The sequence below is a fragment of the Telmatherina bonti genome, assembly GCF_933228915.1.
Source record: "Telmatherina bonti genome assembly, chromosome: 2".
Taxonomy (NCBI): Eukaryota; Metazoa; Chordata; class Actinopteri; order Atheriniformes; family Telmatherinidae; genus Telmatherina; species Telmatherina bonti.
This window is the reverse complement of record NC_136620.1, coordinates 31,299,684-31,443,862: the sequence shown is the minus strand read 5'-3', so window position 1 is coordinate 31,443,862 and position 144,179 is coordinate 31,299,684. Positions and strand designations below refer to the sequence as shown.

Genomic DNA, 144,179 nt, shown 5'->3' with positions numbered 1-144,179 from the left:
ATCATTACAAGCATAAAGTCATGTGCTGCATATTTCTTATCATGTTTAATGTGATTAGTTCTCCTTCAAACAGGAACAAACCTTTAATGATAATCTAATGGAAGTATTTAAGCAGTTTAATAAAAAGGCCATTTCCAGTTTGACTGTCCTGGTTTAGTACTTCGCTAAATTGGCAAGAGAAATGACTTGTTTACATGTCTTAATTTACAACTCCACCTTGCATTAGCTTTCCACACAGGACTGTGGCAGTCTTTGCTAATAATAATGCAATTCATCAATCAAATTCACAGCTAAACACAAAAAAACCTTTATTGCAGTTGCATTTAATCAGCAAGAAGCATTGATCATTTTGCACTCATGTTTGTCAAATATGTCACAGTTATTTGTTAAGCCACAAACTAGCACCTATCTTTTAGACAGCTGTCCCCACTTCCTGTGTTAGTTAACCCACAGACACCCACCCATCAGCAATGAACATGAGCCTCTGTTGTCGCAAATGGTGTTTAGAGTAGAATTAGATCGAGGAAACAATGTTAAAAGTACAGTGTTTTGAAGTAGTTGTAAAAATCGATCTATCCAAGGTAGAGTTGTAATGCTCTATTTGCATCTTTCACAACAGCATTGTTCATTTTATTTTGAACAGAATGTCTGGAAAACTGCCTCAATAATTCATACGTCTGTTTAATTGTATGGGTGGTTTACTACTTTAACAAAGGTATCATCTTCGAACTTGCAGCAAATATGCAAATGTCTCTGCAGCTGCCGCATTTCAGATAACACTTGGTTATTTACAGGAATGTGCACGTCAATACTGTAATCAATGTATTTGTTCAAGTAATGCCAATGTTCAGAGGCAGAAACAAAGACAGACACTTAAGCTAGGCACCCCTTCCTTTGAGCAGACTGAAGCTGCCCATAGCATAGACTTGATAGCTGTGGTATGATAAGATAAGCTGTCTTTGCCTCAGCATCCTTCTTTTCCAGTGCTTTGTTAAACAATGGATGCCTATACAGAAGTTAATTGTTCTCTGCTATGTTGAGGACTTGGAATGGCTTAAACTTGTGTTTATCCATACCTAAACCTTTGAAGCATATGCAGGAAACAAATCCACCATTGTTTCACCTCTAAAGCTTTCTCTCCCTTCCCTTTTCAATGTCAAATTCAAAGATTATGGAGCGCTTTGGACGTAATGTCGCCATTCTTTGAACAGACAATTGCAGACTAAACCAATAACTGTGTTTTATGCCCTGACAGCATGTATATTCCCTTATAATTGCAGCTTTAGCGGTATTGTAACAGGGAGAAATGTGTTTGGTGGAGTTTCATCTAATTCCACTGTCTGCAATCATGCTTTAGCTGCTAAAACAAGCATCAGCAGCTGTTTGCAAGGCATCTCCAAAAGGGTTTGTTTGTGTCTCTGCAACCTCAAGCAGTGATAAACATGCACGGACACACGTATCCAAATCCAACATAGCCATGGACATCACACAGAGGAAGCCCCTTGTCCTTGTGTCATTCTGGTCCAGTCATGCATCCTATGTCACACCAGTGTGCAAGTTACCATAACTCTCAAAGTGCTGCACAAGTCTTTTTCTTTCAAGATTCTGCATAAACATATGAAGCTTTTCTCTTTCTAAAGGCACCTTGAACATAATGCTAACAGCAGAAGAAGTGGTCTCTTTTTATCCTTTTTGATTCAGACTTGGGTACACCATATATTTAACCACTACCTGGAACAACATATTTTCAAATTGAAGAGTTTATACACAATTTGAATCTAAAACGGGGAGTTTGTTACTTAACTTTGACTGAAAATTTGAATAAGAGGATAAATGTCTGCCTGTGGCTTCCTGACCTTCCATGGCCTCTCTGCTGACCTGGTTCAGGTTAGTTCAGGTTTGTATTGCAGTGGTATCAATAATGGAAGAAAGACAGCCCCCCCTCCCTGCGGTTGCTATGTGGGTCAGAGGAGGCTCTTGGTGGATGGGAGAGATTGATGAAGAGCACCGGGGAGAGTGCTGGAGCGCCTATACCTCACAGCAGTGAAAACCAAGCTTCTCCCCCATGCACTTGTTCCAATGCCCCCCTCCTGAGCTGCACCGCCTGGCGCTCTTTAAATGACCTTCAAATTAGCCTTATTTTTCAGGGCTCCAAACCCTTCAGGCTCCTTCATGGAAGGTTGGTGGGTCTTGTTCTCAGTCTCTTTGTCTGCTCTTTCTTTTGTTATCATTCTGTTGTTGACAACAGCTGGAATAAAAAAAAAACAGGAGAGAAGAGGAGTCGGTACAGTAGTGGTGACAGTTTGTTCCCCATGTTGTGTTTTTGATTAAATCAAACAAGCGAGATGTCACCTGATGACCCCAAACACACAGACACATCCTCATAGACTCAAATCTTCATCCTTTAATTGCAGATGTGCATTTAAGGCCGTCTGTTTATCACACGCCATCGCCTCAACATTTGCAGATTATGATTAATACAGTGTGGTGTTTGGAGATGTTTGTATGTGTGAAGGTGGATGGGAGTCACAGTGGTCCTCTTCCACTTCATCACTAAACAAGTTTCTGTCAAGCAGCCATCCATCACCCCAGCTAGGGTTTATGTAGGCACCGCAGGTCTTGCTGGTTTTCCGGCCAGACTCTATTCAGAGCTCGATTATCCATTTACTGTGTGAAAAACATATCACTGTAATAGGAATACGTGACTCAGATGGTTACAGTTTCTAAGGATATCCTTTGCTTTTCATAAATCTGCAGTGCATTATGGACGTTTTCATCAACTCTAAGTGTGATTTTTTTTTTCCCACTATCACACCCCTATAATGATAAGACAGATTCTCTAATTTATCTCACTACAGCTGTTTTAAAATGTGTAGCGTGAACATACTCATTTACAGCAAATGATACACACACTTGTAGTCACCCAGTCTGGGATGTGAGAAATAATGCTCGGCTGATGTTTTTAATGTAATTTCGCACAGTGTTTGCTGTGCTTTAAAAGACTGTGGTGAGGCCTTTACCCAGCGAAGACCAAACACTTCTACATGTGAGTTATTTGCACAAAAGATGATTTTCTTTGACCATCCGAGTCAAATGAGATCCTTCTTTGTTTCATTACCCAGGTTTTTCACTGCTTGCTCGACACTGAGCCAAACATTTGGAGTGAATTCTCCAGCTATTGTGATGGAAAATCGGCAGATGGGATTGTAACTCACAGGCAGCCAGAAAGTCAGAGAGCAACATCAAGGGGAATCAGTTCGGAAAGCATAATAAGTCATCATGTAAGCTGCGGAGTGAAAGCGATGGTGTGAAAATAGGCAAGAGGACAACCAGAGGTGGTGCATGACTGATGGCTGGGTAGGATGGGAGCTTGTTGCTTCAGAAGGGCAAACCTGACCAGATTGATTGTTTGGTTTTTCAGTAAAGGCCCCTGTGCTCGTTTACTTATACCGCTAGAGTACAGTGGTAACATTTTGTTAACATAATGAACAGGAGAAAGAAAAATACTGAGCGAATAAAGAGATAAATGAGGCCATGAGAGGACATTGTGATTTATATTATTTGAGCTGAATGAGTACTTTGTGACCCTTTGATGCTGCTTATTATATTAGTGTTAGCATATCAGGAGGAAAATTTAATACATTTATCCGTTGTTATTGCTGCTGACATGAAGGTAATATGACAAATTAATCATACACTTATGCAGTCAGGGCGGAAATAATATTGAAAAACATTCATATTAGATCCATCGACATGAATCTGCACAAAAGAGGTGTAAGACCAACAAACAACCATGCTAGCAGCTCCGTGTGTTTGTATTTAAGCACAGCTATGGTCGTATTCATACATATGCCTTGCAGGTGTTCACCATCTTACTTCTTTTTCACTTTGAATAGAGTGTCTTCGTAGTGGTGCCAGAATGAATTTTGGATCTATTCCTTCTTTTCACCAGGATGCCTTGCAACGGAAAGTTGAGAACAGCTACACTTTTTTAAGCAACAGTGAAGGCTTTTAACACTACTTGTCTCATTTTACTGAATAGCGCCATAATCTCATGCACAGAGGCAGCCCACAACTGAACTGTGCATTAAACCAAGTCCTTGTGAATCCTACTTAATGTGTTCCTCAACATAAGCCATACTAGTGACAACTGTAACATATGTTATTGTGTATATGCTTGGTACTGGAGAATTCCTATGGGGGCACATTAGACAACTTGAGTTGCCATATTTGTAAGGTGTTAACAAAGTGATGAACACAGTGACAGAGGAGGTTAGTATTTAGCTCATTCTGAGCTCATGGTAGATAAAAAAAAAACAACAACAACAACAGCAACTGCAGTATCCTATTTGTCAAATAAATACAATATATATGAAGGAGCCATGATGATATGACATGATAAAAGTCAGTATATTTTTGGTTTAATACTTGTGCATGTGATCTCCTTTTTCTACATTGTGATCATTTGAGTGAAAGCAATGATTATATAAAACATCATACAACACCCAGTCGCTTTTTGTTTTTAGTTTTGCCTTCATGCAGCAACAGAAGCCCTTAACACCACCTGGAACTTCAGTGAACTGAACTGTAAATTGATACATACAACACCCACTGTGTGAACAAAAAGTTCCCACACAAGCGTACGTTATTAATGTGGGTGTTAAAGCCTAAATCTTGCCTAATTTTAATATCAATATAAGTGTGGTGATATTTCTTGTACATTTACGGTTTGCTGATTAGTGCCATGCAAAGTTTTACAGATATAAAAATCTTGTGATTTTCTCTCTGGATAAAAACTATGTTATAAAGGTTGTGAAATATATTTTAAATTATGATCAAGGGAGTGGAATGACAGTGGCAGTGCATCTAAGCTGCTGTTCACACTAACCAGAAGTGTTAATTTACTTTCGTTACAAGAAAAAAAAGGTCATGTAATACTACTAGTGAATCATACAGTGTTGTGCCTGGGGCCATGCCATTAGCAGAGCTGAATGCCATAATTTTTTAATCATTATATTTCTCTTTTTTGCCTTATTTCTTAATAATAATGTGCATCTTAGTGTATTTGTAAAGTTTTGAACATTCAACTTCATATATGTTCCTAAAACTTAAACTAAAGAAGAAAGAAAAACACTTACTTTTGCGATGTGCTTCAATGAAAAGTTTTCCTATCACCAGAGCAGTTTCTAGGCTCTTGAAAAGAATTTTGCTATGTACCCTTTTACCGGTGAATTATAATGTTTTTTTGTGTTCATGACAGTACTAAATGCAATGCCTCTATTTTTTCTTCTTTAGGATGTAGTTATAGTAATAATATGGGTTTTAAGTAGTTATGGCTCCTATAGCACATCATTATCTGTTTGCAAATACATTTTCAATTAACCACCCAAATAGAAAATAATTTATTGTAAAAAAAAAAAAAAAAAAAAAGAAAAGCAACAAAGGCTCTTATATTAACTTAGGTTTAAATTTACTTCTATGTTCATGGTTTAATTCAATTAGCTAAAATAGTCATTATAACATGGTAGGAGGCAAGAAATATTTGCTGTCTTTTGTGTTACATTATTTTGAAAACAAAAACAAAAAAATTTCAACATTTAATTTTTTTTTTTGCATTTAGGCTTCTCATATGTACCACAATTTTACAAGACTGTAATTGTAGAAATTGGGCCTGCTGGGTCTACCTGCTAATAATTACTGAGCAAAAGTTGAACAAAACAGCCCCTTGTCCTTGTATCATTCTTGCAACCCCATGTCACACCTGTAGCATTGAATAAGAGGCTAAATGTCTGCCTGTGGCTCCCTGACCTTCCATGGCCTCTTTACTGACATGGTTTAGGTAAGTTCAGGTTTGTAATGCAGTGGTATGAAAGCACCACTCAGTTATGTGGGTGCATTTAATGCACTCACGTAACGTGTGGATACTTATTCTGGTGCCGGAGCACTGACTTGTGCTGTTTTGGCAGGTTAGTTTAGTTTGACAGCAGCTATTTGGAGTCATCTCATCCTCACCAGACCTGCACCATCAAACCACCTGTCTTCTTGTTTCAGTCATGCTGTCCGAAACACACTCTAGTTGGCCACCAAATTAGTGATGTTCAGTTAGCTACAGTAGGAATCATTGCTCCACAATGACCTGGTGACTTGTTCAGAGTGTACCCCACCTCTCACCCAATAAATCAAACATAGGCTCCAGCCTCTGCATCCCATTCATAAACGAATGAACAGGGAATCGTTTCAGACATTCATATTTTTACTCTCACCATTCTTAGAGAAGAAATGTCTGATATTTTGGGCCTCTGCTGTGCTGCTCCTACTCCTCACCTCCCTCTCAAGTCTTTCCTGGTGTCCAGATGTTTGCGTTTTTGGGTGGCATCATCTTATCCCCCTAAATGTGGGAGTTCGCTCACATGCACACATATTTTCATGAGGAAGAACAAGCCATGGACCAAAGCATTTGTATGAGGGGAAGAGGTTATTAAAATGATTCAAACTATAATAATGGTTTTGTTTGTGGCTTTGTTTGAACTCAGGTGCATTAGTAGGCCTTTTAATAAACATTAGTTATGTCTATATATAATGATTTAGTCACAGAGCTTTGGGTGTGTGAGTACTATAGGGCTGTGGGCCCTTGGAATTGTCATCACCTTCCGCTATATACAACGGCGCTGCCTTTATCCAGAGAGGTTGTTAAGGAGATTTCATGACTCTTTAGCAATAAACATGTTTTAAACACAATATTGGCAACATACTGAGCACTTTGTGAGTCTTTGACCAGCTGTTTGGCTGTTTTCAATAAAGAAAGAGGATATATGCTACTTTCACATTACACTTTTCCTCTGCTTTTGTCTCTTTGAAGCTACATCAAACATGAGTCAGTGTGTGTTTAGTGTCATGCCAGCCATGTGGATGGCATATGCCAACACTGTAAATGGGCTGATTGGTTTTGTGTATGTGTGTGTGTGTGTATGTGTGGTGACCAGTAGTTCCTTGTTATGTTCTTGAGCTGTAACTTTTATGTGAGGTGATGGATGCCAACAGTGGAAGGATGATGTCTGAGGTAAATGTGTGTATGGAAGCAATCCAGATGCGAGGAGAGCGCACAACAGTAGCCACATGAAAGGCCCCTTTGTGGGGCTCTGCTACCTTACACATGGTCAACTTCCCTCATCCATTAAATAATAACAGTCTTATATGTCTCATCGGGCCAGATGTACTAAATTGGTATGATGCGAAATGGAAACAAATCAGTGGGGCATTACCTTTAATTGAGCATTGGTGTGCTTATTTTCTTGAGAGTGTCATAAAAGACTCCAAAATTCCCAGAAAACACAAGCAGGATGGCAGATTAGCCCATTTAGCACCTCTAGACAGTATCTTTCACAAGAGATTTAAATCTTAAGTGCAGTTCTGCTGGTGGCAAGACTTCCACACGGGACTGGCCACATCTTTAGTCACTTCTTATTTCTGCTCTGTGATCTTGCACTCAGAGGCACCCCTTGTAAAAGCAACAGTCGCAGGGAGGTCGCCCTGACATCTTTATCATAATTGCCCTAAATACCCCCATTAGAGAAGCTAGCCCAGTATCTTCAATAACACTAGTCATCCCTGGTAGCACTGGTGCATCTAATTGCCTAGGCTCTTCTTTTCTTTTTTTTTTTTTGAAAGATTGCCTGACATCAGCTTGGCTCCCTGTGGGCTGGCCCTCTTCATTCTCTGCCCAGCAAAGCATATCGTTATCGCAGCCAGCAAAGAGACCTGGCCTCCTTGCTCCTGGATAATTAACTGTCTAGCTTAACTGCATAATGGAAAAAGGAACATTGGAGGTATAGTAGTTATTCAAGCAGGCCTTGGAGAGGTATGAGACAATACCAGGGTCATCCATGCTCACCATTTTTCAGTTGGATGGGTGATAATGTAGATGGATAGAAAGTCATATTGAAAGCAGAAGCTGGTTATGGAGGCTTGGTTTCATATGATAATTAGGCCCATATGCTAATTGCTGAGGAGGCTTGATGAATTTTCCAGCCTAGCGCTTCACTCCTATGCTAACTCTGCTATCAGCTGTCCCCAACGTCCCTACTTCAAAGGCTTCAAGCATCTTTACATTTGCTGTCTTTTTGTGCATTACCACAACAGTTCTCCTCCTCCTATTCTCCCACCAAAAGCAGGAAAAAGTATAAAAGAAAAGAACAGCAACAGCAGGAGGGGGAAGTAAAGGGGCGTCTGCCGTTGTTTGACATTTACAAGTCTCTTAGTGAAATGTATGATGCACATCCTCGCGAGTGTGTGCGCATGCTGGTGTAATTAGAACACGGCAGGCATGTGTTTGTCTTTGTGTTGTTGTATGGTGGTGGTATCAAGGACAAGTGCATTAATGAGCACCTGGAGAGGAACAGCTTGTGTCTCCTGGTTAGTGTGACCGCGAGCAGGGCACAGACTCCTTCACTGACTCAGATGACGTGACTGATGGAGGGGGAGGTTTCTGTCAGATCTGGGGCACTCCCAGGAGCAGCAGTTTGTCTCTGGATGACAACAAGGCTCACCAAAGGGGCCTCCAACCTGCGCTTCAACTGAAAAGAAAAGAGGGGATGCTGCCTTTCCCTTATAGCACTTATAGCCTTTGTATTCCTCCTTTCCAATTTTTTTTTTAATGCAATCTTCCAATATTTGCATTTTAATCACTTTATTTTGAAGTTAACATGTTAACAAACATGGAAACTGTCATGCTGGTTGTATTTCAGCAAATTGTACAACTGACATATAAGTACATATTAGATTTCTGGAATACATTATACCTCACAGACATCTTTAATAACATTTTCTTTGGTGTCCAGTCCAACTGTTAAAATAAAAACACATCCATATGGTAAGCTAGGTCAAATAAGGATAACATAAATTATCCATCAAAAGTGATATTGACTTTTTTTTTGTAAATGGCACAAGAACAAAGAGACAAAGTCACATCCTCAGTTACATATGGATTGAACAGGATGCATATGGGACTATGAGAGCACAGTGGGACTTTTGGAGTTTGGCATTGCTTGAAAGTGTGTTGTGGTGCTCAGTCCAGACCGCAGTGCAAAAAGAGCTTGCAAATCTTCCCTGCCACTTAACAGTTATAAAGCTTTGTATGTGTTGTGACTTTGTTGACAATTGCCATATTAGACGAGAATGCCCCATGGTATTACTCTGCTCTATTAGCAGAACAATACGTACACTGTTAATAGCATTGGATTTGCTTACAACTTTCACAGAGAACAATACTTTGTTTTAATGTCCTTGTTGTTGTTTTGACAGAAAAGAGAGAAAAATGAAGAAGCACTGAGAACTCTATGTCCTAAACCAATGACATTATCCTGAATATTCTACCGCGTGTCTCGAGAATAAAGAAGCTTGAAGCCTTATGAATGCTACAACTGTCTCTCATATAATCAAGGTGCAACTAAAGGTCTCATAATGGACAGTAAATGTGCTCTGGAACTTTCATCCACATCACATGTAGATATGTCATAATTATTGACTGGACCTAATGACAACAATCACATTGTCATAATTGTTTTCAGTCCGATTTGAACTCAGAATTTTTAGAACTAAACAATGTGTTCAGTCTTTGTCAAATTACAGACAGTTGTGTTTTTAACCACTCACTGTTAAACACAAACTAGAGAACTTCAGCAGATTTTTTTAAGAGATGCACCTAATCCAACTAATTCAAGATCCATCTAGCATCCTATCAGTACAAGGATTTATGTCCAGCCAAGTCTTATCTTGACGCTTCTCATATCTCTCACTCCGTACTCTTCTCTCTCTGTCTTTTCCTCTCTTCCTCCAACAATGTCTTCTTGCATTTATTTGCCATATCAACCATGGTGTGTGCTTATATGTCTTTGCCAGCATGTGATGTGGTGCGTAAAGTGAAACTCGGCTATGTCATGCGGTCATGAAGTTATGTAATACGTCTATAAAACAATTATAACATAAATAACAGATTTCTTAAAAACTTTGTTCTCTGTTCTCACCTTCAGGGGGAGAGTCCATTGACGACCTTGATCAACAGATGTCTTATCAGCTCAAATGTCACTGTCCCAGTTTGGGAACCACTGGATCAGTGTATCTGTCAAAACTGTAAAACTATTAAGTGAAATATGAGCCAGGTCTTGGTAGTAAACCTTGGCTTTCTAAAAGTGTTTCTCTACACAAAATTCTCTTTACTCAATGTTCACTATTAGTTCCTCCTCAACCTGTTGTTCTCTTTATTTTTAGGATTTGTTTTGCACCACAAAAAAGGAAACTACAAAAACAGACATGAAGCAAGAATAATGGGTGTGGGGGAATTTAAAAATCCTAAATGGGGTTTCAAAAACACCCCCCCAAAAATATTTAAAAATTCAAAATAAATCAATAACAACATTAAAAGAGAAACGAACTACAAACAAAAATGACAACAAAAAAGCAAGCAATTCAAGTACCTATAAAAATTTTTTAAAGTAAAATAATTTGTACAAATGCAAAGTTAGGAGGGAGCCCTCACTTTTTTTTCTGGTGCTGATTTAACACAAAATTAATCCAAGGTTTTCCATCGCAGCGCATATGTGCACACATAGTGAGAAGCAACCATGAATTAAGATCATTGATTAGATCTAAATATTAATCCAAAAAAGCTGATCTGAGGTGGTGCAATGTTTTGACAACAGTCATCACATAATCCATAGCATTCTTTTGTTTTTAAATAATATAAATTAATCTATTTATTTGTTCTAATTATTTTACAAGGATTTAAGTAGACAGGGCAAGTCGAGTAAAGTTCTAACAATACCTTCAATACAGACACTATACTATACTATACTATACTATACTATACTATACTATACTATACTATACTATACTATACTATACCATTATTCTTAGCTAAAATTCATTAGTTCATTAAACTAATTTTTTACACCGCTCAGGTTCTTTAAAGCAGGGGTGTGACACTCCAGTCTTTGAAGCACCAATCTTGCTGGTTTTCGATGTGTTCCTTCTCCATTACATCTGATTAAAATCAATGATTCATTGTGCAGAATTTCATAGGCTGTTGAACTGAATAAATTTGCGTCAGGAGTGTTGGAACAGTGAAACACTGAAAACTTGCAGAACCGTGACCCCTGAGGGCCGATTTTAGCCACATTTGTTTTAAACTTACACTCTTGTGTCAGTTTAGACCATTGATTTGAATAGCAGACTTGTGCAGAGCTTGATGTCAAGCTCTGCACAAGTCTGCTGATTGGGCCTGATTTGTGCCAGGTGAGTTGCAGCAAAGAAACTCCTAACATTTGCAGGACTGTGGCACTCGAGGACTAGAGTGGGCTCCCGCTGGTTTAGATAAATTCTTTCACATAAAGACTGAATCACACAGTTTCATGGGAATTTCTTTTAAAATACTCAACTTTTTCAAGATTAACTCATATTTAAATCCAAAATGAATTTCAGATTTACACTGAACTAGGAAATATACGTTTTAATAATATTAATTTAAAGAAGCAACTTTGCACTCATTGTATCAACTTAAAAATTAAAACAAAGAAAAAAGTTCCAACTTTTTCCATTTGAAAACAGGAAGTAAATTACATAACTCACATTTACAGGGCAACAATCACAAAAGGTTGCATTTCTCCTGAAAAAATATTTCCCAACGAGCCTTCATGCTTCAGATAAATCAACCCACTCCCTCTGACAAAAACATAACATGCCTGTTTTATTTTTCTTAAATCATTTCTATCTCACTGCAAAATGTTAAAAATGGTTAAAAACAACCTATTTGGTTTAGTTATGAGAAACTATTTACACAAAACATAAATTGATCATTAATCACTGCTATTAAAAGCTTGAAATCTGGATTTACAGTGATACTGTTTGACACATTAGGGTTAATAATGGTAACACATTTTATGCATAGAGCACTTTTCAGGAAACTCAAAGACAACAAGAGAACCAGAATAAAAAATATATACTATATTCAAAACATTGATCAACAAAATAAAAAAAACATCAACATTTTTAAGGATACCTCCTCACAAAATTATTTAAGGCTACTAAAGACAATTCTGAAAAAAAAAAAAAAAATGTTTTGGTGAGTTTTATGATCATCAGGTCAGAGCAGTCAAGGATATCACTGGGAAGTGAGTTCCAGAGAACAGAGGCAGCAATTGAGAGAGCTTGATACACCCCCAGGTTATGTTCTTGACCATGAAGGGAATAGAAAGAAGGTTGGTTTCAGTGCAGCGGAAATCAAGGGATGCTATATAGTGATGAAGGAAGTCAGTCAAATAGGAGGGAGCCTGGCTATTGAGGGCTTGGTATAGGAAAAGGGAGATCTTGAATTTATTTAATTGCAGAAAATAAAGTTAGTGGTGTCTATGGAGGATGGGGAGACGTGGTTACGGGAAGAGGTGCAAGTGAGAAGATGAGTGACAGAGTTTTGAATGTATTGAAGCTTGTTTAAAACTATATTTGATGAGCCATGCTATTTGTAGGAGTCGACCCTGGATGTTACAAAAGCATAGCTGAGGGTTTCAGCTGAATAAAAAGGACAGATACGGGTGAGGCTCTTCAGGTGAAAGAATGCTATTCTGTTGATTTGGTTAATGTGTTTCTCAAAGGACAGGTTATTATAGAAGATGACACTAAGGTTGTGAAAGGCGGACAAAGGCACAAGTAAATTATCGATACAGTCAGGCAATTTATCAAGGAGTAATGTATTGAGGGGTTATGACCTAAGTAGATATGTAGTTTTTAATGTCTTCTTTGTAGCAGTGAAATTGGAGAGCATGGTGACAGATGATGTTTTCAGAGGGAAGCAAGTAAAGTATGAAGAGTAGAGGACCCAGCACATGTCCCTGAAGGACATCCAAAGTGTGTCAATAACATCTAATTTGTTTCCTTTCAAATCTCTGATTCTCTGAATTTGCTTTGATTAGACTATAAACCTGGATTTTGTCCAAACAAATGTCATTTTAGCAGGTTTTTTTTTTACCATAATTTCTACTAATTCCACGAGTTTCTCTATTTTCAGACCTGCATGGACCTGCTAAGGTATTAGCATAAAATTAGCATAAAAAGAAATTTACATTGCAAATATTTAAATGGAAGTTTTTTAGTGTTTGCATTGACCTTTAAATATTTTTTTCTCTTTCACTTCCACTCTTGTCAACATGTGAAGTGATCAGAAATGAATTGAAAACAGACTACCTGCTATTACAGCTGGACAAATTCAATCTGCCACAGATGATCATGTGATGTGACTAAAATACCCAGAACAATTACGACCTGTCCTTGTAAGGCAATTACTTTCATCAAAGGAAAAAGAAACAAGATTATGATAATGACATCATTTCCCATGAAAATGATCACTCTCTCATGCAGACTCATTTTGTCTGTTCATCATGGTTCCCTTCACTCACCTCAAAGCTTTACAAGTTTGTGCGAGGGCTACGTTTTCCTGTTTACCCTTTGCTGGTGACAGAGCTTTGGGATACAGCAGCCCACTACAGCAGTCTTCAATGCATTATAATCATCATAGTGAAAAAATTGGGAAATTGCAACTTCATACAACACAGTATTGTCAAAATTAAAAAAGTATCATTTATACAAGAGGCTGTAATGAACTGACGTACAACAAGAATAAGAAAAGGTATACTTATTTATTAATTTGTTTTCAATGGGGACCTTTGCAAACTCAAACATATTTAAAGATTTGTATTATTCTGAGCTGGGGCTGTTTTAAAAAGTCTGAAGTCATGATGAAAAGATGAATTTCCACAGACTGTATCAATACAGTCAAGCATGCACAAATATGTCTGTTTTATCTTTGCTCATGTTTACCATCCACCACCTCCAGCTCTTTCCACTGAGAGAAAGATGCTGGCTCGGGTGCAACTCTGCAAATCCCACCTGGATGTGGCATTTGTAATAAACAGCCTAAGGGCAAGGCTGCCACCCTGTCTTTTTACTCCCAGCGCTCCTCCTCGAGCCCCTTCAGCCCAGTTCGTGAGTCCTCTAATCAAATCTCCAATCTAGTTTTGTTATTAGTGACTTATTAGTCGGTCTGCTGTTTTCTAAAGTAACTATGATTCGTTTCATGCAAGCTCTCTTTTTCCACCTCTTTCACAACATGTGCACTCTCACTTTTCATCGTTGTGATAACACAAGAGGGAAGAAATAGTTATTTAGGGAATTATCTGCCTCTTTGGTGCCATGTCTCTTCCAGTGCTTTTGAGCCAAATGGCTGTGTTTCCATGGAGCCTGCCTGTGTTTATTGTGACGTGCCATGGCAAGGCCTTTTCTAGTACAGTGGGACTTAGTTCACAGCAGTGGAGGGTATTTCAGTTCCCGTTTGGAGTTTTGGGGCTTACTTCTCGAGCTCTCTTGTCTTTTCCCACCTGCTCTCCTTGCTGTTCCTTCGCTGGGTGCCTGGGTAGCTGTGTGCTGGTGCTCCTGGCCCTGTTCTTGGACAGGCAAGGCTAATTGAAAGGGAAGGCTGCTCTCTGCTGATCAGCTCTGACAGCAGTGTCTTGCCAGAGGTAGGTATGCCACCCCATGCAGAGAGTTTTCACAGAGAAATAACAGGGCTGTTGTATGGAGAAAAAAAAAACCAACAATAAAACACAGCCATGACCACCCAGGCAGCTTGCCAAGGGAACAAGATAAATTTTGCATGCAGAAGAAAGAGGGGAAACCCACTTTGTTTGCTTTATGACTTTAAGGAGAAGAGCTGTGCAAGCATAAAGTGAAACTCAACCTTTCTATTCTTCATGAGTTGTTTAATTGAAATTACATCACATGGAATTTTAAATAATACAGTGACTAGTAACCATGCTTGTTCACAGATTTGCATTCTGTCTTTTGCATTGCATTCAAAAGTTAAGTGAAACAAGTGCTAACCAAAAGTCAGTTCACTCATTGAGTTATAATTCTCACTTATTGTCCTCAACATTCCCCTTAAATGAAGAAAATGGAAAAACAAGGTAACAGAAATAACAAATGATTTTCCTTTGGTCAGAAGTCCAATAGTTATTGAACCAATACCTTTGTGTGAACGCATGTGTCTGTGGAGATGTCTACAGGCAAAACTTTGCCTGTTTAGAAATTGGTCTTGATATATCATGACTTATGTTGTCATTTCCTCAAATCATGCTTTTAAAACATACTTTGATTGTCTCAGCCCTGCAGATCTATTTCGTTTGCTGCAGGTTCTTCTTGGCACCTCTTCCAAAGTTTTGTGATGTGTCTCAGTCAGCTTGCAGGTCCATCTCACTGGCCATATCAGAGGTGCCACCATTCAGTGTGACTTGATGCACTAGGACAGGCTGGGAGCCCTCAGCAGACCCACAATGGACAGCTGTGATTACTGCTGACAATAATTTATGGTCCCCTCTGATTGAAAAGTGCTGGAGATAGAAGGACTGGTGCAGAGTCAAGGCACCACCTTAAGATATAAAACTAAGGCCGCAGCTGCTGTCAGAAGCAGGACTCCTGCCAAGCTCTGCAGGCCTTCTGCCCATCCAGACAAACACAAGCTTTTGCTTTTAACTCCTCTTTCCCCTTCCTTTATATCATCCTTTCTCCACCCCCCCCCCCCCCCCCCCCCCACACACACACACCTCACAATCTGTCTGTTTTGCTTGTCTCTGAATGCTTTTGCATATAGATCTCTGATTCTTTATTGCTATCCCACTTTGTATCTGCATCTTAAGATGCAGTGCATTTACAAAAGTGGTTAAAACAGCATGCAAAGTGCATGTATTAATGAGGAATGCTGCTTGGGATCAGTGTGCAGAATAAAAGAGGAACAAGTACTTATCCTCTCTGTCTGATCAGGTGTCTCTACGGTGAGCTTCTCTAGCACTGAGATTACCCCCACTAATCCAAACAACAGCACTGTGCAGCTGGTTTGAACAACTAGCTGCACCATTGTTTATGTTGTCATCCCCGTCGGATCTTACTCATGAGGAATAACCATTTTAGTGGATTTGCATTTACTATTTCAGTACCTTATCTAGGGATGACAATCCTCCCCACCCCCACCCACCTACCCATCCTGTAAAATGATGTACATTCTGGATATTATGCTGGATATTGTGATCTATTTCTAAAAGTGATCTTGAACCAACAGGAAGGGTTAGCAAAGCTCTCATAAAAATAAAAGGGAAATTAAACAATTCCCAGATTGAATTGAAAAAAAAAAAGATTAAAATGGATCAAATGTATTGAATAACAGATTCACTTGAGCAAATGAATATATTCAGTTTGCTGTATGTTGAATAGACACTGTGTATGTTACCAACCTCAGCATAGTTGCAACAAACACATGTATCAAGGTCTTCAAACACACCACGTACAGATAATATACACACAAGTGGACAAGTAGTGCAATTTTCTCTTCCAGTAATGCATGTTAAATTTGCTTTAAGTGGATAGAAACGCTGCACATTTTTACAACATAATGTAATTGTGTCACAGTAATTCTCTCCACAGTTCTGTTGGCCACCGTTTAATGTAAAAATATTATCTCAGTGTAAAAACAGAATGTTTCCTCTCAGAGTACAATGGTTTACTAGTTTTCAGTCATGGGAACCAGAAAGCATGGGATCCCCCCAAAAGTCAAGGCATGCTACATTGTTACTGTATGGAAAAAAAGAGTCTTTATTCACTCTGCCACATGTTAGAAAACCAAATTCAATGCAATGATGAGATGAAAAAAGAACCAAATCAGTACAAGAAAGTAACATGTGTAAAAATGAAGCAAGTAAATGGTTTATGACCTTGATTCTATCCAGAAAGCTATACTCTCCCTTGCCATCAGCATACACCAGGACAGGCAGCAGTCTCCAGTCTTAATCCTCCCAACCGGCCGAGCAAGTGTAGAAATCATTAGAATCATTGACAGAGAGACACACAAACAGAACATCACAACATTATCAAAGCAATAAAAAGGCAGGGAGCTGACTTGGTTACAGTCTGTCGCTCCCAAAAGCTACAAGTTACTTTACTCTTACTACTTTTTTTATTTTACTCTTTTTTTGTGGGCAGCAGAATTAAAAAATCATCAGGTCAACTGCAGGCAAAAATATCTATTCAATGTCCTGTAACACTAACATTCATTCATTCATTCATTCATTATGAAAAACCGCTTAGTCCAAGGAAGGGTCGCAGGGAAGCTGGAGTCTATCCCAGCAGTCTTTGGGCGAAAGGCAGGGTACACCCTGGACAGCTCGCCGAACCATCACAGACACTAAAATTCAACAAATTCAATTTAAGGTTCACTGCAGAATATCACCACTCACAAAATACACATAATAGATTTAACTTGTTCACTTAGTTTCTCTCAAAAAGAGGATTATTTTCATGTGTGCAGCAGTTCTGGTCATAAGGGAGCTCTTCAGGATCCTTGGTGTCAGCATCCCACAATCCTCTGCTGTCATATTACGAAGAGGTCTGTCATCATTGACTCTTTAGATATGGGGAAACCCATATGTCTTTATGACTATGCAGTAAGTACAGCATCCATGTCTGATAAATTGGAAAAATATTAACAACAAAAGCAAAAGAAAAAAAGAAAAACTTTACAGAAAACTAAAATCTCTTTATTTAAATGATGCAAAATTACTTATTAATGATATTCAAAGTATCTATTGTGCTATAAGAGAAAAAAACAAGGATGTAGAAAGTGAACATTATGACAGAATTGCTGTTTTTTCTTTGTTTTGTTTTTTTTTTTACATGTAGCTTTTGCCAGTTGCTTGATGTTTTATTGCTCACAGGAGGCTGATACCATCAGACTCGCTGCATCGCTTTCTCTCACATCTCCCTCTCCCCCTCCAACGTCTTTGCTCGCATCCACTCTGCCACCTGCACACACTCACACACGCACACTTCCATGACATAAAAAGACTGCTTTCTGATGAATAAATTTGTATATTTTAGAACCTATCCCAGTTTCAGCAAGTATCCTCCAGAGGCTCTGTCTTCTTCTCTCCTGAGTTCCCCTGCAACCCAGTGGAGTCATTAGTCTGCTTGCTGTGTTGAACTCTTTAATCATCTGTGTGTTACATAAAAAGAGGTCTATTCCTCAGTGACACACAACGGCATACTCAGCTTGGTTGGGGCTTGCTTTGATGTGTATAGGCTGTTGTGTTGTGTCTGCACTATGGGCTTCTTCAGGCTCAGTTTTTCCATTTCTCTGTGGAGGTAAGATAAGATGTCAGTCTTCCTCTTGTTGCCGTGAAGATGTGACTGCATCTGTAAAGTGTGCTGCTAAATACGAACATTGGGCATTAGAAGACGCACATCCTTGTACAAAAGTCACGGGCTTGTCTCTGTCCTGAGATCATGTTTTTTTTCACCTGTGTCATAAGAACATGAGAAAAAACTTGCAGTCTTTATTAATTCTACTTATTAATATAAAATCAGCTTTTCTGACCATAAAAATGGGTGTTTTCCCCAAAACCGTTTCTATTTGTTTTCAACTTTTGTACACATGCAAACGCACCATTCAGGCATATACAGTACTGTACTTGGGGCACCAGTATTCCAAAGGGACGAAGGCAGGCGCCTAAACTGCCATGGTATCAGGTTGCAGGTCTGTTAGACACAATGGTGAGGAGTTGCCGTGGGGCTCGACCTGAGAGGGCAGAACAATGGTGCCGCAGTGCAGACGGAGCAGCAGAGGGCACGACTAGCCGATCTGTCAGCCTGGCAGAGCTGTGCTGGGCCACTCCAGACTCAGACCCTCTCCTTGCACATACAATGGAGGGTGGGAGGTCAAGAGCAAGAGGAAATGGTGGGGAATTCCCAGCATGCCATAATAAAATGGAGTCCTCTATTTTGGTGACTATAGGAATGGGACAGTGTTAGGCTACACCCAGAATACATCATAACTTTCAATAATTACAGTGAAGTCATACCAGTGGGTCCACATGCAGCTGGAGAGAATTTATGGGTCAGTGGCCACTGCTCATTATTTCTGCATAAAAGAAAATAACTTATCTATCTGACAGCTGATCTTGTATCACAAAGCTAATACTGCCATGTCTTCATGGTCATCAGAACTTGTTACTGTACAATATGGTTAGAAATGTCATTTTAAAAGGGCAAAAATGTGTTTAATGTGGGTCACTTGGAATTTGATTGGAATAATGTGACGGATGTTGTGGTGCACATCTAAACAGTCAGTTCAATGTGGTGAAAAATAAAACAGAATCATATCAAGCCGTGACATCCAATAAAGCTCATTGCGTCTGAGCTCTTACACCACTTACTGGGAGAAGGATAGCACTTTAAACCAGTTTAGCTCAGAGTTCATGCAACACAGCAGTAATATCTCCATTCTTGCCTTTTATCTACTGTACACATGTACTCTGCCCCAATCTGTTCAGGGATGTTTGGTTGGGGCTGTGTGCAAACTGTGGTCCTGAAGACTGCTGCCCTTAGACTGAAGACTAAGGGGGGGCTGGTGAAAGCCAGATTTTGTAAAAGCTCTTAATAAGGCACAGTGTGACATATAAGCCCGCAGGCGGCAAATCTCTGTGTGCAAACACTTCAGCCACTCGTGAGATAGGGCAATCTGTGTATGGAGCAGTGAATAGCCTAACAACTCTGTTATTTCACATGTGACCCTATTTGGCCTCTCTGATATCCTTAATTTGGTAGCTGAATTTGATACAGTGATGCAAATATTTGCTCAGGCACATTAGCTCTGTTTGCCTGGGATGTTATGATAAACAAACCGCAATGATGTACTGAATGCAATAAATGTTAAACAGTGCATGCAATTATATACTTCACATACTTGGCTTTCCTCTTTGAAAGCACGCTCTGTTAACCTGAGCTCTGTTTTGACAGATCGTTTTTCCCCCTCCTGGCCACCAAGGGTCACATTCAGAAATGAACTGTTTATAAGATGTCCGGGGTAGAGGCCAAAGTTTAGGTCGTAGTTCAGTGAAAAAGAAAATATTGATTTTGGCATAAAATTTCCTCAGTTTTAGGAAAGAAAAATCAGTTAACATATACAATTTGACTAGCATCATGCAAATCTTACGAGTTAAGGAGTATACATACAACCGGTGAGTTAAATAAGCTTTTTGTCTTATCATTTACTGAATTTTCCTCCTTGAGAGTCCTCTGTCTTACATTTCTATTAACTTCTTTTTACTTTGATGAAGAAATAATGTTACAATAATGTTACAATGTTGAGGCCAATTTGCACATTAATGTTGTGAAAAATGTCATTATTTTTAAGTCCTATATGATTCTTTGCTTCCCCTCCAGTAGCAGTATGCCAAACTATGCATCTAATTTCTGTCACATCCCAAATATGGATGCTTTTAGTGTCAGTTTTTGATGGGTTTTCCCCACAGCATATGAAAAGAAAACACAAAACATACACGGAAGAAATGCACTTCTTGGTACTTGCGAAATTACTCTGTGGCATTTTGAGTTCTAGCATGTGCGAGAAGTATAGAGTGTAGTGTCAGCTATGTTTTTCCTTGATGTTCAAAGTTTAAATCATCTTCCTCAAAGGAGATTTAATATTACTCCTGCTGTGATTAATTTCCTCAAAATTCAGCTTCAGAAAGGAAGGAGTGCATATGTGCGATTGGTAGAAAGTGGGGCATCAGCAGTCAGCTGCATTTGGATTATAAGTCAACATGCTTTTAGCTGCGCTAACTGCTGAATCAGGTGTTTCTTCCTGAGGACAGTGAATGATCTTAATCCTGTATATCCAGGTAACCTTCTCTGCAGGAGGAGGCGTACAAGAAGTGTGCAGTGCAGGATCCAGTACTCTTTTACAGATTCTAGTAACAACAACTGCCAAATCGTGTAGATAATAAGTAAAAAGTACTATTTGTATGTAGCAACTTTTAAGGTTTTTAGTAGGAATTTGCTCTTTAGTTTCAGAGGGCACAAGCAGTTTCCTCATAGTTCTGTATAGTTGTTCTGAAATAAGCTTTTCTCAGGGTGGTGACAGCTTGCAGCATTTGTGTGTGAGGAGAAGAAGACAAAGCACTTTGTACTCCGAGGCTGTATGTGATTAATGACAGAGGTGTGTGTTGCAGTGGGCACCCTCGGAGCAGCTACAGATCAGTCTTCCTGTAAGACAAATCTGACACTCACCAGCCCACCACCTCACCTGCTACCCCCTCACCACCATCAAACCTTCAGCTTCTCACAGCCAAGTGCACCCAGCACGACACTGCACTCATAAATCATCCCAAACAAAGCATTTTTAATCTGTGACACGCAGACCTGACATGCAAATTTATTACCTGTTGTAGGGAAAACTGCATGTGTCCCACTGAGTCAAGCCTCTATTTACCGTTGAGAAACCAGTAAAATACTGGAGAGACAATGTACGCAACAAAGAAAGCTGATGATGCCAATGTCTTTCAGAGGAATTCAGGAGACAAAGCCTTGCTTTGCTCAACCGTCTCACCGCCTTTTCATGGTGGATGACATGCTTGCTCGACTTTCTCGGCTGCAGTTGCCAAAAAGATTTAGGGATTTTACTGAAGCACATTTGTACAACATGAATACCAAATTATATCGTGTGGATTAGAGTTGGATAGCTGTTCTATGCCTGCTGTGAGTCATAATGCTTAGCAGAACTTAGCACCTACTACCTACAACTGCAAGATGGGGTAGATCTTTTGAAATTCATTCGACAGTAAAAAGCATGATGAGGGTATATTTGACTGCACACAATGGTGCCAAAATATTTTGGTAAAATTTGCAAAGCTACCTTCATGTAGCGAAAAAAGAGATCTGAACACAAAATTTATCCCGAACAAAGTTTTTGACAACCTTCACCAAAATTTATATATTGGCATCAGCAGTAACTTCTTGTAGCATCTTCACTTCTATTTATAGGACCTTCATTTTCTTTATGGATTCCAAATTGTCCTATAAATCAACTAATAGAGTTTATTTATTAAGACTTTTTATGTATCAACCTGGCCACAGAAACACTGTGACTTAATAAACAGTGTTAAATTGTTTAGGACTTTGTATATTTTTCTTTGAATTGTGGTGTGTCCATTTTATATTCAGTGAAGCCCTAGTAAAAATGAAATAAAGTTTTTTTTTTTTTTTGCAAAGTTATCACATGTTTTATAACAAACAGGAATTTGAGAAAGATCAGATAGATATGCATAAAAATATGGTAATAAAATGTATAAAATACACATTAATTTGAAAAAATATTATTATCAAAGAGATTGTGAAAAAAATACAATTTTTAAAAAGGTTTTTAAGTTTTAAGGGGGATATTTTAATTTGGAGACGGCCAAAGACTTGAGTAAAGGCTAAAGTTCAGTGTGCAAAGAATTTTGAAACAGGAAGTCTCTAATGGAAAAAATCTCTCTTTGTCACAAACTAACCTGGGCATAGTTAGAGCACTATCATGGTGGTTGGAAGGGCACATTCCTGGTCTGTAAGTCTGAGATGTTTTTTGGGTTAAAGTCATTTAAAGCTTTAAAGGTGGGCTGCAAGATTTTAAAACTATACAAATTAACAGGAAACCAGTGCAAGGACACAAGAACAGGTGTGATGTGGGTCAGAGTTAAACAATGTGGTCATATAGCTGATAGTCTTCAGCTTGCAAGCATCTTCCCTTTTTTCTTCCATACATTCAAAAGCAGCATTTTCAGACTTCAACTTTAAAGTAATGATGTAAATATATTTGCTATGTAGTGTCTGGAATTTTCTGTTTTTCTGGAGTAACAATAACAAAGTTGTGACAAAGCAAACTGAATGAGAATGAAAATCAATATAATCAGCAGATCAGCTTTTGTCATTATAATAAAATACATTTTATATAGCTGTCTTTTAAAATACACATATAGATCAGACTGGCTGAAACTGACAGAGATAAACATTATTGCTATCACTTCCGCAAATTCACTTTCACAGACCCTCTTGATCCAGCCTGTCTTCGACATGTCTTTTCGCTGTGAATGGTGGGAATGAGAAGTGATGGCACCTGCTCGCTGGCTTTGGCAATGACAGAAACTCACACATACACAGACACATTCAGACATGTTTTTGCATATGATGCAATCATCATGTCAGAGGATCTGTGAAATTAGCCAACAGTGAAGTGCCTAACTATAAAATGATACTTCAGTCTTGTCTCAACTGAAAAACTACGTATATACAGCTGAATGCTGTTGCTTTTCTGGCTCTAACAAAAATACACTGCTGCACACAGTTTTTCAGACTGACTCTAACGATTAAAAAAAAGGTCTTGCTATTTTTAAATTTAAATATATGCATGTTTATAGGTATGATATGTGCTAATATTGCCTATCAGTTTATAGCACTGTGAATAATTTGATTAATTCCTGGTGATAAATTAAATAATATTTGAAATTAGGAAGAAAATGAATAATGGTAAGAGCTGTTTAATTTCTGACCTTGTTAAATTTTTAACGAGCTCACTTCGAATGAAACTACATATTATAAATGGAACTACAGACTCATGTGAATGTTGCAGATAATTATAATTAAAGAAATTCTGTTATTATCTGGATCTCAGCAAATCTGGTGGAGAAAAAAAAGGGGCCATCAGGCAACAAGACAGGATAGATGGATGTTTGGGTGACTCCCCCCACGCAGTTGACAAGCACTGAGCACTGTGACAAACAGACATGAATACATTAAGAAACCCAAGAGAGACCAGTAATCTCAAGAGGGATCACAAGCTTCTCATGAGGAATTTTGTATGCTGTCTTTCTATGCCTCAGGAGGAGCACAGACACCCAACAAAACCTACTGCAAAGCGTCAAAGTTTCACAGAAGTAAGATTCAGCACTGAAAAACATCAGAAAACTCTTGTGGATTCATAGCTGTCATTAAATCTGCATAAAGAAAAAAACTAAACTTGCTTTATCTTGTTTCCCATTGGAAACATTTAACCGCAGTTGACCATTTACTGGATACCTTTGTGCTGTGGTGCTCAGAGCTGAGTAGCTATTATGTGCTCCACTTCCTGACGAAACTTATAGCATTTCCAGTGTCACTCCTTCCCATTAACACTTGTGTGATATGTGGAGCTGGGAGGCATTAGTTACTTTTAATTATAGTGGTTGATGGGACTAGACTTTCATGCTTATGACTCATGGAGAATTTTTAGTTCATGATCTTGATTATTAACATACAGCTGCTGTTGATTCTCATGCAGACATTTTGGAAAACTTGTATTAACATATGAAATCAGGTTGATATTTAGATATTTGAAATAAGATTTGGATTTGTTTTGGCTCTATAAATCCAAATGTATCGTATTATATACATACAGTTTCTGAGACATTTCCCTGTCACTTTATGGTAGAAACTTTGCTCAAATCCCTGCTGTGGATTCATATGATACTGGCTTTGGGTTAGAAAAAACTCTAACAGATTAAAAACATTTCCCTTGCCCGTGAATGTTGTCGCTTTTCCTCGCAGTTATTGTTATTTTAAACTTCTTTAGTGGTTGATTAAAGATGCACACTTGCATCACTTGTACAAACTCTACAATTCGAACAATAACACAAAATAAATATAGAAATAAAATAAAAATTCAGAAAGTCAAGGTGATCATTATATCTATAAAGCTTCCCTTGGAAAAGAAAATTTGCTTAGCAGAACACAGCATCCAGACGATCATTCTGCTTGCCTAAATGCTGGACAAGACACAAAAAGAAAAAAAAAAAAGATGCACACTTGCATTTTGTAGTGGGTAATTTCACCTTATAATTTAGTTGTCATTTTAAAAAAAGGTCAGGAATGCACGATTGTCTCATGATCGTGTAGAGTGCTGCAGGTGGTGGACATGGGCACTGCTGCTGAGGAATGCTCCCAGCTTTTCAGGAAGGATTTTATTTTATTGCACTAAATGTTATTTCAGAATTCAACTTGTCAGTCCTGAGAAAATGACATAACTTTGAAATTTGCAAATCTCATTTACAAAATGAAAATCTTTCTTTGTTTTTACCCCCTGTGTGATAATTGTAGACCAAACTTGTCTTGAATATCCTATAATAAAGCTTGTTGCACACATTTTTTAATTGGAGAGAAAGATTGTCTGGGTCTATTTGTGGTCTGGTGCAATGTTGGAAATGCCAGCTGTCTGCTCAGCATCAAAGCCCTGCTGGAACAAACCATTATTTGGAACATCTCTGCAGCTGGTTAAAATGCAGTATACACCAGATTTCCCTTCTTTTAAAAAAGCAAATGTGCCACATGTGTCGAGTTGATAACAAAGATTAAAAAGGTGTCTTAGTCCTTATGAACTATCAGGATTTACCTTTCTATAAACAATACTGTAGTTAAAACCTAAATGTTAGATACATTTCTGTTAAACTGATCCCCATGATGTGGAAAAGTGATCATGAAAGTTCTTTAACCCCTCTGAGTGAGAAAAAAAATCTTCAATGCAGTCTGGAGTTATGACTGACAGCTGTGGCTGGTCTAGAGAGCCCAGAGCCAAGCCCCGTCATATAACGCATGCCGACGTGTCTATGTCCATCTGGGGTCCCACTCTTCAAACTGCTGCCCCCCACACTGCCTGCAGAGAAACCAATGGACAACAGAGGGAAGAGGGTGTGAAGACGGGCGTCTTAGGGCTTGGGGGGAACCATCCAAAGCCAGCTGGTCTGGCTTTGAGGTAAATCAATGGATGGAGTGACTCAAAAGCAGCAAAAAGACGAAGAGTTGTACAGCTACAAGACAAGATAAAGAAAGTCAATATAAACACGAGGAAGGACATTGGAATAGCAGGTTGTGTTGAAAGCATCTGTGCAAGGGGAGAAGTAAGTGCAACACATGTTTTTTTTATATATCTTACTGGTTTTACTGGTCAAACACCAAAATTGATTCAAGTTTCAGGTCATTTCAATGCAAATATTATTTTTTTACATAATTATGTAAAGTTGAGAAAGATGATAAGCTACTGTGTGATATGCTACAAACATAATGCTGTAAATCATGAAACACAAGTGCTGCTGAGGGTATTCTAAAAGTATCAGTCCAAAGTTGGCTTGAAAGCTTGTAGAAAACCAAAATCAAGTCTGCTTTTTGCTTTCAGTACATGTTTCAGCACCTCATGAGCATACATCATGAGTTACTCAATTATATATATATATATATATATATATATATATAGACATATCTATATATCTATATCTATCTATCTATCTATCTATCTATATATATATATGAGCGGGCTAAACGTTAACCGGCTAAAAACCACGGTTGTTCCGCGTTCTTCTTACTTGAAGCGGGTGATCGGGTACCTGTCAATCATAAGGACAGGCCCCTCAATATGTCGAATTTCGAAAATAAATTGCTTTTAAACAGGCGAGTTAGTAAAAAATTCACTCCCCCCACAGTTGTCATCAAAGTGAACCTGACCTAATGGATTTTTGTACCAGGCTGTAAACATGTTTATTTCTGCTGTGAAGTTGGCCTTTTTTAACATCGGGGTCTGTGAGGATCTGCTCTGTTTTGGAGCCAGTCCCTAGTGGATGACCTGGGAACTGCAGTTTTTTGCACTTCTGCATAGGCCCCACTTTGAACCACCAGAAGCTCGGTCAACCTTTCATATACGGTCTATGATTCTAACTGCATGATGTTGCTGATGTGGCAAAGACAGTTTGGAGTTGTTTTTTTGGAAATATTTGAGCATAAACATAGGCAGGATCATAGGCAAGAAAATCTAAAAGACGGGTCATCGGGGCAGGAGTCCAAGACATACCTTTGTACCCCTTTTGGTACATTATAGTATTATTTGATTAGCAGAGATTTAGACAGGCTGAAGGACCACCAACAGACATGCTAAATGATAACAGTTTGTTGCTACAGGATAATGTGCATCAGTTGTACTTTTAATTTTTATTATTTGAAAAGGAGTTGGTTTGTAAGGATCATAAAAATCCATTAGTTGAGTCCTTTTTTGAGAGCCTCAAGAAATCCCGTAGGGTGAGAGAGATTATCCATATGTGAGAAGATATCATTTACATGCTGAGCAGTAACATCTAAATAATGAGTAAGTTTACATAACTTATGTTCCACCACACTTACTCCTTTGACTCATGTACCATGGCGATTCAAGCACTTTTAGGACCAAATGATGATAGAAATATCTTATAGCTCTTCAGATATTTTCCCAGCTTGAAAAAAAACAAAAAAAAACCAAATGTATTTGGTGCATCTATTTAAAAAAAAAAAAAAAAAAAAAAAATGTAGAGGAGTAAGATGTAACCCATGGCTTACCAGTTCTGCAAAATACAGTCAGTTTTCATACAAAGTAGCAGAAAAGAAACACCATACGCAATAGTGGAGCAACTAAGGCCATTCTTATAAAAGGTCTGGCTCTAAACTGCTATAGTTAATCTCCCAGTGCGTGTTTCTTCTAGCATATATTCTACATCTGGCCGCTGTTGATCCAACCCGTTTTAAACATATAAACTCAAGAGGCGACGGGGTTCATGCTGGTTCTTAATCGCACCTGCCTCCACATGCCAATAAAAACATCAGGTCCAGCCAATCACTACACCTCCACAGACCCCGCGTGCACACGTGACGTTTTCAAACCGGTCCCGCCTTCTTCCTACTATTGGCTATTCAGCAGGCGCTTTGGATTGTCATTGGTCAGAGGAAACGCCTTTAACAACGAATTCCATTGCTGTTGTCTTAGAGATATGACGTCAAATGTAGTATCTAATGTGACAGGGCTGGGGCGAAGCCTCGAGCAGTTTCAGAAAGAAGCTGCTTTGATTTGGAGTTGTCTGGCAGAAAAACAGAAAAGAATAAACTGTTTCCTCCTTGTCTCATAATCAGGCTTTTGTTATTAATAGCTAAGTTTTCAGATGGTTTGCGTGTTTTCCCCCTCATAGCTCCACTGACATGGGGTAGAGTTTTTAAAAACAGAAACAGGCTGTTGCAAAATATTTTCTCATGGTGTTATGAGGGAAATCCAACGCAAACCATGACAGATACTAACTAACAAACAATGTATTTTCCACTGTCTGAAATTCAGTAGGATTTCTCAAAGCCAAACTGGCATTTTCCCCCCAAGTTGTAAAAGTAAAAAAGCAGACTTTACCTATTACATGTTTTGACTTTGTGAGTGTGTGTGTGTGTGTGTGTGTGTGTGTGTGTGTGTGTGTGTGTGTGTGTGTGTGTGAGAGAGAGAGACGGAGAGGGAGGGGGTAGCGGGACGGAGAGGGAGAGGCACTTCGTCAGATGGGGAGGAGTCTCACTGACAAGAGGGAGATTGGCTTTTCTGAGTTTGTCAGCTCCCCCTAAAATAGCAGGCAGCGTGTAAATGTGCACTGAAATTACGTTTATCCACTGGAGTCACCGATATAGAGTGTCTATATACAGCAGCGACTGACTTGGGAGTAAAGGTGAGTAACGGAAATAGAAACAATGTTGCGGAGTGTGGCAGCGATACTGTCGCTACAGAGAGTGAGAAAAGCGCAAGAGGGAGACGTAGAGTGGATTTTGGGAGACGTTATATCAATCTGTCTTCCTTTCTGCGTGGGTCTCTTTCAGCTATACATAACGTAAAAGTCGTGTCGTGTCATTTTCCACGAGTAACAGGGAATTAGTGGGTCGTCGATGCCATAAAATGTCCAAGTTCCAGGTTAAAGGGTGCAGTCAGACGCGCGCTCTGTTGATATCAGCCAGTTGTGAAAGTTTCATCTCACACCGGCACTGAGTTGTACTGTAGCTTCTGCGGGATTTGCCAGATGGGAGACTTAAAAGTCCCCAAGAGTTACTGTTGTGGTTCTAAAAGTGAAATGTTAAGCCCTGCCTTGTAAAACAGGCGCATCGTTTGGGCAAAACAGTAATCAGTGTGTATGTAATAACACCGTTGAGCCATCATAGGCTTGCTCACACAGTGACAGTATCGTGGTAATAGAAGTTTGTCAGACAATGTGTTTACTGTAAATTGTATGTTTCTGTGTTATGCAGCTTCTAAAAACACGCAACCTCATTTAAATAGAGCAGTGGTAAATATTTCTTATGTAAAGCCTGTATTTGAAACGCTACAAAAAAGAGAGCAGTTATATTTCCTAGATCGATTTTTTTAAAACCCAAAACTGAGTCAGACGCCTGTTGTTGGTTGTGCATTTCCTCCATATGAATATAAAATAAAGCTTAGGCTATTCCTTTACTCTAAACAAGGTGTCAGGCTTAATAAGCTGAACTAGGCTTAGCTGAGGTGTGAATTTAAGTGAAGTGTCCCTCTATCTTGTAGACTTCGCTCTCAGATCACTTGATAATCTCACATTTTATTAATAATAGAGGCATAAATAAGCACAGTTAGTTGTAACAATAGTTTAGGAGCTTGTGATCGAGAGGATACTTGCTCACTGGTGGCTTTTTGAGTCTCTGGCACTCTGGTGACCTTAACCTCTGGCTGGAGTGGGAAATGGCCAAGAGTAACCTGACCTTCTCAAATGTTTCGAGTGTATGCCCTCACCCTACATGCCTCATTAATGTTGCACTGAGGGAGTACTTTTTATTCAGTTAGAAGAGCAAATGCAACCTGAAATTGTTAATTACTTACAAGTTCATGCTGGTATGAAAATGGTCTTTGGATGGATTAAAGCGATATTGCATGTTTCAGCTTGTGAAGATAGTTGTTACTGCATGTGTAAAATCCATTTAATTCAATATAATATCAGGATATGTAAAATTATGTATTTGATGAATTGTTTACTATTTAAAAAAAGATTACTTCCAGGATGTAGATATTTACCTTCACACAGTGAATCTCTCAAATATCAGGACGAACCAATGACAGCTTTTGTTGTACAATAAAATCCTCAGGGATTCAAGTTGTTGCAACAGTCTTAAAGCAAACTTATATTTTTAACTGTCCTTTTTATGTTACTGCCTTTCACACGGTATGCACATTACCATACCAGCTGGTTGCCAATCATTTGTAAAGCAAAGCATTAAAGTACCATCCAATCTGCAGTCATTAGCTTGCATGCTGCCCCAGGCCTTGCCCGTAATGGGCCTTGTTGCTCATGATCCACATCACGTGAGCTCTTATGTCTAATGTGTGGATGAGGGATTCTTCTACTGAGTTGAAATCAAGTTAACAATTTATGTCATATATTAGTCAAAGCAGTGAAGGCATAGATAGAGCCATCAGAAATGTCTTTCTGCATGCTGCAAATTGTTGCTCTAACCTCAGAGACCCCAGATGTTCTGTTTTGGCCATTACACAAACACACAGAGAGGTTTGATGAGAGGACTATTAGATTTCGCCCTGCATCATTTAATTAAGGATCAGATATTATTGAATGATAGATCTCTGAAGACTATTGCTGTTTATGAAACATTTTAGCCTGGTTAGACATTGTGTTTTTGTGGCCCTGCATGTTCCTGTAAATGCGCGTAAGTGCTTGTTAGCGTCTTAGCACAAGTTCTCAGTGGAAAGGGAAAAATGAGAGGTGGTGATGGTGCGAGTAATGGGCAGCTGCAGCATCTTTTACCGCACTCCTCATCCCACTTCAATCTCAGTGTCTCAGCCTCTCCTTCCAGGAGAAATGTGGAGTGTGTGGGCGAGTCGGATCTGCAATTAACGCTGGTTGTCAGAAAGAGAATGCTGGCGTTTACGCGATGCCTCTGAATCATTGAGTCTTTCTCCTCCACTCTCCTCCTCCCAGGACATTTTTTTTTTCCCAAGGAGGACAAAACACCAGAGAGCTGAAAGCCAAGGATGCATTGAGTGCACAATAAGAGATAGATGCAGAACATTCTGGTCCAATAAAGAGGATAGTATTTCTCTGACTGTTTGGTAAGCCAAGATGTTCTTTTATACTGCAGATTTAGAGAGAAAATTAAAACCCCTGCAGGTATTATGGTGCTTTACAACATCATATTGTTCGTTGAACATATTTTGACATCTTATGCATGTTTTGAGATTCTTTTCTTTAATTGTCTTGGCTTGATATGATGCACGTCCCTGACAAATTGTTGTGATATTTGAGGAAAGCTTAGAGTATATTTTGCAAGTGAGTTTTACATGACCATGTTTCCTCTTTGAGCGTACAGCTTCTTTTAGTTAGAAGAGCTTCCAGCATGTTTATGAAAAACAAAGCAATTTGTCAGAGACATAGTGATGTTTATTGTTACTATTTAACTTTCCTATTGTTCAACTAAAGCATCTTAACTACATGAATCATTGTTTATTGGAGCTCCATCATCAATATGGAGATTCCAGCGCTCCCCTGTGAGACCTGGAGCTTACATGCAGAATCTTGAGCCTGGCAGATAATGTTTTAGACCCACATTTAACTGTAGACTGTCCTCTGTACACTAAAGAGGAAAAACTTATTTTGTTAAAAAAACAGCAAACCTCATAAGATTTATAATATATAATTCAGTTCAGTTCAATTTAATTTGTTTTTTGACTAAATACTGAATTTTTTTAAATTTTATTTTAATTTAATTTTTTTTTTAATTGTTTTTTTCTTTTCTTTTTGGTTTTGTTTTATTTATTGTTCAGTAAATATATTAACCATATGTGGAAGTTATGACGGTTGGGTTTTCTGTTAACTCTGATGCTTGGAGAGACGCAGGTTCCAGCTTCAGTTCATTGTGTTTTTTGCTTGGACGAGGTTTTCTTTGAGCCACTGGTATGGTGTAGTAGTTAAGCTTTTCCCCAACAGTCATTAACAAATTGAGATTGAACACCTCCCAAATAGGAGTCGCATTTCCATTCAGAAGAGTTTGCAGCCCCTAGTGGCTGTCATAGCAACTGCATGCCAACTAAAAATATGGTGTCAATCAACCTGATGGTCATGATGCAACAATGGTATTTTTCTAACCCTGGCCATCTGGTCATGTAGTTTGTATTTTTAAGTCTAACCACGTTATTGCATTAAAATCTTATAGAATAGCATTGTTACCTGGGCATGTCTTGAAGGGACGGAACAAAACAACACAAAGTTTGTGATAAACTGAACTTGAACATGTTTTCAGGTTGTTAGATTGACAGCGCGGAGTGTAATGGGTCATCCAACTCTCACTCCAACCTCTCTATGAGAATTTGTGGCTTGGTGGAGGAAACACTTCAGAATAACATTTGTTCAAATGTGGAAATGCAACATGTCAATCATATTTTCCTCTCGTTGCGAGGGGTGGCAATTTACAGGATGCCATTATGGGTCGTAGTGTAGGGTATGAAGAAATGGCTAATATGATCGTATCACTACTTGTACTAATTACTGTGTCACACGGAGCGGTTGTGTTTTAGGATTTATTTGAACACATTAAACTATATTTAGTACAGTGAAGTACCATTTTTCGACATTGAAAGATTTGCTGTTAAAATTCACAAGAAAGTGTTATATTAAAGTAAACACAAAAATGTATAATATTTAGCTTGTTAAATAAACACCTACAGTTCACTGGCCATAAAAAACACTGCTCTTAAACAGCAGTAATTTTTTAATCCCTTTAACAACCCGATGTAAGCTCAGAGGGTGAAAGCATTACTCGCTGAGGTGCTGTTTGTACCGCCAGACAGCCAGCACTGACCTTTCAACTGTCCTGCCCTTGACTGAGACCTCTGGTGGTAAGCCACCGTGTTCGGCTCACTCAGCACGTGCTGCTGAGCAGGACAGAACAGCTTAAGGCCGCTCTATCTCTTCCTGTGTTCCCTTCCAACAAGTCTTGGTTGGAGGTCTCCTCACCTCCTCAACTTTGACCAAGTGGGAGACTCAGTAAGAGGATCCTCTTAGTGCTGTTTTTACTTTATTTGTAAGTTACACGCCATAACTGACATGGACAGAGACTGAATAGGTAGTTTAGTTTTGATGGTATACCTTCTCAAGCAGAAGAGTAGCACATGCACATCGCGGTTTTGTGAGGGTAGACTGTGGGAGCATGTGGTGTAACAAAGGTGACGACAAGTTGAGTCATTTTGCAAGTTTAAGCTGCTTCCTCCTCTTTCTTTGGCTTTCTGGACTGCAAGGAAAACCACAGAAACATGCTGCATGCCATTTCTGAAGTTAGTGGCCCATGCTTGTAGGACATACACCCCAAAACTGTGGTTTTAGTTTATCAGGTTTTTTGCCCCAAAATTGAGGTTTGCCTTCATGTAACATGACATACCAGCGATATTGCTGCAGAGTGTTGTGGGCCATATTTTTTTAAGTTTAATTGTGTTATAAAGCAAAACTGAATTTAAGAAGTATATCTCTTTGCTGAGTTGCATTTTAACCGCATTTTAATGAGACTTTGAAAGAAACATAAATCAAAGGAATATATTATAATATAATTTACTAGATCAAAAGATCTCCCATGATTGCTAACATACCCCACTTTATTGAATTCCTGATGCTCCACTGTAGATTTTAAAAAGCTTCACTCGCTGGAGATTTAACCGTTCTGGCTTTGCATGAAGTCACTTAAGTGGAAGCATCATCAACAGACAAACAATTGAACTGTGTTCAAAGTCAACTTTCTTAAGAGTCCAGCAAGTTCTTTGTGTTAAAGGGCTTTGCTGTGTTGTTACAGCTGGCTAAAATGGGCTCTTTAAAGCATCAGTTGCAGCCCTTATTGCCATTTCATCTAACCTCCCATTACGTTACCCAATATAGAAAGAAGTAGAATGTGTGTAAAAGGGTTTATCAGCGGCTGCTGGAGTAATTACAGCTGTGAGACTTGGGTGCCACAGCTCGTACATCAAGCCCATTGACTAAAACTTCAGAAGCTGCTGGATCTCCTGCAGCTGGATTGGCTTCTTGTCCCCATGAGCTGCAGGAAGGAGACCTGGCCTGCAATATCCTTGTTTTTCTGTCTGTCTGAGAAGCCTTGTGAACCAGGACAGCTTGGGGGGGGGGTGATTCCTCCCATTATTCCGCTGCACATATCAGACATATGAACAGGGAAAGGAAGTGACCCAGCCCCCTCTGCTCACTGGAAGCTGCTTCAGCCCACTGTGCAGCTCTGACTTGCAGTTCAAAGTATTCTTCCTCCCTTCTGTTAGGGCTACGCTGCAGCAGCGTGAGCACTACATGGGCACTACACTGCATGCAGTTTTGCAATAGATGGAGATAGAGATGGTTGTGAAGATTCAGGATAAAAACTGCCTTTTTGACCTTGCACATGTAAAGGGAAGTGTCAGCCTGCTCAAGAATAATAAGCAAAAGTTATCATATCATCTTCTGACTTTAACACTTTGCATTGCACCCTAAACTGAGAATGTTTATTTTTTTTTGGATGGCTATTTTTGTTGTTTTCAATTAAATGAAAAGTGATGTTTTTTATTTTTTCTTTATTTAAGACATTCAGAAATTATTGGCATTGCATCTTCAGTTTCTAGATCCCATCTCTCAATAGTGTGACTGTGACTGTGAGAGAGGTGTTGAGTCTGCCCGCTGTTTGTGCGTCTGCCCGTCTGTCCTCTCCCTTTCTCCCCGTCCACTTTCCATCTGTGTGCTGTGGGCTGCAGATCTAGGTGAAAATGGTGTAGCGTTTCCACCAGTGAGCTGTTGCCATCCTGTATTCATGTCAGACCGTGTTGTTCTTCACTTTCTTTCCCTCCTCCCCTCAATCTCTGCTTCAGCTGCCAGGGATTGGGGAGAGGGACATTCATCATTGGCCACCGGACTTGGGGCTCAGAACTAGGGGCTATGAGCTATCAGAGACTGGGACTCAGGACCAGAGTCTAACCTGAAATCATAAAAAGATTCTTAGAAAGATGAGCAGCAGCCGGGGCCTGTGGGCTTTTCTTTCACTGTTTCTTTCTCCGTCTGTCCTGTTCCCTCTATCAGTTTTTTTGCACACAGTGTTCATGTGACAGCTAACACATATCATCTGATTTGGGAGAAACTGTAGGCTGTAGCTGCAGAAATACTCCATCGAGTACTTCCTCGTGAACGCTGTTCATCGATGTCAATGTGAATCAAACTGAGAAAAAAATGATCATCACACCTTTCTCGCTTTGAAGAATCAGTAATAATGAGCTCATTTTGCACATTTTCAGCGACAGTCCTGTTTAAACTGTCATTTACTGCAAAGCAAATTCAGATCATCACTTTTTTACTCAAATGGAAAGCGATGTCCCTGTGTGTTTTATACCGTTCACAAGCATTCTACAAAATGAGATCTTTAGATACACGGCTCCTCTCGGTCACGTGTTCCGTTGGAAATGAGTAAGCAGAGGCTTTATTTGAAATTCTTTACATAAAATGCAGTGTGTGACTCACAGGCCCTATGTGAGGCCATTTAACGAGATATTCTGCTATATAAAATTGCTAGAAAAGAATCTGAGTCAGTGCTACTGAAGCAAGCTCCTGACTGTTGTTATGACTCATGGCCATCCTCACTGCTCAGATTGCATAAACCTTTTATGTAATGGAACACTGTGGGAAAGAGGCATTGAGTGGAAGATAAAAATGGGAAGAGAAAATCAAATATTTATTCTCAGCTTTTTAAACATTTTTTCTTCCATTAAGAGCAGGCATGCTCTTCTGGTGGACTTCATCTTTACTCATAAACAATATGGACTACATGCGTGTGCACCCAAATTTTTAAATACTAGGGGAGCATTGAATATCTAGAAGTCTAATCTTGGTTCCCAGTGTTGAGATTGGGTAGGAACACTGAGACTGCTGAGACACATTATGCATAACATTCCTAATATCCTCACACTGCGGATTCCCCCTGGAGGAAGATCTTAGTTCATTTTTGCTGTTTACCATTTCTGAGTTACGGTCTGTGCAACATCAAAAGGCTGCCATGACACTGAACACAGACTGTGGGGATCCTGGGGGGGGTTGGGGGACTGTTGCTCCCCATGGGGTTGGCATTACTATTGTTCCCTGGTGAGAAGTCCAACTTGTGATTGACAACCATGCAAATGGACACATGCCATCATTCTGTATCAGACTGCAGCACTATACTGTAATTTTATGCAAATTCATAAACCTCTAGGACCATGCATGCATTAGTTTTTATTTGTGCTTGCAGCTTAATGTGTGTTTGTATAACTGTCGGGAATACAGGGGGAGAAGTATGCAAAAGAGTAAGGAAAACAGAGTATCAACTTAGATACTTAGATCTGTCACACGTACTGTAACTTAATTAGAGCAAAGTGTGATACAGGAAGCGTTCTTTCATTAAAAGTGTTGGATGTGGATGTTGTACCATGTCAAGACACTGACTTGTTAAACTGACACCCTGTCAAAAGGAATGTTGATGATTAGAGCTTCGCTTCAAGACGTAATTTGTTAAACCAACAGCACTACTATGAAGCAAGTAGTCAACCATTACTCTGTCAAATGCATCTTACAAATATGGTATGGCAGTCTGTACGTTGGCTGATTAGAAATTATTTCCGAGGGTTAACACGTCAGCCTCTAAAAGATTTTCCATATGAAATTGTTGCTTTAGTTTGTGAAGCAATGGGATTATTATTTTTTTTTTTTACGCAACATTAGTTTCACCTATATCTATTATATCCCTGATATAGGATGGCCTTTTAATTAAAGAAACAAGTTATTAAGAGAAAATTGCTTTAAAAAAAGTGTATGGAAACTGCTTACAGGTGAACATTTTAGTGTCAGAGTTCACGATGACACCTCCTCAGGCTGATTACTAACAGGACTTTTCCTTTTTAAATAGCAAAATCCTCTGACGTTTGCTATTTAAATATGCCAATAATGTACTATGTAGTTAAATATATATTGAGTTGCAAAAATATAAGCAGAGAATATGCAGTAAAACAAAGAACTAACGGTTTTTCCTGGATTTTTTTCTATCCTCAAAATAAAATATAGATTTTACATTTAGCTAGGATGTCACCAGCAGTTACTGCTGTTATTGATACATTTATGGTAACTAAAGTCTTCCAACTATTGCAATGGAAGAATGAAAAAATAACTTTATCGTGCGATAGGGGCGGGGAGCTTAAGGTACTGCATGATTTATATAGGATTTAGATGGCTGCCATGTGATTATAAAATGATTATCGATATGCCTTAGATTCTGTGGCACATGTCACAGTTTAAACCTATCACACCTACTCTCTTAAATGATTCCATGACTTTAAATTTGGTCTCTTTGTTGCGTTGGGATCACTTGGTCAATAAGGTATCTTTGAAATGGATGTTGTATTATGACCTCAGAGTGCATAACTTTGTGCAAAAGCCCTGTTTCAAATACTGAATAGAAAATCATTTATATAAAGTAATAACAGAGTTTTCCCAACATTTTCAGCCTTTCCAAGTTAGGATGTAGCCGTGACAACAGTTGCTTGATGGTCCACAGGTTGGCAGCTGAAAAGGTGCTTTTCACCTTTCCCCGACCAGAAACAATGTGGTTTCTCGTGTTTGTCATATTCAAACTATTTTAGGTCAACTTCATCGAAGCCCAAATATAAATACACACATAATCCTTGTATTATTAGGACGGACAAAAGATATTTAGGGTATTGATGATCTTGTATCCAGTCACTCTAATAACAGTGATTGGTTTCTTTCACATTAAGATTTTCCAAGGTTTTTCTGGGTTCTATTTTTTTTTCTTCTTAAATTAGGCACTCAAGTCTGTAATGTAAGTGTGGCAGTAATATTTAAGAAGCTAAAACAGGCGTTTGTGGTGCACTAAAGCAACTGAACTGTTCTGTCTAATATTTCTCTGTTGTCAAGTGCATTCATTTTTAATGAGACATAATTCATCACGCTGCCCTTGCATTGAGGAAGTTCTCATCATTTTCTTTGTTCATAAAAGTTTCACTCCAATATGCATCAAGGGATTTACCTTGAGGAGGAGAGTAGTTTTTCTACATGAAATGGATATAACTGTTAGGTGAGGGTCATCTCTTTATCCTTGAGAAACTGAGAATCCATTCATTGGCTGAGCTTGAAAACCTGACTGACGCAAATGGATCATTGGGAATAGAAGTGTCCCAGCAGTAATTATGTTACAACGCTGCTACCGCACACTACCACAGAGGTGGGATGGGATGAGCACGGGTTGCTTCTTTTAGTCTTGTTTCTCTTACGTTTTCCTACATAGTTAACACAGACATAGTGCCTTCTGTCTTTCACTCTCCCCCACCTTTCTCTTGCTTTCTTGCCATCTCACTTTCACACACATACACACACACACACACTCTCTCACACACACACACCTGTTATCAAACCCAAACAAGTGTGAAGTAGAGTGGAAAACTTTCCGACGAGCATTTATCCTTCTCTGTTGGGCCACTGTTTCATTTCTCTGTTGAACGGCTCTTAAAAATAGGAGTATGTTGGTAGAGGATCATGTTACCTGTTTGTCACTGTTGTCTTCCTGGTCTCTAGATCCCTGCCGCCTGTGCCTTGAAGGTAAGGCAAAATGTCTGTTTCATTTTTTTTCCGAACTATCCAGTGCTCTGTGGCACTAAGTCAGTTAAAAAAGAGACATGAAATTAATGTAATGTCAATGGCGTTTTCTCATGAAACCCCCCAGGCACTTAGTCAAAGTCACCTTGCATAGTCCTCTCATCCCCTGACAGTGCTGTGAGAGTGAGATGGAGGATGCCTGGCTGGTTAGGCTGTCAGCATATGATGTCCTTCGGTTATTGGTTGTTATATCCACTCATCGTCATTCACATTTGGTAGAATGGATAAATGTCTGGTATTTATTTGAAGGAGCAACATAATTTCCTTTCAGTCATCTGTATAATGCGGCCCATGTACATTTTCTCAGTCAGAGCAGGTTCATCCTGTGGGCTTTCTTTCCTTTTGATGACATTTTGGAGGTGATAAGTAGCTTTCTGTCTCCTGGTCCCTGTCTTACAGCACCATCCCCCAGTCCAAGCAAGGTGCTAGCAGCATGGAGGATTGTTTGAACTTGCATTGATCCAATGTGGGATTACAGCTGGGTCATTGGAGAGTTGGACTGAGCTTTCAGTCATCAGGGCAGATTAACCACTCGCTGTCTGCTTGGCTGCCATTTCCGTGCAGGCTCTCAGTGCTGGCTTTGTAACTGTCCCTACTGTGCAGGTCACTGCTCCCTTTTGAACAATGCATTTTTGTATTGTAATTAATTGAGTCTGATGTAAACTGATTAGTGATTGTTTCATGAATTAAGACAAATAACTTACAAGGACAGTAGTCTTAGGGTTTATCCTTGCTCGCTCTGTCTTTTCAAATCTTTTAAGTGACTGGGTTTTCTTTTATGCAAACTATTTGAATTTGTATTTCTTTCAACACCTACAGGGTGTTCATAACGCAACGATTATCGTCTTTCCTTGAAATGTTATTCAAATCACTCCTCTCTATGAGAAATGACACCCCAAGCAATGCTTGACAGAGGAAGGGGAAGTGCTGCAGAATTTTCAGTTTTTGCAGACTGCCCCTTTTTACATTTCTCAAAGCCTCCTGTTTCACTTTTTTTTTTTTTTTTGTTCAAATGCCCTTGCAATAGCTCTTATTAATTATATCTCATTAGTCGCCTTGGAAACTGAGGTGAGGGACTGTATAACACGAGTTCAAAGAAAGGAAGAGACAAAAAAGAAAAGAATAAATCATTTTAAAAAGCAAGCAAAGTAGGAGAGAAAGTAGGGGGTGGGCTTAAAAAGAAGGGATGAAGAAAGTGGTTGTTGAGGGATCAGCCGTGTGTCAGATTAGCATCAGGAGACATTAACACTACTGATGCTGCAAGGGCCACAATCCTGCTTTTCACTGCTGGAGAGGCAGATAAGCACACCCTCACAAAAGGGAAGAGGGAGAGAGCGGGAGAGGGCTGGCTTGCCTCCACTCCCCTCAGGCCAACAGCCCCATTTACAGGTACAGCACTTCCTGATGAAAGCAAGAACAAAGAGGTAGATGTTCTTTTTCCTACTGCACTGGTGTCAAGGCGATGCTGAAGCAAATCTGTAAAACTATGGATTTAGCCTGCCTCACTTTTTGTCTTCATTCTGCCAGAAGGCTAATCACAACCGAGCTATGGTGCTGACACTTCAGTAGGATGCCGTGAATTAGCTTCCTGGATCCTATCATGAATGCACATCAGATTACTGTAAGAGGCTGCTGCATTTTCAGATATGTATTGTTTCAATGTACATTTGGATTCTGAGACCTGTGATCCATTCTTATATAACCAGTGGAGTGCTTGAACAACTAGAAAAGGTCTGCATCTACTAATTGTCAAGCAAATGGCAAAGGGTCCCACGCATGTTTTCCAGCCAGTCTGTGTAATGATCCTTCCAATAAATACAGTTAGCACACAGAGCGAGGCCACTTGAGATGAGCTGCTGTTGTTGTTTAGTCTCAGATTTACTTTCAGGAAGGTAGTAAGTGGAAGGATCACAAGGGAAGGGTGTCCCAAAGGTGGTCCCACCCTTTCTTCCTCTCCAGTACCTCCCCCTGCAGAGGGCATACAGAAGCGTCCTGAATAACAGGAAGTAGAGGGGCAGGAAGTCGAGTCTTGTCTGCCCATGGTTTGTGGTAGGATACTGAGACTAAGTCTGGTTTGCACAGGAAGAGCAACTGTCACGGCTGTGCTCAAGACTTTGGCTACTGTCCATCACCTTCAAGGAGGGGGAGGCAAGTTAGCTGCATATAGTTTATATTTTAGCTATACTAGATGACATTCATTCATTCATTCATTTTCCGAACCGCTTATTCCAATTCAGGGTCGCGGGGAAGCTGGAGCCTATCCCAGCTGGCTTTGGGCGACAGGCAGGGTACACCCTGGACAGCTCGCCAGTGCATCGCAGGGCTACTAGATGACATGTTTTACCGAAATATATTCTTGGAAGCAGTGTAGTTTTAGCCATTACACCTTAGTTGCATTACTTACACAATCTTGCTGGCCTTATTATTATTTTTGCTCATTAGGTAAAGCTCAAGACTCAAATGCACTGTGTATTTTTTTGTTTATGTAGGGCAGCAGTTGAGGGAGTAATGCTTTAACAAAGTGTGGAGTAGATGCAGGCGTACAAACAGCAAGGTAGGAGAACATGCTGAAACCAGTAATTACACAGGGAATTGAGCATGTTTTATTGATTGTGAAAGGGCCAGGGCTGTCACCAAGCTTCCCCATCTCTCTGCGGTTCATCTCAGGAAGGGCGAAGGAAGAAAACGGGCATCTCTGCCACTAAATTGTTCCCACATCTCATCTTGGATGGATTCGGCTCTGGTCAGTTACTTATTCTGAACTGTGCATATGTTTAAAAGGGGGTGCGCTGTAGTAAAGGATGGACTTGCGTTAGACATGCCTTATTGACTTTCTGTCAAGCTGACGTTGCTGTTCCTATGGTGACATATTCTCTGCGCATTGATTTATGGGTTACAAATGTTTGGTAAGCATCTTTCAGAAGTGCTGGACTGTTTTTTTTATCAAAGTGGTAAAGGTGTATCATATAAGGGGGCTGTCTTTCTATAGGATGCACTGATCTGACACGCTGATGACGATTTTATATGTTTATTCAACTTTGTCGAAATGAGTGGGCTAGTGTGATGGTCAGGGTGAATAAAAAAGATGTAATAATGGGCCACAGAAGACTGGAGCCATTTCTAGCTGATGGTGGATGATGAAAGAACAGTCATGCACACCCACGCACACACACGCACACACACACACACACACACACACACACACACACACACACACACACACACACACACACACACACACAGACAAAATTGTTGTAGAATCGCCAATGACTTTAGAAATACATGGTTTTTGATTGTAATAATATAACAGAATTTTTGATGGATAAAAAAGGGCAGAAAAGTTGCTGCTGGAAAAAAATGTTTCAGTCATAGCTACATCAGATTCTCAAGTCATTTCCCCCCCAAATAATTTATGATGTAGCTCACACAGAAAAGAGAGGAGTCTCAGTTGGACTTTAACCCTTCTGTAAACAAATGATTCTAAGCCAAAAACTGTAAAGGGAAACTTTGGTTGCTTTCAAACATGGGCTCTACTTTCCCATCTTTATAGGACCAAATTATTAATATTTACAAAAGATCTTGGAATCAGCCCATTTTGAAGTAAAAACCACTGTAATGCAGCGGCTGCAGGGCACCGTGGTTTTACAGACTGAGGTGTTTATCTGACTTAAAGTGAACTCAGAATTTAGCCCAGTCGATGAACCATTTCGCTGTCTGTGTTGTCTTAATTCAGTTTACCTTCTTGGCTGATCTTCCCACCAGCTTATTCTTTCGTGAATCTTATACTTATGTGTAAAGTTAGTAAGAAATCGAAACATGGTTTGCAACAAGCCATTTTTTCAGATTACAAGAATAAGAGGACAATCTACACATCTTGTAATTTACTGTTAATCTGGAAAGCTTGGCAGCCATTCAACAATATCAAGTTTTCCAGCTGATTTTGGGAAGTGAAACACTGTCTTTCTTTTTTTTCTTCACTGTCTTGGAACTCTTAATGTGGAAGAACTAATCAACCATTTAATGTAACAACTTAAGTCAAGAAGCCATGCTCAAACAAGTTCATTAGTGCTTTGGTTAACCGGATGTTCTGTTAAATAAGGTGAAAACAAGTGGTAAAACAAGTGGCTAATTTCAGTATTCATCAAATGCCACAATGTGACTTGAGTTGGTCAGTCAGTAAAGAACGAGCATTTGCACTTAATGTGGGGAATTGTCCAGCCAGATTGAAATAAAGCCATTGAGCTGTGAAAATAATCAATCATTTTGTTGTATTTGTACACTTTTTTTGAAGTGCAAAAGTTTCACCTCAGTAAAATGCAGTTGTTACTCCTCACATCTTAGGTTGTCCATGTTTTGCTGGGGTGACCTCATAGTCTCATGTTGTTCTTATCTCACTTTGACTTGTAGCTTTTTCCTTTTAAGTTTCTCATCTTTGCCTCTGTTTCTTACACGTGCACACTCACATGCACTAAGAGCACATGATTTAGACCATAACAGATACTCTTTCTGCTATGTACTCAGCTACACTGCAGACATTGTTCTCCTTTGTAATCTAAAATCTACTGACATGCATACCTGCGTAGAGGAAGTTCGATGAATTTTCATGATGGGTCATCATTTAATCTAGATTGCACTGTTTCAAATTATGATCAAATTATGATCAAACACAGTGTTTAGGAGAATATCTTTTTTACTTCTGATTAATGTAAACACTACTTAAGAACAAGGGAACACTTGCAGTCTAAGAAATAAATATATTATTCCTCTAAATATTTCAATGTGAACGTTTTTACATTAATAGTTTTGGGTAACCAGTGAAAATAAAGCTGACCTGTTGCCTCAGTACAAGCTAATTTGTTCTCTCATGTTGAAAGAAATTCCAAGTTTGAATGGTCTTCAGCTAGTTTAGCAGCAGTAAAGTTCATACATGGATGGATAATCTTACACAAACGTAGACTGAATGCACATTAAAAAGTTATTGTTGTTACATTTACCACCTATCTGTCTGGCAGGAAGCGGCTCGAGCTCTAAACCTAATGTTTGATCATTAAATGTAACTGGAATTAATTCTCTCTCTGCTGGATGTGTGAAAAATGATAAAAGATTCCTTTAACATGCTTTTTAAAAAAAAAAAAAAAAAATCATAGAGTATGTTATTTCTTTCTAATACATTTTTGCTACTTTTATTATTGATTGCTATGTGCATTAATATCATATTTGTGGTCCTGTTTAGTATTTGGGGAGATTGAAATTTTCTGCCTTACATTTAATTCAAATATGGTGATATCAGGTTATATGTGTGAAACAGTGACTCAACGAGAAGATTGTCATCCTTCCAGGTCGGCTGTGATGTGGTTTAGGGAAATTCTTTGTGGGGGGTTCAAGCAGTTGCTTTCCTGGTTCTGACAGCTATGTGTGGGTAGTTAGCAGGGTGATCTCAGTCAAGTTTGCCTACAGTGGAGCCCCGATTCAGACGGCCAGACACCATAATGCCAGTCCGTCTGTAACCCATAATGACTGTGTGTCACTGGAACTGGTCATTTTCGTTTTTGCAGCCAATTCAGTCCCTGGTTTCCTCACCCCATAAATGCTGACTGTATCTAATGGCCCCAGTTGTTAACCTTTCTACATTTGTTCTCATACTGTAAGGGAAATGCAGTTGTTTGGACATTTTCTATTTGCTGGGTGTAAGTGATGGATGTGCCTCAAGGGAGGGGGTGCTATATCTCTTATATCTCTTCTTGCACATGAGACGAGACAGGGCAGAGTTACATGTTCCCTGGGGCAGGCTGTGGTTTGAACTACTGGGCAGGTTACAAGCTCATGTGGGAATATACCCCCAGTTCTCTTTATCCCCTCTGGCTTTCTCCAACCCAGGAGATTTTAACCAGCCTACTGTCAACACCAAGCTGGGTGCTCTCTTAATCATCTTAAGAGCAAAGCTGGCATCAGTATGGTCAGCTTAGAAAATGTTAGGAAACATTGCCGTAACATCTCAGAAAGTGGGAAAGAATACTTCTTTTTTAATTCTTCTTTTTTATTTATTTTTTATTCAAGTGAACTTTGTAAAATGCTACCAAAACATGCACCAAGTAAACATGCTTAAGTGTATTTGTAAATGTGTGAACGTTAATTCCTTTTTTTTTTTTTTTTTTTTTTTAAATTTATTTATTTATTTATTTTTTTTGTCTTGTCCAGCATTTAAGCAGGCAAAATGGATTTTCTGGCTGCTATATTCTGCTGGGCAAATTTACTTTGCCAAGGGAAGCATCATAGATGTAATGCTCCCCCTTGATATTCTGGATTTTTAATTTTATTTTTCTATTTATTTTTGCATAATTGTTTGTATTACAAAGTTTGTACTGCTGGACCGGACCGGAGAGGACAGAAGAGGGACAGAAAGAGAATCGAAAAGAAGAGAAAACAGAAAACACCTGAATGTTAATTCCTAAACACATTTGTTGTCATTTTTCAGTTTGACGAAAATTTTCAACCCAGTCCCCTCAAAATGTATATTAACAGGCCTCGTAATTTTAGATTCTTTTAGTTGATGCTATATACCATTTTCACACATACGGTGAAAATTGTGTAGAAATGACAGATAATCTATGTGTTTAATTTTTGACATAATGGTAAATTTTCATGCCAGTATTACAGTTACAAAGTTAAAACAAAGCAAATACAAGCTAGTTTAGGCTTAGAGAAAGACGGAAAACAGAGCCAATGTTTAACTTGAGATCAACCTGACAGCTCAAAGATTATGACTCACACCGATTTACAGTAGTTACCAGGTTGTTGCCACTTGAGGAGGATACTGCTCAAGGCACCGGGAGTTGTATTTTGATACCTTTGGAAAGGATCAAGCAGCTGTAGTGCTCTGACTGTATTATCTATCCTTAACCTCAGGCTATATTTAATAGCTGAAGTATTGATCAGACTCATTCAGCTTTCTGTCAAAAAGTGAAAAATGTTCTAACATTTTGTGCTGCTCCCATTGAAGAAAAGGCATCCAAAGATCATTTTACATTTAATTTCCACAAAATATTGCAAATGTATTATTACAGCAATGTCAACATTTTGCAAAAGTAATTGTCATATGTCAAATCCATGTTGTGAGGAAACCAGACACGCACAGGTTTCATGAATGGAGGCAGAGGTACAGAAGGCATATGCAGTCCTCATTATTGCAGTATTTATTTTTATGTTACACATCATTTCATCAAAATTTCCAACTATAATATAGCACATCCTAAACTCGTAGAGCCTGCTCTTAAACAACGAGTTTGCAATATATATATTATATATATATATATATATTATATAATATTATATATAATATAATATATTATATAATTATTATATAATATTATATTATATATTATATATATATATATATATATGTATATAAATATTATATATATATATATATATGTATATATGTATATATATATATATATATATATATATATATATATATATATATATATATATATATATATATATATATATATACACATGTTGTGTTATGTTTTTTGTGTTCTGGTTTTTGACACAATGAATGATTTTGATTGATAATCATGATTACAATATTGATCAAACTAATTGTGATTATTATTTTGGTTATAATTGTGCAGCCCTAGTGGACATATATGGTATTTGTCAGTATTTCTGAAGAAAACATAAAAGTCAATTAAATAAAACAATGTTAAAGGTGATTAAGAAATAAAAAGCATCTAAAAAGCATCACTGTACATGTCTCCAAAGGTCAAATGTTATAATAACCCTCTGAGAGGGTTAAAAGAGACACTGTTGAGGAGCAGGTTAACATTTTCTTGTTGTCTTTTGCAGACTGTGGTGTGGCCTGTTGAAGAGCAAAGAGTGCACTAAGAAGAGTGGAAGAGTACACGAGAAGACAGACTGTTGCACAATGTACTAGAGGAGTGGGTGAAGAAAGCGTGTTGTTTTGATATCGTTGAGGTGTTTTGAGAGACAGGAAAACACCCAGCCATGGGGCGAAAGAAGATACAGATCACCAGGATCATGGATGAGAGGAACAGGCAGGTGAGTGGGACAGTATCAGTCTTTTTTCCACGAGAGAGCAAGCACATTTCATGGAAATCCTGTGTAATATATGCAGTACATTTCAACAAATACAATTACCATCAAAATGTACATTATGTTGTCTGTAATTATATGAAATACATGATTTGGTCAAATGGAAAAGGTAAGTACAGTCTAACATTTGTCACACTTTTCATCATTCCAGAAAAGATGCCAATGACTAGAATCTCCCTAGGTTCTCACATGCTGATCTTTTCCAAACTTCCAAAATAATGGCTTTGGTTTCCTTTTCTCTATTTAAAGCGGGGTTAGGTAATCTTGCTAAGAGACATTTCTTTTCTTTGGGTGAAGTGTTTCCTCGTCCTGATAGTAGTTTATACATAATGTAATCGTGAACAATAAGAAATATAGTTAGACCCCTCAGTTTACTGTAAATATGTTAAAACTCTGAAGGGAAACATGCTGAGAAAATGCAGGAAGGATTTCAGTCCATCTGTAACCCATAATGATTGCCCATAATACAGCTGAAGAAGAGAAAATCGTTGGTAAAAAAAAAAAAAGCTCAGAATGAAAAAACCTTGGATCAAGGAGCAAAACCAGAGGAGGAGAAGCCAAGACAGGGTGCCACTTTCAAATCTTGCCAGTTGCCCAGCATTACCTACCCCAGCTTTAAATGTTATATCACAATAACAAGATCTTAGGAGCATGATTACCCACGGGTCTAACAAGAAGTTTGGAAAAATCTAGAAAATAATCTGTCCAAACAACCATCTAAATTTATTACAATGTATCTAGGACTTACTACGCAACCCTTTCTATGCAATGCAACCCACAAGTAGCTTGTTTGATGGGAGATGTTGTCTCCAACAATTTTTACATTTCATCAAAGGATCTGGTAGCAACTCTCTTACTCGCTGTCAAAGTGTCATGTCTTCAGTCAGAAAGAGATTGCACAAATTTGATAGGTGTGGGTGATCAGCCAGAAAAAAAATAGGCTTTCAAATTGAATCAGTAGTTTGTCATGAAGAATCAAAGTAAAGTCCAAGATGTATGGAATGATGTTATCTGGAAAGATAAAATGTATTGTTAGGCCACAAAAGACCAGAAACTGGTCTTTTCTTTTAGGAGATAACATCTTACCAGCTGTGAGGCATGTCAGTGGAAATGTTATGATTTGGGGTTGTTTTAGTGCCACAGGGACTGTGTAACTTGCAGACATTGATTTAAATATAAATTCTGTGTCAAATCAGAGTTCTCAGCACACTTAAAGGACCCCACTGAGAACTGACTTGCAAAAAAATAAATGAAAAGTTTAGTAATGACCAAATTGAAATACAGATGTTAAGATAGGTTAAATATTTTGAGAAATTTGAAGATGTTTGAAGACTCGTTTCTGTCATACAGCAGCCTTTTAACCAGCTGGGAGATGAGGTGAAGGTGGGGTGGGGTTTCGTCTTTTTGTTTTTGCAGGAAAACTAAAATCATCTGAAGTTAATGTAAGCAAAATCAGCAAGTTGATGTCACAAGCTGATTGAAGAATTATGCAAAATGCTATTAAATTTTTTCACAATTTGTTAAAGTTTCGGAAAGTAGATTTTATCCAGTGTTGGTCATTGTTTCACAGGGGGACTAATAATTTTACTTAATTTTGAAAAGTCTGTGTTTTCAATAGCCTGTTATTCATTTTCATGCTCATCCTTACAGTATGTATCAAATGTTAAAGTAAACATGTATAAATCTGTGTGGACCCATAGTCCTTTAAGCTGCCTTGACAGGATGCATTTCTGCCTTGGACCAAAGTTAGGCAGCTGTCATGGTGTGCATGGATCTAAACAGACAAACCTCTTCCCCCAAAGTCTCAACCAGCTGAACAGGGACCATGACATTTCATTGTCAGCGCGGTCACAGTTACAGATATGATTCCCCTGCCACCCTGTAATTTCTGCCGGAGAACTTGATGAGGCAGCAGGAGCATTGGGCTGAAGCAGGGGCCTCATGGTGTGGGAGTGAACTATGGGTAACATGGAGCACAGCGGGCTGCCTGTGGCCTCGACACACTGTAGGACTTGTCCGCTGACCTGGCAGGATGGCGGGGCTCGTTTGCTCTAACTTTACATGTTTGCAGCTGTTTAGTTGTAATTAAGAGCAGCCACTGCACTACAGCACCCTCTCATTTGCAGGGTGGGTCAAAAGGATATGCAGAACCCTTCCTTGCTTTGGTTACACTGGTTCTGCCTAGCCACAAAGAAGGAGAAAGCTGGAATTGTCTCTGTCTGCTCAAGATAAATATAAAATCCTCAACAGCAAAACACTGCACAACATGGGTCTGTTTGAGACAGGAATAACAGGCGAGGATATCTATAGCGGGACAGCTATGTCTGTGTCTTATTTAGCTACACTCTTTGATTTAAGAGCCAAGTTAAAGGAGTATGAGCTTAGTTTTTTGATAAATTACACTAATTAATGAAGATGCGTAGGTTTCCTGTATCCAAATAAAGCCCTTCTCATCCATGCTGTCTCAAATATGACTAATTTTATGGTAATATTCACTAGGTATGCTGACCATTTTGCTGACTGTTAATGTGAGGATAGCAGTTCAGTCAAGTGTGGAACAAAACTCCACAGTTTGGCCCAATTATCAGTGTTAACACTAGACTGTTTGGAATCCAAACACAAGAGCAGGAGAGGAATTATTCGTGGCTCTTGGTATCCACACTTTATTTTGGGACTTAAAAAATGACAAAAAAGAAAAAGAAAAGATGGAGAGACTTATCTGATATAAATAGGAACAAATGAACTTTTCAAATGATCCCTTCTCTACAATACATATGTTAAAGAAATTATAGGAGACATTTTTCTGTATTATTTTGCATAAAAGTGGATACTCAGAGAGAGACAATGCTTACTATTAATGTGTCTCCCAAAGTCTCGTGTTTTCATCAGATTTTAAACATCTTGCTGTATAATTTGCAAGAAAGTTTATCAGCAAAACCCAGGCTTTATAGCTTGTGTTATTTGGTTTTAGCTTGCTCAGCAGAAAGTTTGCTGTGACAATAGGCTTCTGCTCTAGAAAAAAAAAGGGTGTAAAGTGATGTATGTGTGTGTGTCTTTCTCTCATTTTTTCCGTGGGCCATGAAGCATACAGTGCCATCTCCCTGGGGCGTGCTCCTAACCAACAGGGAATAGCCATTAGCATATGGTCCTAATTGTCTGGAGACAATTTGAATCTTTGTGCAACTCTACTGTTATCCTTCCATGCTCCAGCACTTTAAATGAAAGAGGTCCTTAAGTGGGCTAATTATATAGTATTGTCATACAGGATGTTTTGTGTGTACAACAGGGGATTGTGCTATCTCTGCAAGTGTTTTAGGAGGGTTATTAACCTTTCAGAATTTAGAAGACAGAGTGCAACACAGGCTGAGGAGGTCTGTAATTGCACACTTTATCCGAAATTGATTGGAGTGTGATGTATATACAGTGGACCTAACAAACAACGTGTTGATGCTTGCACTTAAATAAAATACATGTAAAATAAACAGAAAATGCTGTACAATGCAGTTTTGCACATGTCATGCATTGTAACATTGTGGTTTTAGTTGACATGAAAGCATCTTTTTGTGCCATTTATCCTTCTGGATGTATTCAAAACTGAGACATGGATGTAGCAGAGATCCATCATTCATACTAAAGGACTGTGGTATCTGAGCAATGCTGTGCATAAGTGATAGTTCTACATAACAGCAGGAGAGTCATCAACCATGTTGACTGTACTTGTTGTAAGTCAGGGGGTGTCCAGCTCCAGTCCTCCAGGGCTGCAGTCCTGCAGGTTTTTGGAGCTTCCCTGCTCCATTAAGCCTGATTCAAGTTAAATGGCTCTACCAAATCATACTGATCCATCAGTCTAATTCAGATGTGCTTCAGTAGGAAACATCCCTTGAAGATCGACTTTGCACACCACTACTGTAAGTGAATCATAATTAACAAACAATACAAAACTGCAGAGTTCCTCTTATTTACTTTATCCACAGCATTTCTTTTTACTCATATATGCATTTTTCACACACAAACAGATATTTCTTCATCAAGGCCCTACTGACAACCAAATATCCTTATTTGGACATGGAATATGCAAAAATGTGCATGTTCAAGTAGATTGGCATACACAGAAAGAGGTATGTTCTGTATGTGCACAATGAATTAAGTCAAGGGACGTCCATGCAGTCACAACAAATTGTTGGATGGTTCTCAAACAACCATGTGGACATCCTTCAGTGATGACATCCTCATCATGCACACTTCACCTGGAAAATGTGAAAAAGGTTAAAAAAAAAAAAGAAACATTATTTTACTTTTAGAACTTCTGAGTTTTGGAGCTCACGTTGTTTGCAAAACAACAGCAAAGGCAGATGCTTTCACTGATCATGTTCCTGATCTTCCACCTGCTTACTTAAGCAGCTGAAGTGGAGAATATCTGTGCTAAAGTGGCAACGGAAGTGGAAAAGGGAAAGATACACATTAGTCTTGTTAGTTAGTATAGACATCGGTGTAACCTAGAGAGTAGTGCCTGGTGATGTCCTCTGGATGCCATTAAGCAGGCTCACTGGGGGTAATTGTCCAAGTCATTAAAAGTTTGATGATTTTGCTCCTGGGTGGAGGGTTGCCTGCTCTTGCTGTGGCTCATTTTGGGTTTTGCTCTAGCAAGTCATATGCCTGTAGGCACACGCAGAGTTGATCTCGGTTGCTCACTCTCTAGGGAGCAACACAGCACATACCTCCGGTTTTTTAGCTTTCACTCATTACCAAAGTTCTGAGTGGTTATCGTCATTTGTTTGAAAGGCAAAAGGATCGCTGATGGAAACTGTGACAGTCGCTGCATTTTTCTCAATGTGTAGACAGATGGTCGACATGCAAAACATCTCTAAATTGTGGGGCCGTAGCAAGTTATTATTTGCCAAAACTTCCTTTTCAGAAAAGCCAGTTAATTAGTTGTTTCACTAGAAATTTCACTTTGACAAGAAGCAATATTTTAAAATGTACAAATTAATCAACATGGCGCATTTTCTCAATTAGACATTTCAATTGGCCTAAAGTGAATTATCGTTAAACTGGATCAGTCTTGTTTTTGATTAGAGATATTTCCAGGAATCCTCCTTACATGTGGTTAACTAGCATATCTCCCTCTCCAGCGAACAAGATCAGTCATGGTCACTGTAGGTTTCAAGGTCAATACCCCCCACTGGATGAGGCCCCCTAAGCTCTCACTCCTCGTCCACATAGGGATCCCGCGGCTGTCTTCTCTCCCAGAGAGCGCTGATCCAGGCAGACAGTCACCGTGGCCCTGGATTGTTTCCGAAGCCTGCACACTCTGCCACTGTGGAGCCAGGGCAGCAGCCACAGGGCCTGGGTCACTCTGCCAGCTGGTGCCAGAGCTCACTGTCTCTCAAGTCCGCTCTCATGTCTGCCATGGGGGCTGTCAGAGGTGACATGAGGTTCTAATAAGGCTTCTAGCTCCTCGCCCCCTCTGAAGGTGTTAGTGACTCAGGCATCTCCTGCCATGCCCCAGTCACAGCTGCACTCTCAGGCCCAGATGTCTTGTTTGTCATCTTGACACCCCTGCTTGCGGATAGACATTGATAGACCCTTTGATTGACCCATCAGCTCTGTGTGAATGTGTGTGCCTTGCTTTGTAGTAGCATATGTTGTTATGTACTTCTGTTGGGTAGGTCTGACTAACTGGTTTCAGAATCACACCCTTCTGTGTTTGTGCTATAGATTCAAGACATGTTTATTTGAAGATGCACTGTGCAACCTAGCACACAGAAAGAAGGGTGAATTTAGACCACACAGCAGTCGTGTCGCAAAATTTAAATTAGTTTTGCTCTGCCTTTTTACTAGTTATTTATTATTATTATTTCCTGACCAATAGCCAAATTAATAATTGATGATACTAATTCATCTACTAACCAGTTAGTATGATTTTTTTAAATTTTTTTTTATTTTACAGTTTTCCCTGGAGTAGGATTTAAAGAATATGAAAATTTTCATACTTACTGATTTTATTTACGCAAATCATTCCTGTCACTTGAGGGGAAGAAAACACACTTGCAGCCCCTGCAGGGCTACTTTTTCATTTTGGCTTCTTATAGAAATAAAAAAAAAAAAAAACCTAACTTGTCATCTTGCAAACATGCAAAACTCATATGTTGTAAATAAATAAATAAAAAATGAAATAACTAGATCACCAAGCTTTGCGGAAGCCCTGTAAAACCAGCCTGTGGTGGCACTTGGGAAGAGAGAAATGCTAAGAAGAAGAAACAAACAAACAAAAAAAAAAACGTGAATTGAGAGCAGAGTTATCCTTCTCATCTTGAAACTGAGAGGGATTCTCGACTTTTTAGCCTTGCACAATCTAAATGGAATACGGCTGTTGAACTGTGTGAATTTTCATAATGTTCATTATATGGAATGACTTTTTTTTATTTTTTTTTATGTTTTTGAATTTTCTTGCAGTGTATTTCGACTTCCCTAAACAACTGTAAGATGTACTGGTGTGGTGTGTGGTGGAGCTCTAACCTTTCTTTGTTAATTACATGAATTAGTCGAGGAGCTAGGCTACATTTGTATGACATTTAACTATTCGACTCAAAAATTATAAAGACCGCATTGAGTGCCTTTGTGGGTGACTGACTTGGTGAACCATAGAAGAGCTCTACCAGTAAACCTCCCACTTGACCTCAAGGATGTCTGTGGTTTTCCACTGTCGCACCAGTCTTCTAAGGCAAGATGGGGGTGGAGGTTGTATTTCAAATGTTGGTATCTGTGTTCTGAGCTTTTTCATATGAAAACTTTCAATTGGTAAACTGGTATTTTTAGCTAGCTGAGCAAAATAAGAATACAAATTGATAAAGAAAATAATGTAAATGCATCATAGCAATAGGGTTGTCACCCTTAATGTCAGTGTGAGCAGAAGCTGGATTTAGTAGAGGTAGTGTGTTTGTACATGGGGCAAGGACCAAGTCTCAGTGCTGCTGCTGTTGAAATGAAGCGGTGCCTGGGTCAGCAACCCTGCACTCAGCACTCTGCCATGCATCCAGGTGGAACAAAGTCCTCGCTCAGCGTCTCATCCTGGGCTTCCTGCTGAAAGGTGACATCTCCGAGGCTTAGCGGCCACATTCATCTGCTAAAGAGCATACAATTTGTTAATCGTTTCCCCCCCATGGCAGTCCCTGCTTTCCAGTTGGATAGGTAAACAAATAAATATGTGTGCTGGTGAAAGAGTGAATGAAAACCGGGTGTTCAGTCTGAAGAGACTAGAATGTGGTGGTTATGTGCAACTTCACCATGTGGGTACAAAGATACCAGAGACTGGTCACATTAAAATTAATCTATGTTTTGTTTTGTTTTTTTACTCCTGCTTGTTAGGAAAGATAGTATTTGAGTATATAACCCTGTCGATTTGAGATTGTCGTTGGTCATATTAGAGCACGGAATAGAAAATGACTGAAGTCAGACTCCTCTGTGTCTAGTGCAGGAAAAATGGTCCTGTGTAGTTACCTGCAGTGTGGAAGATTTGAAATTCATTTATCACAGCTGGATTGACCCTGCTGCCTGCGTGGTTACACACACTATGTTACGCATAGGATTGTACTGCCTCACATCAGTTAAAATGAGGGTATAGCCGCAAGCTGTGACCAATTAAAGTTGAACAAAGCCAGCTCATCTGCTCAACTCCCCTCTTAGTAGGTCAGTGAATCTGATAGAAAATATGGACCAACACAGCTCTCTAGCTTTTCAGCACAGCTTTCCCCTGTATTTTTGCAAACCACACGAAGAATACACATTTAAGAAGATGACACGTGCTTGTTAAATACAATGTTGAAGCAAATTTCTGCAAAACAGTCATGGTAAAACCAAAAAGAACAGTGCCTACGCTACTATCTTCCCTTCCTTTGAATTGTGTTTTTTTTTTTGGTTTAAAAAATGAGTGTAGCTTACTGTAAAGAGGCAGTGTAACATAATGACATATGTGAATAGGTCTGAAGCAACCACAGGGACAGAACTGCAGAGATACAGGACAGAGAGTCACTTTGCAGAGAGGGTTGCGTTACTATTGGAGTGATGTATGACCCCAAGTCCCATCTGAGGGCTCATGTTACATGGCTTATGCTGCACTACAGTGATAGCTTTCCGTACATGGAGTCAGGGGCTACAGTAATGTATGGACCCCTAATGTTGCCAAAGCTCTGACTCAGCTGGCTGACTCGTGCTTCTAACCCTGACCTCTGGCCTGATAACTAGACATGGACTGTGTTATAGCGATCATTCTAAAGGAGGGATGAGCTTGTTTTCTGTCACCTTGTTTGCAGCAGAATCGTTGGTGCTATGTTTTTCCTCATACTTACATACAGTTGGAGAACCTTGCTGTAGTATTTCTATCATATTTATCTGCACAATCTAGTTAATATTCAATAAAAGATGTCAGCACAGCAGACGCGCTGCAATATTGCACTGTATAAACACGTCTACTTGTAATGGTCTTCCTAAGTTTGCTAAAAAAGCTATCATTACTCTTTTTTTTTTTTAACGGATGGTTTTGTTTTCTGTTTTCCTCAGGTTACCTTCACGAAGAGGAAGTTTGGCTTGATGAAAAAGGCCTATGAGCTGAGCGTACTATGTGACTGTGAGATAGCCCTCATCATTTTCAACAGCTCTAACAAACTGTTCCAGTACGCTAGCACAGACATGGACAAAGTGTTGCTGAAATACACAGAGTACAACGAGCCCCACGAGAGCAGAACCAACTCTGACATTGTAGAGGTGAGTGAGCGTTGTTTTCCTTCTTTGTGATTTATTACACAAAATCCACGTTCACACCCATTAAATTTAGGCTACATTAATTATCTTAGTGCTGGAGTTGGACTAGAAAAAAAAAATATTCATCCTGCAACAGCAGCAAGCTTGCTTTGTAAATACTGCAAGAGTAGATACAAGAATCAGGAACAAGTAACAGTTTCCTTCGAGTCACCATGCAGATAGGGCCCAGGAGGTCTGCACTTAGTGATAAGTTCAACTTCTCTTGTGTTCATCAACTGTGTGAAACCTATCTGCACACACAGGCACACGATCTCCACTGACCACCAGTAGTGACCTTGTTTCCCACAGATATACCTGTGGTGCAGTGCAGTCTAGCTCCTCCAGACTCCTCCGTACACACGGCTAGCTTGGCTATTTCAGCAGCACTTTTCAGTGATGATGCCGTGTTTAGTTACTTTCCACACAGCTCTATAAAGCTCATCAAGCACTTGGATTTCCTGGCAACTCTTGCACGCCTAGCGACTAGCAGAAGAGCAAGCCACTTGTTATGCCCATGCACAGAATTGCCAGCCGAATGTGTAAAAGCTCAAGTCAATGAGGATGATTACAGATGCATCCTCTTCCAAACATCTTGCACTGGCATGTGTTTGGTTTCTCATCTTATTCAAGATCTGCTTTAAGGGGCCGGTCATTATGTTGACATGAAAGCACACACAATGTATGTTAATGCCTATTGACTAAGTCATGACAGTCAGAATAAAATTATCCATTAATCTCTATTAGTATTATTTGACATCCAATTAGATTATAGGGTGAGAAACTTTTTATAAGACCTTGCAAACTGCTGCATCCCTGTACCCATTTTTTACTGCCACCTGCCCACTACACTTATAGAACCTTTATTGCTATTGCACAATTAAGAAGACTTAACGAGTTTAAGATTGGCGAGATAGACAAAAAAATCAAGAATCCTTGCTTTGAAAAGACTCACTTGGAAGAATTTGTGAAATTGCATGCTGCATAAAGGAGTCAGCTGTGGCCCATTATCTTTTATTCATGCCGCCTCTGCTTGTGAATTACCTGCTTGGCGGAGCTGCAGAAGAGTGTTCTGGCATCCTCATGCAGTCACTCCTCCATCAGGGGCCTTCAAAGCAGAGCAGGGTCTCACCTGCATAAAAGATACATGGATACATTCATTACATAACAGTGACCACAAACCTGTTTATGCTATGACTATGGAAGCTGTCTTATTTCAAACAAGACTTGCTACACTCCTACGCTCTTGAGTGATGGAGTTCTTCCCCGACTAACAGTCGGGCCCTTCCTCAAGCTGTTATATCATATGAACTATAAAAAGTATTTCCGACCCCGGTCCAAATTCATATGACTGGAAATAGCTATATTTAGCGTTGAAACAAGTTCAAACATGCTAAACCTAAAAAAGGGAATGGGTTATAGAGCCTCTACTATACACACCTCATTGTCCATAATGGACCAATTCAAAAAACATAAATTACAGGATTTACTGTCCTTTAGTTTCTTAAAAATCATCAATCTCTAAAATAAAACAGCAAGATAACCAAAGTGTCTAATTAAAAGGTGTTGTCAAGATGAGTGAGTTGAAAAAAAAGCAAGAAGTTAAAGACTTGTAGTTGTGCACAAAATGTGCTTGAAAGCTGTGATGCAAAAGATAATGCAAGTTTGCAGCAGACACTGACAATTCCAGGTTCCCAAACTTTTGTTTGAGCCCTTTTAAATTTTGTAATTTTTTAAAAATGTAAAACAAGGAAATCAAAATGTAGCCTTGCTTAGAATATTGAATCTTTTTTAAAAATTTTTTTAAAGAGCCTTTTTGAAAATCTGGTCATCTTTCACTTGCTTAGCAAGTCACCAGTGTTTTTTGTACGTGGCCAGCTGCTGTGCGACCATTTAAACCACATGGCCCCCGCTGGAATGTACATCATGCATATTGTTGCACCAGTGGTTGAACTGATTTCCCGTTCAGTCCTGCTGGCTGCTCTCAATCAAGCTGCCCTTCGGTCCAAACGGCGGTAACAAGCCACAGTTGTCTGAGCTCAGTCAGCTAGCATCATTACAAACGTGCACATCTCCCCTCTGCCTGTGAATTATGTAGTCAAGGTTCAGAAATGAAGCCGAGCTGAAGAAGCCAACTCAGTGCACTTAACAGCAGCACTACACAATCCGTGTAATTATCCGTGGGAGCTATAATCTAATAATCTTTTAAGAGAAATTCTAATCTTCGCTGTGTGTTTTGCTGGGCACTTTTCCAATCTTTGTCTTCTTCCAATTCTTATCCAATTCACTGAGGAGCTGATCCATTTGAAAGGCTGTGTAGCATCCACCCCTCCCTCATTTATCAAGTGAAATGGGCCTCACATGAGGACACTTACACTGGACACTTATCTAAATTTTTAAATTGCGTTAAACCAATCTGATCCATGCAAACAACCATGTGCTCATTTGTCCAGTTTAGGAGGCAAGAAAAATCCTCTCCCGCTTTTCACTGGTAAGCTCTTTCCATGCGAGAAACTGAATCAAAGGTCACATTCCTGCTCAGTAGTACCATCTGTAGATAAAGGCTGAGCTGTGCAGTGTGGGAGAACAGTCTCCATGTTTTCCACAGATGGATGCATGCCTTGGCCACAGTTTGATAACCCAGTAGAGGGCTGTGGACTTTGTCTCAAACTTGGCTCGCAGTCCAAAGCAGAGCAGTAGGCTCGGATTTTTCTCCTGCGAGTGTGTGTGTGTGTGTGTTTGTGTTGGTGTGTGCGTTTGTACATGTCTGCATGTGTTAACCTTACCAACGCCGCAGGCGACAGATGAGCTATGGTGTGTTGAACAAACCTTTGTTAATTCTTTTTTTTTTTTTTACTGTTTTTAAAGGCAAAATATTTTCAAGCAGCTGTCCATTTATAGTATTTTGTCTTTGGAAGCAAATGCGCTGTTTGTTGTCGTCGTGAGCTGAGCTGTTCATGAGGGAAGGTTTTATGAGTTTGTTTCTATTGTATTACTTACTGAAATTCAGTTTATGCCACAAATGAAAATGCTGCTGTTAGTCATTACATTAATCTAATAAAATTTAGTCTTACTCCCCTCTTTTCTTGGAGCTAATGAAATTTTACCCATGCTCCACTATAACCTTACACTGTTCTCCTGCACACAGAAAAATGCCTGTTTATCCAGGAAAGACGTTTAAATGAGATAGTAACTTCAGAAGCAGCATTTGGCATCTATCTGTCCACTCTTTGAGCAATTTAGCACAATTAAGGTGCCTCGTATGGGTTAGGATTAATCAGGTTTGCAAGCACATGGAATAAACATTAAGGCAACACTTAACAGTAATCTTATAAAATCAAGGTTGTGAATGGGCTGTAACCTAATTTGAGAATACAATATTTGTAAAATACCACTGACTTGCAAGTAGCTGGTCTGTGCTATATGCAAAGAGCTGACATTTTGCTGATCTTCTTTGTGCCTTTACCCTGATGATTTGTGAGAATAAGCAACTGGAGATCATTCATAGGGAAATTCTGATTTTCCTTCTCATAATAAAGACGGGTTGGCCATTGTTGTTGTGACTCTGGGCAGAAACAGACGATTGCTTTTCCTTTTATGAAGGATTGCTCCATGTCTCACAAGACCACCACTGTGTGAGGAAATGAGCATGAAATTATCAGGTAATTTCCATCAGGTTTCATTTTATGGTCACTCTCAACTTTTGTTCGAAAGGGAGCTGTGTTAATAAGATATGTAAATGTTGACCATTATTGAATGTCAGCTCTTTGGTTGTCATCTAAATCAAGACTTCACATGTTTATATCATATCTTTTAAAGGACGGGAGTCAGTCAATGCAATAAATGAGACTGTGTTTCAGAGGTGCTTTTCCAGTGACATGAAACTGAAAGACAAATAAATGTTATCATCAGTTATGGAATGAATCTGTGAAAAAGCTTGGGGCTGAATGGGCACCATGAGTTTCAGACAGGAGATATTTATGTTCGTCAATCAAAGGCTGAGCAGTGATTAAGGCTCATTTCGATCTTAATGAATGCAAATTGGCACATCTGCTATGGTGGTCTAGCTGTCCAGACTCTTCAATTAGCATGATTGATCAATTATCCTCATGCCGGTGGCTCACTGGAAATGGAAACTGGGGAACAAGCCGGGAGGGGGTTGGTAAGAGAGATGAAAGAAAAAAAGAAAAGAAATTTGTCCAAAACCTGCATTCACTGAATCAAAGCTTTTGTTTTTTTTAATTTTCTTTTATTTGATTAGATCAGGGGAATTGGATTCTTAATAACAGAGTTTTAACTGGAGTTAAAGTGCCTTTTTACTTAATTGACAAAAATAAAGCGTCCTCGGGATGTCCGAATGCCCCGATCAGAGATAAGTGTTCAGATTGCAACGGAGCAGTTGTGATCTTACTTCATTTGTTTTGCATTCTGTCATGTCATCTGAGTACAAAAACAAGATTTGCTTTTTAATTTATTTTACCCCTTTATCAGCAGCATTTTTGATTAAATAATTGGAAGAAAAATGAGTCTTGGATCCTATTTTTGCAACATTTCCATTCAAAACCCCCAATTTTCCCCTTAACGTATTAAACAATTGTATTTACCCACTATTAGCACTATTTTTGTATCCATTAAGTGTATAACTGAATTTTAGGAAATACACAAACCTACAATATAGATATCATTTTATTAAACAGCTGAATTTCTGATTACAGTCGGACATAACATGACAAAGTGGATTTCACAATGCTCACTTATAAACTGTGTGGCATCCTGTACATTTGTATGAAGTTTCATTTTTCTAATATTGGTGCTTGAATTTCTAGTACCTAAACCTGACATCAGTTTAGTAAATGTCAATGTTTTCTCAACAAAGGAACAGAGTAAAGGTGCAGTAAAATTTCCTATGATTCTAAATAACAGGTAACATTTGTTGAAGGAGTTGTCTCTGTTATAAATATTGTTTGTAAAAATACAGAAATTCTCTTGCTTTATGCTGTAGTGGCTCAGTTTAAGCTTTAGTGTGGATAGTTACTGTTATGTTAGACAAGGTAAAAGTCTCTTATACAACGTTTTTTTTTTTTGTTGTCTCAGTTCCATCAATGAAGAAAGAGCTATACTTTGTTTCTTGCAGTTGTTATATGTATCAAATGCCAAACACCAGACACTGCTGTTGCCACAAAATGAACTGACATCACTTCCTTTTAAACAGAGTGCTTTTTTTCTCCGGAAAGACTCTTTACCCACTTGTGGGAGAATAACTGCATAACATCTTCAGAAAGCTTGTAATCAGAGCTTAGGGTTGTCTCTCTTTTTTTTTTCCCTTTGACATTTGACTTTTGGGACAAAATCAGCTATACTGCTCAGGTTTTCACTGTTGGCTTCAGCTCATGGTTGAATTCTTTAAGGTTTAATAAAATAAGCATTTGCACATTCATAGAATGTCAAGTAAGTCATTTATTATAAAACCATATTGATAATATTTATCCAGTTTTTTCTTCCTTTTTACTCCAAATCCATTTATTGTTAGTTGTGAAGTTCAGGTTGCCAGGGAAACCCTTCATGTTCTTTTAAAGCTGCCACTTTTAGAAATACAGAAAGGAGTTAATTAAACATTGTGTATCCAAGGTAGCTTAGACCATGCTTTCATAATGTCTGGCTGAGTCACCTATTTGTTGTTTGTAATTTCTGTCATTATCCATAATTTTCGGATTTGTTTACAACGACTCAAAATAGAAAAATAACTGTCCAAAATCAGCAACAATGCAAGCAACAAAATGTTGAAATGTAAGTTCACATGTTCACAATGACAGACTGAAAGGTTTACATTGATTACATTGAAAGTTTATCCATTTGTGTGTTCTTCCTTGTGGATGGTATTCAGAAAGGTCCATTAGAGCGATAGGTTAAATGATTTAAATATCAGGTTTCCATAAGCTTAATACCTGCCCCCAGCTCTTCACCCACGTCTTCCTACTTTGCTCTGTCTCCTCGACTGTTTCAGCTGAGCGCTCACAGCAGCAATGATGAGATATCCCCTTTAAGCTAAATCAAATGTCATTGCTGTTGACATAGATTTATTGGGTTGATGTTGATTTTCCAGGGCTTTTCAATATATATGAAAATTTCCGCTTGCCCATTTTTAATATTAAAGAAAAACAAACAAACAACTTTTGGGCATCTATGATTTACTGGAGTGATATTAAAATTATTTTTCATACAATCCCATTTCTTCAAAAGTTTGGATGTTGTCTAAAATGTCAATAAAGTGATATTGCAATTCGGTTTATGGAATATTTATTAGTATGTATTCATTAAATAAAGACATTAATGTATGAGGTGTTTTTAATTGAAAAAGGGGAAACATGTCATGTTTCAAATGACGCTTTGTTATGTTTATTTATTGTGAATTAAATATAATCAGCATGTTTTCTTTTTTAAATGTTGGGGTAGTAGCAAAACAACTAAATCAACACATAAGATAATAACTTTTAAATTAATTCTTTATTGATTAGAGAACGACATGTATTAATATATTGCTAATCATGTTAATTGACCACAGACATGACTATGTATGAAAAAATACAGATTCTAAATTAAATGTGTACACTTAAAAATCAGCAAATGTCTTTCAGGTGGCTCTCTATTCAGAACAGATATGAGCCTGGAGAGAAAATCATCCCACATGCTCATGAAAACATTGGATGACCAACGTCAATGCAGAAAAATCATCACTGTGTCCACAAATACAAGTAACAACTCTGCCATGGCAAGAAATATACAAATAAGGAATGTAAACAAAATCCATAGACACCTCTTCTTTCTCAGGGTCTGAGCTCATTTGAGATGGAGTGAGACAAGGCGTGCAACTGTTCTGTCATCTAACAAATCAAAATTTGACATTCTCCTCTGAAACCCCAGACACCATGTCCTCCTCCTGGCTACAGATGAAAGGGATCAGCTGGCTTGTTATCAGTGCATCGTTTATAAACCAGCATCCGTGATGACATGAAGGTGTATTAGGGCACACAGCATGGGCAACTTGCACCAATGAAGCTGATTGGCATGTCAGGTTTTAGGGCAACAGATGCCCTTAAGTCTGACATTTTCTTTTAATGAAGATGCTGCTTATTTCAGCAAGACAATGTTGAACCACATTCAGGTTATATTCCAGAAGCATGGCTGTTTGGTAAAAGTGGCCAACCATCTGTTTGTTTAACCTTTTTAAACTTTTTAAAAGGTGAAACAAATATATCATGCAAGGATGTAAAATTGAATTGAAGCTCGGTGGGCGGATCCTACCATCGCCATCTTGGCAGGGGCATATGTGTCATGTCTTTCAGAAAATGCAAATATGGGCAAAGAGGTAGAGCTTAGAGGGGAGCTGTGAGCATCATGGTGGATGATTGACATCGAGCAAACTCCGAGCTGCCTGTAGCTAAGAGCTTACCAAGCTAAATCAAATCAAATCAAATCAAATCAAACTTTATTTGTATAGCACTTTTTGTGCTTAAAAACAATACAAAGTGCTTTACATTATAAAACAATTTACATCAAAATAGATAAAACACTAACACACATACACATCCCCTTTCACCCACCCACAACCACCCTCACCCATGCCCTATTTGCCCTGTAACAGTTAAAAGAAGATGAATGAATGGCCAGGTGCATTTGCACCAGATGTGCACCAGATAAGGAAACTGTATTCTCAGGGAGCCTCTACACAAAGGGCTACCCCCAACCAAGACCACCCAGGCCATCACCATGGGGGCCACCCGGGTCCGGGCAGACAGGACCCACGCCACAACCGTAAAGCTGCAGCGCTGGATCCCGACCCACCAGACAGGGACAGCCCCCACAGCAACACCCATGCAGTCAGAGCAGGGGCAGCCCTCGGCGAAGAGGACCCCGATGAGGAGAGAGCTGGAGTGATAACTAAACAAAAATAAAATCCATTAAAATAAAATAATAAAATCTATACTATGTAAATCAATATATAAAATATATAAATAAATAAATAAAATTAACTAAAAAGAAAGATAAATATGGGTTAATATAAGAATGTTAAAACTTAGTTATAAGCTAAACTAAAAAGGTAGGTCTTGAGCTTTTTTTTAAAAACATCAACAGTCTCTGCAGCCCTGAGGCCCTCAGGCAGGCTGTTCCATAGGCGAGGCCCGTAATACTGAAATGTGGCCTCGCCATATGTTTTGGTACGAACTTTAGGAAGCACTAAAAGGCCGGTACCTGAGGACCTCAGGGTCCGCGAGGGTTCATACCTTAAAAACAGATCAGATAAATAAGAAGGCCCAAGACCATTAAGACATTTATAAACCACTAAAAGAACCTTAAAATCACCTGGAGATAGCAGGAGATAACCAGCTAACGGAGGTAAGCGGGCTAAAGCTAAGTCACGTTGTTAACCAGCTAAAAACCACGGCTGTTCTGCGTTCTTCTTACTAGAAGTGGGAGATCAGGTACCTGTCAATCAAAAGGACACACCCCTAAATATGCCAAATTTCGAGATTAAATTACTTTTAAACGGGCGAGTTAAAAAAAAAGTATTCTCTTCCCCCACAGTTGTCATGAAGGTAAACCTGACCTATTATGCCGAAAATGGATTTTTGAACCAGACATTTATTTCTGCTGTGAAGCTGGCCTTGTTTTTTTTTTTTTTTCCCCCAAGAAGTTGGCCTTTTTAAGTCTTTGGGATTCGCTCTGTTTTGCAGCCAGCCCCTAGCAGATATAGGGGGAACTGCAGTTTTTTGCACTTCCGCATAGGCATCACTTTTAACCGCTGGAGGTTGCCGCTTGATTTAGATTCATTAATAAATCCTTGAATTAGTCTTTAACCTATGTTTTACACAGTGTCACAATTGTTATGGAAATAGTGATGGAGTTTTAGGAACTGTTTGTTTGTCACTTACAGTGTTTTCTAAGATATTATATGTTTTGGGAAGCTTAATTTTGTGACCATAATAGTAATTTAATTTCTTTACCATCCTGTACTAGGATGGTGTTATGCATTGGTACTGATTATCACATAACTGTAAAGCCTATTAAGCTGTTTTTTCTCGAGAGGAAGATGATTATGTTCCTGAGATCCTGTTACTGCTTCCTTGTTTGGCTGTCATGTTGTGAAAATGAACCACTTCCTATTTCCTGTGTGTTCACAGTGTTTTTGGTACCTGAGAGGAGAAAGTTTACCTTTGGACCTATCTTTCAGGACAGGCAAGCTCCAGAGTTAAGTTATGGTTCTTGTCAAAACAAACACAGTGTATGTTCATACAGTACCAGCATGTAATTTTAGACTCATGCAGTAAGGAAAAGATAAAAATAGATTGCACATGTTATGGTGAAAACAGAGAGGGGAGTTCTCTTTCACCACTGAAATGCCTCTGATTATGTTAGTTGTGATTGTAATGTATGGTTTCACTAGCACATGGCATCTGTTATAGTGTTGATAAATACTGAATGTGGTACATGGTGGTGTAAGTACTACAGTTTATTAAAATAGTTATTCCTCCTGCCTTGCTTTCAGACACACATCTTAACAGTGATATACTTCATGAAGCTGTTTGGTGAGAGTTTTCTGAAAAGTCTTCCTTCACCACAGTGAGCAGTATTAATGGTTCTGTTGCAAGCAACATGCTGGGTTTCAAAGTGCCCCTTTTTATAGGACAAGGACTGCTTTTCCTCTGGGCTTTTAGAGGGAAAAAAAGGCCACCATTCTTCTTTTGGAGTTCTCTGAATATAATGTTCATCAGGTCTATTTCTACATAATTAACTGCAATATGCATCCTTTGAAATTTAGCTGAAATTTGATTAGTTTAAATATTAGTTATAATCTGGTTTGTTGAATGACTTCAATGACTTTACGTCAACAATATGCTGCACTGCATCTCGTTTTATTATATGCCTGCCTCTTTGCATGTGTACACTTGTTACCCAAGTTTTATGTGTGTATATATATATATCTATATATATATATATATATATCTATATATATATCTATATATATATATATATATATCTATATATATATATATATCTATATATATATCTATCTATATATATATATATATATATATATATATATATATATATATATATATATATATATATATATATATATATATATATATATATATATATTATATATAATATATATATATATATATATTATATATATAATATATATATATATATATATATATATATATATATATATATATGTATATATATATATATGTATATATATATATATATATATATATATATATATATATATATATATATATATATATATATATATATATATATATGTATATATATATATATATGTATATATATATATATATATATATATATATATATATATATATATATATATATATATATATGTATATATATATATATGTATGTATGTATATGTGTGTGTGTATGTATATACATTTTTGTCCGTTATTGGGTCCTCGCCTTTATGAAGATGTTTGTGGCTTCTTAAATTTGTGCAGATCGGCTTGATTTGAATGTTATAGACTTGCTAAAATGTTTATTGTAAACTTGAAGATTTAATTATACCATAACAAGGACCCCTGGTTTAAAACTGTGTTTTAAGTAATATGTCAGACCATTAATATAAGAAGATAGCAGAAATATTCTATATTTTAATACTTTGTGAAACTTCATGCTGTATCCTTGGGGCTAATTGAACTATCATAGTAACACAGAAAGAGAATGAATATCATAAATAAAAACAACTAGTGTGTATTTCACCAACAGATACACATTAAACTCAAGAATCAAATTCAAACAAGGACAATCAAGTGCTATTTTATTTTACTCTGCTGAAGATTCACTAAGAACAAATTTATGTATCTTTCTACACAAATATTCTTTATTTTGCATCAGATTCATTTATTGCTACCTGAGATTCACCATAATATAATTTGCTGCAACATTATGTTGCACAGCATTTAAAAATAAATAATCTGCAACTTTTCAAACTTGTCTTAAACTATACAGCTTGAACAACCAGTGGTGTAAACCATTCAAAATAGGTCATACGTTGACCTAATTTGTTTTATCTGGGTACAGAGTGACTTTGACATCTGTAATGCTAAAGATTATTGGACGCATCCTTTATGTATAATGACCTTCCTGTTTGACTAAAATGAGTCCTTCCTTTCGTACACAACAACTTGAGTGAGTTATATTGTTCAACAACCAGCTTGCCCTTGTGCCACCCTCCTCCCACTGTTCAAGCTGTGTGGCCAACCCCTCCTGCCCAAAGGCGAGGACAGAGCAAAGCCTGCTGGGATAGGGGAGCGAATTGGGGGTTTTGTTGGCACTATGCCACCTTCTCCTGACTGCCTGGCCTGACTGGGGGCAAAGAGGGAGGCTGCTGTGTCTCAGATTGATGAGGACAGGCCTGTGGTTGGGGTATAGAGTGTTGCAGAACAGACGTCCTGCTGGCACATCCTGCCCTCTTTGCTGCGCACCCCCCCAGTCCTCCGTACTCGCCTTATCGGAACTCCTAATTGTCCTTATGAATATTTTAGAGATGAGCAGGAATGGGAGTTCAGGGTTGGGGGTATGGTTTCAATGGCCCTGACAACTAATGATCCACTCAATGACCAAAGAGAGAAGAAAATGAAGAAGCAGAGAATGAAACGGAGAGACAGTGCCTCAGTTACCTCTCCTTTTTGTTTTGGTGGAACAGCACATGTTCTTACCTTTTAATTCTGTTGTACAACATTGAATTACCTTTATCCGTAAATTGTAGTTGAATTCTCTTATCTAAAGACTTTTCTCTTTGACTGTCGCAGCTAATAGCTTTGCCACATCAGTCATACCACGTGCTCAGAGCAGAAAACTATGGAATCTGCTCACTGCACAGCAATTCCTCTCATTTATTCCTCTCATGAATGGACTGCATTACATTGAGAATCTTGTCAGTCAGTTGCACAAAATCTTTTGTAGTTTACTATATGAAATATCACAAGTTAGTCTTTTGTATATATAAGTCTAAGAAGATTTTAGATTTTAGATTTACTGTATGACACACTTTGAATGTACAGACCTCTAACTTCAAGGTCCGTATAAGTTGTGGGTGTATTTTGTTGCTATAGAGTCAAATGGGACTGTATACCACCATATATTTTACAGTGACTTGGTACCTCAAATTCTTGAGCTGACATTCAAAAGTTTGGGAACCTCATGAAATTTTTAGCAATCACACAATGCTCTTGTTTATGAAGGCTTTTCATTAGGAAGCAGAAATGAAATTTTGCACTCTGACTCACCAGTTCTGGAAATGGCAGCATCAGCAGCAAAGGGTTTTGCTAACGCTAAGTCAAAACAAGTAATACCCACAAATTAGAAGTTTACAAACTTTTTTATTTTAAGGTAGCAATTTCTGTGGTTTGGAATGTAAATAAAAATGGTAGCCGTACACATGGAGGTCTAATAAAAGTTGGTAAGACCGAGGAACCTTTATCAAGTAAGTGCTCTGTAAAAAGCACTTACTTACTGAGCTATAAAAGCCATTTTTAAAGTCATATTTGATGCAAAAGACCTTCAGGAAGATTGTAATATTGTTCTGCTCCATAGCACTTGCAGAAAAAGAATAATTATAAGAGGAAAACCCTATTCTGCATCCTTAGAGCAAAATACAGCATCACAAATATAAGAATAAACATTTAAAGACACCTAATTTATTCAAATTAAATCTAGTTGAAAATTAAAGGTAACATTTGTTTTAACTGTAATGAGGCGAGGCATCCTTTGACAAAAAAACAAAAACGATGGATAGTTTGATGAAAGAAAACCCCTTCAACAGGTTAAAACATGGTGGATCAGACATGCTCAGGCTGGGTTGCTGCCACTAGTAAAATAAACATTTCAATGGTAGAAGAATGGATTCACTTTAACACCAAATAGATACTGGAATCCCACAACATCTCTAATAAGAATTAAGCACACCACAAAATCCACAATGGACTATTTCACAAGACACAAGATGAATGTTTTAAAGAAGATAAAAATATAAAGTAAGATTCTAAAAGACACTTAACTTCAAAAAGTTTTTACATGGTTTGATTCTTGCCCAATAATTTTACCAAGTACGAAAGATGCAATGTGTACCATCTTTTGTCATTGGAGCTTAAATGCCTCATCTTTAACTTCTTGACTTAGGGGAATTACACTTCCTTTATTTCACTTAACTACTCACAGAAATTTCAACCAAACTTTAGCAATCTCCTGCATATTGTTCTTCTGCCAGCTGCAAAAGAACAACAAGGAAATAAATTGTAGACAGTCAAATTGAAAGCTTGCCTCCTCCTGCTGGTTTTCCTGTCCACTGAGTATCTAGACAATGGAGTTAACAAAAGGAAGGACGTGAATGCAGTCTCATATCCTGATATCAGTCCACTCTGTAATGTGTAATGATCATGAGATTAAACAAGATATGTCTGGGAATTACAGCAGCTTTCTTATCTAATAGTCCCTTGCTCCCATCTCACAGTATGTGGTGTGAAACGAACGTTCCTGCATTACAGTAACCTAGTGGTGGACCATGGCATATGGAGCATGGAAACAAAACTAAGAGGGCTTTTATTCCCTTTAAATGAAGACTACAGCACCACAGGGGAAAGAGAACATGTTGGTTGTGAAAGTCTCTTTTAAGATGTTATGTAAGAGCAGAAATATTCCTTAGCAGATGAAAGCTTTCCTATATGCCAGCTCCTCATGCCGATTTCCTAGTGCGTTCACACTCAAAGAAGCCCTTTGATAAGCACGTTAAACAGAACAGCCTGGACAATAGTGATGTCATGAGGATTAGCACGCTACCTAGCTTGGTGTAGTGGCAGGCACAACGGCTAATTCACAGCACTGCAGAGTGAGAAGAGCATGGGACCTGGCTGAAATGAGGTGAGGGGTGGCTGCTGCACAACTGCCTGGTAAAATGTACCTTCTATGTACTTAAGGAAAGCCTGGAAAAAACACTACATGGATTAAACATTCATGATGTACTCCATTTTATTACACTAAAAGCTGTTTTGCCATGGATGAACCTGTATGAGGCTTGGTGCACCAGTCACAGATGAGGTGATGCTCCACCAGTAGTGAAAACGACTTAAAGTGTAGCTTTTTGGTATTATTCAGACATAGTGAGAGAGACTATAGAAAGTGCCTCCTCATGTCCTCCTTTCTCATCTACAAAATTCAAGCTCAACTTATATACCAAAGCACTATCCTTTTGCCCTGCCTTCTATTCAAGTACAGTACTGTACAGTACATGAATAAGTTAAACACAGAAAGCTCTCTTGGCACAAGAGAGGGGGGAACATCAATATGAAATGGTTTTTCAAGACTTACAGTGGCAAAGGAAAATGCTCAGGACCATTTCACTGAAAGTACCTCTCAAGAAACAGGTGATGTAGGTGGTTTATGCAACAGTTGAAGTTTTATTTTTAAACCGTGCTTTAAAGAAAATCTATGGTTCAGAATTGAATGTGAAAACGTGATATGATGTTTTGGAGCAGCAGTTGACACACATGATCCATCCAAACTCACTGGCCATTGCATTGACGCAATCGTTTATCTTAATAGGAATGCAAACGTGTGAAGTGGCGCTACTTTTTGCTGTGCTGTAGCCTTCCATTCTGAGCTCACTGCTAACCTGAGGAGGCAATTAATGTGCTGGATGTTTCCCATGGTAACAGCGAGGTTAATAACCAAGGCTCAGATTGAGATGAGAGAGACGTTTTCTTCTGGACAAGAAAGCTTCAAGGCCTCCTGCAGTGGACATTTTTTTTCTTGATTTCTTTTTTAATGTGAAGTTGAATTATCACATAAGCAAACTGGTGGAAATGCATCGGGGCTCTCAAAGACAAAAGTGCCCAGTAGGTTTTGTCGTCAGCCGCTAAGAGCTTCATTTTTATTTGAAGAGCCAAATTTCTATCAATCCAGGTTTGGACTGTACTGAGAAAATAGCAGCTGGCCTTGTTCCCACTCATCTTTGTGAGTCTCTCAAGGCCCTTTCAAGAGATTACACAAGGTTTCTTGTCTATACCCTTTGTGTCCATTTCCTGTTACCAACAGCCCATATCTTTCACAGACATGCCTCTCAAAACCAGCAGTATTCACTTAGGTCCAGCTATACTTTCCAAACCCCACAGTGTGATTCAATGCTGGAAAGCCATCTTCAAGCCACTTTTATTATGTGAGAAATAGAAAACTTTTCCAATTACCATTGGATAGCATGGATGTTTGGAGCAGAATGGCATTGACATATAAGAATTAAGTCAATCTGGTATTAGGTGGGCTTCGGGGCTGCCTCCCGCTATGGTTATGTCTATGCAGGATGGTGTCTGATTGGCCAGGATGGGGAACCAGGTCTTGACAGGTGTTTGGAAGAGGTGCACCTGTTTGGCCATGTGCTTTTTTAGTGATGCGTTTACTGGAAGCTGTGGGAAGCGTCTGTTGGGCACCCAAAAGATGCCAAGTTATTTAAATAAAGTATTACTTCCATGCTTTTACAGGTCATGGATATTAGACACACTTTAAGACAGAAATTATTAACTCTTGCACTGTACATGTGCACACACACAAGTATACATCTGTGGAGAGAAAATATAATACATAAGCCTGCCCTTGAGTGTTGCGTTTTAGTTCCTGCTCACCAACAGTGCTGCTACAACCCCTCCCTAAATGGCTTGGGCCAATGGGTGCGGTGTGCTGAAGACTGGCCAGGGTTGTTGTGAAAGTGGAACAGCCCTACCCGTCTAGTACACCCGTGCCCGACCAGTCCAACCAAAATTCCCATAAGAGTCCCATAATGAGCAGGTTGGAGCTTAAATTTGCAGGTTGAGATCAGATCTTTGGCTCACTGTTGGAGAAAGTGTAGAGTTTAACCCCAGTAAACACAGGCCTTTCAGGACCCTAACTAAAGAGGATTCTTTCAGTAAACAGGAAATGAACCAGCAAGGCGTTTTCTTAGAATGAGAAGAATGCCTCTGCTCTGTACCACACCAAACAGTAATGCGTCTGTGGTACAGCAATGGTCATTCATTATCCAGAGGACTTCTTTCTCTTGGTCTCCTCTGGGCATTGTGGACACTTATGTTTGAAGAGATGTGGGTGTTTTTCTGAACTTCCTTATTTCTGTCACAGCTGACAACAGCGGCACATTTCTGTCTGCACTATGCAGATTAACATTGTTTTTGTGACTTAAAATACACATCCCTGAAAAACATGTACGCTTGTAAATACAGCAAGATGGAGTTAACAGTTAGGGATTTAGCAAAGGAATTCTGGTGAAGTATCATATAAGCATGGCCCAGTTTTAAGGACATGCAACTTTTACTGAGTTTGTGGTGATCAGCTCTTGGTTAGCCACACTGTGTGCACAAACCTAGACGTACTATCACGTTGCTCTCTGAGGATGCAGCAGCTGTAGACCCCCCCCAACACACACACACACACACACACACACACACACACACACACACACACACACACACACACACACACACACACACACACACACACACACACACAACAGTCAGACATTGCACATATACACCACACATACCCACTTGTATAGTTTCTGTTTCTCTGTCATTCACACACTCACACACACACACAGACACATTTTCTTCTTTGCTGGCTGATGACGACCAGAAACAGAGAGTAGGGTCTCATTAGTGTGTGTAGGTTCCTCTTCTTTGGCTCACACTCTGACCCCCACATCCACAGGAGTCAGTGACCTTCCTGTAGAGACGAGGCCTCTGAGGCAACCCACAGACAGGGCAGGGAGACTGCCGTGGACCTGCAGCAGCACGATAGAGGAACCTTGAGAGCCACACATAAATCATGTTTTGATGTACACTTCTTTGATATCACAAGCTGTCATATGCTGTCAGCAAGTCTTGTTAACACAGCTATTCAGAGCTGTAATGAGGAGCAGAGAACAGCCTGTAAGAAAGTGAGCAATTGAGCACAGTCTTGTGTTTATTTGTTTAGTTGAACAACATGTTTTTTTTCCCCCCATGAAGTTAGAATAGTCTCTTTATAATGTCACAACACACAAACCTATGTACTTATGAGCGCTTTCCTTTTATGATAATTGTCCAATTTCATGCTCAAATAAGCAAATTTAACCACATTTGATAATCTATTTTATTCATGCATTAACTTTGATAAGATCCCACGAGTGACAACTATACTGAATTACGCACCGGATGTGCCAACCTCCAGATGGATGGCTTATGAAAACTGACATAATGAAAAATGCAAACACACACACAAAGGGAAGAACAGTAAGAGATGGAGGCAAGTCGGGGATCACAAAGGCAGGAAGAGCAAAAGGAAGGAGACAATATTTAACTTTTCTGGACATTTGTGAAGAATGTTTTTGAGCCTTACGCTGAAGTTTTGCCCTACGTTGCTGTTAAAGTTATTATAAAAAAAAAGGGACTTTAGTTAAAGCAAAGTGATGCACAGATGTTTCAGGTGAATTTTTTTTTCACAAATGAGGATGAGTGGCTTCAAACAAAAGTGCAGTAAAATCAACAGCAAAGTGGATAGCATGCCGAAGTTATTCAGGAAACTCAGAATAAGTCCTCAATAGGGCTCTGACAATATGCTTTTGTCCCAATTCGATTTGATTCCGTATTTTTTGGGTGTCGATTTGATTTAAATTGCGATTCTCACAATTCCTCCATATCACTGATTTTTGTAGATTAAAAACAAAAAAAAATGTGCAAAATTTTTTTGCTTGTCATTTTTCATGATTTCAATTAGGAAAAAACAACACAGTAGTCAAACCATCATTCTGCTGCTATAATGCCCAATAAGACAAGTAAAAAGATCAATGAAACTATAAAAATTACAACATTTTTATAATGGACTGTTTTTATTTATGTGAAAAAAATAGATTTTTTTTTAACAAAAAAAACTTTTTTTTAAAATTGTCAAGCAAAAACTCTTGATATTCAATTTTTCTATTCAATTTTCCCACCCCTAGTCTTCAAACTACCTATATGAAGTCCAAAACCTGCGCATGTAAAAATATCAGGCCTCTGTTGAGGGTGGTCAAACCATCTACGGTATGGCTTTAGCTCTGCAGAAAAAATTGGATAAAGCTGCATCCAAAGAGCTGAAAACCTTTGCAGTACTGTTATTGACAAACAGCAAAAACACAGCTCCATATCCTGTATTCTGTGTCTTTTCAAATGTGCAATTTCATTTCAGAAATTGAGAAACAAAGGCCATAATGACTGTGCTAGTCCTGATCCTGATGACTGTTTTGGGCACAGCCCCCTCATGGACGACCATTTCAGCAAACTAAGCGAAGACAGTGATTTAATGTACAAGCGCTGTGGTGTAAGTACTTCCTTTGTCCCCTGCTATTTTGTGTTGATTCCTGTCTTTATGTTGATGTTCACTACAGGCGCTTAACAAGAAAGAACACAGAGGTTGTGATAGCCCGGACCCCGATGCCTCATATGTCCTCACTCCTCACACAGAAGAAAAGTATAAAAAAATTAATGAGGAGTTTGATAATATGATGAGAAATCATAAAATCGTAAGTACTGTAAATGCAATGTTCTTGCTTGGCTTTGTGGCACAAAGGGTTTTTAGCTTTTATTTATTTTTTTCATCATTTCATTTAACTTTTTTCCTCTTTACGTTACTCCTCCAGAATCTTTGTTAACTTTTTTTTTCAGAGCTGCACTCCCTGAATGCCCCCCTTTTACTGGGTGTGCATTGGTTTCTTTTGTTGATTTGTTTTGCAGCTGATACTTTGACACACCCTGAAAAGATCACATTTCATTAACAGGTTAAATGTTGCATGCTTCTGTTAGAAAGATTACACCCTATTATCGCTGTGATGTTTGTCATAAATTAAAGTGCAGACACTCTTTTAACATATAACACACAGAATGTACTTTGAGTAATAATCACAGATTCTTTTGTGTAGGTTTGCTTTTCTCTACTGCAAACATAATGTGTTTTTTTTCTTTTAATTCCTTGTTAATGTAACATTTTCTTTAAAACTGTATTTAAAAAAAACAAACAAACATTCAAATGACAGCTTTTTAGAGCAACTGCGTTCTTATTTCACATCTTCCTTCTCCTTTATCACACTGGCTACCCTTCAAAAAAATGTTACAGACCTTTTGTGATCTTATCATGTGTGACTGTATATGAATTGTGCAAGAACCTATGCTTACTAAGCAGATGTTTTGTCTGTTGCCCTGACATGAAGAAACATCACTTTGCCATTAACCAACTAATGACAATGCCCGACTGGCCTACTGGATGATGCCATGATGAAACGCTCTCACTGCTACCTGTTGTTCTCACTTAATGCTTTGTGCAGTCAGCACTTTGGAGGCAGGTGTAAATAAGATATGATTCGCATAGTTGTAGCTCTGTAACAACACTGGCTTCTGTTGTGCTGAGAAATACATAGCAGTATGGTGTTTTTTAAAGGGCAGAAATACATCCGCAGTGCTGACTGCAGCAATGCCAGTGATCACCTGAATGCATGTTTTGGTTTTTCTTATTTTCTTTGTGTTTATTGTATGCTGTGTATTACTAAAGATGCATAAATACTCTGTAATGACTGATTTTTATGTAGTTTTTCGACGGATACTGGATATTATATCATCAAATTATATATTGTATATAATTTGACTACATGATATCCAGTATTCCCACATTTTATCATTATATAAGGCTTTGTGTAAATAATCTGTCATGATTAAAACTGTTTCTTTTAAGTTCTTTAATGTGCTTTGTTTTCGAAAATTGTGTAAATTTATGACATTGTTAAAACTAACTGTGATTGGATACTCGTTGTGAATGATGCAATGATAACCAACAGATTCATCAGAGCTTGGATTCTGAGTGCATTGTGATTAAATATTTATGTGTTTGTCTTCCTCTTCTAGCCTACAGGATTGCCCCACCAGAACTTCTCCATGCATGTGGCAGTGCCTGTGTCCAATCCTAATGCCATGTACCAAGCAGGAGGGAATCTGGGCAGCCAGGCCTTGGCAGCAGCCACAGCCTCTCTGAGTGAGAGTGGGATGCTGTCCCTTCCGCAGGCCTCTCTGCACAGGAATGTTGGCTCCAGTGGAGGCTCTCAGAGGCCCACCAGCGCAGGCAGTGCAGGTTAGTGGACAACAACCTCAGACAATTTGTCGAAGTTGTGGATGGAGTGCTGATTACAGCTGCAAATGTTGTTTTTTCTCTCTCAATGCTGTTGCTGGTTGTTACATGGTCAGAAAGTTGTTATTCAGCAGATTCAGCAGATTGATGCAGCTCTCATGTCTGTGTTAAAGATGGAGTTCAGCATAAACATTGGGAATCAGGCAAAAAGAGCCAACATGGATCTAAAATAAAAGCCGTCTAACACTCTTCATTTTGTGTCATAAATGAGATATGCTGTGTTAATTAGTGAGGTGTGGTTCGACAGATTTATGCCTAGCCACACAGGCTAGCTCTTTGCTCAAATCCTCATATTTCACAATCAACCTCATACACATGGATATGGGTTTGGTCTCAGTTTCCACTGTGCAAGAAACTATGGTGTTGTCTCTGTTGCAAAAAAGTGCTTTCAGTCTTGGTCCAAAATGGCCTGGATGTAAGGGAACTGATATCAAGTCATGTCACACCAACACCCTTTAAATGGTGTTTGTGTGATAAATTTCTTCACACCCTCTAAAATGCTCATCATCACACCTTTTACTGTATCAGCGTTGTGGAGAAATGATGTCAGATACATGAGTGCTTGTATGACTGATCTGACTCAGTCAGTCCAGATGGCTTTGTCAACAGCATACACACAGCATACAATGGAAATACATGCCGCAAGGTGCAAAATGCCTCATTCATTTTAACCGCATATCAAAACTGCCTGGCACTTACCCATTCACAGAGGTGGAGTGTGTGTGTGTGTGTGCGCAAAGAACTTCTATTGTTTTTCTTTGTTTCTCTTTTCATCTCACCTTAATATATTCTAAAAACTTAAAACATATTCCGGTGGAGTGATTATTTATGTGCGTTTCATCGAACAGTAAAATGTTCAGGGGCTCAGATGAATGCCAGCGTTCCCGGTACACGAATAACTGCTTACTGAAGGTGCATCCTCATAGAGGAGAGCTGCGCTCACCAGCTAAAGTACCCTGAACAGGCCCAACATGCTGACACTGCTTTCTTTAATCCCATATTTAAAAGTTTTCTCACCATGAGGACACCGTTGGCGCACACGCCACCCTTTCGTGTGCTATGAAGACAGATCTGCTTGACATTTTCATGTCTGGTCTGGCATGCCCATCACACTCTGCTAGCTTGCAGAAGGATGCAGATGGTTAATCATATCACTCTGTGCATCTCATTAGGTGGCATGCTGGATACCACAGACCTTTCAGTGCCAAGTGGTGCGGGCCCCAGCCCAGCGGGTAAGTCTTCCCGGAGAGATTCATTAGTTGTGTGTAGCTCTGCCCAATAGACCTCCTGCTTAGTGCACGAGCTGGATACTTGCGTATCTATTTGTGATTGCTTCAAGACCGTTGCCACTATTGCTGACTGATAATACATTGGCCTGACAGCTGTCCTCTCAGCAGGGGAAATTTATGATATTCTTTTAAAATAAATTTTTTCAGACATGGGAAATGGCTTAATCGCAAGCGAACAGTCAGTCATGTCTCTGTACTGAGTAGGTCAATAGCTTCCCCACTGACAGGTAAATAAACACAGCCCCCCCCCATAAAACTGGTCACATCTTTATAGTTCTCCCTCGTCCTGTTTCCTTCCTTCCATTGACAGGTGCATCTGTCCCCCCTCCCACTACCCTGGCAGCCCTTATAAGGCTGGAGAGGGTCGGTAAGATGCCTAGACCAGCATAACCCTTTAGGTATTCAGGCCATGTCATCCCGCTAAGTCCTCGGTACACAATGACCGGACTGGCTGTCATGGCTGTAATGTGCTGTGTGAGTAGTGGAGGCAGGTGGAGTTTAACTCTTTCCTTTTCTCTCAGCATGTTGCCCTCCGTACGTTATTTCTAGTAGAAAGCAGCACGCTCATCCAAATCAGGATGACGTCCGTGGAGAAAAACAATTTGAGATGAAAATATGAAACTTTCTAAATAATTTGATTGGACATTGATGGAAAGCATAAAGACCACCTCGGAGTACTGGCAGTACTGGATTAGTTTTAGGTTTGGGTGTGGTGTCGAGTTGATGCAGAGTCCCTGCCACGGGGTGTCAGCTTTTGGCAAAGTGTGAGCAAGCTGCAGCTGTTGTTTGTACCAAGTGTTCTGAAGAGCAGTGACTACAAGGAAGACTAACCGCTTCAACCCTGATGTCAGATGACCATTCCTGACATAGTTATGATTTTTCACAAGTTGCAGTTATGACCACAGCGGAGGCATTTCAAAGTGGCCAGATGGAAGAAGTGTCTTATGATATCAGTTCAACAGTGTCACCACTGACAGAAGAATATGAGCATTAAAAAAAGGAGAAACTTTCTTTTTCCACACACGAGTTCTGTTTTGTAATTGTTGCTTCAGTTGCAGGATCGAGTTTGTTTATTAGGTGTTTGCGTCAATTTCCCTACAAATAAGTACACATCCATGAGCTTTGTTGGCAACATTTGCTGGCCAACAGTTTTTTGTTTTTTTCTTTTGTTATTTTCTATTAAATAAGCCATCTGTTGCTCTTGTCTCCGGTTGAGATAATGGCTTTATAACAACTAATAACCTTTAAAAACAAAACAACCCAGCTTTAAGGCTCAATTACAGGGTACTGTCTGTAGTTCTACAATGCATCCTTTCTCCTATTGACTCATACAATCACACCTAATTACATGTTCTGGTCCTTGACTGGTGAGAAGGTTGTGGTGAAAAGGAAGATTTATGCAAGTCTTCTCTGTGATGAAACTTGACTGCAGACTTTTATATTTACAAAGCATGTTTGGATGTTTAGCATCAGTTTATAGATGAGACATTACAGGAGCAGATAGGAAAACCTATTTTTATTTATCCAAATTTTGTTTTATTCATATGTATATTTATATGTATATTTAAACATGTTTTATTTTTATTGAGAGACACAAATTAGAGCCCAGATTTAGTCTTCTTAAATCCACCCATAGATGTGTGTATTTGTATATTAATTTGGGAGTCATTGATTTACTTCTGTTTATTTCTTTTTATTTATAGTCATTTTCTTATGCTTGAACCAAACATGTCAGGTACGATAAGTCAGTGTATTCTCTTTCTCTGAACTTAAAATGAAAATTGAATGTTTTGGTTGTAAACCTAAGGCCTTATGTAATCCCCCTTTCCAGACTGTGTTAATAATTCAGGACAATGAAGAGAAGCCAAACAGCTTTCAGTGTGCACAGGTTTCAGTCACAGAGGATTTACAGGCACAACCAGTCTGTGAGAGAAGCCTGAATTCAAAATGAAGGCAGACAACAACAAAAAAAAAGCCGGGTGAAATACCCCATCAAAAAGTCTTTACTTGTGGCTGTGATCTGGTCTCAGAATTAACCTTGTGGTCTAAGTATTTGCTCCGGCATGTGTTCCCTGCCTTTCACTCATTTGAAAGAATTGTTTGATTCACTCATCATCAGATATCTCAAGTCATGATCAGAGGAACATTCCACAGACAAGCAAGTCAAATCTATGTCAGTCAGAAAACACAGTTATTGAAATACTTGATGAGAAAACGGTACATGTACTAGCATCCACAGTGAGCAGTGATAAAATACTGTGACAGTATACTAGTACTGTTGGAATATTTCTCTGAAAAGCACAAAGTGGCACAGAAAGAGAAGTAATAAAAAGTTGCCTTTCATGAAATTCTCCATCAGCCAATAAGAAGACGTTAATATTAAGCTATTTTACTTTAAGTGGAATTTTGAATCAAAAGAGTAAAGTCACAAAATCACTTAAGTTGTGATGAAATAATGTCATTTTTTAATGTATTTTCCTAAAGGTAAAAAAGACAAATACATAAATGAATAAATAAATTAATAAATGCAAATTTATGTAAATGAGTGACCCATTCGGTCAAAATACAAGGAAATACATTTCTCTTTAAAACTTTGTTTGATATAAACTTTTTGCATGTCTTTGTGAATTTTATTTTATTAAATATTGAAAATTAACTGGCGCAACTAACTTGATATGATGTGAATGCATCATTTATAGCACGTGTACCAATGTTACAAATCACAACAACAATGGAGAGCGGTTGTGACTCGAGAGGCAGGAGAGGTCCTATACTAATGACAGGGATGGTGGTTCCGTCCTGTAAGTCAAAGTGTCTGTTGTGAAAACATCTCATTTGACATCCCTTTTCTTGTTTTCCTCAACAACAACTGTTTGTATTAAACAGACTTCTGTTTCTAAAAAAAAAAAAAGCTTCTCAAGTTGTAATCAGGCAGGTCAAGTCTTTATATGCCAAATTGCCACAATGCTGCTCATTCCTTTACATGAAATTCTATTTGCACTAACTTCTTATTCCCACCGAATGACATCCTGGCTGCTTTTAATCAGGCTTGCTATTTTTGGGGCCTTGGACATTTACTCTGCTAATTCTGTAAACACTGTTTTCTTGCAGCAGCCAAGTCTTGTGTGATCAAAGCCAGAGCTGATGGCGATAGCTGCTTGTACACACTGTTGATTCAGCTGTAAGATACTATTGTCGGCTACATAACTGTTTATTTGACCATGAATTGTTGCTCTCCTTATCTGTAGTCAGCGAGGCTATTGTTCCATTATGTTCCTACACAAGAGCCTCCTCGTTGTGCACTCACTTTGTGTTTCACTGGGGTCCACTGAACACAATAGAGAAGCGAGCAACTTGTTGAAGTGTTACTGATCTGTTGATGCTGTGCTAGATACCATTAATCCTTTCTTCTACTTGTTTTCAGGATTTAAACCTGTTTGGTTTTTTGCTTCATGTAAAGATTCCACTCAGACTTACATTAAGTGAATGCAGCCTAAAATCCAAGTGCACTTCAAATATTACTTTTGTTTTATTGTTGTTTCCATAAAAAAATCACTGTCCTGTTTTTTATTAGATTGCATTTCTACAGATCCCACTGCAGACCTTCTGCAGATGAGTCATACAGTATTTTGCAGCCGAAAAATAATGTACTGTAGGTTTACAAAAACAGGAAGAATTAATGTGCTATGAAACTTTTTTTTTTTCTTTTTTAAATGACAGAAGTTGCGAACTAAGTCGATGCAGGCAGCAGCGCTGTAACAAGCTGTCATAGTTGATTTTTGACACCATGGTTTTGTTCCTGAATTGATTGTTTGAACTGACAAGAAATCAGCTTCCTACTTTCAAAAAGGCACATGTACTTGATGTGTTTGCTCAAATACAGCATGGTTGATGCTCAAAACATGGAGCCCCATCTGAAAACTGCACAGACATGTTTCAACAATTGTCGACCTGTAACATTTACGTGCACACATTAACGACATTCACCCTTTTTGTGCGAAGAATGGGGAGGGGGGGTATTTTTTTATAATAAACTATCTGTATTTATACATATTGAAAAAAGGAAATGACTAATGACCATAGATACCAAGGTGTGAATGCTGGGAGGAGAGTCTTGCACTTTGCCTGTGTTTGTTCAAAAAGTGTTAAAAATGGCGTTCGAATGTAATGGTTTCTCAGTGGTTTCTTTTGAGCAGTCACAGTACATTTATCTGTGAACTGCTTCCCTTCCCAAGATATAAAGAACTGCCTTTGATGTGATCATTCACAATAAAAAATAAAGGGCTCATCAATTTTTAAATGGACGTTTTATTTTTGCAAATGTGCAGGATAATTATCTGAGTCGATTAAAACTTCCCAGAGGGCAGAAAACATTTAATGCTGCGTGCTGCAGCAAGCTGGAAGACAACACGGCGTGAGGGGTTTGCTTGATGACTGGGAGTGTTGTTGGTCACAGTCCATGGTTTGATGATGTGTTTCTGTTGCTGTGTAACTCTGCAGGGAATGGTTTTGTTAACCCCAGGGGCTCACCGGGCCTCCTCAGCACTCCCAGCGGCAATGGCCTCGGTAAAGTCATGCCCACCAAGTCTCCGCCACCTCCTGGAGGGAACATGGGGATGGGAGGCCGCAAGCCAGACCTTAGGGTTGTTATCCCTCCATCAAGCAAAGGGATGATGCCCCCACTGGTGAGTACCATGCACACCAGTGCACAGAAGTATCACCAGCCTGGGGACCTTTGAATGTCTCTGCTGCGGGGCATAGCAGAGCTTTGTTCTGACTTTTTTTTTTTTTTCATAAAGACTTTCAATGCAGAATATGTCTTGCAGGATTTTGCATTGTGTGCAAGAGAGGTTGTCACACCACAATGTTTAGCCGCAAAAACATCTGTGTCTGAGCAACGCTCCTCTTGAGTTGTGATCTGAGGACTGAGCCAAGAATCTGGCGAAACCTTCCCTCTGTGATTCACGTTTAAAGCGAGGCCTCCTTTAGCTGCTGTTACAAAGCACCCTCACCACAGCTCATACCTGAGGCTACAGTGGACTCGCCATCTATAAATCAACTTAGAAGAAAAACACACACACACACAATGAAGGTGAGAACCTTTAGACAACAGCTAACAAATACATGGTTTCCAGTTTAGTGTGTCGCTTGTGGCATCGGAGACAACTTTCAGCTTAGAAAAATGACTTTGTTTTGTAAATAAACCTCAGCTTGATGTTGGCGCTTCTCCTTTGCTCAGCCTCAGCTTGCCTTGGACCAGTGTTTAAAGAATTCTGTGCTACCACGTTTTTCCATTTGGAATGTATGTAGACCGGGACAGGTTGCATTACAGGAGGTCTGGAAGAGGTTAGCCCATGGCTGGAGGTCGGTTCAGGCCTTTTTGAGCAGGGGAAGGCATTGGAGGGTGCTGGCTGTGGCAGGTCTGCAGACGGCCTGTCATTAGGCCATAATGGTATTAAATTAATCACATCTCAGTGTGACAGAGTGTAGATGAAGACTTAATCAGGGGCCCAGGGTGTAAGCCAGATAATATCTTGTCGCCCTTGTCGTGTCTTCCCTCTGCTATTGATTGAGTGTGGGTATTAAGAGCCCTGGCCTGGTCGCAGTATGTCCCACAGCACAGAAAGATGGAAAATGTGCTTCTCATTCCTCCTTTCAGCCCAGGGAGGATTCAGATTGCACAGTGCTTTGCAGCCAGTGTTAAAGAATGGTCTTTGTCTGTAGTTTCAGATTATTACGAATTTATCAATCACAGTGTTCGTCCGTGTCCTGTAAAGTATCTATATTATCCTGAAATTAATGAAGACAAAGAAAAAGACAAAAAAAAAAAAAACTAATGAAGTGACAATCTAAGAGCTTTTTAGCTCAACAAAACCATTCATATTCACTTAAAGTTAGAAGATTGTGGCCACGTACTTAAATGTTAAATAAAATGAAGTCAAAGAGGATTTTACAAGGCCTGCTGAACGCATCAGCTGTTTAATATTAGTTATTGTACCGTCTATGATTAAATCTTACAAGGAATCACTTTTTCCCACAAAACGATTTAACGTCCAGCCTCTTCCTCTTTGTAACTTTCTTCTTTTCTTCTGTTGAGGGCAGTCGGAGGAGGAGGAAATGGATTTGGTGAGTTTTGACAAATGCCTGGGCACATGGCTGAAATGCGAGCGTGCTTCCGGGAATGACAGATGCTATACTGATGGGAGTACTCAAACCGATGACAGTCTGCATAAAAGAAATCCAGAAAACAAAGCGATGTGTCACTGCATGTTTTGGGTTTGGCTTGTGAAAACCGCCTTGGCCCCTTTAAATTGGCTCTTCTATCCCGAACACGTAAATGTTAGTCGCTACCACCAGGGGTGTCGGTGCGTGTAAGCGTGTCTATGAAAGAGCAAATCAGTGATAAATTCTTGTTAAACAGTTATCCTGCCGTCACAGTTCATGTTCAACCGGAGTGATGAGTAAAATATAAATGTTTATATATATTTCTTTTCTGGAGGGAGAGAATATGACATCATCCTAAATGAAATCATTCTGAGATACTCAGGTTTGGTGAAGTCATCTGGCTGGATAGTCCTGGAACAATTCTAGGAAGCCGTCAACATCATGATGCAATACAGCTTCAAACGTAACCGCTGGCAGCTGCACATATGTTTGTCACATTACATGCTGAGGATTTGTTGTAGTATTGTTCTCAACTACAGCATGTCTGCTTTTGATTATTAGACTGTGGATGCATTTGTAGCTCAAAGCAAAGTTTTCTGCATGACCACACCAAGCTGTGTAGGTGTGTTTGTGTGGATTGCATGCCACTCACTGCACTGAAAACCACTGGAGCTCTGCTGTGCGTCACTCTGGGAATTGAAATGTGTCATTTACGTTATCCTTCTACACACTTGATTGGCCGTTTTGAGTGTTAAAGTCATCCCAAGTATCACATTGAATGTTGTTATACTGAATGTTTATTTGATGGGTCATCTTCAGGGGGGTTGTCCCATTACAGGTGGCCTCACTCCTCTGAGCTGTTTCATAAAATAGTGTCTTTCTCTATGTCTAACATAGTTAGAAAGCATTTAGCATAGACTAGTGTTTTTCCCTGACTGTGGTTATCCAGCTACATAATTGAAAGAAAGGTAAAGAAAAAGAAACTTGTATATTAATTTACATAATTATATTTTAGCTATTACCCTTAGACTGGTTTTTTTTGTGACAAACGAACTAGTCAGTGTTTCAGGGTTTTATTTATCATTTCAGCAGTTACTTATTGAAATGCGGTAATCAATAATATATTAAATAATTTTTTGTAAAAGAAAAATCTACAGTCTAATACATTTTGGGTTTTAAAATAATGAACTTCATTCATTTAAGTCAGTAATGAGGTAGAAAAAGCTCAATATTCTCTGTCATGCAGTTATACTGCCACCTTGTGGCTTCTTTCACTCTAAGTACACAACTAATACATGTGAAACCAAATGAAAATGTTTTGTTAGCTTTACTGTCATTGTAATTTATTAGAAAAAAAAACATATATATCTTTGAGAATATCATGTTTTAGGTTTATATAGTTACTATGTTGTTTTTGTGTGTGTGTTTTTCAGAACACCCAGAGGACAAGCAGTTCCCAGTCCACACAGCCGCTTGCCACTCCCGTAGTGTCTATTACCACCCCCAGCTTACACTCACAGGGCCTGGTCTACTCAGGCATGCCCACCTCCTACAATCCTGCTGGTAAGTCTGGACCTGCTCCCCCCCCTCCCCGGGCTGAAAACAGCCTCCTGAGCTGGGGCCGTTTGTAGGACATGCTGTTGGTTCCTGCTCTTTTCTCGGTACCACGCGGTGCTGCAAGTGAAATGTGTGTGGTTGCTTTGTTTTTACAGAGTACTCCCTGAGCAGTGCAGAGATCTCCTCCCTGCAGGGCTTCAGCTCTCCTGGGCTTTCACTGGGCTCCATGTCGGCATGGCAACAGCATCAACTGGGCCAGGCAGCTCTTAATTCTTTGGTGTGAGTAACACACTTACAAACAAAGGCACACTCTCCAGATGCCCGCACATAAAAGCAACACCCACAGTGCTCTGTGATATCATGCTGAATCACACATCTACATATTCCCGGCTTGTTTGCTCTTCACGTTGGTTGTTTGCTTTTTTTTTTTTTTTTTTTTTTTTAATCTCAACACACAATATTTTGCCTTTCCCTGCTGCAGTGGTGGAGGTCATTTATCTCAGGGCTCCAACCTCTCCATCAGCACCAACCAGAGCGTAAACATCAAGTCTGAGCCCATTTCTCCACCACGGGAGCGAGTCACCCCGTCTGGCTTCCCCCCGCAACAACCGCAACAAGGGTCCAGCCGGCACGAAGTTCTGGGACGTTCACCTGCTGACAGCCTCAGCTCGTCTTGTAGCTCATATGACGGGAGCGACCGCGAAGACCACCGGCCAGACTTCCACGCCCCACTGGGACTTGGAAGACCTCCTGCTGGCTCTGAAGACAGAGCGAGCCCATCGGTCAAGCGCTTGCGCATGGACACGTGGGTGACATAAGTCCTGATCAAGCCTCCAGTCACCAGCCAGTCAGAGCGAGGGAGGGGTTAGGCATGGAGAAAAGAGGGGGATCAAAAGCCCTTAAAGCTATCAATAAGATATTAATATTCAACTCCATTTCAATTTGTCAGACTGAGATGTAATGTTATAAGACGTGTCAGGACGTATTTAAAGTAAATTCTCAAACCGTTTCAGGAAGATGGGAAAAAAATATCAGTTGGCTGGACTGAATAATGTGCACAAGCAGGTGGTATCAGGTACTTGGTGCATTTCAGATGGCGTCTGCAAAGGAAAGATGTTCAAAGAAAAATTGTTAAACAATAGGGGATAGATTATTGTAGTCACTGGTCTAGTCAGACACGTGTAGTTGCTGTTTTGCTGTTGTGCTCGCAAGTTTGCAACAATCAGAGAAAGTTGTGCTGCTTTCAGGCTGAGGAAACTCTCAATACATATGATGCACAATGCATAAACTATCTTTCAAACAATGCTGTAACCACACGCCACCTTTATTTCAAATGGCCTCTTGTGTATTGATCAGGAGACACGGAGCACATGCAGAATTTTGATAAGACAGTAAACAACCACAGCAGTTCGAACTACTGTAGTGAACACAAAAGTATAAAATGTGGGAGGTAAAAGCAAATTCACATCAAATTTTATTGCAATAATGCCATTCTATTCATTTTATAATTTAAAAGAGTAGGTTATAAATACGCAATTAAGTTAAAGTGATCCTGCCCAGTTGAGCTGGTGAGAAAGTCAACATGTTCACTTTTTTGTGTAACAGTTCATCAGTAATATAAGCCAAAGCTGTTTTTTGTGTTGTTTTGTACAGTTGCTATTATTTCCTAACAGTTCACTCAAACGCACCCTTTCTTTCATCCTAGTTTCTTTTTTTTATTTTATTGTTCTTTATTCAAATGTAAAATCATGTAAACCAGATCTTGAATCGATATCTAAAGCCATGAACATTTGCTCTTCTGTTTGTACAATTGAAAATTTGAGCCAAACATCGTTTTTTTGTTGTGTAAATAGCAACTTTAATATATATTAGCAGGGGGGTGAGTACATGCTCAGTGCACTGTATGATCGCCGTTTTCAAGAAAAGTATATTTTTGTGGTTTACAGCCAAGTTTACAAGAGTGGACCCTTGGAATTCAGATAATTCACTGGTCGATACTATTTTCTTTAGTCTCTTTTAAACTGAATTGTCCCCATAACCTCCCACGTGTTTCAGTTGCAGATGGTGGATTTGTTTTGTCTTTATGAACAGTGATTGTTTACTGGACACTGTAACGACAATGCAATGAGGTCGACGTTCCACTATTTTCATGTTTTCTGAAGGATGATCACAAGGTTAGGGGAAATAAGGTTTATTCCCACCTATTGTGTTTGCTGCACACCAGCAGGTGCTGAATACACTGCCACCATTCATATCCAAGGTCCTGGCCCCACATTGGAGAATAATCTATTGTTATAGCAACTCAAAGACATGCCATCTTTAAAATACTCCACTAACATGCTGCTGACTCATGGAATTTAAGCAGAAGACGAACCTTGTAGAGTGGCTGCTGACCTTAAGGCAAAACCAATCATTTGCCCAATGCGTGGTTGTAAATATCACACTTTTAAATGAATCATTTTTTCCGTCATTGGCTTCAGAAAGTTTATCACATATCCATGTCCCTGTAGTGAGCGTGCTGTGGTCCTGCAGTCTGAACCTTAGAAGAAAGGAAAAGTGAAAATCATCCAACGGCATTGAAGCCAAGTACAGCCAAGCTGTTACAGCATGAGTCTGATGCCTGTGTTGTTACACTGTAGAGGACAGGAAGAAAAAAAAAAAGGGGGGGCTTGTTTGATTTCACTGTCATGACAGACATAAATCATTCAGCAGTGAAATCATAACACAACACACTGAGTTCAGTTTCACTGCTGAGATGCACGCATTTGAATGAGAATCTTGCTGTGTGACAAAGACATTGCTTTGCATTTGCCACGGCATATCTTGTGTGTGTTTATGACTTATGCCACCCCATCATAATTTCCATAGCAGTTCTCTATGCACTTCTAATCCCAGCTCACATAAAATATAAATACGATGTCACTACAAGTCATATTTGGTCTGCAGTCCATCAGGAAGATAATGTCCGACTGTTAGCCTGTAATTCAGAAGTGCCACAGGTGGAAGTTGCTGGACTACAATTTTTATACATTGCAGTTCAGTAATTTGTTTGGGCCACCTCCTCATATATATTGATAGACATACTGAACATAATGTATAGCAGTCCAGATTATTATCCAGTTTAACATAGCAGGGGAAAATAGCAATAATAAATGACTACAACACAAATTGTCAACCTGTTTTGGCAGCATCACCTCGTAGTTGAGCACATATTTTAGCACTTGATAACATATCAGGGAATTTTGTAGTTGCTCTGTCAATATGCACAGTTAGCAAATGCCTTATCCCAAAGAGTAATTGCACCACTTTTATTTTCTCTCAGTTAAATACAAAAAGAAAGAAAAAAAGAGACAATGCAGATATGACTCAGACATGACCAGACCTGCCTCCTCACAGAATGGACTCACACAAGACAATGCATGGTGAATGCTCTGCAGTAAGCTTTGCTCCTTTGGTCCATGTCCAAATTGTGCACAACTGATGAATGTGAAAGGAAAATGGTAATCGATGAACCTCTGTAGAGGACTTTCTTCACTTTGCTGTGCAAGAATACACTGCTTTGCTTCATGGCTTTTATAAACAGAACTACGTGTTTGGTAAGTGTTTGTAGTTGATAGTTCACTTAATTAAAAGAAGCTGTTTTCGGTTTGAATGCTCAGACCGTTTGGCGGCACAAGCTGGACTTTGTTGCCAATAATGATTTTTTTTGTTTTTGTTTCAAAATCAAATAGATTTTAAGTTAATCTGCATTTTATTTCCCTTGAATGTGTTATTTTCTTTTCGACATACAATAAATATTCAAGTGAACTTTTTATTAAACGATTAAGATACTATGCTAGATGTTGTACAAAATTTGTATTCTACACAAAAGTACAAATATTGGCTTTGAAATGTGTAATTTAGTTTATCTCTCTTATTCTGTATAAAATGAAGTAAACAACTCTTTCATAGAATTTGTTCTCCTGTGAAGTCCCAAACAGTAGAAACTGTCAACTTTATTAAACACCTCAGTGTATGCTCAGTCTGAAGTCTACTCATCTTTGAATGAAATGCAACTTTTCACTTGTTTGTTTTTTTACCTAACAAATCAGTAAAGTGGAGCCCTCCCTTATCAAAGTGATATAAAATTAAAAACATGGCCGTTGTTTTCTGTGTTTGGTCATATTAGGGTGTTACAAATGTTTTATTATCAAATCTTAACCCCCCCCCCCTGTTATGTTAGGATCAAATCAAGCATCATAACCTAGCTATTGTTTTTTATTTCCAGTCTCCATGAGCTAAATGTTGGGATTGTGCTAGCCTGTGAACAGAGGAATAACAGGAACATAACAATATGTTATTTTAAAAATTTATGTTAATGAAATCATTAAATATTTAGATGGGAAAAAAATTAAGAGTGGAACAAGATTTTTAACTGAAGATGTACAATAACTACTTATAAAGTTAACCTGAACAGGAGCAATACTTATAAAAGTCAAGTACATTCAGACTTTTTAAAGCTGATTACACTAAAGGCAGCAGCACTTGTTCAAACTTCATTCTTATTTATAACATTATCCAACATGAATGTTTACTTAAGAACAGAAGATGACAATAAAACAAACCATAAAGAGGGACACAACTGACACCTGCTGGCAAACTACAGCATTTTCCCCCCGAGATTTAGCAGATGACGGTGCAGTTGAACTGCCCCGCCAGCAGGTGGCACTGTGGCACAACAAAGTACTGGGTCGCTGAGCTGTTTGGTCCTTTTTGTCATGTGCATTTCATTACATATGAAAGATGTTCCTCTTCTTGTGATCTGGTAAAAAAAAAATAATGTTCAGTCTGCATTATTAAGCCTATTAATTGTGTTGATGAGCTATTTAGAAATATGGCCTGAACCTTGACTGAAGTACAGTCATTCATTTGTTATTAGATTAAAAACAACAACAACAACAACAAAAACAAACAAACAAACAAAAAAAAACTGGTGGAGAAATTCTTAAAGTAATTTCAAATAAAGTAAAAAAAATCTTTATCAAAAAATGTATATCTATTTGTATAACTTACAATTAAGTATTATTTAAATTCATCTTATAATTTTATTCTGTTATTTATCCACACATCCAGTGTGAAGGCCAACAAAAGTTTACATTCGCTTGTTTCAGTTTTTTTTTTAGAAAGCCTCAGAAATGGTTGTCATTAACACATCATAGAAACATTCTTTGTTTTTCTTTGGAGGTGTGGGCATTGTCACAACTACTCTTAATACGCAAGTGGCCCTGGATTGCATTGAACAACATTGCCCAACACCAAACACTCTTTAGAATGAAGTGTTTTCCACATACACCCCTCTTCACCTTTAAAGGGGTTGATTGGTATGGCCCCTTGTGGAGGAATAACCTTTGTGTCAGTGCTTAGCAGGCGATAAAGAGATCTTGAAGCAGTCTGGCATCGCACCTCTTCTCCAACTAACAATGGTCATCGTGGTAGGTAAGGGTTTCTGAGTGGAGGACAAGGTGCCCTGCGAGGTCTCTGTATGAAGCCCTCCTGTTCCAGAGGTCAAGGAGACACAGACAACTGTTTTAAGTTTTTCATGAAGAACTCACATAATTACAACACAGTAATTTGTCCTTTGCTTCATCACCATATAGATAGGACCCTACTGACAAAGATTGACCATGCATTTGCTAGCAAGAGTTGCATGGCTCAATAATACCCAAGTTTAATGTTGTAATACTCACAGAAGCCATTAGAGTCAAATGAATCACATTTAAGTACCTAAATGTCACTAATGCATTAGAGTATAGGTGAAATATAAATCTTGCTATTGATTCAGACGGATCAGTATGTTACTGTTTAAATCCTGCTTAATATATCACATGTATGAGAATATGTTTACATTGTGCAATCTCAACAAGTAAAGTAGCAACTGTGGGATGATTGCATTAAAAAAAAAGGGGAAAAGTGCAGACACTTAGGAGTCATAGCACAAATAGCAAGCATATCAATCAATGCTACATTCCATCCCGGGGAGTTCCTGATGTTGTATGTTGTTGCTAAATGCACAGAGGACGGAGACACTTCAAGGCAAAACGAGTCATGGTTGCTATAAGCAGTCTTACTGGTGTTTTTCCAGCTGTGACAAGTTTAAAATTTGTCATGGAAAAGGTCGGCTGAAGCATGAAATGTGATCACCTTTAATCCAATCATCACTGCTTTTAGGTTATATATAACTAAGGAGCTTTATACCTAAATTTATATTTATTTACTTGTGCAATCAGATTTATATTGAAATATTAGTGGAGTGGAACAAGAATGCTAACCTTGAAGATAAGAAATTAGAGTCAGGTGTTTTCAGTCAGTGACATGATTACTACGCCTTGTGTTGTTATATTATACTGTTTTAGAGCACGAGGATCTATCAATGTCTATGTTTGACAAGCAATGCTTGTGTTCATGGAAAGTGTAAAATCCCCCCCAAAAAATGAAATGCTTTCAAAAATCCATTGTTAAATATTGATGGAACAGCAGCTCAAGTTTTTGTTGCCAGTTTGTTGGCAAAAACATTGTCAACAAAGTCAATGGCTCATTGAAAAGAAATGTTATCAACATGAATAGTTACAAGTTTAGCAGTTCATCCATGTGCAGTTTGATCTTTAAAATGCTCATCCTTTAGCTGAATGTGTTTTATGCATTTAGATTTCTGATGTCCTTGCTGGCGTAACCATGTGGAAAACAACATAATGCAAAAAATCTTTCAATACTTGATGGAAACAGTATAGTCTGCAATAATTTTTATCATTACTAGGAATAAATCTGCACCTTCAATGTGACATATGTGCACAATTAGAAAAATATTTAGTGGAACTGAATTATCCAGGTTTTAAGGCTTTTTCACTTTGTTCTTGGACTTTATTTTTATAAGGTCATATTTTTACAAAGTCCAATAATAAAAAGGAAGCAGGGTGTACAAGAATGGAGAGAAAAACATTACTACATGTGAGTTAGACTTGCACATCAATGCAACACAGGGTTGCAGCAACACTAAACTTAACAATGTAAATGCAATCTGGAAAATTACAGGGCCTCTTTTTTTAGAGGATAGGTGACCCTGTTGGTCTGACAAAGGTTCCAATAATGTTACCATGGAAACTTGTTCTGGTTATAATTGAACATGTTGTGAGAGACCAATTCTTGTGGTGCAGATGCTTGAAGGGTACTTTTTCCAACCTGTCAGAAAAAAATAACATTCTCCAGTCTGTTGTTTTTTTTTTTCTTTTTTTATTGGAAAGTTTAAATGTTCTGACACACATTCTCCTTATGTGAGGGCAAAAAATACTTCTGGAGTTTTTCTCTGGAAGTTCAGATGTAAACATGTAAACAAATAGTTTGGAAAAAATAAAGTTAAAGCTGAAAAATGATCTTTTTATGTTGCAACTTTTTTTTCATCAATTAAAAAAACTTTTTTCCAAGTGAAACATTACTTGAACAATATAATATGATCCTACACTATACCAAGGAGTTATGGTTTTCCAGGAGTACCTAAACATGCATGAAACAGAGACCATACAGGATGCTCTCAAGGTATTTTTTTTTGTGAACACAACAACAGGCTGTAATAAATGATTGAATACAAAAAACATAGAAGATTCTTTTTTATATTTTGACTTACAAGGAACTTTCGTTTTTCAAGTGAAAGTTAAGAGTTGGAAATTATTGTTGCAATTTTAATAAAGATTCAATTTTTGGAGATAATTTCTGGGGAAAAATACACTTGTCCTTGTGATAATACTAAAATGGTTTTGAGTCATTCTCATTTTCACAAATAAGTCAAAGAAGATACACTGCTCTGCAGGGTTTAGCAGCAAGAAATAATTCTGCACAAATCTGTCTTAAAAGGCATGACAAGACAAATTATTAAAGGGAATTTTTGATTTCTGGAGTATATGTGTGCTTCAAACAGACAAATAAACTTAATTTTACACACTGCCCAGAGAAGTAAATACTGCAAAGCAAAGAGATGTTTAGGTCAGCTGTGTACTCCACGACCTCACTCTTTCATGCCCGCGCCCAATTTGGGAGCTTTGCATGTCCCTAAGTGCATGTTCTTGGCTTTCTGACCATGACACCAGCTGTGCTGTGGGCTGGATAAGGTCCAGTGTGCATGTGCGGACTAACCAGGCAAGATTTTGAATTGTTTGACTTGTGTGAGATGTAGGCTAGGAGGCCACCTGCCACACGGGCTTGCCCCGCGGATACCCAAACCTGCCTTTTAACTAGAAGCCAAGTTGTGCTTCTTTCATGTGGGCCTGATCTCCTTAAGACATCAGCAAATATTGAACAAGACTCAGCCCAGACTCCAGCACATCTGCTGTCATGTCGCCTCCACTGTTAGGCCCAGAAAAAGGGGAGATTGAGGAAACAACAGTGGGTGTGTTGCATTAGATCTAAGTGTGGACAGAGAGCTGTAGTTTATACTTTGCAAACACAAATAGTCAGTTTTGACGAGCTTAGGCTAACCACGTCCCTCTGTAAATAAATAAGGGTCTTTGTGAAACTGTGTGCCAGATCTGTTCTGACATTTCATATGCCTCAGTCATGTTGTAGAATCCATCAGAAGTATTTTGGGACTGCTTTTTGGACAGTTGTGTTGTAGACTTAGGCTAGATTATGGCATTAAGTATATGTTCAAACATTTGGACCTGTAAGAGAACTCCAAAGTGTGCTGTATGCAAGTCTAAAAACAGACATATTGCCTCACAAATGCAAATAAACCATCAAATATTCAAATCAACAATAAACAGACTTACAAAACAGGCTGGTGTAGGGAGAGCAAACGTGTGATACTTTCAGTGTTACAGTGTCTGTTTAATCTCTCTGTACATTGTTTCCATTTACTCAATATTTGTAGTCAGATATTTTCTGATCTCACATGGCTGGAGCTGTCTGCAGTTCCCAGCTTAGAAAATTCAGGAAGGACTCAGCAGTTAACAGTCACATTCTTTCTCACAGCAATTGAAACTCAGCTGGTGTGACTGGAAGGACTTGTTTCACCCACTGTGACTCCTCCACTTGTTACGTCTTGTACTTCCTCAAACATCTTTGTCACCCTAGTTAGGATGGTTGGGCAGTCTTTTGGATGAACTAAATCACTGTTCGGCAGACATCAAGCTACAAGGTATGTTTTCTTTTTCTCAGCTGACCTGGGAGAATCTAGATGGTGAATTAATTTATTAGCTTTTTGTTTGTGTTGTCTTCTTTTTTATAGATCGGGAAAGTATTTGGGACTAAAGGAAGAATTATTTTCTGTGTTTTATGTAATTTTCTGTGATAGCATGTACGCAATCTTTATTATGTGAAGTTGTTAATGAGGAAAAATTGTTTGTATTTTGATTAAATATCGGGCTAATAGCAGCTTCTCTGTGTTCTTACACCAAATAAGACAAGAAGGGATACAATAACAAGGTCCTTTGTGTTGTTTGTACATATTGACAAGCCTCTTGGAGGGTTTAATCCTCACTATCCTCAGCTTCTGTAAGGTCATAGTGTACAGCTTTTCTTCGAATTTTAGTTATTTAAGTCAACTATAAGATATGAAGAACTAAATATTTCTATTTCACATCCATTTTCCGTCTAACAGGTCTCTTGGTATCTGAAAATGGATACCAAGAAAAATAACTTACTGGAGAACTTACGTAAGAAAACCAAGTTACCAAACCTCAAGAAGCCTCGTAAGAAGCCACTCAGAAGGAATCTGGCCCATCGCCGCAGTCTTTCTGTACCAGATCTAACTTTTGTTCCAGGTGAAGCCTTTTCTACAGACGGTGCCTTCCTGCCTAGTCCAAGTGACTCCATCTCCTTCGGCATGCCTTCTGGTGTGAGTGATACTGACTCTATCGCAAGTGGCTCAACAACAGATTGGACAGTGTTCATGGAAAAACTAAATGATTCAGCTGCAGAAACAGAAATTACACTCAGGGTCCTTCAGACAAATCCCTCTGCAGCTGCTTTCAAGAGAATGAGTGCGCCAGTAGAGTCTCCGAACCACTATGAAGACATAAGTAACACACCAAGTTCCGGCACAGAGAACAACATAAACTTCCCTCAAGATCCCCTCTATGCACAAGTGGATAAAAGAGCCAAGAAAAACTTACCAAAACTTAGTATTGAACCTTCCCTGGAACGAAGAAATGCTATCACCAACATACAAAGACTAGACATTGAGGAGAGAATGAGTCTTCCTGGTGAAAGGGCCTCAGCAGACTGGGCACTTTCTGTAAATTCTGCAGCAGGCCTTAACAGAGCACATTCTATGGGGGATGAAATGAACACCTACAAGGAAAAGATAGCCTTACTGCTTGAGCAGAAAAAAACAGCATTTGAAAGAAGAACTCCACCAGCAATCAGAGAAAATGCTTCTGCAGATAGGATGTCTCTTTCGGATACTCCTTATGAGGGTGCAGATGGCGCCTCTTTGGATTCTGCATGTGGCACTCCCAATGAGGAGCAAGTCAACCCACCTTGGTCAACAGAGTGGGAAGAAGAGCAAGAACCCTGTCGTCCTCTGATGATGAGAGAGTTATCTATGGATGAAGGTCTGCTAGAGTTTGCCCAGGTCGATGAATGCCTGGATGAGGTCAGTTTCAGTATGTATCTAACTACACTACACATTTACTCTGAACACCTCTGTTTTTTGAAGTGCAAATACTACTACATATGAAGTACATTTTTCTAAAAGGTAAATGATTGTTGTAAAGAAGTCCAAACCATTCAATCCTGTACATTTGGAACTTCATAATTCAACTTCAACAAAAAGGGTCTACTTCTTAGAAAATCTGAAAATTACAATTGGCTCATTAACAAGAGGATGTGAGCTGTCATAAAAATTTCCATAGAACACCCCAGCTGCTATGATCATGACAAGAATATAGCAAAATATAGATTAACAATAAGATATTACAGAACAACGTTGATCATATCTACTTAAGTATTTGCATGGTTTCATTTACTTGTCAAAATGGGGTTTGTTTTGTTTTACCAAGAGCCCCTCATATAGAGTAACGTTCTTACTATAGTATTATGCACTTTGTAGTTTTTGTGACACTAACTCTTTGGTCAACTTGTGCAACAGAATGTACCAGAAGTGTCCTCAGCAGATCAGTCTTCAGCTTAGTGACAACCTGGGATCTTCCTCAATAGTGCCCAGGGGAATAGTTGAAACCAGGACTGTGACATCCTTTTCACTCTAGATGTCTTTTGAGATAGTGTATGGGAATCATTTATAAACCTGTGTTACAAGTCAGCGACACAATGTGGTATGAAAAGCCGTACAAAACAAGCAGATATATGCAAATTAAATCACCCTTTGACCTGCATTTTTGGACTTTTTTTTTTTTACTGCTGTTAGCAGTATTTACATATTATAGACATTATTATGCTGCTGAAAGAGATCATATAAGGTCATCAGGAATACACATAAAATTTTGAGGAGTTTAGCTTGAAGCTACTATGTGCATCTATAGTATATATATCTCATCTCAGTTTGTACTGTAGTGTTGTCCTATATCTTTTTCAAATTTAGCTGTCTTCTGAGGCATGTGACGTCTTCGATGAAAATGCCATAGATCCTTTTGAAAGCACAGTGAGTATTTATTGAACTGTTGTGCTGCTTGAAGTTTTTTAAGCTTCTAAATGTGAATGGTTCTCCACAGGAGGGTCTGAGCCCTGGCTCGGATGTCCAAACACCTGCCCCATTCCAAAGGTACTTCTTGAGCATCAATCTAAAGTACGGAAAGAACCTAGTTATCAGAGACAAGCGCTCCGGTAAGTCTGAAACAGGTAGAGGACTAGCATCAGGTCTTGGCTCTTCACAATCAGAGAATGTTAGCTCTTCAGAAAAATAACTTTATAAAATTACATGAAATCATTCATGTATTATTTCAACTGTGAGTTCTTTCAAACACCCTTAGCTTGATCATTAAAAAAAAAAAAATTCAGCTCCTTTTGTGTTGGACTTTGGTCCTAGCCTGATAGTGAGTCCTTGCTGAACCACTTCAGGCACACAAAGTGCACTTTTGGTTAGTCTTGTGAGCCACAAGACAATGGCAAAGTGCAAACTGGAAATGTGTTGTTGTGTTACAAGAAAGGACTGGGTGTGTTCTGTGGATACCTTTGTTTTCCTTTGAGGATGACATCTTTTCTTGAGTGATGTAAGAACACAAAACATTCAAAGGAGAATGTGGTAAGACCAGAATAACAACAACAAGAAAAAAGTTAAAGAAGGAATATTCATTCTATGGATGAAAATGATCATGTAAACTACTTTTACTGTTAGATTTTGTAGTAAAAACGTGATTTTTTTGGTAACTTTTTTACTTATAACAACTTTGAATACTTTTCATGTTATTCTTTTTATTCTTTTGTGTGAATGTTTAAGTGCAATGACTGCTGATTGGACATTTAAATTAATTTGTAACACATATTAAGCAATATATCCAAAACAAAAACTAGTCCTAAACTAATAGAAATGCAATAATTTTTGTTATTATAATAAAAAAAATTATTGCATTTGAATGAGTGATTTTGCTGCTCTTTTAAGAATTGATTAATAATATTCCTTTGTGGTGGAGAAAGACATAAAACATTTTGAACTTGTCAAGAACAATTTTTCTACACAGGTCTGATTTTTCTACACAGGTCTGATTCCCCCGAGAGGACCAGGTGTATGGAAACGTTTACTTTTGTAAAACAGCAACATCAAGTGGCTGAAAAAGGGAACTACAACATAAAAAGGAAATTAATACGTGATCTCTAAATATGACAAGATACCAACAAATGTTTTATTCAAAGTGAAAAGAAAAAACAGCTTTTGAGAAAATGATATTTTAATGCAAGTGTAGAAATCCAGCATGGTAGCATATCACTGTTTATTTTATTTGCAATAAAACCCAGGGCCTACCTTGTGTTTTCAACGCACAATCTATTGTGCTGCATCTCTTTTAGCTTTGGGGATCACTTTAAGACGTGTTCATGGAATTATGCAGGTTTTTGTTTCCTGCGTGGGGGCCGAAGACTCACCAGGCACAGCGCTAGTTGAGACCTTACTTTCCCTGACAAGATGGCACCACGATGATGCAATGCCCACACACGCCCCCTGTCTCTCCACTGTTTGCCCAACAATTAACACAGTGCCAAAGGCCCACCAATGCCATACACTGTCATTACATATTCTGAAAGGGACCACACCACCAGCCCCCGCTCCTTGGTTTTTGTTCTCATTCCCCCCCTCCCCTATTAATTTCCATCGTCACCATTCTCAGCCATGCCAGAGCTTTTCTCCTCGCTAGCTGCCACATTCTCCTCCTGTCAAGTTGCCTGGAGGTTTCCCTGTCACAGGCTGGCAGGGTGGAGCTGCTGTGGGTCCTGCCTGCCTTTGCGAGATGTTCATTTGGAGTGGGGAGCTGACAGGCCTGACAGCCCATCCCCACAGGGCCTTTGTCATGTGATTCAAGCCTCCCTGCAGGCTCTCTCAAGCACCCCTTTATTCCCCCATACAAATGAAGGCATGGGGCTGGCTTTCATTTTTTGGCCAATCTGCGTGCAATTGCAGAAACAAAGAAGTCCCACACCCCCCACCCCACTCACAGGCAGACTTTTTTAACAGGCTTGGGAGATTAACACTGGTTGCTTCTAGATTTTGGTTGCCGGTTGCCTCATGCTGGCGAGTGTTTCCACTCTTTCACAATTAAACAGCTACATTCTTGTTTGTGCCATGTGTGGGGTGGTCCTCCTCCTCACATATTACAGTCTCTCACACAATCAGCATGGGGGAAGGGTGTGCATGTTGCGTGTGTCCATGTGGTATTGATACATAGTGTACATTTTAATTGTGAAAACATGCCCCCCAAAAAAGTTAGAATTTGCAAAAATATTCCCATCCAAGTATTCTATATTCATTTCTCACTCAAGATGAAAACCCTCTTGTATTACAAAAGCATATTTCTACAATTTGCTCTTATTTCTGAATCATTTCAGGTACAAGTGATCCATATGTCAAGTTCAAACTCGAAGGAAAGCAGTTCTATAAAAGCAAAGTGATTTATAAAAATCTGAATCCTTACTGGAATGAGTCTTTCACTTATCCACTACGAGACAGGGAGCATGTTGTGGATATTCGGGTAAGGAGGGTTTGTTTAGTATAACATCTTTAACTCATAAGAGTTTAACTATGTATGACAATTGTTTGTTAAAATAATGCAGATTTATAACAAAAACCTGACCGCAGATGACTTCATGGGTTCCACCACTATCTCTTTGAAAAACTTGGAATTGCAAAAGTAAGTTGTTGATTGATATTCGTATAAATATGTATCATTTAATATTTGTTGATATGCGGTTGTCATGAAGATTCCCATTGTGGTCATCAGTTTTACTTTTCCTGCCTTATGCGTCTTCCCACAGGCACTATGAAATGGAGTTGTGTCTTCATGATTCAAAAAGCAAAGAGGAGGACATGGGAGTTATTGTTGTGGATGTCTGTTTAATGTTTAGAGATGCCACCATCAAAAAAGGCCACGTAAGAATATTTCTAATTTGAACACATCAGTCAGGATTACATTCTTTGTCCATAATTTTTATTTTAAAAGTTCTTTTTTAACTCATGGTTTTCTTTTTCTGTCTTTTATCTGTAGAAATTTTTTCTAAAAAGGAGTAAGGTATGGATTTCTTAAATTATGAAATTTTATTTGTGATTTAAAAATTCCGTCATTGCATCCAGAATGCGACTGGTGTCCCTTCCTCCCTTCATTTATCCAGCAGCACAGTCAGGTAGCTTGATGTAGAGCACTAGGGGGCAGTAGCTCACTGTACTATAGTGCAACAAAGACTACAACAGTGTTCTCTGGACTCTGGTTTTGCTGTACAAGCATGTCTAAAGTAAAAACTAAGTATTCTATGGATTTATAGTTGCAATTTTTGCAGTGTGTATCCATTTTCTTATATGTTTCCACACAAAACCAAAGACATAGATATAGATGCATATTTATATATATAGAAATAGTAATAGCTATGGATATAGATTCGGTGAGTACTATAGAATAATATTTGCTTCTGTGGTAAACAAAGTTCTATTTCCCCTCAAGTGGTTTTCAATATATTGCAGCTGTAATTAGATTCAGAGTGAAATTGGAGGGTTGCTTCTTGGGACTCACACTGCAGCGAGTGGGTTTCTATTCACACCTATGCTGCCACTACATCTGCCACTGTTCAGTCTCTTGATGGTCCAGTAGACAATCTCAATTTGAAATTAGATGACAAAGGAATGAATGCCATTTTCATACACACTGTAGGTTATCTGCTACAGATGGTTAAAGATACTCAAAGGGAGACAGAAATGTGTGGTGGGACCATACACAATGTTCTGCCTCTTAAATCACAGTGCTAATTTAACAACGTAACAATGCAATTTTCTTCCCATTTCATTTTTGACAAACGTACAATATCTTATTGCATTTAACACCTATCCTGGAAGTGCCGAATACCCAGCTCTTACAGCTCTACTTCCCCCTCTGTCAGAACATCGTTTTCTCCCTCTGTGATACCACCGTAGAGACAGGGAATGGCAAGTGCCTGAGTAAAACTCTGCTGTGTGATGGTGTTTCAAACAGGAGGGGGCGTATGGGAGAAGCGGAAGGGGGCCTCTGCTGTTTGAGGCATGTTGCCAGTGTGGGATGCCTAAGATCGGCAAGGCTGATAATTCCCAGGCATGGTGGGCAATAACCCAGATGTTAGGGATGTAATATCACAGCTGTGGATGGACAGTGCTGAGGTACCAGCCAAATGGACCTGGGTCTGAGCTCATCATGCTTGTCCCCATGCTGTCCCACCATATGGAAGCAATCGCACAGCCCTTTTAGGACCAGGAATAGATTCTCTTTAGGGGCCACTTACAGTTAAGTGGAATTGTTTTATTGGCCGCTGAGATAGAAATGTGTCCAAGATAAACACTTGGGATGACTTGGCTGAGGCCTGTTTTATATCGCTCCCCTTCTCCCTCTGTTCCTCTTCTTTTGAAGGGGGCTGATATTTATAGGGCTGTGCCTGTGGTATTCCATGTTAATTCAGGTCCCTGAGATGTGCTTTGATCCCCTTCGGATGGGGTGGCAATGTGGGTTGCGACCCCGTAGTGATGAGGAGGGGCCGGAGTAGCAGGGGAGTTGCACTGAGGCTGTTTGAAGCAGCGTCGCCAGGGCAGCCGAAGGAGCTGGGCAATCAAAGAGGCTAGAGCAGATTACGCTCCTGCTCTTTAATTACAGTCAGCCCTACACAACCTCTGTGCTGTTTGTTTTTTCAGCCCTGGCCTATCACCGCATGGCCTCATGGGAACTCGAACATGGAAACATATCAAGGCTTCTCCTCCTCTCACTCCCTCTGTTGCACACGGCAGGAGAAGTGGATTATTTGCTGGGCTGTCCTTTATTTTCTAAGAGTTCTTGAAAGCACAGTACTATGGTTGATTTTCTAGCTGCACTTTAGCAGATAAAAATGTTATTTTTGCTGGTTAAATTGAAAGTAGAGGAATTGGCCAACATGAAGTAAACTCTAATGCTGGCCTTACATACTGCATGTATGCATAATTTGCTGATGAGAGAGCTGTGCGGTTTGCATCATTACTCACTGCTGCCTGCTGTCTCTGGTGCAGTATGCCAAGTGTCCTGCCTCCCCACACTCAGTCTGGAAGCCAGTGATGAGTGGGACTGTCACAGCCAGGGACATCTGGCTGCTTGCTGACGTTCCTCTCTTTCCAGGAACCTCCATGGTGTGGCTTGCCTGTCAGTAGAGATGTGCTAATGTGCTCCAACAGAGCTGCCCCGTATAGTGTAAACCTTTGTCCTACTTTCATGCAATATGTGAACATGATGAGGTGTTAGACTTAGGCAGTAGCTGGTAAAAGGGAGGGAGAGCACAACGCTTCCATGCAAGGTGATTTAAAAAAAAAAAAAAAAAGAAGAAGCTGTAACTGTCTGCATCTTTGCCCTGCTGTAGAACCAGGCTACACCGTCTCGCCCTGCTGACACACAGAAGAATCAGCTGAAGAACAGGGTGTGGACCGGAGTCCTCCACATCACCTTGGTGGAGGGACAGGACCTGCCCCAGTATGGTCATGGTGACATTTACGTTCGCTTTCGCCTTGGTGATCAGAAATATAAGAGCAAGGTTGGACCTGTGTTTTATTTTATTTAATTTGAAGAGTCTTTTCACACTTCTCCCACTCTTCTTTCTCTCACGCTTCTCTGTATTTTAAATGCCTGCTCTTTATAGTTTAACTTTCTTCCAGCTCCTATCTCTTACTTCCCAGCTTTTCTCTCCCAGCAGGTGCCTGTCAGTGACTCACCTCCACCTTGGCTCACTGGGCTATGGCAGAGGCAGCTCATTAGACTGGGCAAGGCTGCCACTCACTTCTCAGTGTGCTGCAGGTGCTGGGCTTCATTGCCTTCATTTACATACCCAGCATGCCCTGCTCATCTACCTGTACTTGTTGGCCTCCCCCTGATGATTCGATGGTGCACTTGTCTTGTGTTGTCGTGTCATTTCTTTGTAAACCACTCTGCTTTCCTCTCTGCTTGTTTGTTTGTTGAACAAAGCTGATTCTAATTGGAAGCTGTCAGTGTTTACAATCCCAGAGTGGCAACCGAGGTGTACACATACTGTACAAGCACACACAAATGGATGCACATAGCACAACACACCACTCTTTCTCTTCTAATGCTTCCTTCTGCTAGGGCTGAACAAAGACTCAATCCATGTGTCATCCAGGAGCCATTCAGCCTGATAATGCATTAAACCTGACATTGCATCAAAGTGTACCTTTATAAGTGTCGCCATGTTACTGAATGAGTTGAATTTGTGTCTTTGCTGCTCCTAGAACCTTTGCGTTCAGGCAAATCCTCAGTGGAGAGAGCAGTTTGAGTTCAATCAATTTGAAGATAACCAGGAACCTCTTCAGGTGGAGGTGTACTTAAAGAGAGGAAGGAAAGGAGAAGAATCATGGGGGATGTGGGTATTTCTTGTTCATTAATTTATCTCACATTGGTTTGTCGGTAGAACTAGTAAAGCTTTCTTAAGACCATTTTTTTGTTTTTGTGTCACAGGTTTGAGGTTGACCTGTCAAGCCTTCCTGTTAATACGAGGCAGGTTTACACACGTGTGCTGGACCCAGGGAAAGGAAGGCTGGTGTTCCTGCTCACACTGAGACCTTGCAGTGGGGTCTCCATCTCTGACATTGAAAATGCTGCCTTGTCAGATAACGAAAAGAGAAGCACAGTACTTGAGAATTTAGTAGGTCTTATTATTATTATTATTATTATTATAAGTATTTGCATTAGTTTTTCCCACATGTGGTACTTGTCCTTATTATGCTAACAAAGGGATTTAACCCCATTTGTTTCATACAGAGCTTAAGAAACTCCCACAGATCTGTACGAGATGTTGGCTTCCTTCAGGTCAATGTTATAAGAGCAAATGATCTTCCTGCTACTGACCTCAATGGTAATCTTACAACCAATTTATTTGCTTTACTCATAGTAATTAACCCTTATCCCCCTTTTGTCATTTATTTTTTCATGTTGAAACCCAATGCATTTTTATTTGCAGGAAAAAGCAACCCCTTATGTGTTATTGAACTTGGGAACTGTAAACTTCGAACTGACCCAGCCTACAAGACCCTCAACCCAGAGTGGAACAAAGCCTTTACACTGTAAGGACGCCCCCCCCACAAAAAAAAAAAAAAAAAAAAAAAAAGTTTGACATTTTGATTATAATTGTTTGACTCTCATTTAAAGCCCAATTAAGGACATTCATGATGTTATTGAGTTGACTGTCTTCGATGAAAACGAAGAGAAATCGTCAAACTTTCTGGGAAAAGTGGCCATTCCTTTACTGAGCGTAAGTTTGTTTATTTCGACCTTCTTCTGTCGCTAACATGTCTTCTGCAAGATATGATTCAGTTTAAGGTATAATTAAGCATATACTGTATATTTGCATTTTAAAAGGTTCAGAATGGCCAGCAGATCTGTCTATTCTTGAAGAAAGAAGACCTGGACAAAACTTCTAAAGGAACCATTACACTGGTGTTGGAAGTTATCTACAACAAAGTAAAGATCAAACTATGGTTTATATGGGTGATGGCATTCAGATTCATATAATTTGAAGTGAAAGAATATTTAAAGTGAAGTGTTAAGCTTTTCTGTCTTTGTTTCAGGTCAGAGCTGGCATCAGAACTTTCCAACCAAAAGAGTCAAAATTAATTGAGGAAAACCCAAAGTTCAACAAAAAGGTGATCTCTTTTAGAAGCATTTCAAAAAAGGCCTGCCAGAAGGTTTGCCTTATACGTTCCACTAACAAAGTTGCCACAGCCAATCCTAACACGGTCAAGTTTTTAATTGCTCATAGTCATACTAATTTGTTTAATTGACTTTAACCTCATGAGTAGCAAGCGAAGGATTGTAAAACTGATTTAACCTCATTGCAAAGCCATAAACATTATGTCCAGCATCAAACGAGACTACAGTGTTTTGTTGCAATTATTTTCCATTAGGTTCTTGCCAGGAATATATATCGGGTTCGAAAAATCAGCACAGCAGTTCTGTACACGTTACAGTACATTAAAAGCTGTTTTCAGTGGGAGAGCACGCAACGGAGTCTAATAGCCTTTCTGGTAAGTCATTGCCTCACATTAATGAACTCTCTTTAAGCCTTGGGGCGGACAAGTTTCGCCCCGTTTTACTGCAGCCCAGTTTTAATTCTTCTATTTTGTATGAATGAGATGTTTAGGAGATTCTATGGTTTAGCATTTTTCTCTTTTTGTTCGCCCTTTTCCCATAAAAAAGCCCCCAAAAACCAAAACAGAACAAAGGGTGCCTCCACTTTTTTTTTTTTTTTTATCTTATATGTATGCAATGGATGTGATTTATCCTCTTAATCAAACCCCACTTGGCTTTCCTTCTATTCTGATGACATTAGAGTACATATGAAAGAGTGTGGTTTTGGCGTTTGTACATCTGACTTCTTAGCAAAGCCTCCTACCCAGGGGATGGTGTGAGGAAGATCACAGTCTACGCTTCCTTGGGTGGAGTAGTGACAGTTTACCTTTGAGAGTTGAACCTTGTTTAAATGTCTCTGTTTAGCTGTCTTTAATGAGGGTATGTGATCTTGGGTCCTAAGCTTAAATAATCTTGAAACACCTCGTGAATCTCCCACAGCACAGCACATGTAATGTCATGATTAGGAGTGTACACTTGCCATGAAAGCCCTGCCAGCGCTGTGTCAGGGTGAGGAAACGGTCACAGACAGGGTGTGTGAAGAACTCTCCTTTCACTGCCTTTCTTCTGTCTGCGCTGTCTCAGGGTGACATGCAATTCATACCTGGTGTATTCTATAAGCCCTTCTCACTGATCCCGAGGTGCAAATCCCTTCAGGCAATGGCCAGGCTCAGTGTATCACAGTCTTTAGAAGAAACGCGGCTCCCAGACAGACGGGCGGACACACAGACGGGAGGACAGAGAACAATACAGGCAATTGTTTAAGGATAGAGTGGGAGGCAGGCTACTATCTGGGAAAGAAAGTTGGAGCATAGAAAAAGTAAGACAGTTCAGATAGTGAGAGACTTGGAGGCAGGCGGCAGGGATGGATACGGGCAGGAGAGCAGGAGGATAGGCAGGCTGACAGGTGACAGGTCAGCAGGATAGGGCCTTCCTCCTCCACCTATAATTAGATCCTCCGCAGGCAATGGGAGTGTGTGCTGATACACTAATCTTTCATTTCCACTTCTACTCCACCTGCTGCTCAGGAGTAAAGCATACAAATAAGGATTTGAAAATGAAGGAAACAACCTCACGCCTGCTATTTTCATCAGTGTTACAGTAGTGATGAAGGCAGTTCTTATGAATTTGACTAAAGTCATCTGTTTCAGACACTATCACTAACACCAGCACACTGGTTGATGTGCTTAAAAGCAGATAGTCAGCGAGAAGTCAGAGTACGCCTTTGTCTGTGATGAGAAGCGCTTCAAACACTCCCAGTGTCGAAGGTGATTTGGTGAGAATTGCCCAGAGTGAATCCGGCACTGTTATTCATCACCCACTCATCAGCAGTGAGAGAGAGAGAGAGAGAGAGAGAAGTTCAGAAAGTGAAAAGTTCCTTTCTCTTTTTCAATGATTTATTTTATCCTCAACAAGCACAACGAAACATGCTAATCGGATGTAAATATTGCAACAGAATCTGATAGTCGGTGAGGGCAAAAACAAGGTCTCGACTGACTGTCATTACAAGTCGAGTGCCATGCCACTATCTACACTCGTGCCCCTGCCCACTCCAAGGGCGTCCACCATACAGTCTATTCTCCTCCTCCAAGTCATCATTTCCAATTAAGTTAGTGTTTGGAGCTGTCTAAAGCAGCATGCCACCATGTGCTCTAATGAAAGCAGCTCCCACTCCTATCTTTATATCTTTAGGCAGTGGTAATAAGGTAACTGATTCAGACATTGACAGATGGCCTCTGCTTGCCTCTCAGATGTGCATAATTATACCACTAGTATCTGCTCTTTTCCACAGTGGCAGGCGGCAAAGGGTTTCTCAGAGTAGGAAAGGCTGCAGCGGTGGGTCTAGCTTTAATATATATTACAATACATTATTTATCATGCGGGCAGGCCAGGCCTACCCTTTTACACTATATATACATCATGTAATACATTACCACTGCTGTGGTTTTTCCTGGGACTGTGGGATGCACACGTAGTGCCTTACCAGGAATACTTAGCCATTATATCACTCAGCACCACAGGCACATTTTCTGACCTCCACACAGCATGTAGTGTACATTGCCATCCTGCTTCTGCAGATTCTTGTTTGCGTTATGAAGTGGTTGTTAGGGTGTAAAGGATTAAAATTTTGCATGAGGGATCACTGCAATAGTTCATGTCGAGTGGAATTTTTATGTATACATATCAAAATAAATCCCTCATGAGTGGCAGAATGGCAACAAAACTGCTCTTTGGTTTTATGCAACAGCGATGTGTTTTTTCTTTTTGTTTTGAAACTGAGAGAACTGCAGTGTGGTTACTGTTTGTGGGCGCAGGAGGTCCTGCAACTGGGCAAATTCATCTGCACAGTCCATGTTGCTTGAAGTTGCCTTCGAGTTTCTGCCAAATGGCTTGCAGTTTTAAAATAGATGGGTTTTTTTTAATTAGGAAAAAAAGTAAAATGAACAAACAAGCATCTAAACAAAGTTCTAGCAAATCCTCATAAACATTTTCATCAGTTAACGAAAACACAAACAAGAATTTTTTTTTTTTGGGCTCCTCTTGTTTATGCTGCAGTAATGAGCTGAAGATCTGCGCTCTTCAACACTTTGACAACAGCATGTTTCTTTTAGCGAGGGAAAGAAAAATGTGACAGCTAAAATCTTCATAAAATAACTGCCGTTAGATGTGCTTTTCACTAAGACTGAGCGAAATGAATGCGCTATACATCAGCAGTGACTGTAGAGGGGTCACCCAGAGTTCCTTTCTGCACACTAACTCACCACCTGTAGATGGCGCTACAGCACTGCTAGAAACACAAACCAAGGCGCTAAAGAGATCAGGTCAGTTTCTTCTCCCAACAGGAGCCATTCGTGGGAACAACTTGAAGTGAAATCCTCCGTCCTGTGCATTAGACTGAGAGACAAAAGTTTCTTTCCCCCACCAAAAACAAACAAAAAAAAAAAGAAATGACAACTGGCAGAGTAAAGGTCCATTAGCTCAAGAAATTAATCTTCTTTTAAAAGTTTAAATTTGAAAACAATTTTGATTTGGATGAAATGGATGAGAGGCAATGCAAGAAAAGGGATCTTTTGGAGATAAAAGGTTATTTTGCTTTGCTGTCATTAAAATGCTTAAAGTATTTAACTAGAATGAATATTTTAACATATGAGGAACCTCATCTGTCAGAACTTAGACACAAAAAGAATCCTGTACATCTTTTGTGGGTATTTGAACCATTTTCTTTTTGACACTGCCAGGTAGCAACTGGTTTAGACATCATTTGACAGCCTGTGAAATGTTGATTGCCTCACATCACACACTGTAAAGATGGCATTTGATGAATGTTTGATGTGGTGCAGCTGTAAACACGCTTGGCAGCTGCAATGAGTTTTTTTGGGGGGGGGGCCTGATAGAATCATCGTCTCCCAAGATGAGGGCAGGACAGGGTCAGATCTGGCTCCAGAGGTCTTGGGAGACCACCTGTGTAGAGCCACAGCAGTCGGGTCATTAACCAGAACACCAGCCGGCCAAGATCAAGGCCATAATCAGAGTCGTCATAATTGTTCTTGTTAACACTGTCCCTGAAAATGAGATGCTTTGTGAGTCTTGGATCTGTTCTTTTGTGGTTTACTGCATTGCAGCGTGGCTGCGCCTTTGTGAGAACAGCAAGAGGACTGTGTGAGCCTGTGAATCGTCTCCTTGTTTCTGCTTTGCATCTGTTTTCTCTCTGTTTGAAAAAGTTGGAGGCCTTAAAGGAGTGGGTTTCTTCAGTCTCTTGGGGGTTATGCTCTCCATCTCCATGGCTGTGGGAGTTCTCACAGACTGTGCAGTGGGAATGTGTCTAGCTGTGGAAAAAAAAAACGGGAAGGCAGTGATGGGTATGCGTGTGCGGTTGTTTTAGTATGAGATGTATTAATTATTAAATGATAGTCTGTGACTACTTGCAAACTGCTCAGCAGAGCAGTATTGTTATTCAGCCACCCTCACATGGCTGACAGCTCTTGAGGGTGGCTGAATACAGTGTGCAACCTTGGAACATTTCACCCTATTAATGGAATTAATGAGCTTTCTCTACAAATAGTCATATCATGCTTGTAGGATTTTCCACATCTTTAGATGTTTAAGGTGCATTTATTGTTGCAAAAAAATATTTGATTTCTTTTTCTTTTTTTTTTTAAAAACCAGATTTATTATTGCAATTTTTATTTAACCTTTATAAAACAATACAAATGAAGCTTCAGGTCTAAATAAGTAGAAGAGTTGAGTTATCTGATTTCTCTGTTGAACTTATTTATTTATTTATATTTAATTTTTTTTTCATTCGAGATGTTTTCAGTCTAGTTGAAGTATGCTCTGTGTTTGACCCCGCTGTGTGTGGCGTATCATAATGACTGCCTTTAACATACTCACCACCTTCCTGCTCGCAGAGGACACCTCTCTCCGTGCAGCTGAGGCAGCGACCTGTCCACCCCTGTGTGTGGCTGTTTCAAGGCCGGTCTTGGCCCCGACGCGTTAACGTGTGTGAGCTGAGCTGACAGCAAGGGAGAGACCATGCCCCCCTCCCCCCCAACACACACACATACACATCCACCCCCTCAACTCCCCACCTCCTCAGGGGAAAAGGCTCGCATGGCAGATCTGTCACCCAGGAGGTCGCTCAGTGTTAACGCTCCCGACACGGATTAAACACTAGTGGCCAGTGCCGGACTGCGGGGTCAGTGTAGCCACCACTGACAGGCACCACAGGGCCCCCACTGACTGCCCCACTCCAGCATCATGCTGGCGTTACTCATGTGTCAGACAGGCAGGGAGACAACTGGCCCTGTGAGCAAATGCTAATGCGTTGCCTCACACAGCTGTTGTTCCTTCACCGTTCAATAACTGTTAACACGGGACGGTGCGGGAACACTTAGAAGTTTTGTCACTTGTTTATCTTTCTTCTGCTAACCTGTTTTTTTTTATTTTATTTTTTTTATTATTTATTTATTCTATTCAACCTTTGATAAGCACATATTTGATAGAGGAATGGCATTGCTAATAAACTAAGAATTTATCACTTTTTTTTTGTTGCTCAGAATAAGTTAAAATGAATTTGAAACGTAATCATCAAAATGTAAAAACTTTGGCAGAGTAGATTATCTTTAAATAAATACTTATTTGTTGTAAAAATGTATGCATTTGTTGTATCAGACTAAATACCAACCGAAGAGGTGCTTTTTCTCAACAGAGACCTCTCTCTTTCACCCCGTCTTCTTCTTTCTGTATGTCTCTTCCCAGTTGATAAGACTTGAGCTGAGTGTATGTGAAATATTTATTCAGTGTTAGCCCAGAGCACTGTGGCTGCCCACACACTCTACCTGCCCTGGAGAGAAATCTTATCTGTGCTTCCTCTGCCTCCGACACCCCCTGAAAGCCTGTCCCCACACTGGCCCGAACTCAACACAAATTACATGTCTCATTGCTCTGCATTTACAGCTACTTTAAAACCTGCCGCTTCTGTCCCCAGCATCAACCCTCCATCATCCCGACTGTGTCAGCTGGACACAGAAAAGGAGCTGCCTAATTTCAGCCTCTTTTGGGGCTTTGATTCATTATCAGTCTTACTTTTTTTTCTTCTTTCTCTCATTTGAAATAAAAAGTAAGATGTGTTCATTTTGCTGCCTTTGATTTAATCACAACGCAATCTTTTTTTTTTTTTTTTTAGAAGTTGTGTAGTTTCTACATATTTATATATCTCATGTTTTGCACATACATGCACCGATTTCTCTTATTTTCTCATATTTCTCTTATTGCTCGTCTCACACACAGACAGCCACACACATGCAGACACAAACCCTGCAGCCTATAGTCAGTCTTATACTCTTTCAGTACGTAATCTGGCATCTGTCCACAGCCCCCATGACTGACCCTCATAATGCTGGCTGGCACTCTTCTCGCTTTGTTTAGCTTTCCAAGTGGAGTGCAACTGAAGAGAAGTAGTGAAGATAGAGCCAAGATTAAATCTTCTGTGTGTTTTGTCGGTGCATAGTTTAAAAATAAGGGTATTTTTGATGTGCACCAGATTAAAAAAAAATATTGGAATACTTTTTTTTTTTTACACAAACAGTAATGATACTGTGTGGCCCCATGTGCTGTGACATTGCACTAATTTGGCTAATCAACTATATTATTTGTGTTATGTTGCTGTGATGCCTGCATTTATAGCTCCTTGTCTGCTGTTGTGTAAATGGAGGTTTGGCAGCCCTATAGTCTGGCGGTACGTTTGCCAGTCAGTTCTTAAGGTTGGACGATTGGGCCACCCCCTGTTAATCAATTTACTGAATGGTGAAAACTTTTAAAGAAGGTGTCTCTGTCCCTTTGTTCCTGCTACGATCCCATCTCGCTCTCCTGGGAGAGTGTGGGTGTTGGGAGCTGCCATGCTTGCTCAGCTTTAAGTTATTTTATTCACACTTTTAATCGCTGAGTGCTTTATTATTAGGTGCTGGATTCTGCTGGCCAGGGGATCTGCATGAGAAGGCGCAAAATGCATTTAGTGGAATCATATTAATGGCACCATAAAACAAAACTGTCAGGCTGTTCTTAACCCTCCTGGCAGAATTGCTCTGCCCAGGGTTGCCCCCTTCTCCAAGTGCTTACAGGTGGCTAAGGAGAGTGCATCTCCATCATCTACTCCACCGTGTGTTAATAGTTTTATTAATTCATTCTTTTTTTTCCCCCTCCCTAGGCACCCTGTGAATAATCATACAGACATTTTTCAGCTAAATGATGTTTGTCAAGGGAGGTTTCCTACATTAGAGCTCCTCCTCCCAGACACACATAGCAACACTTGTTCAATTACATGTCACTTGTTATCCAATTTTGTTGTGTGCAAACAAAAATATACAGGTATATTATTCATTATTACACCCCCTTGCTTTTGTTTGTGGCTTTATGTCATTTTTGGTTAAAGGAATGACTGGGAAACACATTTGCATTGCGATAGGCTAAAAAAAAATTTCAAGGCTTTACTTGATGTCTGTGGAGCCCATCTTTGATGATTATATTCTATTCAAATGTACACTTAAATGTTGCAGCGTGTCCATGGATTCTTTATTCACTCAGTTCCTTGCAAACAAAACAGAAAGTCCTCAGTGAAGAAGGAGCTTTGTCTCCATTTCACAGAAACTGTATAAAAATGATGGAAGGTGTAGCCTTGCTTCCTCTCATTACTGTGGTATATCTGAAAGCAAAGTCTTACCTGAGTGAAGGAATCCAAGAGGTTTTCCTAGATGTTTCTCTCCACCTCTTTTTTTTTGTTGTTTTGTTAAAAAAAAAAAAAAAAAAAAAAAAAAAGCATGTAAATCCCGAACACATGGGTTGACATACCATGAGGGAGGAATTGAGAGGATATTTCTGACAGTTTTGGTTTATACCCTCATTTAAGCTCCCAGTTTAGACTCAAGGCATTGTATTTCTGAAGGCTTTTATCTTGTCCACTGAGCCAGAACGCTGTGAGTAGAAATTTGCATTAGTGGGCGATTATGAATACCTGTGACAGATTCTCTCTGCTGGCTCCCTGGGTGGAAATGAATTGGCTCCCTCTGTTGACTTGCACAGGAAGACAGAGACCAAGCAATTAGACTTTAGTGGTTAATGTAGCAGCTTTTGCGGGGAGGGCAAGGGGGTTCAACATTCCTGCTGGGCTCATGTCAGCATCCAGGCACATTTTCCTCCTTTTCTTTTTCCTGTTTTTATGAGTATACTGGGAATATGACAAGCTACCTGTCCACCAGCCAGCAGAATTCCTCTGGGGTGAGGGGAGAGTCGCTTTACAATTGTCTCATGGGAGCTGAGGTGACAACACATGACGCAAGTTATTCATAACGGAGGAGATGTACTGCAGCCATCTCTGCGCATCATGCATATTCATTGTTTATCTTTTTTTTTTTTTTGTTCCTCCGCAGCTCTAGTTTATTGCTGTATACGTAATTCAAATGAGCTCTTATTAACTACAACATATTGTTCCTACTGTTTGTTTTGTTGCATCTTGGTGATCCTGTTGTGTTCCCGTTTGACACTTCAACTCTCCCACCCTTTTCTGCGCTGTACTGTGGGATCATAAGCTGTACAGTAGAGGAGCTTAGGGCACTGTGCCACTGTGTTGTCCGCATTAGTCACGATACACATTTCCCTAGTGGCTGTTTGAACCTGGGCCTGGTGTGGTGGTAGGTAGACTGGTCCCCAGAGCAACATGCATGGACTCTGCATTGTTGCTATGACAGAAGCAGTCTGCTGTTTTACAGGCCTGCTGTTGGGGCCTGAAGGCCTCCGAGCTTCACATCCTGTCTCAGGCTTAACTCGAACATATTGTTTGTACTCAAAGCGGCCCCAAGGTCTTTAAGGCTGGACTACACTGTGCCACTGTGGTGTGGGCTCAGCACAGCAATACTGTATACCTGCTGTTTGAAAACAACTTTGAAAGAAAAGTGAATTAATTCTTTATCGAAAAGTACGGAAAATAGGGAAAAAAAAATATTTATGCAAGATTTCGGTTGTAAATAACATTGGACCATATGTTGGGGCTATTGGCATTTCTTCATACTAGGATAGATTTTTAAGATTTAGCGTGCAATGGGGGACATTTTCATTCCATTCCTGTCAACTTGCTGCTGTGATCTTTCTCACACATTCCTGATCATTTCAGTTGGAGACAGACTCATTAGGCTGTCACTAAATGGGTTTAAATGCAGCCGTCCAATTAGTGTTCTGCTGTGAAATGCAGTGGGTGTTGTGCAACATGCTTAGTGCCACTCCTTTACAGAATTATGGGGGATTACTCATTCAGTGTGATCCATCTTATTTCTACCAGGGGTCTTGACTTTTCTCAGTATCATCGCCACGGAGGGGGTAAATGTTGCAAAAGCTTCGCCTGTTGCCATATGTGCTTCGTCAGAGAGCGTCGCTGCCTCTGAATCTAAGAAGATTTGATGTGCAAGTTAAAAGACGGCGTATCATGCCCATCCATGTCATACTTCCTGTTCAGCAGCATGGCACTCTGCCAGCACAGTGCTGCTGCAAAACAGGATTTGAAGATATTAAAAGTTTAATGTCTATTACTTTTAAACCACCACAAGTAAAATCTGTTGCCACTGCCGATAAATCTCAGAGGGTTTACAGTGCTGTAGTGCTCCTCATGGGATTTAGGAGGTAGTTAAAACCATTTTGTTTTGGGAACAGGTTTGCTGAGATTGGAAAGCAGGGCAAGGATGGAGTGTGATGTGTTTTGCGTTAAACTGTCATGTCCTGTCTCCTCAGATTTTCCTTGTGACCGTGTGGCACTGGGAACTCTTCATGCTGCCCCTCTTCCTGCTTCTGCTCATCAGCTGGAACTATGTCCAGCTCTCTACAGGAAAGGCAAACTCCAACCAGGACCTGGTGAGCGATAACTTGTCCTCAGTATTTTTCTTGGGATCTGCGAATGCCTGCTTTTAGCTTAGCATTAGCGAGTGAATGCGAACAACATTCAGGATTTAGGAATGTTTTAAAGCACCGCATGTGTTTTAGAATACTTTTTTATACAAAGCCTTTTTTCAAAACAGTACAGTAATGTAAATAAATCTTATATTTTAAAATGTACTGTATAGTACCAGCACTTTTCTTTAGAAAATGCAACTCGCACTTCAGCTGTGGCAACTTTCCAACATGGCTTATAGCTGGATAGAGTAGCTCCAAGATCCTCTCCAAGGACCCAATAAAACATAAATCAGTAAGAAGCCACTCAAATTAAATTAGTGCATGTGTATGTGTTGCTTATAGTGTGTTGATAGTTTAATCACCACATCTGTAAATGTAGGACTATAGTTGTACGGAGTAACGGCGTCTACTCTCGCTGCTGTTTGGAAATGATGCTTGCCCTACACAAGCTTGTGAAGGTTAATTCTGTTCACACTTCTGATTGGCTCCTAATTCCACTGTGTTGTAAAGCCTTCTCACTGGTCAACCAGAGGCCAGGCAAACTGGCACACCCTCCCCAAAGCAACATCCCTAGCCTGGTTGTTGTGTTTATGGCTGCTGGTTGAGATGCCATCCCCGGGCAATGGTGAAGTCCGAGCTCACCCTCATATCCAGAGTGGGGGGTCTGTAACCACTCTGTGACCCCGTGGCTGGCAATGACACAGCTCTGCACCCAGGCAATGTCACAGCATGAACCACAGTTGGGTAGCGGATGAGTTGATATAAAGAGATCTAGGCAACAACATCTAAATTAAAAGTTTTTTTTCTTTTCTTTCCTCTTTCTGATTTTCTGTGTGCTTATGTTGTGGAGAAAAGAGATTGCTTTGGTGTGACAGTGCTCTTGCGAGAAAGGCCCTTTTTCACCTCTCCTTTTGTGTGAGGTCACCCCTGTGATGCAGTCTCTATGGAAACAAGCCTCTCCCAATAGGGGTGAATGTGCTCAAAGAAAATTTCATTACTAGGTGTTTGTTAAAAATGCTCCGGTGCCCACATGTACCATTCGTTGGAAATCACCCCCTACCCTTTATTTTCTCATAGGTGAACATGACCATGGGTGACGATGAAGAGGAAGGCGAGAAGGTATTTTATCTGGTCTCTTTCGAACAAGGGATAATAAGTTTTAGTACAATGTTATCGCCAGTCAATTTTCATCATTAATATATATATCTGTTTTAGAATAGGCTGAATTAACACATTTATCAGAGGCATGAGGAGATAGTATGCTTGCACCCTATTAATATTTTCTTGCAGCAACACAAAGGCTAAATAAGGCATACAGTCATGACTGTGTAGTTGTGGCGAGGCACAATCCTGGTTCAGCAAACAGCTGTCAGTCTTGAACAAAAAAAAAAATCCACTACGAACAAAATAAGCTTTACCAGTTCTAGTTAGTGTTTCGGAAAAGGCACTCAGACTAACCAAGAATAGAAATAATTTCATACACTCCAAATGAGGGCAACATTTACAAAACTGTTGTAGTATTCACTTCTTAGTTCTGTTCCTCTGAGATTTCAGACACTTTACAGTGTACTCCGCCTGACACACTACAGCCAGTTGAGAAACATGTTCAAACTGCACCGTAAGTAGGATTCTGATCATGTTTTAAACATAAAATGAGTGTTTTCATATCTTTCTATTTCCTAAATAGGATACTTGTGCTAAAAAAAAATAGATTATTACTTGAAAAAGTAATATCTATACCTTTGTTGTGCATCTTTGGATATCAGTCAGTTTGAATGTTGATAGTGAAAATGTTTATTATCACATCTCTCTGGTCTGCCGTGAAAAGCAAAACAATAGGAACTCTTTAAGCAGCCAGAAATTTATACTTCCCACAGCACACAGCATTCAATTATACTCATCCCACAGTTTTCTGTAAAGAAGGAGAAGTTAACAGGGATGGGTATTATTGCTTTATGGCAATGAAGTGTGGAACTAGCGCAAAGCCTCAAAGCAATGACCCTTGCGCTGCATGTCTAGGCCCAGGATTCATATCCATAATGCGCTCAATATATTCTGTTGCAATGACCAGGGGCTACTGAAGAGCCAGCTTCTTTTAAAAACACAGGCACATCCAGCAAATCCTGTCTGAAAGGATGGGCTAATTCACAGATGAAACTTGCATGATATGTTTGTGCAGTGGAAAAAAAAAACAAAAAAACACTTTTTTATTTTTTTATTTTTTATTTTTTTTAAATCAGCGCTGCCAAGAAGAAAGCCGCTGCTTAAACAACCAGCTCCAACAAAGAAAGTCATTGTTCTCTAAATGTTGAAAAGAGGAGCATTACCTTAATGCACTGACTTCATCATCATCAGCCTCTCATAGAAATGATTATATTTTTCCTTTACCGCACCTTGAAACTTAAACACATACCGGAGGAATCTTTCTCCTTCTTACATTTACGAAATGTCAGTTTCTTTGCCTCGGTGCCACATGTTTGCAAACTCAGCCTTCGCCTCTTAAAGCTTTGTGAAAGGTTTTCCATGAGCCTTCTAAGCTCTTTCACACTTGCAGGAAATGAAATATCTCCTTTCATTTACTAATTAAGCACTCACCCATGTTTGTTTTAAGCTGTCAGCTTTAATTTAAAGTGGCTTATTTGAAAGTCTTGTTATGGTCTTGCTGTCACTTGAATGTGATATCATGCAGCTAGATCAAACAATGTAGCTTTACACACCCTATCAAAGTCTTCTTTAAAAATATTTGGGGTTAAAGAGTGATCAGCGTTAAATTTGATGACTTCAAAGCCTTGCTTTTCTCCCTTAGTCTCTCCTCTAACATGTGAATAAAGGCTTTTTCCTCTGAGAAGGTTATGATTACCACTCAAATATGTTCCCCCCCCTCTTTTTCCCCCTTGAGGAAGGAAATATGTAAACCTCAGACCGAGCAGTGAGAATGTGAAAGCATGACGTTAAAGAGAGACGAAAGGCAAGGCGTCGTTACAGCAGGATAATACAGAACAGATTCTCTGCCTGTGAACAAATCTGTCCTCAGGGAAGGAGACAGCTTACAAATTATGTGTGGGCAAAGTGACTTCCTTTTGGCCTTGGGTATCAATTGAGCAGATAGACAATATTTAATCATAACATAAAGAAGCAGAGGCAAAACACGTCCATAGATCTCCAACAGAAATGAACAAGGAAGATGAAACAGCCTCCTCTATTGCCCCCCGGCTGGCAACGCAGGTCCGGCGTTGACTTGTTCGCAGAACTCAGCCTGTGGGAATTGGTTGGTGGGGAGGGTGAGGAGGGGATTGTGGGGGGTGCCACATAGAGCTTCGGGGTTACTCGATCTCTCACCCGACAGCCCACAGTCACCGCTGGGTCTCCTTGAGCACACTAGTCAGGCACACAGTCCATGTCAAAAAAATACATTAAAGCCTGAACCAAGCAAATACCTCGCTACACACTCAAAAATAGAGGTACCAGCTTGTACCTAAAAAGGTACAAATGCTTGTCGCTGGGGGTGTACTCTTTTGAGAGACATTTCTGTACTCTTCAGTTCTGGTCTATTTTTGTACCTTATCAAGTTCAACCTCACCTTTTCAAGTTTTGTTTTTTATGTTTTCCACAGCATGAGGCCTGGTCCATTCCACTTAGCAATATTATCTTATCTTTAATCTAGAAATAATCTTCAAAAACTCAAAATACTGACCAGCCATACACTTAGTTTGCAGCATCTGACTTTCATTGTCTGGTGTAGTAAATGACTGTTAAGTAGTACTACTGTCATCACTCAACTCTGCTCTAGTTTGTAACATTACAGCCATTAACTTTACATTTTTCAATGCTGCAGGTACCCTTGTGGTCAAAATGGTACAAATTTGTACTTTATGTCACTTTGAACCCTTTTTCGTACTCTGAAGGTGTGCTTCTGGTCTCTTAAAGACCAGTATGGTACTTTTGAGAGAACATTTCTTTAAAATGTACCTATAGGTACAGAAATGTCCTGATCTTGTACCTCTATTTTTGAAAGTGTAGTTTATGTTAGTTCTGCAAGAGGTAAATTGCTTGGAACACAGGTGTTTTCCATTTAGGCAAACTTTGTGTTGTTTTTTTTTTTTCTCCCCTAAAAAGTCACAAGATAAATATTCAGTCTGAGGAATCCAAAGTTGGCACAGTTCATTCTAATTAAAATTATGCTAAATGAGCTTTTTATTTCCAGCCTTTGATAGCAGCACACATGTCTGTGAGAGTGTGTTTACCTTTCTGCGGGAGATCAAATTGCTTCTCCATTACCGCACCTTAAAAGGAAGCTTTTACAATTTAGTTTGAAATGAGAATATGATTTCACTCAGGTTTTCTAATCAGAAGAAATTTCGGACTCATTTAGTATATCCCCAGTTTACCCATCCTTTTCCATTTAGATCTTTTTATTTATTTTTGTTTTTTGCTCTGCACACATGTACATGCTGAAAAGACAAAAGAACAAAGAATATCATCATATGATTAATGTAGGAAGGACTCCAGTTTTGGTCGCTGAGGCGATAGAAGATTTCAGGAATCTTAAAGCAGATGAATAACGATAATCAGGAGAGCTCTCCTCCTCTTGATGCATACTTCAGAGTACATCTATTTGTCTGTTTTTCCTCTTAGAAATGAAAGCCAGTTTCGTTTCTTTCTGCCAAGACTGAGCTAATGTTATTTATTTATTTATTTATGGTTTTACACGTCTATGCATTGCATCTAAAGATGCTTCACATCTCTTGGCATTGTCGTATTTTAAATCATGATACTTGGTTTGATTAAACCTGTTTAAATGAGATATGAAAAGGAATGCCCAAGTGTTGAGTTCTCTTATCAAATGCACTCTGTAATGGTTTTTTTTTACAGAATTTAACAATGCTCTCAAAATAAATCAAGTATAAAAAGCTCAATTAAGACCTGATGTGGAATAAAGGACACATGAAACTTAGCTGCCTGATGCTGTGGAGTATGATGATGTGTAAACACAGATAGTCCTCTTTTGTCACGATGAGACCATGAGATGCTAATCTCTAAGAAAGCATATTTGTGATAGTATTTCCTTTTTTGGACAGTGCTGAGCCTTCACTGTCTGTCCAGGTCAGAGCCCAGTGGGGGAGGCTCTGCTAGTGTGGGAATTGCTCTCTTCCTGCGCCTTTCGTGGAGGAGAGTGGGCCCAGCAGTGGGGAGTCTCTCCATGCTGGTAGACAGTGTGTTCCCAGGGGCTGCCTCATGAAGCTCTGATAAAGGCATTCTGTCTGGGCCCTGTCAATGCACGCAGGCTGCGGCTTCAGCTGACTTGTAACAAAAATATATAGACATCTTCAAGCCTCCTGATAGGGTCCATTAGTCTGCCCTCCCCCACTGCTCTCAACCCCCCCCCACTCTTCTTCTCCCACTCTTCTCTCTGTCATCATTCCTGTCATTATTTCCTCCTTTTGATGTGAAGCTTCTCAGCTCTTTTTAGCTTGTGTTACTCGTATTATCTCTCACTCCTCCTCTGCCCTGGAAGGCTTCATAGCTGTTGTCATTTCCAAGCTTGATGTGATCTCATTTATTTCATTTTGAGACAAACAGTCCTCTTGCACATTGACTTATTGCTTTTGGAACATTCTGTATTTTCTGTGTGCTTTAAAAGCAATTCTTTATGTGCTGTGCTTGTGACAAGAATCGTGCTTTAAAAAACTAAAAAAAAAAAAACTGCAAAGAAGTACATCCAACGGATGTTTAAAGCAGACTGAAGTGTTTTTATTATGCGTAGAGAATTTCTAAAAACACGTTCAAACTTGTCCTGTGCACACTGCTGGAATGGAATATCTCCTAAGTTGTTAGGCCCCAGCACTTCTTGTCTAGGTCGTCTAGTCTGCCTGATTGCAGATGGCCATTTTGTGTACTTTTCATCTACCAGAGAGTCTTGATTGTGCTGCACTTGTGCAACAGCTCTATTGTGCGTGGCTAACAAAAGATGAAATCTCTCAGCCATTCACATAACAGCTTCTAAGCGCTGAGTCTGTCTCATCTTCAAAAGCATAGTCTGAAGATGTACAGTGTTTGCTCATTATGAGCCATTCAATAGATAAATCACACATAATAGCAAGGCAGAGATAAACTGGTCTTTGTCTCCACTGCCCAACAATTGACTTACAGTGCACCTCATCAGTGTCTGTGCATTTTTTGTTTCCTTTTAGGAACCTGGAAAAAAGGGTTTGATGGATAAAATACACATGGTGCAGGAAGTGGTGCTGGTGGTCCAGACTGTGTTGGAGGAAATTGCAAATATCGGCGAGCGAATCAAGAAGTATTGATCATATTTAACCTGCATAATATCTTTATTGAATACTGATTGTATGTAGTTTGTCTGATTAGATTTAGACATCAGATGTACCCTTTGATTTGACATTTTCTTGTTTTTTTTTTTTTTTTATCTTTACAGCATATTTAACTGGTCTGTACCGTTCTTGTCATGCTTGGCGTGCCTGGTTCTGTTTGTGGCAGCAACACTCTTATATTTCATCCCACTGAGATATCTTGTGCTGATATGGGGTAAGATTGACAAGTAAAAATGCTATTTAATTTGTACAAATGCATATAAAAAAAAAAATTCTTGGCATACATAAAAGGGCATTGAGTAAATCCCAAAAAAACAATAACAATCAACCTCCCACTCTATTTCTCACTCTATCCTTTAGTATTGTAACCAAAACATCCAAACAAGTAGTAAAAAAATCCTGTACATGTCATTTCTGCAAATCACAACCTAAAAACGTATCCAGACTTCCTAACTGTAGGAAGTCTATGATTTAATGAAGTGCAGTAATTTAAGAACTTTGCCATCTCTACACCTCTGCAAATGCACAGAGATCAGACACTTGCAGAGGTTTGCTCTGCCCAGTGTGGGCTGATGCAGCAGAGCCCAGCAGAGGCATGACCGAGGGTTTGTGTGAAAACAAAGCAGAGGTAGAATAGCAAGCTGTATATAATACACAATGTCCTTGGGCAGTCTGTAGGCTCCTGGTCTAGCCTCTCATTATCTGCAGTAGTCATACAGAATAGACCGTTGTCTCAGTGGTCAGGGAGATATGCTGCCCTTAACAGACTCTCCTCCTCCAGCTGTAAGCCCACAGTACTTCCACACTGCCTTCAACACAATCAATACCAAAAAACCACCATATCAAACAAAAAACACAGTCTGAGACACTCCTCTGCCTCCCCAGTTAACCCCCATCTCTGTGGTTGCAAGGCAAGTCTTTCAAGTTGCTTGCACATATTTAAGTCCTTAGGTTCTTTGTCTGCATGCTGATGCAAAAGCAGTGCTGAACTGTGAATATAATGGTCCCATTACAAGACCCCCGAGATATTCTCTCTGTGGTATGCAGCCGTGTGCACAGTAAATATAGATGCACAGGAAATTAGAATATTGAAACAAATTGAGAAAAGTTTTCTTTCAATAACTTACAGAATGGTATAGTTTACTTGTTACCATTAATTTATCCTGCCAGTAATAATTTTAATTGAAAGGGTTCAATTCTACTGTGACACCAGTGGGAGGTGTAGACCGTACATAGATTGGGTTATCCAACTTTTAATATAGTTATTTTTTTTGGAGATCTAAATCACTAAAACTCTACTAGTTTCTGTGACACCTTTATTTATTTATGTGCTCTTGTTTTCACAGGCGTTAACAAATTTACCAAGAAGCTACGCAACCCATTTGCTATTGACAGTAATGAAATACTGGATTTCCTCAAGAGGGTGCCATCTGATATTCAAAAGGTAAGGGTCCAATTTTACATACAGAAAGGGACAGAATTCCCTGCAGATGTCTGCATTATTTGCTGTGCTAGAATTCCCAAGTGTTGCAGAAATACATCCTCTGGCTTTGTTTGATTATTAATGGACTCTCGCCGTTAAAGCAGCCCTGGCCCAATTATTCCTCAGTGTACCTCCATCCATAGTCGCTGTAGCGACTGAACGAGGAGATGCTCAGATCTGTCCTCAGCCATATTGCTGTAGCCTTGCCTGTTATGAGCAATTTTGTGTGTTTGATTGAAGCTGGTGATTGGCTGAGTGCCGGCAGAGGGCTCCTGACGTCTCCGGCTGTTGTGTCAGCACTGAAACTCTGATGTGGCCTCAGTCACTTCAGGGTGGTAGAGTCAATTAATATATTCGTAAGCCCCAGTTGCCTTGCTGGCTGCCATATGTGATTACATATTAGCCACGGCTGATATGTCATTTGCATTTACATCTCAGAGCTGAGAAGAGCTGTCAGGTTTGTTATAAGTGGGGCCGGGTGATAGCCTTCCTCTGACTGGGAATTTTGCATAGCCAGGAAATGAAGTGCCACACAATGCCTTCATCTTGCAGGTAACTCACCAGACAAAATTCAGCAAGAAATCCTGACAGTCTGGATCTGGCAAGACACTCTCACCCCAGTCTATTTCTCAGCTGCACCCTTGATGTCCTCCTGCAGCAAGCCATTGCTGACATCTCTGTGATGTCGGAGGGAGCCTGTGTTGTTTGAGATTTGGCTGACTGAGTTGGCAAAACAAGGTGGTGAATACATTTTGATTCACAATCCTTTGTATGCCTTCTTCCCCATTGGGAGACAATGTTTGAGCTTTGAAAATGACTCGCTTTCAAATCCCATGGAAACAATACTTTTTAGCCTGGTTTAAAAGAGGAACTACATCTTGAAAATAGCTCCAATCATAAAAAACAAAACACCCTGAAGATTTCATCATAAGTGCGTTTCATTATGTACTGGGAAAAAATAACCGTAACATCATATACACAGGAGACCCGAAACAATAGACCACATATTTTGTTTTTGTTGACTTAGAACTTCAATCCTCAGATAGATGTGGACACAAAATACCACAAAGGCTGAAAATTGACTCCTGTCTTTCTTGCAAATGTGACTTGGCAATTAGTGCCTGAGCACATTTACAAAGTGTGCCTCAAACGGGGACTTCTGACAACGCTGTGTCTGTCTTGAAATAAGAAGCATCTGTCAGTTCTGAGGACAGTTTCATGTTCTGATGCAGGAGGCAGTCACTTTGTTCCCACATTCCATCTCCTATTCTAATAATGGAGACCAGCTAATTAGCATAGAGTTCTTACCTTTATTCAACAGATTCAACATATTTAAGCTCAGGAAGAAAACTTCAAAAGCTAGTTTCAAATTCAAACTCTTTTTGTCAGCTCACCCTATGATCAGTCTTCTTTGGATTGCCGTGGCACTTTTGGTGGTAATTTGGAAAAGAAAGGAAACAATTTTATGTATATTTTTTGTGCCAAAGGAAACACAATTCTACACCCTATTTACTGTAGGTTTTGGAAAAAGGAAAAGTGAAACCAATAAGACTTGAGTTAAAGTCTACAAGTTTAACTGGCAGAAAAAGATGTGAGTTCGTAGACGACGGTTTAGCCGGAAGAAATGAAAGTGATTACGAGGGGTTGTAAAGTCATAAAGAAAGTTGCATGTCAACTGTGGCAACTTTTTAACTTAAACAACATTAAATACTAACAAAGTTTCCTTAAGGGGACATAACTTACATTGAGTGATTAAGCAGTTTGCGGCTCCTTCACTGGCCTGGCAGGTCATCACAACAGTTGATGTCTGCTTCTAATATTGGGATTGTGCTGCAGAATGAGGGGGGCGTTACACTGGTACAGAACCCTTGACTTCTCAAATCCTTCCTCCTTGTGATTAATCCCCTCTGCTCCTGTGTTTAAAAAATGATTCATTACAGGCAAGCCCGCCTCGCTTTCCCCTGCACCAGCTCTCCTCAGGGGAGCCATTACCGTGCGCTCCACTGAGCTCGGATTACCTGCCTCTGACCAAACTCCTGTTTGTTTTTACAGGTGCAGTACAGTTTACTGAGAGCGCCCACCAGCCAGAACCGGAAGAAGAAGTAAGCTCGGCAGGTACTCCAGATGAAAGGCTGGACTTTTTTTTTTTTTTTTTTTTCTTTCCTTAATGCGCTACAATGCGGTCCACCTGACAGCAATACTCCAGTGCCAGCCAAAACCATGACCCTGTGTACCCCACCACGCCACCCTAACTCTGCCCCCTGCTGCTGAGGACCAGCCAGCCGCTCTCTGGCTTGTGTGTTTGCCACCCCCCTGACAGGGGCTGTGAACTGCAGCGGCACGCAGGGCAGCACATGGTGCTGTCAATCACAAGCATGGAGGTAAAGAAAAGAGAGCAACGCAAGTCTCAGCCTTCATCTTTGGGTGCAATTTGAGGGGTGGAAGATGTTGAGTTTGTCTTCTGCAAGAACCCCAATGTTTTGATTAGTTTTTCCTTTGGTGTAACTCAGAAATTTGCTTTGAGCTAAAGACAATATCAGCTTATCAAAGTACTGCAGCATTTTTTTTTCTTTATAAATGTGTTAATAGAATAAAAATAGAATATTATATAATCAATGACAAATAATTTATATCCTTCCAAATTTACCGTCTCATGCGAAGAATTCTCTGTAAGTAATTATTCCTGGTACCATATTCTCAAGTATTTCTGTGGCTTTTTATGTTAGATTCATATAAAAGTTAAGTGCCGTATTTACACCATGAAACTGAGATTTTGCAAATAGACTTAAATAAAGAACCTTGATCAGTTTGAGTTCTTGTTTTTCCACTTTTTTTTCAATAACTGCATCCCACTGAGGATGGATTACACCACTTCTTTACTTGAATACACGGTAAACACATCTGATTACACAACATGGCCATTGAAACTGAGCTCACACACCGGCCACCGCTGTGCCTTGGTTACCGAGCTCACATCAAAGCTGTGTGGCTCCAGTGTGCTTCCTAATGCATCGCTTTGTTGCTTTCTCACAATAACAGGGTCCAGATGAGAGAGAAAGAGCTCATCTCCCAGAGAGTACTCTCTCCATCCTCAGCACTTAGTGCTTTATATTTCGCTAAAATCACCTGGCCTGTCTAATGGTTACACACACACACAGACACACACACACACACACACACACACATACTCTTTTTTTTCCATTTGTCTTCCCGCAATAGTTTTTCCAAGTGTGAGGAACGCAGCATTTCGTCTGCCAGTGTTTTCCTATATGGTTGGTGTGTATACAGAAAAAATATAAAACTTTTGTGAATGAGCTATTTCCAAAAGAAAATGCACAAATATGAAACAAACAATAAAAGAAAACCTCTTTACCTATTAATGTTTTTCAGGCAGTCACCAAAAGCCATTCACTTAAAAAAAAAAAAAAAAAAAAAAAAAACCACACACTTATAAATGAAGTTAGGCTGATCTGAGGATTGGACCCCAGCGATAAGACTCCGTTCTGATTGGGGGACTGAGCATCACGGCCGGGTGCCCCCCCCTCCTCAGGAGTAGCACGCTGGTGAAAGAGCATCCATCTGTGCTTTGTGAAGAGTTTGATTGGCTCAGGGGGACCTGGTGGAGCCCCGGGCTATCTCTTTTGACAGGCTGATAGAGACATCACCAGGATCTCCCAGGAGCTGCCACCAGGGGTCCATTTCAAAGTGAGAGGGTGTGGAGGTGACCCTGAGCTTCTGAGGAGCTAAATCCCACACACTGGCTGAAACCCTCCTACATTCTTGGCTCTGTTGGGGCTGGGGGACTGGTTTTGGCTCAACTGAAAGGAAAGGTGGTGGTTCAGGGAAGGGGGGCTACAAGTTGATCACTGGCAGAACGTGATGAAGGGTCCCTGAGAGTTGAAACCAATTAAGCAGCACTCCCTGGGTACTTTTAATCGACGTTACAACAAACAGTTGAATTCCACACAAAACCAAATCTCTGACAAAACACCTGAAAATCAGCGTCCGACAAAAACTACCGTGTTTTATAAAGTTTTTTTTCAAGCTAACATAACATCATGCATTGAGTCTATTTCAATAGATATATATTGTTGTAGCCAATGCAGCAAGTGACATTACAAGACATCCTGCGGGACTGTGTTTGCTTGCCTCCCAAGCTGTCAAGTCTTTGAATCTGTGGCACAGAGGTTGTGGACTTGGATGTTCCCTGTATCATTTATATTCAGTGGGTAATACAAGAGACTGACAGGGTTTCAACAATTGTTGATTTGGCTTTTCATGCACCAGTGCACACACATGCTACCTACACGTACAGTACACACACAAACACACATTAGCTAGTCTTCAAAGAGATGTAATCATATTTAAGGAATTATTTATCAGTGTATTTTCTCTTGGGACAGTTATGAATCCCTCCAGAGGAAGTCACTGTGCAATATGGTACCCAAATGTGGTGGGGAAAGAATCCCTGGATGTTTTACAAGCCTGCTAATGAACATTTCAGCCACACAGCAGTTAACATTGTCTGATCATATTTTTCTCCAGTAGTTGTTGTTGTTTTGCATGGTGTGGCAGTGATGTCTTCATCAGGCTGTCAAAAAGGAAGTGCCTGCAGCTGTGGCGGATCCCCCCAGAGTCTGTCACACTCCTTGTTTCCATGGCAGTCCTTCAGGCAGCACCACAGGCAGGCTGTGTGCAAGGACCCATACAACCTGTTTTTTCAGCAGCCGCTCCTCTGATGTTCAGCCCCAGAGCGGGCGTCAAACTACCCAGCGCAGAGAGAGAGGACACTGCACCCTTTCTCTGTGTTGCATTTCTGCAAGGCTTTACAAGGAGATGGATAGCACAAAAAAAAAAAAGAAAGCAAAAAAAAAAAAAGCAAAAAACAAAACATTCCTCATTTAAACAAGCTGCTGTTCTGAACACCTCCTTAGCAATTGCTACATGTGCATTGCCGTCGAGGTTCTCTGACCTCCTTTCTGAGAAACATAATGAACACAGTAGGACAAAGTAACAAAAGCTCAACTCATAGTTGACTTACATGTGTTAAAGCTCTTATGCATGTGTTATTGTTCTTCTTGTACCACCTGAGAAGCAGGTCAGGGAGATCAGTGACTGCGCTTCAACTCCCAACTGGCCTAAATTAATGGAGCAGAGGTTACGGTCTGCCTCCAGACACAACCCTGACACCAATAAAGAGCAGGATTGGCTGAGGATAAACAATCCAAGTGAAAGAATAAAACTAGGCTGCTGCAGCTGCTTATTGCTTTGTCAACTTTAAGAACACATCTACATGGGAATATTTGGTCTCTCTTAATGATAGATAATGTAAATTATAGCAACCGGGCTTGATGTTGTAACTTGCAGTATGATTAGTAATATAGCAACTGCATGAAAAATGGTCACTAATAGCTATTGTTTTCAGTAGCTCCAGTTTACAAATAATTCATTTTGCTGCCCACAGTGTGGGGTTTTAAGTTATGGCAAAAGCCATAATTCTTTATAGCATCAAGAAGAGAAGATGGCCTTTAAAAGCTGAAATTAAATCATTGCCCTTTAAAAGCATCTCTCTGTGGGCCAAGCAGCATTAATAAATTCAACTGATTCTGCTTTAATATTATTCAGAGTGCATTAAAATGAAGACAACAGCTGGGATCATGCCCAGTCTCAAGAGCATTGCTTGGGCCAATGAGTGCGACGAGATGCAAAGCATGTCTATGTGCAACCTTCCTCGTGGACGGGAGGTGACACGAGGTCTTGGTGTTACAGGTGCAGGCCTGACAGTTGCTGTTCCCAGATCAGAGGTTGTTTGGTACTGACACTGACCACAGGACAGCTACTGCCTGCATCAAAAACATTGTGACATGCGACACCCGGCCACCTAGCCAATCAGGCCAGTTACCGCCACAATTGTGACAGTCCCGCTCATGAGAACAGCAATAACTGTCAAACTATTGAAAGCTTTTACTTTACGCAATAGTTACAGGCTTACTTTTTGCTGAAAAATGGAAGAGACGCTATGGGAGAGAAAAAATGCAGCTGCTCTGAGTTAAAGGAGAAGAAATAAAGTGTTTCGCTTTCTAACGTTTGGTGGTACATCAGCGCTCTATAGTTAGCATGAATACATGCGTCAGGAAACAATGCAAAGATTAACTGAACTGCATATTTCATTCTAATTAACAATGATATAATGCAACGTGATTCTCAGCCTCCTGAGGAAAGAGCCCCGTATTTTGTTTGATGAATCTGCTAAAGCCACAGCTAGTCTCGCCACTAACCCGTGGGGAATCAGGTATCATTAGAGATATGAACAGATCCGCTTTTTGTCTCTGCAAGAAAAGGGAAAACACATTTCCTCTGTGCTGGCACATGGCTGAATGTGAAAGTGTTCAATATTAATAGGCTTTCATCAAGGACACAATTAGGACACCTCTATTTGACACATTCTATAGATTCAGAATGAATATGGATATATGGTCCCAAGGATGAGACCACGGACTGAATAACAAAGTGAAATCATCAGCAAACCCAGCAGACTGAAGAATGCACAACATGACAATTGGGCAGCTGAAATGTTTTGATTCAATGTGAGTTTAAAAGAAGCAGGAGAAGTGAAACACCATTAACCTGATTTATAATTCACTGCCAATGGCAAGTTGTATATTTATCCGAATTAGCATACATGCCATGCTATACAAACACATTCAACAAAAACATTTTACATTAACCTAATACATTACTCTTTACTCTTTAACAACACATGGACAAGAAATCCGTCAATATTCCTGCTCTTTTCCATGGAATAAAAGAAAATTAAACAAAACTGATTATGGATCAGTCAGAGGTGCACACAGAGCAGATTTGATTAGTGAGTTCAGTTTAATATATGTAATTTTCCACGCTGGAGGTTTATGGTGCTGTGTGCAAAGCCAAGGTGTGAAGAGGGCAGTGGTGAAGTGAGGAGACTAATCACAAATGTATCACCCCTGAGCACTGTCTCCTCCAAGCTCTGTCACATTCTAACACCGTGGAGTCATGTACAACACAAGCACAGTTAGGCCCATTAACCACAGTGGCTAATTATCAGCTCCTACAAGGTCTTCAAGCTCCCAGGCAATGCATGCTCTCCTTTCTGATTAAAAGCATAAATGCATTCAGAAAAAAAGAGGATCTATTACAGAGAGGCAGAAAAGATAACAACCCTGTACCAGAGTAATTAGGCTGGGTGTTTCATCGGAACCGCTTATTCTGTGATGAAGGTTTAAAGAGTCCAGTGGCAGAAACACCACAACTGTGTTTGTTTTATTTATGATGCTGCAGTGTCACCCACCGGGGCCCAATTAGCCTGCGACTGATGCCTTGGAAAGCTTCTCTCGGCTTCTCTTTGACAGGAAATGAAAGCTGCACTTGCTTCTGTCCCATAGTGACCCATGGGCTTCAACATGGTATGAGCAGACTGTCCAGCACCGACTAAAACATGTCACCGCAATGTCCTCCTTTCACTTCCTTTTTTTGGCTATTTGCCTATATATTTCTTATCATTTAATTGCATCAACAGAAAAAAGAAGCAGGGATACGGTGCCAAAAGTGTTTTAGGCCAGATTCACTTCCATCCCATCTCTCCTGGACGATTTGATTGTGATGTTCGGTAACGTACACAGCACCCATCTCAGTCTTCCCTACCCGCATGAGGGAGAGACGCCATAAGGAACAAGCCTGATTGCAGCATTGGCTTGATCTTTTCCACCAGCTTCAAACTGTTTGTCAAAGTAATTTTCTTAATTACCAGTGATGTGCTCTGATTAAGATAGTATTTACCAATTTACGTCATATCAAGCAGCAAAGAGTTTAAATTGGCTTCCCTGGATGTAATTCATATGTTTGAAGGCATGAGAGACACATAAAGCCGTAAACGATCTAGTCGAGCCTTGATATGATATTATAAATAGACTAGCCTTGGATTTTAAAGGACATGCGCATTTAAGCGAGCTCAGCTTCGCCTTTCAGTCTTAATAATGACCATCCTTAAAACTACTGTAATAGAAGCCCTTCACACCTTCCTCTTTTCTCCAGCAGAACAACACAGTGCTTCAAATAATCCTTGAATTACTACACGCACACACTCATGGGCACACATATACTGACGCACAAACCTACATACACAGACATAGTTTATTAGTTTCAATAGACAAATGAAAAAGAATGTCTATGGTCCTTTAAGCAAGCAGCAAGAGACCAATTAGCAAGTATCTCTATTCAATTTCTCCATATCTCTGCTTAGAGAGTGTGAGGCAAGAGCGAGGTCTGGGAGGAGGAGTTTGAGCCACACAGACAGGAAGAGCGAAAACAAAGCCATCATCTCCCAGCGCTTGCCCCCCCTCTCCCCTCTCCTCTGCAGCTCCAATTACTGGCTTCTCTCCCTGCCATCAGTATGCAGCAGGGCTGCTCCTTCCTCCACTCGCCCCAGGCCATTGAATACGTTACCTCCGCTATGGGGCTCGGGGCTCAGGGGCACTGCGCCCCCTAACCCCCTGGATAATTTGGGATTCCTGTTCCTGCCTTGGAGAGCTGAAAACAAATAAAACACCCAGATAAATAAAGAAATAAGGTTGCCTCACAAATATCCAGAGATCTACTGATTTATTGATTTGTTCATTCCTCCACTTATTATTTGTAAATCATTACTGATCCACAGCCACCCACACCGCCATCCCCAAACCTTCACGAGACGGTAAGAATGCACTCCAGTCAGGGAAAAGTTGGCGGCCATGGACTTAATGAAAAAATATTTCGAAAAGTTTGTATAATTTTGTTACAGAAAAATATTCTAAATAAAAACAAATGCATGTATTTCAGCATAAATACTATATCTAGTTGTGTATATATGCAAGTCTTATATAAATAAACAAGTCTAAAATGCATGTTCAGTTACTTACAGAAATGAACTGTATGAATTTGTGTTTGTAAATAAATAAAATGTTTTGAGATGAGGAACATTTACGCATATCTGAGCACAACCGTTATCAATGCCAGGTGAATATAAGAAGTTTTTATTCTTTCTACACACTGAAATTTGCACAAAGCACTTTGAGGCAAGTCTGTAAAGCTGCTCAAACCAGACTGCCTTTGGCTTAGATTTCCTTTCCATCTCTCCGTCTTTGTCTTGAGTTTGAGGTTTAAGATAGCTCACAGCTTCAGTCCATAGAACTCTTATTAAAACACTTCAGGATTCATGCACGTGCCAAAATGATGTGTTTTAAAAGTTCTTTTGAACAAAAACAAACCGAGAATCGAACCTATCGAATGATCAAAGCCCCTTAACCCCCCCCCCCCCCCCCCCCCCCCATGCCCATTTAATTGAATGGGGCTGAAATGAGCTTAACGGATTCCTGAAATAAAATGAACAATTAATAACGGCCCTTTATGACTCTAGAAATATGAAATACTGTCCAGAGCGTTTTACACTCACCTACACTTTATTTCTCATGCAGTGGTATGTGACTGCTGCTGCTCCTTTACATGGCTGCAAGCGCATGCATGCTTTACTCTTTTGCGCAGAGCCATGGCTATCTGAAATGTTAAGGAATTCTGGAATGCGATGAAATGGAAGAAATGAGGTAGATATATGAAAAGAGGAGATCTTCCACTTCACTGTATCGCTTCAGGAAGTAATCAAGGGCAAAACCCCAAAGTTGGCTGTCCAAGGCAGATAGCCCTGCCATTGCAAACAAACCATTCCACCCTCCTCGGAGTGACATTAATGCCTATTTAATATGCTTCTCCAAAACAGTTGCTGTAAATGATGACTAGATTACTTAATGTAGCGCTGAATCGATTCTCAAATATGTCTGTCCTCGCTATACAGAGCAGGCGGGGTGGTAGAGCTGAGGCAGACAGTGAGAATGATAGAGCCATGGGGGAAATAATGAGACTATTAAGGAGATGCTGTTGTTACTTTTGGCTTCTTACAGGACTTTGCCAGTGGATATATCTGCTGGCTGCAACTGGTCATGCATTGTTGGTGTTTCCGGCTGCATGATTCTTAGCTGTGATATTGTCGCATACTGTGTTCACAAATCCTCCATGACGTAATGTTAGGTGAGGTAATCCACTTACAATGATTTAGAGGGTCTGTTTTAATTTTCCTTGTGTCACAGTGCAGCAGCAGATTCTAGTTTCAACTTGAATCCTTGTTGATTGTAGTGAAGCGTCGCTTCATAATAGTTCCTGCACAAAAAAACTTTACATCTGAAACAAACCACATACAAGGTGGAATTTGACAAGCTCATAAAGTATCATCTGCTTAAATACCTTATGACAGTATAAGATTAATGACCATCCATTCAGTGCTAAGCAGCAGAGGTAGAGGAGGCACCTGCTTCTCAAAGGCCAGCTGTAATCGTTCTCATCTGGACTCCCTGCTGACATACTAACCTGCTGCTCCTAAGGAAAGGAGATCTGCCTCCCAGATCCTCAAACACTTTTCTGGACCCGCTGTATTACTTTCCTAATTCAGCCCAGATGTGACGTCCCCACTCTGCCATCCTGTTTTTTTTTTCTCCCTGCTCTGCTTCATCTCATTCCCACCTGCTAGCTGACCCGGGGACCCAAGGCCTACACTCTCATTTGGTTTGCTTCTCCAAGTAGAGTCCTGTTCTTTGAATTGTAGCGTTCTTTTTTTTTTCCCCCTCTCTTTTTCTACCTCAGCCTTGAGAGTCTGCAGTGAAGTCTGCATACTATAGGGAGCACAAGAATCATTTCTTTTGTTGTCTTTATAAGAACCCCCTGTTCAATAAAGAGTCAGTGTTCCATGTAGATGGTTAATGACTAACTCTACTTTCCTTTTTTTTTTTTTTTACCTGCAGAGCTTACAGTCACAAATAAGGAAATGTTTTGGCTTGTGGTTTGTTTCGGTGTGTCTCCTTCGGTAGCGTTGAACTTCTTGAAATAAAGATGGATTTCTTTATATAGAAATATTATTACTATCACAAGACAGACAGATTTTTAAAGCAACATCAGCCATGGCTGGGGAACATCATAGGTTTGCGCTCGCTGCCTAAAAGACTCCTACTTTAATTGGATTGTTGGGCTTCCCCTTCCTGATGGACATGCTTGTCTCTCAGGACCACTGAGCGTCTGTCTCCACTGGACAGGCCCCAGTAAATAATCTCTTTCCCCTAAACGCTTACCGTTAATTGTGTTTTTTTTTTCTTCCTTCTCGTGGAGATGTGGTGGTGTGGAGGGGTTGGGTTGGGGGATAATTAAGACAATGCTTTTGCGCTTCATTCTGTAGCAGGGATCCCACCAGGGCTGAAGCAGGTGCCTCTTACTGGAAGAGACTCTCTGACAAGACCTGCCAATCAAGCCTGTAGAGCTCTCAATTTCTTGAGCTCTTTGGTGCTCTATTCCCCTTAGTCCGTTTATTCCAAACACGGCTTTAAAATGCTGGGGATTAGGCAGGTAGTAAACAGAAGTAGTCTGTCGGAGGGAATCAGTGTTCCCCAGCCGACACGAACGTTGCCTGTCTCAGTCTGCCAAAGACTTCGCTTCTGTCGAAAGGTTTTTATCGTGGAATAGATTTCGCAGCTAAAATTCTTGAGTGGAATTCTTGTATCAGAATTAAAAACAATGCAGCAAAAGCTTTCTATGAAGAAAGCGACAAAACAACAGCTCAGCAGCTTGGTATTTATTTTATTTTCAGGTACCTATTACGGGGAAAGTACCAAATAAACCTTCCTTCTCTAATGGCCTGTGCTGGTTCTATAATGTCCTTGTATTTGTCAAATTCCTGCTGAGCAGTTGCGTGGTGTGTAGTACAACCATACAAAGACTCTTTAAAGAACACAGAAGAAGACTACTTTTTGTTGTTCTTATACAAATGCCAGAGGGCATTGTCAAACTGTGCGGAGCTGTGCAGATGTAACGCACAATATAATAACATAATCAAGGCAAAAATGTTGTGGTACTAAAAAAAACCCCCCAAAAAAACGTTGTCTCTTTAAACTCGCGCCTCATCTAGTAGACAGGCTGGAGAGAGGTGCCAGCAGCTATTCATGATGGAGCGGGAAAGCAGGTCATGGAGTCACGGCCACTAAGAGCTGGTGTGCTATAGAGTGCCACTGACAGGCTTGTACAAGGCCACGACCTCATCTGGCTGCTATGCCACAATTTAGGCACTGAATGTGCTTTACTGCTGAGGCACTGAAATAATATACTCACATATATAAAAATGAATGCCCACATATATCCAGTGTGACCACACAGGAAAATAAAGAAATGTTTTCCAACATCCCAATAAATTAGAGTTTAATATGAGTTTGTTAAACTGGTTCATTTGAATCATTCTCATGTAATATGATTTGATTGATATTCTTTGAAAAAGGGATAGCTGCACATTTTGTACTAAATGTGATATGGAAGTTAAGTAAATGGGAAAGTGGGTCTGAATTCTCCAGGAAACCACAGCCACTCGTCACACACAGACAGGAAATGGACAGCCACTTTGGGGAAATTCAATTCGGTTGTCGTTCAGTGTGAAAAAATTGAATCATGTAGACATTTGAGGTGATTTAATGGTGTTAACATACGCACAGTGGAACTACACGGTCTGCACCGTACGGGGTTTGTATTATTAGGTTCAGAGTAAAATCAGTCACTTCTCCCGAGTCCATTTGACTGGAAGAAATGGATGAACATTAACAGGAATTTTGAAAGTGGCCCATTTTTAAAAATAAACTAGTGATTGATTTCTCCTCAGGAGCTGTTTTAACAGTTGTCTGAAATATGTTGGCTTCATTTTCTACTTTGTCTTTCTTCAGACAAGCTACTTCAGATATGGACTTTTTTTATTCTTAAAGTTATGATGCAGGATTTAATTTTTAAAAAAAGAAAAAAAAAAGGGAAAAAGACTGATGGGTGCATGGAGGGTGGACTGGAGGGTCTTTTGGGTGGGGGTTTGTGCTCAAGGGCTTGAAGCTGCTTTTGTCTTTCCTTGATGTGAATGACCAGAAGAGCTGGTGAACTTGGCAACACAGAACAAAAACAGTTCATGGTGTCACCGGGGTTTTGATGTTGTTATTGGGAGCTGTGCCTTTTCTGTTGCCATTTCTCAGCGTTAATCATTGTTATATATCTTGGCCAGAAAAAAAAAAAAAAAATGGCCCAGGGATTCTTGGCTTAAAATATAGATGATACATTTCCATCTTATTCGTATAGCACTTCCTTTACAGCACTGCTTACCTCAGGTTAAGCAGGGCTTTGGCAGAGAGTAGAAATGTCTGTTGGTTGGTTTGTCTCTCTTTGTTTATGTACTGTACTGCTGTGTGAAATTTTCTCTCGTGCTGTATTGAAATTTTTCAACAATATGCCAAACATTATGTTGTGCTATTAATAAAAAATCTGGGAATATTTAACATATTGTGTTACTTCCTTGTGTGCTTTTCTCATATATTGATATATTGTTATGTTTATAGCTAACATTAGTCGACTACAGTGAAGTCCAGTAAAACATCCTCAGTGGGAGAAAAGATTGTTTGATGCTGGTATAAATTAACTCTTTAGAAAATTTGAATTCATTGCATAAAATCAAAAATCCATATTACTGGATTAAAGTTTAAAAATGATTTTAACATGTTTTTTAAAAAAATAAAATATGATGAATCTTTTTGCTAACAAGCAAGTAAAAAAAAATTAAACACAAAAGCTTTATAAAATCATAAATGTCACTGAAGGATAAATATTGAGACACAAATACTATCAGTCATAAGTGTCGTAAGATTTCCAGAGCTGCCACAAAGAAAAAGCTGTCAGTGTATCAGTGACTGATAAGATATTGTGAATGTTCCATTGTAAATTTTAAAAAAATTGAAGATGAATGAATAAAAACTCTATAATTTCTACTAGTTTAAGTTGTCTAACGCTCACAGTCTACCATGTCCTCGCCAGCAGAGATACGTACAGTGTCTGTTCCTAAAGATTTCCTCATTAGTTGCAGTAGAGCGTGGGAGTGCTGGTATCTGGAAACAAGCTTTAGCTGACTTTTGTCAGACTACAACAACATCCTCGTCCCTATGCGCCATGCACATGTCCTCTTACTCCTTGCATTATAACCCTGATGAGCTGACCACATCCTTGGAACACTTCACAAGATAAATAATTGAACTCTCAATAGCCCTTGATGGACAAAGATTGCTCCTCCAGCTGCCACTTCTTCTTTTGCTTTGTTCTCAAGAGCAACAACAACAAATGGGCCTTTGCAGAATCCCACACTAAGAAAACACATTTCACAGTGATAACACATAAGAGCTAGGGTTGTATTACTCTCCTGCTCAGATGATTTGTACCATTAGAGGTAGCCCATGTGTTGTACAAATAGTAATAAAGAAGCCTTCAAAAGAGATATGTGATCTTAAAAGAGTGTTTTATGCTAGCAGATGACTGATGTCACTATCATCAGTTATCTATTACCAGCTAAGTTGTCTTTTCAGCAATCAGCAGAAGAGGAGGAAGACAAAGGTTTCAGAGGCAGAATCGAGTGCTTTGAACAATAGGTGGCAGTGTGCTACCACAGAAGGCATCCACAGTGTCTCAAGTTGTCTGAATCCAGTCTTGGCAGAGGAAGGCTTGAGGCTGTTCTGTGGATTTAATTAGACAGAAACAGATACTCACATGTTCATTTCTCAGCTGCCTCCCATCCATTTCTTTACAGTCTGTTGGGGAAAAACGCTTTATGGTCCAATTGTAACTTTAACTGTGAGCACAGAAAGAACCACACATTCATAGTGAAAAGCCAAGTGTTAAGACCTTGTTTCACACCTCCTAGAGGCAACCATTACAGCAGGTAGAGCTGTAGGAATCACAGGCCAACTGTTAAAACACACAAAAGGGGAGGGCAAAGAGTTTTTCCACAGACAAAGAAAGTGTTTTTCCAAAAGTCTTGAGGTATCCAATTTGTCGAAGACCACAGCCGTGACAAAAACAGTAGTAATAACAATAATAATGAAGTTTTGCGAAATCACATTATTTTAATTTTAAAGACATTACCAACCTTTAGTGTTCAATTTCTTAAAAAATAAAATGAAAAAGTCAGTTTGACTGGAAAATATATTCAACATATTAGTGGGATGTAGAACAGACGATATTTTGTGAGCTAACGCTAATGGCAAATGCTAGCGGATGAACAAAGCGTGACAAAAAGGGGAAGAAAAAGAAAAAAAATTGGGTGTAATTAAATCATGGGAGAATGTGGTGTTGCTGACAGAGGCGGTACAAAGAGCTGGAAGAGCAACATTTAGACTATTGGTAGTTGAGAAAGTGCTCTGGCCTACCACTAACCTTCACATCCATATTAAAAGCAAGGTGTCAGTGCATGCAAATTAGAAGTAGCCGGGTAAAGCACTGTTAATGAACCCAGCCATTGAACTCCATGCAGCCGACTTGTCGTTAGATAGGTACACCATAAATAGTCCATTTGGCTGAGAGCCAGGGAGTAGAAGCTAAAGCAGAGTTACTAGCAGTAGGATAAGGCCTTTATTGTGTTATGACAGACAGAGGAGATGATCAGACAGGATAGAGATATGGGCTTTCCTTTCCAGATTAATTAAAGAAAGGATCAATTAACAGTGATGAAAACCATAGCAGCATACTGACTAGCTGATAGGCCAATCAAGCCTTGAAATGCAGAGTAGTTGGCATGTTTTATCTCTCCAAACTTAATTGCAATTTTCCAGAGGGAATGACGTGATCAAAATGGAGGGGTGAAATTAGCTCAACATGAATAAAGTATTTATTTAATGCATTTGTTCTGGGATTTTTGGGAATAAGCATATACTGTATTCATATAGGGGACGTGTTTTGTTGTACAAACAGAGGTTCGTCTTTCTGCAACTAATCCATCCCCTGCTCACCTTTATCACTGAAATTCTGAACTCATTAGCTTTTGCTGAGTAGCAAAATGTCTTGGCTGAGGACTATTTGTCCCACATTGCCCAATCATGCCAGATGCATGGGGTTATACAATATGGAGCATACGTGAATTCATTTGCATATGAGGACATGAATTTCGTACCCCTTACTGCTTCCACTTTACTGTAGATGCAAGGGAATAATAACCTTAGAACAGATGAAAAGCACAAAGATTTGATGGCTCACTTGTGTGGTGCAAAATGAATGCAGGCTGTGCAAGGAATTAAAGGAGGGGAAAATCATGCATTGCGGAAGCTGATGAGAAAGTTTATTTGAAGAGCAGAAGTTTGCGAAAGTAGCACGGTAATGACCTTCAGCCCCTGTCTTGGGTGTCACAGAGAATATCCCAACACCCACAAACAAGATTCACATTTAAAAATAAAGGAGAGAAGAAGAGGGAATATAATACAGTTTGACAATGCAGCTTAACTGTACTGTTAAAAGTTGTAAAATAACACAACAAAGTCAAGTCCTATTGGTGGTCTTTAGATTGTTACTATTTGCTTGTTTTTAATAATTTATCCAGTTATTATAACAATATTAGCTAAGATTAAACACACACACATTGCTCATTACCTTGGGAACACAGCCCACCAAAAGCTCATTTCCTGTTGAGGAAGACTGCCTAACCCCGATTGACCCTCAGATATTCCCATTACCATGGGCCAATGTTTAAGGGAAAGCTTATTGAGCTACCTCAGCTGGAACACCCACCACTGATTTATGAGCAGGAGACTTCTCTGTTTTTAATGATTATCTGTTTATATTTTTTCCTCACAAATCAAATCAGAAACAAGGAAGTAATATTATCAAATGTGCCAAATGATATAAGAGAATCAAACAAATCTTTTCGTCTTCAGCTGGTTTGATAAAAATCTGTGTAAAAAAATCCTAAATAAGTAAAGAGAATATCTTTTTGCAATTCTCCAGAGGGGGATTTTTTCTTTAGAGGTTTATTTTCTTACTTGGTTAATTTTCAATTTTGCATTTTTTTTCTTTTAAAATATGTTTTTCCTAGAAATCAGATTAAAATAGAGAAAGAGCTAGCATTACTTTTGGCTCCCTACACAGTCTAAAACTAATTAATTTAATCCATGTCAGTTTTTAAACAGCATCCCAGTGGAATGACTTCTGTCCACCTACTAACACTTTCTATTGCAAGAACATGGTCTACACTGTAGATGCCACAACCTCTCTCTTTTTTCCCCCCTTGTGGTATATGACCATTGTGCACAAGAATACAGAGATCTACCCATGTCTGTAGCACTGTTAGATGGAGGAGAAGCTTAAGTGAGTCTGTCATGGTAATTATGGTGGATAGTTGAGGACTATCAGGTCCTTAGCTCGCTTACTGCCAGTCTGATTTATCCTGCATATAAAGAGTCTCCTGTGTGCTTGGGCGAAATTGAAAAGATGCACTTATCTACCTAATGACAATAGCTGAGGCAAATCATATGCATTGTAAGGCAGGGAAAAACTGTATTTGAGGCATCGGAATATTAAGATGAGCTCCATGGTCGTATTCCACTGCTATGTTTTATTATCCATCAGGCTGTTTTAGAATATGAATGACTCTGCAAACAGCTTATTGGTTAAAGCCAATGCAATGTCACAGAACTGTCATTCATTTTGTCTGAAAACATCTTCTAGTCAAGAAGGAGCCCTTGTTTTTTTTGTTTTGTTTTTGTGTACGTCTGGTGACAGCTTTCGGAGCAGCATGATGCCCACTTAACAGGAAAGACTGCCTAATCAATCAAGTTTTTCCTGAATTCGGATGGGGATTCAGGGATTTTTCATTCAGATTTTAAGTGATCAAAAAAAAAAAAAAAACATTTTCCTTCCATGCATGTACAATGTGTGGGATGTCTTTTTTAATTCACAGTGATGGTTTTGTAGCACATTATCTCAAGTGTATGAGTTACAAAAATGAGACAGTGGGACTCTATGAAACCAGAGTAAGCCAGGAAATGTAATGCGCTTCAGCATGGACATCAGTAGTGATGCAGAACCGTTTTACAGTCATTTATCTGAAAATGGCAACATAATGCAATAACATTTGGGAAGCAACTGTTTTGATTGGGATGGGACAGTCTGCCGAGCTGCAGTTACATGCTGAAAACACAATATTAGAGTCCATCATTTGAGGTAACTAACAGGGTTCCAGTTTCAGGGTTTTGGGGAAATCAAATTAGTCTGCCAGACATCCAATTTGTGTTTTGGTTTAGTCAAATGTAGCCGGGGTGTAATACGCTGGAAGCCACAAGACAGGGAGAGAGGGGAGTGGGGGCTCATTTGCGTTACATAACACAAAAATGTGCTGCTCTCGATGTAAAATGTAAACTTTTATTTTTTGCCAAGAACAAAGAAGATCTTGTAATCTGAAAGTTCACAGCTGTCCAGCTTCCTTGCAGTGAATAATACATTTCCATTAAAAAGGCTCATTAAAACAATTGTTGGTCAATAAACTAGAGTGGAAGTTCGCATCTAAACACTCAGCAGGATTGTCTGCAGTGAGCACACAGTTCTTCCACCGCTAAATCATATCAGATGGACTATTGACAGCATTCTGTCAATAGCTGAGCCCTTGGAGGGTTAGCTATTTGCACGTTGACTGATTGACTGTTTCTTAATAGACACATAATTGGTGACAAAGACCTTCCAATGAAGTGTCATTTGCCAGAGCATTTGTGATAATTCACAGCCTGTCCCATTTTCTGTTGGACACAGTCCCAAAGTAGGGTCTGTGATGAGCAACATGAACCACTAGACAGTGTCGAACTGACAAGGGGAAATTATAATAAAGCATTTGAAGCATGGAGATATAGCTAAGGAGTAATCTTAGTGGGTACAAGACAAACAAACCAGCTGGGATTGAATCTATACAAGGACACATGGAAGATGCAATATGGAGCATTTGAAACTTTGACCTGATGTAACATTATTCATTGGCAGTAATACTGCACGCTATTTCCTTTCATTCCATACTATGGACAATTTTGATGGATAGTAATTTCCACATGACACTTTTGTTTACCTTGTTCATCTGTGCTCCTGTCTGGTCCAACCATCATTGTCTTCATCAGTGAAACTATGCATTTACAGATGGCTGTTTTGATTGCATTGTGTGGCATCTGACGGAAGGAAAGATTGAAAAGAAAGAAAAAAATGCCCCCATGGACCTGAAGTATTTTGTGAAGGCATTGCTTTTTAAACCAGCTGCTTGGAGGATTTTTAACATCTATTAATGCAGAATTACTCCAATTACAAGCCTTCTTTGCGCCAAGGCCCCCTTCCGCTGCCTGTGTTAGATAGTGCACACCTCTGGGAGCCAATCACAGCCTTCACAGCCACTGGCAGCAGATGTAAGCAATTTACTTCTGATTTCTTCATATTCAGAGTGAGACGAGCTCCTGGTGACCCGCGACCCTGGAGCCTGCAGGATTCTAACCCTATCAAATTAAAGCTCTCTGCTCACTTATTCCCCAGCGCTCCTCTGTGCTAAGCAGCCATCTCGCTGCATAGCAACGCCGGTCGGGCGTGCTCGCTCATACGCCCTGCCTCATCAGCTGCTATTAGGGAAAATATACAGTGCTCTAATTGGATGAGATTCAGCTAAGGAAGTGCAGTTAAAGGTCATTTTCCACCGTGTGCCTCCTGCTCTTCAGAATAATTTCTGTGTCCTCTGTCTTTGTGAGCTGTTAAACAATAGGGCCATAGTTACAATCCTTTCTCTCTTTTTCTGACAGAGTGCCACAGGCCGTGATGAGCAGCAAGTCCTCTGAATCATGTAAACAACATTGCCAGGCACTGACAGATGAGCTCTGTGTCAACTGCACAAATCTTCTACTGTCTCCTCTCAAAGTGTCCTGGTAGCTACGTTGTAACCTTGTCATTAGCCAATTTCAAAAATTCGGAAAAGGTTAGAAAGACCACCTAGTATTCAAATCTGTAATCATTTTGCTTTAGTTTTTCCCTCTTGGTGTCAGTTTTGAAGGTTGCTTTATGGCATGCATTTTGTCCAACAGTTGATCTAAAAATAGTAAAACATTTGTTGTATGTTTTTTACCCAGTTAATTCCAAGTTGCACTGTTCCACAACTGTAAATAAATATGTCATCAAGCTGTAAACACAGTTAAAACAATCTGCAAGACCGTTATGATCCATGTCCTTATTTCTGAGGGCAGTTGTTTGTTTTTGGAAATTTTTGTCCTGGCTGAAATCTTCAAAATATCAAAATAAATATTTGGAGGTACAGTGGAGGTAACTGACTGAGGCCTCAGCTGGCTATGCCTTCAAAGACCAGTGTCCTGCAGGTTTAAGGTCCTTTAGTGACTGCATAGCCTGTTGTCAAGTTGTGTATAGGGATTTATTCATTGTGCCGAATCTGTGGAACATCTAAAACATGTAAAATAGTTGCCCTGTGAGACCAGAGCAGCCTTGTTCTACACCTAAGTTGGGGGGCCATCCAATCCAATCCAATACACTTTATTTATAAAGCACATTTTAAGAACAGAACATCTCCAAAGTGCTGCACAGAATCCAATATCCCAAAGTAAAAATTTAGGCCATGTACTTCTGCCATAAGTAGGTGTGCTGTTATTATTGCAATTAATGAGTCTTTGTCATTAAGTCTGTCGACAGCAGTATGGCTACCTGGATTAATGTTTAACAGTTGTCAAATTTTAGGTGAAGATATAGGAATCAAACAAGCAAAACTAATATTATTTTGCTTCAATTATAAATGGGTTACCAAATTCATTGCAGGAATATTGGTTATACTGGCAGAATGAATGCTTTGTGGTCATGAGCTCTCATCAAAACAACTCGTTAAATTTAATACTAACTCTATGTTTATATAATTGACTCAATTTAGATGTATGTCCACTCTGCCTGACCAGTTTTAGTTTTAATCTTAGCGGACATAGAAAGGTTCCTTGTCGCACCAGTCTAAGTTTGACAGTTAGATAATAGTCACTGGGAAAGAGCACAACCAGAAGCTTTCTGACTATACTTGTGACTCTCCTCTGCAAAAACAGTTTGGTCTTCCAGAAATCTAAGTCATTTTTAAGTTAATGTTATGTAGTCTTTCAAAGAAAAACTTGTACACTCTTTTCCATCTCATTTTGTTGGCCCAACTGTTAAAGATGTTTAAGTTAGTCAGACAATGGTGATGTACATCTTCATCATGTGACAGACACCTTTTTGAGCCTGGAAAGGCAGATTCAAGAGACAAGAAGAGAGAAGCGGTTAGAGGAAGTGTATAGTACTAATAATATAATAGATGTAGCTGATTTTTTTTCATACAGTTTTCAGGGATATCTAACCATCAAATCTAAAATTTGTGAAAGTTGCTCATATCCATATCTCCACATATTTCCCCTTCTTCATCCAACTCAACGTCAGACTGCTTGCAAGGTGCTTAGTAGCTTTTGACATGAGCCAGTAATCAAACAATCAGTGTGATTCACTTTGACTAAATATTGTGACATGTCCAGTTATGTACCGTTAGTTTTATTTTCTTTGATAAATGATAGCATAATTCAGTTAGCCGCTGAAGTGGTCTTGTCACTTTATTACTATAACCTGGGAGGATTTGTGAAACTGCCATAGACAGCATGTTAATGATGACCTGTGACTTTGTTTAAATGCACATTAGTTGTCTGATGCTCCTGCATGTACAATAAATCCCTGATAAGAGCCACAATCCTCCCAAGTCACGGGCCACTTCATTAATAAATAATCTTCATGCAGAAGCTTGTGGCTGCAGGCTTTTTCAGGCTATAACTTGTGATACAAGCATGAATGCACACATAAAAATCATGATTCTGAAACTATATTCAAGGTTTATATGGAAAACAATGAAATATAAGGTTATGAAATCATTATTAACTTCACAAAAATCATTTAAATATTTTCATAAATACAACAAAAAGCTTTTCTGTATTTTACCATTTTCAGATGTGCAAATTCCTGACATGCACAAAATATTTTGGTTCGTGTCCCTGACACAGCCTGATACGGTCTGTGCTAAAGCTTAGTTAGCTCCTTTAGAGTAAATGCTGCAGTTTTGTGTGGACTTGCAAGAGTGGGGGATTTTAGAGGCTCCCTATCTGCCAATTTTACAGCTGGAAGGGCAAAGGCCTTTTGAGCTTCACTGGAAAACTGAGAGACATTCACCGAATGAGAGGGCTGGGCCCCGAGTCCCACAGCTTCTCGCACCTTTTGTCCTGCCTGAAAGGCCTCACTGCCTGAAACGCATCACTTCACGCCCAGTGTTTGCTGTTGGGAAACCTGATTAAAGGGGGGTGAGACATACACATACACAGCCTAAGCCTATCAATGACTCTCACAACCCCCCAAGATACAGTATTTGTCCTTGCAGCTTGGGTGCTCAGAGTGAATGCTGCCGTCCATTGATCTTTGTCTGATAAAGCCGCTGGCGTGGTGTGCATGGTGCCTTATGGGTTTCATTCCACTCAGGCGAGTCCATTTCAGTGAGCTGTGGTTGAGCTAATGTGAGACATGCTGCGCCAGTCACGGCCTTTGGG

General features: G+C 39.5%; 2 protein-coding genes across 8 annotated transcripts; both read left to right on the top strand.

The window, feature by feature from the left end:
- The first annotated feature begins 25,585 nt into the window (after window positions 1-25,585).
- On the top strand, window positions 25,586-86,362 carry mef2aa (myocyte enhancer factor 2aa). Of its 7 annotated transcripts, none has more exons than XM_079252810.1 (12): window positions 25,586-25,832; window positions 46,290-46,502; window positions 55,116-55,319; window positions 57,811-57,843; window positions 73,819-73,953; window positions 75,326-75,548; window positions 76,778-76,837; window positions 81,395-81,579; window positions 82,997-83,020; window positions 84,493-84,622; window positions 84,772-84,895; window positions 85,098-86,362. In XM_079252810.1, exons 2-12 carry the CDS (start codon window positions 46,449-46,451, stop codon window positions 85,432-85,434), a joined length of 1,509 nt encoding a protein of 502 aa, XP_079108936.1. In that variant the 5' UTR covers window positions 25,586-25,832; window positions 46,290-46,448; the 3' UTR covers window positions 85,435-86,362. The 7 variants fall into 7 exon arrangements, with proteins under 7 accessions (XP_079108936.1, XP_079108937.1, XP_079108939.1 ...); XM_079252811.1 differs by lacking the exon at window positions 73,819-73,953 and adding an exon at window positions 73,620-73,751; XM_079252813.1 differs by lacking the exons at window positions 57,811-57,843; window positions 73,819-73,953 and adding an exon at window positions 73,620-73,751.
- Window positions 86,363-94,259: 7,897 nt separating this feature from the next.
- mctp2a (multiple C2 domains, transmembrane 2a) lies at window positions 94,260-123,774 on the top strand (the record flags this gene model as incomplete). The annotated part of the gene is made up of 21 exons (XM_079257734.1): window positions 94,260-95,237; window positions 96,183-96,242; window positions 96,313-96,424; window positions 98,636-98,778; window positions 98,861-98,937; window positions 99,062-99,176; window positions 101,645-101,815; window positions 102,525-102,655; window positions 102,751-102,937; window positions 103,054-103,147; window positions 103,253-103,355; window positions 103,441-103,543; window positions 103,651-103,752; window positions 103,860-103,934; window positions 104,196-104,315; window positions 113,695-113,814; window positions 114,931-114,972; window positions 120,045-120,154; window positions 120,290-120,399; window positions 121,532-121,629; window positions 123,721-123,774. The coding sequence occupies 21 exons, from the start codon at window positions 94,260-94,262 to the stop codon at window positions 123,772-123,774; spliced, it is 3,105 nt and encodes a 1,034-aa protein (XP_079113860.1).
- Window positions 123,775-144,179: the final 20,405 nt, after the last annotated feature.

Bases quoted from the DNA above. Each gene is read 5' to 3' on its own strand.
- mef2aa (XM_079252810.1), top strand. From the start codon at position 46,449: ATGGGGCGAAAGAAGATACAGATCACCAGGATCATGGATGAGAGGAAC. The intron at 55,320-57,810 runs GTGAGTGAGCGT...TGTCCAGTTTAG, and splicing joins CCAACTCTGACATTGTAGAG to GAGGCAAGAAAAATCCTCTC. The intron at 73,954-75,325 runs GTAAGTACTGTA...TTCCTCTTCTAG, and splicing joins TGATGAGAAATCATAAAATC to CCTACAGGATTGCCCCACCA.